Below are 144179 nucleotides of genomic sequence, written 5' to 3' on the forward strand. Positions count from 1 at the left end.
AGGGTATACTAGTTTCGTCGGAAACAGGCAAAAGGAAGCGTTTCCGACCCCATAAAGTATATAATTTCTTGATCAGGATCACTAGCCGAGCCCACCCTAACGCCCATAAACCGCCCACAAACTTCAAAAAATCGTAAATATGAACGTGGATATCTCGGAAACTATCAAAGATAGAGAATTGGGATTTCAGATTTAGACTCCGTAGCCTTATACGCAGCGCAAGTTTGTTACGCGAATATGCCACGCCCACTCTAACGCCCACAAACGGCGGATACCTGTGATGCCCACAATTTTTATGCTAGATAAGAAATTTTAACTGAAATGTATTGGTCTCGTCAATACCTATCGATTGGTCCACTTGCCACGCCCACTCTAACTCCCATAACGCTTAAATCTGTATACCGCCGGTAGGTGGTGCATTTTAATCTCGCTTTGCTACTTGCATATCTCTATTTAGCTGCGTAACGGGTATCTGATAGTCGAGGTACTCTACTATAGCGTTCTTCCTTGTTATTATACCCGTTACTCGTAGAGTAAAAGGGTATACTAGTTTCGTCGGAAACAGGCAAAAGGAAGCGTTTTTGCCACGCCCACTCTAACTCCCATAACGCTTAAATCTGTATACCGCCGGTAGGTGGTGCATTTTCATCTCGCTTTGCTACTTGCATATCTCTATTTAGCTGCGTAACGGGTACCTGATAGTCGAGGTACTCTACTATAGCGTTCTTCCTTGTTATTATACCCGTTACTCGTAGAGTAAACGGGTATACTAGATTCGTCGGAAAGTATGTAACAGGCAGAAGGAAGCGTTTCCGACCCCATAAAGTATATATATTCTTGATCAGGATCACTTCACTACCACCACAATTTTTATGCTAGATAAAAAATTTTAACTTAAATGTAATCTTCTTATCAATACCTATCGATTGACCCAAAAAAAATTTTGCCACGCCCACCCTAACGCCCATAAACCGCCCACAAACTTCAAAAAATCGTAAATTTGAACGTGGATATCTCGGAAACTTTCAAAGATAGAGAATTGGGATTTCAGATTTAGATTCCGTAGCCTTATACGCAGCGCAAGTTTGTTACGCGAATATGCCACGCCCACTCTAACACCCACAAACCGCGAAAATCTGTGACGCGCACAATTTTTATGCTAGATAAAAAATTTTAACTGAAATGTATTGGTCTCGTCATTACCTATCGATTGGTCCAAAAAAAAATTTGCCACGCCCACTCTAACGCCCATAACGCTCAAATCTGTATACCGCCGGTAGGTGGCGCATTTTAATCTCGCTTTGCTACTTGCATATCTCTATTTAGCGGAGTAACGGGTATCTGATAGTCGAGGTACTCGACTATAGCGTTCTTCCTTTGTTATTATACCCGTTACTCGTAGAGTAGAAGGGTATACTAGATTCGTCGGAAAGTATGTAACAGGCAAAATGAAGCGTTTCCGACCCCATAAAGTATATAATTTCTTGATCAGGATCACTAGCCGAGCCCACCCTAACGCCCATAAACCGCCCACAAACTTCAAAAAATCGTAAATATGAACGTGGATATCTCGGAAACTATCAAAGATAGAGACTTGGGATTTCAGATTTAGATTCCGTAGCCTTATACGCAGCGCAAGTTTGTTACGCGAATATGCCACGCCCACTCTAACGCCCACAAACCGCGGAAACCTGTGATGCCCACAATTTTTGTGCTAGATAAGAAATTTTAACTGAAATGTATTGGTCTCGTCAATACCTATCGATTGGTCCAAAAAAAAATTTGCCACGCCCACTCTAACTCCCATAACGCTTAAATCTGTATACCGCCGGTAGGTGGCGCATTTTAATCTCGCTTTGCTACTTGCATATCTCTATTTAGCTGCGTAACGGGTATCTGATAGTCGAGGTACTCGACTATAGCGTTCTTCCTTGTTATTATACCCGTTACTCGTAGAGTAAAAGAGTATACTAGATTCGTCGGAAAGTATGTAACAGGCAGAAGGAAGCGTTTCCGACCCCATAAAGTATATATATTCTTGATCAGGATCACTTCACTACTACCACAATTTTTATGCTAGATATAAAATTTTAACTTAAATGTAATCTTCTCATCAATACCTATCGATTGACCCAAAAAAAAGTTTGCCACGCCCACCCTAACGCCCATAAACCGCCCACAAACTTCAAAAAATCGTAAATATGAACGTGGATATCTCGGATATCTCTATCTCATAGATAGAGAATTGGGATTTCAGATTTATATTCCGTAGCCTTATACGCAGCGCAAGTTTGTTACGCGAATATGCCACGCCCACTCTAACGCCCATAACGCTTAAATCTGTATACCGCCGGTAGGTGGCGCATTTTAATCTCGCTTTGCTACTTGCATATCTCTGTTTAGCTGAGTAACGGGTATCTGATAGTCGAGGTACTCGACTACAGCGTTCTTCCTTGTTATTATACCCGTTACTCGTAGAGTAAAAGGGTATACTAGTTTCGTCGGAAACAGGCAAAAGGAAGCGTTTCCGACCCCATAAAGTATATAATTTCTTGATCAGGATCACTAGCCGAGCCCACCCTAACGCCCATAAACCGCCCACAAACTTCAAAAAATCGTAAATATGAACGTGGATATCTCGGAAACTATCAAAGATAGAGAATTGGGATTTCAGATTTAGACTCCGTAGCCTTATACGCAGCGCAAGTTTGTTACGCGAATATGCCACGCCCACTCTAACGCCCACAAACGGCGGAAACCTGTGATGCCCACAATTTTTATGCTAGATAAGAAATTTTAACTGAAATGTATTGGTCTCGTCAATACCTATCGATTGGTCCACTTGCCACGCCCACTCTAACTCCCATAACGCTTAAATCTGTATACCGCCGGTAGGTGGTGCATTTTAATCTCGCTTTGCTACTTGCATATCTCTATTTAGCTGCGTAACGGGTATCTGATAATCGAGGTACTCTACTATAGCGTTCTTCCTTGTTATTATACCCGTTACTCGTAGAGTAAAAGGGTATACTAGATTCGTCGGAAAGTATGTATGCGTTTCCGACCCCATAAAGTATATATATTCTTGATCAGGATCACTACACTACTACCACAATTTTTATGCTAGATAACAAATTTAAACTGAAATGTAATGTTCTCATCAATACCTATCGATTGACCCTAACGCCCATAAACCGCCCACAAACTTCAAAAAATCGTAAATATGAACGTGGATATCTCGGAAACTATCAAAGATAGAGAATTGGGATTTCAGATTTAGATTCCGTAGCCTTATACGCAGCGCAAGTTTGTTACGCGAATATGCCACGCCCACTCTGACGCCCACAAACCGCGAAAACCTGTGACGCGCACAATTTTTATGCTAGATAAAAAATTTTAACTGAAATGTATTGGTCTCGTCATTACCTATCGATTGGTCCAAAAAAAAATTTGCCACGCCCACTCTAACGCCCATAACGCTTAAATCTGTATACCGCCGGTAGGTGGCGCATTTTAATCTCGCTTTGCTACTTGCATATCTCTATTTAGCTGAGTAACGGGTATCTGATAGTCGAGGTACTCGACTACAGCGTTCTTCCTTGTTATTATACCCGTTACTCGTAGAGTAAAAGGGTATACTAGTTTCGTCGGAAACAGGCAAAAGGAAGCGTTTCCGACCCCATAAAGTATATAATTTCTTGATCAGGATCACTAGCCGAGCCCACCCTAACGCCCATAAACCGCCCACAAACTTCAAAAAATCGTAAATATGAACGTGGATATCTCGGAAACTATCAAAGATAGAGAATTGGGATTTCAGATTTAGACTCCGTAGCCTTATACGCAGCGCAAGTTTGTTACGCGAATATGCCACGCCCACTCTAACGCCCACAAACGGCGGAAACCTGTGATGCCCACAATTTTTATGCTAGATAAGAAATTTTAACTGAAATGTATTGGTCTCGTCAATACCTATCGATTGGTCCACTTGCCACGCCCACTCTAACTCCCATAACGCTTAAATCTGTATACCGCCGGTAGGTGGTGCATTTTAATCTCGCTTTGCTACTTGCATATCTCTATTTAGCTGCGTAACGGGTATCTGATAGTCGAGGTACTCTACTATAGCGTTCTTCCTTGTTATTATACCCGTTACTCGTAGAGTAAAAGGGTATACTAGATTCGTCGGAAAGTATGTATGCGTTTCCGACCCCATAAAGTATATATATTCTTGATCAGGATCACTACACTACTACCACAATTTTTATGCTAGATAAAAAATGTAAACTGAAATGTAATGTTCTCATCAATACCTATCGATTGACCCTAACGCCCATAAACCGCCCACAAACTTAAAAAAATCGTAAATATGAACGTGGATATCTCGGAAACTATCAAAGATAGAGAATTGGGATTTCAGATTTAGATTCCGTAGCCTTATACGCAGCGCAAGTTTGTTACGCGAATATGCCACGCCCACTCTGACGCCCACAAGCCGCGAAAACCTGTGACGCGCACAATTTTTATGCTAGATAAAAAATTTTAACTGAAATGTATTGGTCTCGTCATTACCTATCGATTGGTCCAAAAAAAAATTTGCCACGCCCACTCTAACGCCCATAACGCTTAAATCTGTATACCGCCGGTAGGTGGCGCATTTTAATCTCGCTTTGCTACTTGCATATCTCTATTTAGCTGCGTAACGGGTATCTGATAGTCGAGGTACTCGACTATAGCGTTCTTCCTTGTTATTATACCCGTTACTCGTAGAGTAAAAGGGTATACTAGATTCGTTGGAAAGTATGCATGCGTTTCCGACCCCATAAAGTATATATATTCTTGATCAGGATCACTACACTACTACCACAATTTTGATGCTAGATAAAAAATTTTAACTTAAATGTAATCTTCTCATCAATACCTATCGATTGACCCAAAAAAAAGTTGCCACGCCCACCCTAACGCCCATAAACCGCCCACAAACTTCAAAAAATCGTAAATATGAACGTGGATATCTCGGAATCTATCATAGATAGAGAATTGGGATTTCAGATTTAGATTCCGTAGCCTTATACGCAGCGCAAGTTTGTTACGCGAATATGCCACGCCCACTCTAACGCCCACAAACCGCGAAAACCTGTGACGCGCACAATTTTTATGCTAGATAAAAAATTTTAACTGAAATGTATTGGTCTCGTCATTACCTATCGATTGGTCCAAAAAAAAATTTGCCACGCCCACTCTAACGCCCATAACGCTTAAATCTGTATACCGCCGGTAGGTGGCGCATTTTAATCTCGCTTTGCTACTTGCATATCTCTATTTAGCTGAGTAACGGGTATCTGATAGTCGAGGTACTCGACTACAGCGTTCTTCTTTAACTGAAATGTATTGGTCTCGTCAATACCTATCGATTGGTCCAAAAAAAAATTTGCCACGCCCACTCTAACTCCCATAGCGCTTAAATCTGTATACCGCCGGTAGGTGGCGCATTTTAATCTCGCTTTGCTACTTGCATATCTCTATTTAGCTGCGTAACGGGTATCTGATAGTCGAGGTACTCGACTATAGCGTTCTTCCTTGTTATTATACCGGTTACTCGTAGAGTAAAAGGGTATACTAGATTCGTCGGAAAGTATGTAACAGGCAGAAGGAAGCGTTTCCGACCCCATAAAGTATATATATTCTTGATCAGGATCACTTCACTACTACCACAATTTTTATGCTAGATATAAAATTTTAACTTAAATGTAATCTTCTCATCAATACCTATCGATTGACCCAAAAAAAAGTTTGCCACGCCCACCCTAACGCCCATAAACCGCCCACAAACTTCAAAAAATCGTAAATATGAACGTGGATATCTCGGATATCTCTATCTCATAGATAGAGAATTGGGATTTCAGATTTATATTCCGTAGCCTTATACGCAGCGCAAGTTTGTTACGCGAGTATGCCACGCCCACTCTAACGCCCATAACGCTTAAATCTGTATACCGCCGGTAGGTGGCGCATTTTAATCTCGCTTTGCTACTTGCATATCTCTATTTAGCTGAGTAACGGGTATCTGATAGTCGAGGTACTCGACTACAGCGTTCTTCCTTGTTATTATACCCGTTACTCGTAGAGTAAAAGGGTATACTAGTTTCGTCAGAAACAGGCAAAAGGAAGCGTTTCCGACCCCATAAAGTATATAATTTCTTGATCAGGATCACTAGCCGAGCCCACCCTAACGCCCATAAACCGCCCACAAACTTCAAAAAATCGTAAATATGAACGTGGATATCTCGGAAACTATCAAAGATAGAGAATTGGGATTTCAGATTTAGACTCCGTAGCCTTATACGCAGCGCAAGTTTGTTACGCGAATATGCCACGCCCACTCTAACGCCCACAAACGGCGGAAACCTGTGATGCCCACAATTTTTATGCTAGATAAGAAATTTTAACTGAAATGTATTGGTCTCGTCAATACCTATCGATTGGTCCACTTGCCACGCCCACTCTAACTCCCATAACGCTTAAATCTGTATACCGCCGGTAGGTTGTGCATTTTAATCTCGCTTTGCTACTTGCATATCTCTATTTAGCTGCGTAACGGGTATCTGATAATCGAGGTACTCTACTATAGCGTTCTTCCTTGTTATTATACCCGTTACTCGTAGAGTAAAAGGGTATACTAGATTCGTCGGAAAGTATGTATGCGTTTCCGACCCCATAAAGTATATATATTCTTGATCAGGATCACTACACTACTACCACAATTTTTATGCTAGATAAAAAATTTAAACTGAAATGTAATGTTCTCATCAATACCTATCGATTGACCCTAACGCCCATAAACCGCCCACAAACTTCAAAAAATCGTAAATATGAACGTGGATATCTCGGAAACTATCAAAGATAGAGAATTGGGATTTCAGATTTAGATTCCGTAGCCTTATACGCAGCGCAAGTTTGTTACGCGAATATGCCACGGCCACTCTGACGCCCACAAACCGCGAAAACCTGTGACGCGCACAATTTTTATGCTAGATAAAAAATTTTAACTGAAATGTATTGGTCTCGTCATTACCTATCGATTGGTCCAAAAAAAAATTTGCCACGCCCACTCTAACGCCCATAACGCTTAAATCTGTATACCGCCGGTAGGTGGCGCATTTTAATCTCGCTTTGCTACTTGCATATCTCTATTTAGCTGAGTAACGGGTATCTGATAGTCGAGGTACTCGACTACAGCGTTCTTCCTTGTTATTATACCCGTTACTCGTAGAGTAAAAGGGTATACTAGTTTCGTCGGAAACAGGCAAAAGGAAGCGTTTCCGACCCCATAAAGTATATAATTTCTTGATCAGGATCACTAGCCGAGCCCACCCTAACGCCCATAAACCGCCCACAAACTTCAAAAAATCGTAAATATGAACGTGGATATCTCGGAAACTATCAAAGATAGAGAATTGGGATTTCAGATTTAGACTCCGTAGCCTTATACGCAGCGCAAGTTTGTTACGCGAATATGCCACGCCCACTCTAACGCCCACAAACGGCGGAAACCTGTGATGCCCACAATTTTTATGCTAGATAAGAAATTTTAACTGAAATGTATTGGTCTCGTCAATACCTATCGATTGGTCCACTTGCCACGCCCACTCTAACTCCCATAACGCTTAAATCTGTATACCGCCGGTAGGTGGTGCATTTTAATCTCGCTTTGCTACTTGCATATCTCTATTTAGCTGCGTAACGGGTATCTGATAGTCGAGGTACTCTACTATAGCGTTCTTCCTTGTTATTATACCCGTTACTCGTAGAGTAAAAGGGTATACTAGATTCGTCGGAAAGTATGTATGCGTTTCCGACCCCATAAAGTATATATATTCTTGATCAGGATCACTACACTACTACCACAATTTTTATGCTAGATAAAAAATGTAAACTATCGATTGACCCTAACGCCCATAAACCGCCCACAAACTTCAAAAAATCGTAAATATGAACGTGGATATCTCGGAAACTATCAAAGATAGAGAATTGGGATTTCAGATTTAGATTCCGTAGCCTTATACGCAGCGCAAGTTTGTTACGCGAATATGCCACGCCCACTCTGACGCCCACAAACCGCGAAAACCTGTGACGCGCACAATTTTTATGCTAGATAAAAAATTTTAACTGAAATGTATTGGTCTCGTCATTACCTATCGATTGGTCCAAAAAAAAATTTGCCACGCCCACTCTAACGCCCATAACGCTTAAATCTGTATACCGCCGGTAGGTGGCGCATTTTAATCTCGCTTTGCTACTTGCATATCTCTATTTAGCTGCGTAACGGGTATCTGATAGTCGAGGTACTCGACTATAGCGTTCTTCCTTGTTATTATACCCGTTACTCGTAGAGTAAAAGGGTATACTAGATTCGTTGGAAAGTATGTATGCGTTTCCGACCCCATAAAGTATATATATTCTTGATCAGGATCACTACACTACTACCACAATTTTGATGCTAGATAAAAAATTTTAACTTAAATGTAATCTTCTCATCAATACCTATCGATTGACCCAAAAAAAAGTTGCCACGCCCACCCTAACGCCCATAAACCGCCCACAAACTTCAAAAAATCGTAAATATGAACGTGGATATCTCGGAATCTATCATAGATAGAGAATTGGGATTTCAGATTTAGATTCCGTAGCCTTATACGCAGCGCAAGTTTGTTACGCGAATATGCCACGCCCACTCTAACGCCCACAAACCGCGAAAACCTGTGACGCGCACAATTTTTATGCTAGATAAAAATGTATTGGTCTCGTCATTACCTATCGATTGGTCCAAAAAAAAATTTGCCACGCCCACTCTAACGCCCATAACGCTTAAATCTGTATACCGCCGGTAGGTGGCGCATTTTAATCTCGCTTTGCTACTTGCATATCTCTATTTAGCTGAGTAACGGGTATCTGATAGTCGAGGTACTCGACTACAGCGTTCTTCCTTGTTATTATACCCGTTACTCGTAGAGTAAAAGGATATACTAGTTTCGTCGGAAACAGGCAAAAGGAAGCGTTTCCGACCCCATAAAGTATATAATTTCTTGATCAGGATCACTAGCCGAGCCCACCCTAACGCCCATAAACCGCCCACAAACTTCAAAAAATCGTAAATATGAACGTGGATATCTCGGAAACTATCAAAGATAGAGAATTGGGATTTTAGATTTAGACTCCGTAGCCTTATACGCAGCGCAAGTTTGTTACGCGAATATGCCACGCCCACTCTAACGCCCACAAACGGCGGAAACCTGTGATGCCCACAATTTTTATGCTAGATAAGAAATTTTAACTGAAATGTATTGGTCTCGTCAATACCTATCGATTGGTCCACTTGCCACGCCCACTCTAACTCCCATAACGCTTAAATCTGTACCGCCGGTAGGTGGTGCATTTTAATCTCGCTTTGCTACTTGCATATCTCTATTTAGCTGAGTAACGGGTATCTGATAGTCGAGGTACTCGACTATAGCGTTCTTCCTTGGTATTATACCCGTTACTCGTAGAGTAAAAGGGTATACTAGTTTCGTCGGAAACAGGCAAAAGGAAGCGTTTCCGACCCCATAAAGTATATAATTTCTTGATCAGGATCACTAGCCGAGCCCACCCTAACGCCCATAAACCGCCCACAAACTTCAAAAAATCGTAAATATGAACGTGGATATCTCGGAAACTATCAAAGATAGAGAATTGGGATTTCAGATTTAGATTCCGTAGCCTTATACGCAGCGCAAGTTTGTTACGCGAATATGCCACGCCCACTCTAACGCCCACAACGCTTAAATCTGTATACCGCCGATAGGTGGCGCATTTTAATCTCGCTTTGCTACTTGCATATCTCTATTTAGCTGCGTAACGGGTATCTGATAGTCGAGGTACTCGACTATAGCGTTCTTCCTTGTTATTATACCCGTTACTCGTAGAGTAAAAGGGTATACTAGATTCGTCGGAAAGTATGTAACAGGCAAAAGGAAGCGTTTCCGACCCCATAAAGTATATAATTTCTTGATCAGGATCACTAGCCGAGCCCACCCTAACGCCCATAAACCGCCCACAAACTTCAAAAAATCGTAAATATGAACGTGGATATCTCGGAAACTATCAAAGATAGAGAATTGGGATTTCAGATTTAGATTCCGTAGCCTTATACGCAGCGCAAGTTTGTTACGCGAATATGCCACGCCCACTCTGACGCCCACAAACCGCGAAAACCTGTGACGCGCACAATTTTTATGCTAGATAAAAAATTTTAACTGAAATGTATTGGTCTCGTCATTACCTATCGATTGGTCCAAAAAAAAATTTGCCACGCCCACTCTAACGCCCATAACGCTTAAATCTGTATACCGCCGGTAGGTGGCGCATTTTAATCTCGCTTTCCTACTTGCATATCTCTATTTAGCTGCGTAACGGGTATCTGATAGTCGAGGTACTCGACTATAGCGTTCTTCCTTGTTATTATACCCGTTACTCGTAGAGTAAAAGGGTATACTAGATTCGTCGGAAAGTATGTAACAGGCAAAAGGAAGCGTTTCCGACCCCATAAAGTATATAATTTCTTGATCAGGATCACTAGCCGAGCCCACCCTAACGCCCATAAACCGCCCACAAACTTCAAAAAATCGTAAATATGAACGTGGATATCTCGGAAACTATCAAAGATAGAGAATTGGGATTTCAGATTTAGATTCCGTATCCCTATACGCAGCGCAAGTTTGTTACGCGAATATGCCACGCCCACTCTAACGCCCACAAACGGCGGAAACCTGTGATGCCCACAATTTTTATGCTAGATAAGAAATTTTAACTGAAATGTATTGGTCTCGTCAATACCTATCGATTGGTCCACTTGCCACGCCCACTCTAACTCCCATAACGCTTAAATCTGTATACCGCCGGTAGGTGGTGCATTTTAATCTCGCTTTGCTACTTGCATATCTCTATTTAGCTGCGTAACGGGTATCTGATAGTCGAGGTACTCGACTATAGCGTTCTTCCTTGTAATTATACCCGTTACTCGTAGAGTAAAAGGGTATACTAGATTCGTCGGAAAGTATGTATGCGTTTCCGACCCCATCAAGTATATATATTCTTGATCAGGATCACTACACTACTTCCACAATTTTTATGCTAGATAAAAAATTTAAACTGAAATGTAATGTTCTAATCAATACCTATCGATTGACCAAAAAAAAAGTTTGCCACGCCAACCCTAACGCCCATAAACCGCCCACAAACTTCAAAAAATCGTAAATATGAACGGCGATATCTCGGAAACTATCAAAGATAGAGAATTGGGATTTCAGATTTAGATTCCGTATCCTTATACGCAGCGCAAGTTTGTTACGCGAATATGCCACGCCCACTCTAACGCCCACAAACGGCGGAAACCTGTGATGCCCACAATTTTTATGCTAGATAAGAAATTTTAACTGAAATGTATTGGTCTCGTCAATACCTATCGATTGGTCCACTTGCCACGCCCACTCTAACTCCCATAACGCTTAAATCTGTATACCGCCGGTAGGTGGTGCATTTTAATCTCGCTTTGCTACTTGCATATCTCTATTTAGCTGCGTAACGGGTATCTGATAGTCGAGGTACTCGACTATAGCGTTCTTCCTTGTAATTATACCCGTTACTCGTAGAGTAAAAGGGTATACTAGATTCGTCGGAAAGTATGTATGCGTTTCCGACCCCATCAAGTATATATATTCTTGATCAGGATCACTACACTACTACCACAATTTTTATGCTAGATAAAAAATTTAAACTGAAATGTAATGTTCTAATCAATACCTATCGATTGACCAAAAAAAAAGTTTGCCACGCCAACCCTAACGCCCATAAACCGCCCACAAACTTCAAAAAATCGTAAATATGAACGTGGATATCTCGGAAACTATCATAGATAGAGAATTGGGATTTCAGATTTAGATTCCGTAGCCTTATACGCAGCTCAAGTTTGTTACGCGAAAATGCCACGCCCACTCTAACGCCCACAAACCGCGAAAACCTGTGACGCGCACAATTTTTATGCTAGATAAAAAATTTTAACTGAAATGTAATGTTCTCATCAATACCTATCGATTGACCCAAAAAAAAGTTTTCCACGCCCACCCTAACGCCCATAACGCTTAAATCTGTATACCGCCGGTAGGTGGCGCATTTTAATCTCGCTTTGCTACTTGCATATCTCTATTTAGCTGAGTAACGGGTATCTGATAGTCGAGGTACTCGACTATAGCGTTCTTCCTTGGTATTATACCCGTTACTCGTAGAGTAAAAGGGTATACTAGTTTCGTCGGAAAGTATGTAACAGGCAAAAGGAAGCGTTTCCGACCCCATAAAGTATATAATTTCTTGATCAGGATCACTAGCCGAGCCCACCCTAACGCCCATAAACCGCCCACAAACTTCAAAAAATCGTAAATATGAACGTGGATATCTCGGAAACTATCAAAGATAGAGAATTGGGATTTCAGATTTAGATTCCGTAGCCTTATACGCAGCGCAAGTTTGTTACGCGAATATGCCACGCCCACTCTGACGCCCACAAACCGCGAAAACCTGTGACGCGCACAATTTTTATGCTAGATAAAAAATTTTAACTGAAATGTATTGGTCTCGTCATTACCTATCGATTGGTCCAAAAAAAAATTTGCCACGCCCACTCTAACGCCCATAACGCTTAAATCTGTATACCGCCGGTAGGTGGCGCATTTTAATCTCGCTTTCCTACTTGCATATCTCTATTTAGCTGAGTAACGGGTATCTGATAGTCGAGGTACTCGACTATAGCGTTCTTCCTTGGTATTATACCCGTTACTCGTAGAGTAAAAGGGTATACTAGTTTCGTCGGAAACAGGCAAAAGGAAGCGTTTCCGACCCCATAAAGTATATAATTTCTTGATCAGGATCACTAGCCGAGCCCACCCTAACGCCCATAAACCGCCCACAAACTTCAAAAAATCGTAAATATGAACGTGGATATCTCGGAAACTATCAAAGATAGAGAATTGGGATTTCAGATTTAGATTCCGTATCCTTATACGCAGCGCAAGTTTGTTACGCGAATATGCCACGCCCACTCTAACGCCCACAAACGGCGGAAACCTGTGATGCCCACAATTTTTATGCTAGATAAGAAATTTTAACTGAAATGTATTGGTCTCGTCAATACCTATCGATTGGTCCACTTGCCACGCCCACTCTAACTCCCATAACGCTTAAATCTGTATACCGCCGGTAGGTGGTGCATTTTAATCTCGCTTTGCTACTTGCATATCTCTATTTAGCTGCGTAACGGGTATCTGATAGTCGAGGTACTCGACTATAGCGTTCTTCCTTGTAATTATACCCGTTACTCGTAGAGTAAAAGGGTATACTAGATTCGTCGGAAAGTATGTATGCGTTTCCGACCCCATAAAGTGTATATATTCTTGATCAGGATCACTACACTACTACCACAATTTTTATGCTAGATAAAAAATTTAAACTGAAATGTAATGTTCTCATCAATACCTATCGATTGACCCAAAAATAACGCCCACAAACGGCGGAAACCTGTGATGCCCACAATTTTTATGCTAGATAAGAAATTTTAACTGAAATGTATTGGTCTCGTCAATACCTATCGATTGGTCCACTTGCCACGCCCACTCTAACTCCCATAACGCTTAAATCTGTATACCGCCGGTAGGTGGTGCATTTTAATCTCGCTTTGCTACTTGCATATCTCTATTTAGCTGCGTAACGGGTATCTGATAGTCGAGGTACTCGACTATAGCGTTCTTCCTTGTAATTATACCCGTTACTCGTAGAGTAAAAGGGTATACTAGATTCGTCGGAAAGTATGTATGCGTTTCCGACCCCATCAAGTATATATATTCTTGATCAGGATCACTACACTACTACCACAATTTTTATGGTAGATAAAAAATTTAAACTGAAATGTAATGTTCTCATCAATACCTATCGATTGACCCAAAAAAAAGTTTGCCACGCCAACCCTAACGCCCATAAACCGCCCACAAACTTCAAAAAATCGTAAATATGAACGTGGATATCTCGGAAACTATCATAGATAGAGAATTGGGATTTCAGATTTAGATTCCGTAGCCTTATACGCAGCTCAAGTTTGTTACGCGAATATGCCACGCCCACTCTAACGCCCACAAACCGCGAAAACCTGTGACGCGCACAATTTTTATGCTAGATAAAAAATTTTAACTGAAATGTATTGGTCTCGTCATTACCTATCGATTGGTCCAAAAAAAATTTGCCACGACCACTCTAACGCCCATAACGCTTAAATCTGTATACCGCCGGTAGGTGGCTCATTTTAATCTCGCTTTGCTACTTGCATATCTCTATTTAGCTGAGTAACGGGTATCTGACAGTCGAGGTACTCGACTATATCGTTCTTCCTTGTTATTATACCCGTTACTCGTAGAGTAAAAGGGTATACTAGATTCGTCGGAAAGTATGTAACAGGCAGAAGGAAGCGTTTCCGACCCCATAAAGTATATATATTCTTGATCAGGATCACTAGCCGAGCCCACCCTAACGCCCATAAACCGCCCACAAACTTCAAAAAATCGTAAATATGAACGTGGATATCTCGGAAACTATCAAAGATAGAGAATTGGGATTTCAGATTTAGATTCCGTAGCCTTATACGCAGCGTAAGTTTGTTACGCGAATATGCCACGCCCACTCTGACGCCCACAAACCGCGAAAACCTGTGACGCGCACAATTTTTATGCTAGATAAAAAATTTTAACTGAAATGTATTGGTCTCGTCATTACCTATCGATTGGTCCAAAAAAAAATTTGCCACGCCCACTCTAACGCCCATAACGCTTAAATCTGTATACCGCCGGTAGGTGGCGCATTTTAATCTCGCTTTCCTACTTGCATATCTCTATTTAGCTGAGTAACGGGTATCTGATAGTCGAGGTACTCGACTATAGCGTTCTTCCTTGGTATTATACCCGTTACTCGTAGAGTAAAAGGGTATACTAGTTTCGTCGGAAACAGGCAAAAGGAAGCGTTTCCGACCCCATAAAGTATATAATTTCTTGATCAGGATCACTAGCCGAGCCCACACTAACGCCCATAAACCGCCCACAAACTTCAAAAAATCGTAAATATGAACGTGGATATCTCGGAAACTATCAAAGATAGAGAATTGGGATTTCAGATTTAGATTCCGTATCCTTATACGCAGCGCAAGTTTGTTACGCGAATATGCCACGCCCACTCTAACGCCCACAAACGGCGGAAACCTGTGATGCCCACAATTTTTATGCTAGATAAGAAATTTTAACTGAAATGTATTGGTCTCGTCAATACCTATCGATTGGTCCACTTGCCACGCCCACTCTAACTCCCAGAACGCTTAAATCTGTATACCGCCGGTAGGTGGTGCATTTTAATCTCGCTTTGCTACTTGCATATCTCTATTTAGCTGCGTAACGGGTATCTGATAGTCGAGGTACTCGACTATAGCGTTCTTCCTTGTAATTATACCCGTTACTCGTAGAGTAAAAGGGTATACTAGATTCGTCGGAAAGTATGTATGCGTTTCCGACCCCATAAAGTGTATATATTCTTGATCAGGATCACTACACTACTATTACAATTTTTATGCTAGATAAAAAATTTAAACTGAAATGTAATGTTCTCATCAATACCTATCGATTGACCCAAAAAAAACGCCCACAAACGGCGGAAACCTGTGATGCCCACAATTTTTATGCTAGATAAGAAATTTTAACTGAAATGTATTGGTCTCGTCAATACCTATCGATTGGTCCACTTGCCACGCCCACTCTAACTCCCATAACGCTTAAATCTGTATACCGCCGGTAGGTGGTGCATTTTAATCTCGCTTTGCTACTTGCATATCTCTATTTAGCTGCGTAACGGGTATCTGATAGTCGAGGTACTCGACTATAGCGTTCTTCCTTGTAATTATACCCGTTACTCGTAGAGTAAAAGGGTATACTAGATTCGTCGGAAAGTATGTATGCGTTTCCGACCCCATCAAGTATATATATTCTTGATCAGGATCACTACACTACTACCACAATTTTTATGGTAGATAAAAAATTTAAACTGAAATGCAATGTTCTCATCAATACCTATCGATTGACCCAAAAAAAAGTTTGCCACGCCAACCCTAACGCCCATAAACCGCCCACAAACTTCAAAAAATCGTAAATATGAACGTGGATATCTCGGAAACTATCATAGATAGAGAATTGGGATTTCAGATTTAGATTCCGTAGCCTTATACGCAGCTCAAGTTTGTTACGCGAATATGCCACGCCCACTCTAACGCCCACAAACCGCGAAAACCTGTGACGCGCACAATTTTTATGCTAGATAAAAAATTTTAACTGAAATGTATTGGTCTCGTCATTACCTATCGATTGGTCCAAAAAAAATTTGCCACGACCACTCTAACGCCCATAACGCTTAAATCTGTATACCGCCGGTAGGTGGCTCATTTTAATCTCGCTTTGCTACTTGCATATCTCTATTTAGCTGAGTAACGGGTATCTGACAGTCGAGGTACTCGACTATAGCGTTCTTCCTTGTTATTATACCCGTTACTCGTAGAGTAAAAGGGTATACTAGATTCGTCGGAAAGTATGTAACAGGCAGAAGGAAGCGTTTCCGACCCCATAAAGTATATATTTTCTTGATCAGGATCACTAGCCGAGCCCACCCTAACGCCCATAAACCGCCCACAAACTTCAAAAAATCGTAGATATGAACGTGGATATCTCGGAAACTATCAAAGATAGAGAATTGGGATTTCAGATTTAGATTCCGTAGCCTTATACGCAGCGCAAGTTTGTTACGCGAATATGCCACGCCCACTCTGACGCCCACAAACCGCGAAAACCTGTGACGCGCACAATTTTTATGCTAGATAAAAAATTTTAACTGAAATGTAATGTTCTCATCAATACCTATTGATTGACCCAAAAAAAAGTTTGCCACGCCCACCCTAACGCCCATAAACCGCCCACAAACTTCAAAAAATCGTAAATATGAACGTGGATATCTCGGAAACTATCATAGATAAAGAATTGGGATTTCAGATTTGGATTCCGTAGCCTTATACGCAGCGCAAGTTTGTTACGCGAATATGCCACGCCCACTCTAACGCCCACAAACCGCGAAAACCTGTGACGCGCACAATTTTTATGCAGTTTAAATTTTTTATCTAGCATAAAAATTGTGGTAGTAGTGTAGTGATCCTGATCAAGAATATATATACTTTATGGGGTCGGAAACGCATACATACTTTCCGACGAATCTAGTATACCCTTTTCTTCTACGAGTAACGGGTATAATTACAAGGAAGAACGCTATAGTCGAGTACCTCGACTATCAGATACCCGTTACGCAGCTAAATAGAGATATGCAAGTAGCAAAGCGAGATTAAAATGCACCACCTACCGGCGGTATACAGATTTAAGCGTTATGGGAGTTAGAGTGGACCACTATTGGTCTCGTCATTACCTATCGATTGGTCCAAAAAAAAATTTGCCACGCCCACTCTAACGCCCATAAACCGCCCACAAACTTCAAAAAATCGTAAATATGAACGTGGATATCTCGGAAACTATCATAGATAAAGAATTGGGATTTCAGATTTGGATTCCGTAGCCTTATACGCAGCGCAAGTTTGTTACGCGAATATGCCACGCCCACTCTAACGCCCACAAACCGCGAAAACCTGTGACGCGCACAATTTTTATGCTAGATAAAAAATTTTAACTGAAATGTATTGGTCTCGTCATTACCTATCGATTGGTCCAAAAAAAAATTTGCCACGACCACTCTAACGCCCATAACGCTTAAATCTGTATACCGCCGGTAGGTGGCGCATTTTAATCTCGCTTTGCTACTTGCATATCTCTATTTAGCTGAGTAACGGTTATCTGATAGTCGAGGTACTCGACTATAGCGTTCTTCCTTGTTATTATACCCGTTACTCGTAGAGTAAAAGGGTATACTAGTTTCGTCGGAAACAGGCAAAAGGAAGCGTTTCCGACCCCATAAAGTATATAATTTCTTGATCAGGATCACTAGCCGAGCCCACACTAACGCCCATAAACCGCCCACAAACTTCAAAAAATCGTAAATATGAACGTGGATATCTCGGAAACTATCAAAGATAGAGAATTGGGATTTCAGATTTAGATTCCGTATCCTTATACGCAGCGCAAGTTTGTTACGCGAATATGCCACGCCCACTCTAACGTCCACAAACGGCGGAAACCTGTGATGCCCACAATTTTTATGCTAGATAAGAAATTTTAACTGAAATGTATTGGTCTCGTCAATACCTATCGATTGGTCCACTTGCCACGCCCACTCTAACTCCCAGAACGCTTAAATCTGTATACCGCCGGTAGGTGGTGCATTTTAATCTCGCTTTGCTACTTGCATATCTCTATTTAGCTGCGTAACGGGTATCTGATAGTCGAGGTACTCGACTATAGCGTTCTTCCTTGTAATTATACCCGTTACTCGTAGAGTAAAAGGGTATACTAGATTCGTCGGAAAGTATGTATGCGTTTCCGACCCCATAAAGTGTATATATTCTTGATCAGGATCACTACACTACTATTACAATTTTTATGCTAGATAAAAAATTTAAACTGAAATGTAATGTTCTCATCAATACCTATCGATTGACCCAAAAAAAACGCCCACAAACGGCGGAAACCTGTGATGCCCACAATTTTTATGCTAGATAAGAAATTTTAACTGAAATGTATTGGTCTCGTCAATACCTATCGATTGGTCCACTTGCCACGCCCACTCTAACTCCCATAACGCTTAAATCTGTATACCGCCGGTAGGTGGTGCATTTTAATCTCGCTTTGCTACTTGCATATCTCTATTTAGCTGCGTAACGGGTATCTGATAGTCGAGGTACTCGACTATAGCGTTCTTCCTTGTAATTATACCCGTTACTCGTAGAGTAAAAGGGTATACTAGATTCGTCGGAAAGTATGTATGCGTTTCCGACCCCATCAAGTATATATATTCTTGATCAGGATCACTACACTACTACCACAATTTTTATGGTAGATAAAAAATTTAAACTGAAATGCAATGTTCTCATCAAAACCTATCGATTGACCCAAAAAAAAGTTTGCCACGCCAACCCTAACGCCCATAAACCGCCCACAAACTTCAAAAAATCGTAAATATGAACGTGGATATCTCGGAAACTATCATAGATAGAGAATTGGGATTTCAGATTTAGATTCCGTAGCCTTATACGCAGCTCAAGTTTGTTACGCGAATATGCCACGCCCACTCTAACGCCCACAAACCGCGAAAACCTGTGACGCGCACAATTTTTATGCTAGATAAAAAATTTTAACTGAAATGTATTGGTCTCGTCATTACCTATCGATTGGTCCAAAAAAAATTTGCCACGACCACTCTAACGCCCATAACGCTTAAATCTGTATACCGCCGGTAGGTGGCTCATTTTAATCTCGCTTTGCTACTTGCATATCTCTATTTAGCTGAGTAACGGGTATCTGACAGTCGAGGTACTCGACTATAGCGTTCTTCCTTGTTATTATACCCGTTACTCGTAGAGTAAAAGGGTATACTAGATTCGTCGGAAAGTATGTAACAGGCAGAAGGAAGCGTTTCCGACCCCATAAAGTATATATATTCTTGATCAGGATCACTAGCCGAGCCCACCCTAACGCCCATAAACCGCCCACAAACTTCAAAAAATCGTAAATATGAACGTGGATATCTCGGAAACTATCAAAGATAGAGAATTGGGATTTCAGATTTAGATTCCGTAGCCTTATACGCAGCGCAAGTTTGCTACGCGAATATGCCACGCCCACTCTGACGCCCACAAACCGCGAAAACCTGTGACGCGCACAATTTTTATGCTAGATAAAAAATTTTAACTGAAATGTAATGTTCTCATCAATACCTATTGATTGACCCAAAAAAAAGTTTGCCACGCCCACCCTAACGCCCATAAACCGCCCACAAACTTCAAAAAATCGTAAATATGAACGTGGATATCTCGGAAACTATCATAGATAGAGAATTGGGATTTCAGATTTAGATTCCGTAGCCTTATACGCAGCGCAAGTTTGTTACGCGAATATGCCACGCCCACTCTAACGCCCACAAACGGCGGAAACCTGTGATGCCCACAATTTTTAGGCTAGATAAGAAATTTTAACTGAAATGTATTGGTCTCGTCAAGACCTATCGATTGGTCCACTTGCCACGCCCACTCTAACTCCCATAACGCTTAAATCTGTATACCGCCGGTAGGTGGTGCATTTTAATCTCGCTTTGCTACTTGCATATCTCTATTTAGCTGCGTAACGGGTATCTGATAGTCGAGGTACTCGACTATAGCGTTCTTCCTTGTAATTATACCCGTTACTCGTAGAGTAAAAGGGTATACTAGATTCGTCGGAAAGTATGTATGCGTTTTCGACCCCATAAAGTATATACATTCTTGATCAGGATCACTACACTACTACCACAATTTTTATGCTAGATAAAAAATTTAAACTGAAATGTAATGTTCTCATCAATACCTATCGATTGACCCAAAAAAAAGTTTGCCACGCCCACCCTAACGCCCATAACGCTTAAATCTGTATACCGCCGGTAGGTGGCGCATTTTAATCTCGCTTTGCTACTTGCATATCTCTATTTAGCTGAGTAACGGGTATCTGATAGTCGAGGTACTCGACTATAGCGTTCTTCCTTGGTATTATACCCGTTACTCGTAGAGTAAAAGGGTATACTAGTTTCGTCGGAAAGTATGTAACAGGCAAAAGGAAGCGTTTCCGACCCCATAAAGTATATAATTTCTTGATCAGGATCACTAGCCGAGCCCACCCTAACGCCCATAAACCGCCCCCAAACTTCAAAAAATCGTAAATATGAACGTGGATATCTCGGAAACTATCAAAGATAGATTTCAGATTTAGATTCCGTAGCCTTATACGCAGCGCAAGTTTGTTACGCGAATATGCCACGCCCACACTGACGCCCACAAACCGCGAAAACCTGTGACGCGCACAATTTTTATGCTAGATAAAAAATTTTAACTGAAATGTATTGGTCTCGTCATTACCTATCGATTGATCACTAGCCGAGCCCACCCTAACGCCCATAAACCGCCCACAAACTTCAAAAAATCGTAGATATGAACGTGGATATCTCGGAAACTATCAAAGATAGAGAATTGGGATTTCAGATTTAGATTCCGTAGCCTTATACGCAGCGCAAGTTTGTTACGCGAATATGCCACGCCCACTCTGACGCCAACAAACCGCGAAAACCTTTGACGCGCACAATTTGTATGCTAGATAAAAAATTTAAACTGAAATGTATTGGTCTCGTCATTACCTATCGATTGGTCCAAAAAAAAATTTGCCACGCCCACTCTAACGCCCATAACGCTTAAATCTGTATACCGCCGGTAGGTGGCGCATTTTAATCTCGCTTTGCTACTTGCATATCTCTATTTAGCTGAGTAACGGGTATCTGATAGTCGAGGTACTCGACTATAGCGTTCTTCCTTGTTATTATACCCGTTACTCGTAGAGTAAAAGGGTATACTAGTTTCGTCGGAAAGTATGTAACAGGCAAAAGGAAGCGTTTCCGACCCCATAAAGTATATAATTTCTTGATCAGAATCACTAGCCGAGCCCACCCTAACGCCCATAAACCGCCCACAAACTTCAAAAAATCGATTGACCCAAAAAAAAGTTTGCCACGCCCACCCTAACGCCCATAACGCTTAAATCTGTATACCGCCGGTAGGTGGCGCATTTTAATCTCGCTTTGCTACTTGCATATCTCTATTTAGCTGAGTAACGGGTATCTGATAGTCGAGGTACTCGACTATAGCGTTCTTCCTTGGTATTATACCCGTTACTCGTAGAGTAAAACGGTATACTAGTTTCGTCGGAAAGTATGTAACAGGCAAAAGGAAGCGTTTCCGACCCCATAAAGTATATAATTTCTTGATCAGGATCACTAGCCGAGCCCACCCTAACGCCCATAAACCGCCCACAAACTTCAAAAAATCGTAAATATGAACGTGGATATCTCGGAAACTATCAAAGATAGAGAATTGGGATTTCAGATTTAGATTCCGTAGCCTTATACGCAGCGCAAGTTTGTTACGCGAATATGCCACGCACACTCTGACGCCCACAAACCGCGAAAACCTGTGACGCGCACAATTTTTATGCTAGATAAAAAATTTTAACTGAAATGTATTGGTCTCATCATTACCTATCGATTGGTCCAAAAAAAATTTGCCACGCCCACTCTAACGCCCATAACGCTTAAATCTGTATACCGCCGGTAGGTGGCGCATTTTAATCTCGCTTTCCTACTTGCATATCTCTATTTAGCTGAGTAACGGGTATCTGATAGTCGAGGTACTCGACTATAGCGTTCTTCCTTGGTATTATACCCGTTACTCGTAGAGTAAAAGGGTATACTAGTTTCGTCGGAAACAGGCAAAAGGAAGCGTTTCCGACCCCATAAAGTATATAATTTCTTGATCAGGATCACTAGCCGAGCCCACCCTAACGCCCATAAACCGCCCACAAACTTCAAAAAATCGTAAATATGAACGTGGATATCTCGGAAACTATCAAAGATAGAGAATTGGGATTTCAGATTTAGATTCCGTATCCTTATACGCAGCGCAAGTTTGTTACGCGAATATGCCACGCCCACTCTAACGCCCACAAACGGCGGAAACCTGTGATGCCCACAATTTTTATGCTAGATAAGAAATTTTAACTGAAATGTATTGGTCTCGTCAATACCTATCGATTGGTCCACTTGCCACGCCCACTCTAACTCCCATAACGCTTAAATCTGTATACCGCCGGTAGGTGGTGCATTTTAATCTCGCTTTGCTACTTGCATATCTCTATTTAGCTGCGTAATGGGTATCTGATAGTCGAGGTACTCGACTATAGCGTTCTTCCTTGTAATTATACCCGTTACTCGTAGAGTAAAAGGGTATACTAGATTCGTCGGAAAGTATGTATGCGTTTCCGACCCCATAAAGTATATATATTCTTGATCAGGATCACTACACTACTACCACAATTTTTATGCTAGATAAAAAATTTAAACTGAAATGTAATGTTCTCATCAATACCTATCGATTGACCCAAAAAAACGCCCACAAACGGCGGAAACCTGTGATGCCCACAATTTTTATGCTAGATAAGAAATTTTAACTGAAATGTATTGGTCTCGTCAATACCTATCGATTGGTCCACTTGCCACGCCCACTCTAACTCCCATAACGCTTAAATCTGTATACCGCCGGTAGGTGGTGCATTTTAATCTCGCTTTGCTACTTGCATATCTCTATTTAGCTGCGTAACGGGTATCTGATAGTCGAGGTACTCGACTATAGCGTTCTTCCTTGTAATTATACCCGTTACTCGTAGAAGAAAAGGGTATACTAGATTCGTCGGAAAGTATGTATGCGTTTCCGACCCCATAATGTATATATATTCTTGATCAGGATCACTACACTACTACCACAATTTTTATGCTAGATAAAAAATTTAAACTGAAATGAAATGTTCTCATCAATACCTATCGATTGACCCAAAAAAAAGTTTGCCACGCCAACCCTAACGCCCATAAACCGCCCACAAACTTCAAAAAATCGTAAATATGAACGTGGATATCTCGGAAACTATCATAGATAGAGAATTTTGATTTCAGATTTAGATTCCGTAGCCTTATACGCAGCTCAAGTTTGTTACTCGAATATGCCACGCCCACTCTAACGCCCACAAACCGCGAAAACCTGTGACGCGCACAATTTTTATGCTAGATACAAAATTTTAACTGAAATGTATTGGTCTCGTCATTACCTATCGATTGGTCCAAAAAAAAATTTGCCACGACCACTCTAACGCCCATAACGCTTAAATCTGTATACCGCCGGTAGGTGGCGCATTTTAATCTCGCTTTGCTACTTGCATATCTCTATTTAGCTGAGTAACGGGTATCTGACAGTCGAGGTACTCGACTATAGCGTTCTTCCTTGTCTCGTAGAGTAAAAGGGTATACTAGATTCGTCGGAAAGTATGTAACAGGCAGAAGGAAGCGTTTCCGACCCCATAAAGTATATATATTCTTGATCAGGATCACTAGCCGAGCCCACCCTAACGCCCATAAACCGCCCACAAACTTCAAAAAATCGTAAATATGAACGTGGATATCTCGGAAACTATCAAAGATAGAGAATTGGGATTTCAGATTTAGATTCCGTAGCCTTATACGCAGCGCAAGTTTGTTACGCGAATATGCCACGCCCACTCTAACGCCCACAACGCTTAAATCTGTATACCGCCGGTAGGTGGCGCATTTTAATCTCGCTTTGCTACTTGCATATCTCTATTTAGCTGAGTAACGGGTATCTGATAGTCGAGGTACTCGACTATAGCGTTCTTCCTTGTTATTATACCCGTTACTCGTAGAGTAAAAGGGTATACAACATTCGTCGGAAAGTATGTAACAGGCAGAAGGAAGCGTTTCCGACCCCATAAAGTATATATATTCTTGATCAGGATCACTAGCCGAGCCCACCCTAACGCCCATAAACCGCCCACAAACTTCAAAAAATCGTAAATATGAACGTGGATATCTCGGAAACTATCAAAGATAGAGAATTGGGATTTCAGATTTAGATTCCGTAGCCTTATACGCAGCGCAAGTTTGTTACGCGAATATGCCACGCCCACTCTAACGCCCACAACGCTTCAATCTGTATACCGCCGATAGGTGGCGCATTTTAATCTCGCTTTGCTACTTGCATATCTCTATTTAGCTGCGTAACGGGTATCTGATAGTCGAGGTACTCGACTATAGCGTTCTTCCTTGTTATTATACCCGTTACTCGTAGAGTAAAAGGGTATACTAGATTCGTCGGAAGTCGAGGTACTCGACTATAGCGTTCTTCCTTGTTATTATACCCGTTACTCGTAGAGTAAAAGGGTATACTAGATTCGTCGGAAAGTATGTAACAGGCCGAAGGAAACGTTTCCGACCCCATAAAGTATATATATTCTTGATCAGGATCACTAGCCGAGCCCACCCTAACGCCCATAAACCGCCCACAAACTTCAAAAAATCGTAGATATGAACGTGGATATCTCGGAAACTATCAAAGATAGAGAATTGGGATTTCAGATTTAGATTCCGTAGCCTTATACGCAGCGCAAGTTTGTTACGCGAATATGCCACGCCCACTCTAACGCCCACAACGCTTAAATCTGTATACCGCCGATAGGTGGCGCATTTTAATCTCGCTTTGCTACTTGCATATCTCTATTTAGCTGCGTAACGGGTATCTGATAGTCGAGGTACTCGACTATAGCGTTCTTCCTTGTTATTATACCCGTTACTCGTAGAGTAAAAGGGTATACAACATTCGTCGGAAAGTATGTAACAGGCAGAAGGAAGCGTTTCCGACCCCATAAAGTATATATATTCTTGATCAGGATCACTACACTACTACCACAATTTTTATGCTAGATAAAAAATTTTAACTTAAATGTAATCTTCTCATCAATACCTATCGATTGACCCAAAAAAAAGTTTGCCACGCCCACCCTAACGCCCATAAACCGCCCACAAACTTCAAAAAATCGTAAATATGAACGTGGATATCTCGGAAACTATCATAGATAGAGAATTGGGATTTCAGATTTAGATTCCGTAGCCTTATACGCAGCTCAAGTTTGTTACGCGAATATGCCACGCCCACTCTAACGCCCACAAACCGCGAAAACCTGTGACGCGCACAATTTTTATGCTAGATAAAAAATTTTAACTGAAATGTATTGGTCTCGTCATTACCTATCGATTGGTCCAAAAAAAAATTTGCCACGAACACTCTAACGCCCATAACGCTTAAATCTGTATACCGCCGGTAGGTGGCGCATTTTAATCTCGCTTTGCTACTTGCATATCTCTATTTAGCTGAGTAACGGGTATCTGACAGTCGAATTACTCGACTATAGCGTTCTTACTTGTTATTATACCCGTTACTCGTAGAGTAAAAGGGTATACTAGATTCGTCATGTATGTAACAGGCAGAAGGAAGCGTTTCCGACCCCATAAAGTATATATATTCTTGATCAGGATCACTAGCCGAGCCCACCCTAACGCCCATAAACCGACCACAAACTTCAAAAAATCGTAAATATGAACGTGGATATCTCGGAAACTATCAAAGATAGAGAATTGGGATTTCAGATTTAGATTCCGTAGCCTTATACGCAGCGCAAGTTTGTTACGCGAATATGCCACGCCCACTCTAACGCCCACAACGCTTAAATCTGTATACCGCCGATAGGTGGCGCATTTTAATCTCGCTTTGCTACTTGCATATCTCTATTTAGCTGCGTAACGGGTATCTGATAGTCGAGGTACTCGACTATAGCGTTCTTCCTTGTTATTATACCCGCTACTCGTAGAGTAAAAGGGTATACTACATTCGTCGGAAAGTATGTAACAGGCAGAAGGAAGCGTTTCCGACCCCATAAAGTATATATATTCTTGATCAGGATCACTACACTACTACCACAATTTTTATGCTAGATAAAAAATTTTAACTTAAATGTAATCTTCTCATCAATACCTATCGATTGACCCAAAAAAAAGTTTGCCACGCCCACCCTAACGCCCATAAACCGCCCACAAACTTCAAAAAATCGTAAATATGAAAGTGGATATCTCGGAAACTATCATAGATAGAGAATTGGGATTTCAGATTTAGATTCCGTAGCCTTATACGCAGCTCAAGTTTGTTACGCGAATATGCCACGCCCACTTTAACGCCCACAAACCGAGAAAACCTGTGACGCGCACAATTTTTATGCTAGATAAAAAATTTTAACTGAAATGTATTGGTCTCGTCATTACCTATCGATTGGTCCAAAAAAAAATTTGCCACGAACACTCTAACGCCCATAACGCTTAAATCTGTATACCGCCGGTAGGTGGCGCATTTTAATCTCGCTTTGCTACTTGCATATCTCTATTTAGCTGAGTAACGGGTATCTGACAGTCGAGGGTCTCGACTATAGCGTTCTTCCTTGTTATTATACCCGTTACTCGTAGAGTAAAAGGGTATACTAGATTCGTCATGTATGTAACAGGCAGAAGGAAGCGTTTCCGACCCCATAAAGTATATATATTCTTGATCAGGATCACTAGCCGAGCCCACCCTAACGCCCATAAACCGACCACAAACTTCAAAAAATCGTAAATATGAACGTGGATATCTCGGAAACTATCAAAGATAGAGAATTGGGATTTCAGATTTAGATTCCGTAGCCTTATACGCAGCGCAAGTTTGTTACGCGAATATGCCACGCCCACTCTAACGCCCACAACGCTTAAATCTGTATACCGCCAATAGGTGGCGCATTTTAATCTCGCTTTGCTACTTGCATATCTCTATTTAGCTGCGTAACGGGTATCTGATAGTCGAGGTACTCGACTATAGCGTTCTTCCTTGTTATTATACCCGTTACTCGTAGAGAAAAAGGGTATACTACATTCGTCGGAAAGTATGTAACAGGCAGAAGGAAGCGTTTCCGACCCCATAAAGTATATATATTCTTGATCAGGATCACTACACTACTACCACAATTTTTATGCTAGATAAAAAATTTTAACTTAAATGTAATCTTCTCATCAATACCTATCGATTGACCCAAAAAAAAGTTTGCCACGCCCACCTTAACGCCCATAAACCGCCCACAAACTTCAAAAAATCGTAAATATGAACGTGGATATCTCGGAAACTATCAAAGATAGAGAATTGGGATTTCAGATTTAGATTCCGTAGCCTTATACGCAGCGCAAGTTTGTTACGCGAATATGCCACGCCCACTCTAACGCCCACAAACCGCGAAAACCTGTGACGCGCACAATTTTTATGCTAGATAAAAAATTTTAACTGAAATGTATTGGTCTCGTCATTACCTATCGATTGGTCCAAAAAAAAATTTGCCACGCCCACTCTAACGCCCATAACGCTTAAATCTGTATACCGCCGGTAGGTGGCGCATTTTAATCTCGCTTTGCTACTTGCATATCTCTATTTAGCTGAGTAACGGGTATCTGATAGTCGAGGTACTCGACTATAGCGTTCTTCCTTGTTATTATACCCGTTACTCGTAGAGTAAAAGGGTATACTAGATTCGTCGGAAAGTATGTAACAGGCAGAAGGAAGCGTTTCCGACCCCATAAAGTATATAATTTCTTGATCAGGATCACTAGCCGAGCCCACCCTAACGCCCAAAAACCGCCCACAAACTTCAAAAAATCGTAAATATGAACGTGGATATCTCGGAAACTATCATAGATAGAGAATTGGGATTTCAGATTTAGATTCCGTAGCCTTATACGCAGCTCAAGTTTGTTACGCAAATATGCCACGCCCACTCTAACGCCCACAAACCGCGAAAACCTGTGACGCGCACAATTTTTATGCTAGATAAAAAATTTTAACTGAAATGTATTGGTCTCGTCATTACCTATCGATTGGTCCAAACAAAAATTTGCCACGCCCACTCTAACGCCCATAACGCTTAAATCTGTATACCGCCGGTAGGTTGCGCATTTTAATCTCGCTTTGCTACTTGCATATCTCTATTTAGCTGAGTAACGGGTATCTGATAGTCGAGGTACTCGACTATAGCGTTCTTCCTTGTTATTATACCCGTTACTCGTAGAGTAAAAGGGTATACTAGATTCGTCGGAAAGTATGTAACAGGCAGAAGGAAGCGTTTCCGACCCCATAAAGTATATAATTTCTTGATCAGGATCACTAGCCGAGCCCACCCTAACGCCCAAAAACCGCCCACAAACTTCAAAAAATCGTAAATATGAACGTGGATATCTCGGAAACTATCAAAGATAGAGAATTGGGATTTCAGATTTAGATTCCGTAGCCTTATACGCAGCGCAAGTTTGTTACGCGAATATGCCACGCCCACTCTAACGCCCACAACGCTTAAATCTGTATACCGCTGGTAGGTGGCGCATTTTAATCTCGCTTTGCTACTTGCATATCTCTATTTAGCTGAGTAACGGGTATCTGATAGTCGAGGTACTCGACTATAGCGTTCTTCCTTGTTATTATACCCGTTACTCGTAGAGTAAAAGGGTATACTAGATTCGTCGGAAAGTATGTAACAGGCAGAAGGAAGCGTTTCCGACCCCATAAAGTATATAATTTCTTGATCAGGATCACTAGCCGAGCCCACCCTAACGCCCAAAAACCGCCCACAAACTTCAAAAAATCGTAAATATGAACGTGGATATCTCGGAAACTATCAAAGATAGAGAATTGGGATTTCAGATTTAGATTCCGTAGCCTTATACGCAGCGCAAGTTTGTTACGCGAATATGCCACGCCCACTCTAACGCCCACAACGCTTAAATCTGTATACCGCCGATAGGTGGCGCATTTTAATCTCGCTTTGCTACTTGCATATCTCTATTTAGCTGCGTAACGGGTATCTGATAGTCGAGGTACTCGACTATAGCGTTCTTCCTTGTTATTATACCCGTTACTCGTAGAGTAAAAGGGTATACTACATTCGTCGGAAAGTATGTAACAGGCAGAAGCAAGCTATCATAGATAGAGAATTGGGATTTCAGATTTAGATTCCGTAGCCTTATACGCAGCTCAAGTTTGTTACGCGAATATGCCACGCCCACTCTAACGCCCACAAACCGCGAAAACCTGTGACGCGCACAATTTTTATGCTAGATAAAAAATTTTAACTGAAATGTATTGGTCTCGTCATTACCTATCGATTGGTCCAAAAAAAAATTTGCCACGAACACTCTAACGCCCATAACGCTTAAATCTGTATACCGCCGGTAGGTGGCGCATTTTAATCTCGCTTTGCTACTTGCATATCTCTATTTAGCTGAGTAACGGGTATCTGACAGTCGAGGTACTCGACTATAGCGTTCTTCCTTGTTATTATACCCGTTACTCGTAGAGTAAAAGGGTATACTAGATTCGTCGGAAAGTATGTAACAGGCAGAAGGAAGCGTTTCCGACCCCATAAAGTATATATATTCTTGATCAGGATCACTAGCCGAGCCCACCCTAACGCCCATAAACCGCCCACAAACTTCAAAAAATCGTAAATATGAACGTGGATATCTCGGAAACTATCAAAGATAGAGAATTGGGATTTCAGATTTAGACTCCGTAGCCTTATACGCAGCGCAAGTTTGTTACGCGAATATGCCACGCCCACTCTAACGCCCACAAACCGCGAAAACCTGTGACGCGCACAATTTTTATGCTAGATAAAAAATTTTAACTGAAATGTATTGGTCTCGTCATTAACTATCGATTAGTCCAAAAAAAAATTTGCAACGCCCACTCTAACGCCCATAACGCTTAAATCTGTATACCGCCGGTAGGTGGCGCATTTTAATCTCGCTTTCCTACTTGCATATCTCTATTTAGCTGAGTAACGGGTATCTGACAGTCGAGGTACTCGACTATAGCGTTCTTCCTTGTTATTATACCCGTTACTCGTAGAGTAAAAGGGTATACTAGATTCGTCGGAAAGTATGTAACAGGCAGAAGGAAGCGTTTCCGACCCCATAAAGTATACATATTCTTGATCAGGATCACTAGCCGAGCCCACCCTAACGCCCATAAACCGCCCACAAACTTCAAAAAATCGTAGATATGAACGTGGATATCTCGGAAACTATCAAAGATAGAGAATTGGGATTTCAGATTTAGATTCCGTAGCCTTATACGCAGCGCAAGTTTGTTACGCGAATATGCCACGCCCACTCTAACGCCCACAACGCTTAAATCTGTATACCGCCGATAGGTGGCGCATTTTAATCTCGCTTTGCTACTTGCATATCTCTATTTAGCTGCGTAACGGGTATCTGATAGTCGAGGTACTCGACTATAGCGTTCTTCTTTGTTATTATACCCGTTACTCGTAGAGTAAAAGGGTATACTACATTCGTCGGAAAGTATGTAACAGGCAGAAGGAAGCGTTTCCGACCCCATAAAGTATATAATTTCTTGATCAGGATCACTAGCGGAGCCCACCCTAACGCCCAAAAACCGCCCACAAACTTCAAAAAATCGTAAATATGAACGTGAATATCTCGGAAACTATCAAAGATAGAGAATTGGGATTTCAGATTTAGATTCCGTAGCCTTATACGCAGCGCAAGTTTTTTACGCGAATATGCCACGCCCACTCTAACGCCCACAAACCGCGAAAACCTGTGACGCGCACAATTTTTATGCTAGATAAAAAATTTTAACTGAAATGTATTGGTCTCGTCATTACCTATCGATTGGTCCAAAAAAAAATTTGCCACGCCCACTCTAACGCCCATAACGCTTAAATCTGTATACCGCCGGTAGGTGGCGCATTTTAATCTCGCTTTGCTACTTGCATATCTCTATTTAGCTGAGTAACGGGTATCTGATAGTCGAGGTACTCGACTATAGCGTTCTTCCTTGTTATTATACCCGTTACTCGTAGAGTAAAAGGGTATACTAGATTCGTCGGAAAGTATGTAACAGGCAGAAGGAAGCGTTTCCGACCCCATAAAGTATATAAGTTCTTGATCAGGATCACTAGCCGAGTCCACCCTAACGCCCAAAAACCGCCCACAAACTTCAAAAAATCGTAAATATGAACGTGGATATCTCGGAAACTATCAAAGATAGAGAATTGGGATTTCAGATTTAGACTCCGTAGCCTTATACGCAGCGCAAGTTTGTTACGCGAATATGCCACGCCCACTCTAACGCCCACAAACCGCGAAAACCTGTGACGCGCACAATTTTTATGCTAGATAAAAAATTAACTGAAATGTATTGGTCTCGTCATTAACTATCGATTAGTCCAAAAAAAAATTTGCAACGCCCACTCTAACGCCCATAACGCTTAAATCTGTATCAAATCTGATTTGCTACTTGCATATCTCTATTTAGCTGCGTAACGGGTATCTGATAGTCGAGGTACTCGACTATAGCGTTCTTCCTTGTTATTATACCCGTTACTCGTAGAGTAAAAGGGTATACTACATTCGTCGGAAAGTATGTAACAGGCAGAAGGAAGCGTTTCCGACCCCATAAAGTATATATATTCTTGATCAGGATCACTACACTACCACCAGAATTTTTATGCTAGATAAAAAATGTTAACTGAAATGTAATGTTCTCATCAATACCTATCGATTGACCCAAAAAAAAGTTTGCCACGCCCACCCTAACGCCCATAAACCGCCCACAAACTTCAAAAAATCGTAGATATGAACGTGGATATCTCGGAAACTATCAAAGATAGATAATTGGGATTTCAGATTTAGATTCCGTAGCCTTATACGCAGCGCAATTTTGTTACGCGAATATGCCACTGCCACTCTAAAGCCCACAAACCGCGAAAACCTGTGACGCGCACAATTTTTATGCTAGATAAAAAATTTTAACTGAAATGTATTGGTCTCGTCATTACCTATCGATTGGTCCAAAAAAAAATTTGCCACGACCACTCTAACGCCCATAACGCTTAAATCTGTATACCGCCGGTAGGTGGCGCATTTTAATCTCGCTTTGCTACTTGCATATCTCTATTTAGCTGCGTAACGGGTATCTGATAGTCGAGGTACTCGACTTTAGCGTTCTTCCTTGTTATTATACCCGTTACTCGTAGAGTAAAAGGGTATACTAGATTCGTCAGAAAGTATGTAACAGGCAGAAGGAAGCGTTTCCGACCCCAAAAAGTATATAATTTCTTGATCAGGATCACTAGCCGAGCCCACCCTAACGCCCATAAACCGCCCACAAACTTCAAAAAATCGTAAGTATGAACGTGGATATCTCGGAAACTATCAAAGATAGAGAATTGGGATTTCAGATTTAGATTCCGTAGCCTTATACGCACCGCAAGCTTGTTACGCGAATATGCCACGCCCACTCTAACGCCCACAAACCGCGAGAACCTGTGAGGCGCACAATTTTTATGCTAGATAAAAAATTTTAACTGAAATGTATTGGTCTCGTCATTACCTATCGATTGGTCCAAAAAAAATTTGCCACGCCCACTCTAACGCCCATAACGCTTAAATCTGTATACCGCCGATAGGTGGCGCATTTTAATCTCGCTTTGCTACTTGCATATCTCTATTTAGCTGCGTAACCGGTATCTGATAGTCGAGGTACTCGACTATAGCGTTCTTTCTTGTTATTATACCCGTTACTCGTAGAGTAAAAGGGTATACTAGATTTGTCGGAGAGTATGTAACAGGCAGAAGGAAGCGTTTCCGACCCCATAAAGTATATATATTCTTGATCAGGATCACTACACTACTACCACAATTTTTATGCTAGATAAAAAATTTTAACTGAAATGTAATGTTCTCATCAATACCTATCGATTGACCTAAAAAAAGTTTGCCACGCCCACCCTAACGCCCATAAACCGCCCACAAACTTCAAAAAATCGTAAATATGAACGTGGATATCTCGGAAACTATCAAAGATATAGAATTGGGATTTCAGATTTAGATTCCGTAGCCTTATACGCAGCGCAAGTTTGTTACGCGAATATGCCACGCCCACTCTAACGCCCACAAACCGCGAAAACCTGTGACGCGCACAATTTTTATGCTAGATAAAAATTTTAACTGAAATGTATTGGTCTCGTCATTACCTATCGATTGGTCCAAAAAAAATTTGCCACGCCCACTCTAACGCCCATAACGCTTAAATCTGTATACCGCCGATAGGTGGCGCATTTTAATCTCGCTTTGCTACTTGCATATCTCTATTTAGCTGCGTAACCGGTATCTGATAGTCGAGGTACTCGACTATAGCGTTCTTCCTTGTTATTATACCCGTTACTCGTAGAGTAAAAGGGTATACTAGATTCGTCGGAAAGTATGTAACAGGCAGAAGGAAGCGTTTCCGACCCCATAAAGTATATATATTCTTGATCAGGATTACTACACTACTACCACAATTTTTATGCTAGATAAAAAATTTTAACTGAAATGTATTGGTCTCGTCATTACCTATCGATTGGTCCAAAAAAAATTTGCCACGCCCACTCTAACGCCCATAACGCTTAAATCTGTATACCGCCGATAGGTGGCGCATTTTAATCTCGCTTTGCTACTTGCATATCTCTATTTAGCTGCGTAACCGGTATCTGATAGTCGAGGTACTCGACTATAGCGTTCTTCCTTGTTATTATACCCGTTACTCGTAGAGTAAAAGGGTATACTAGATTTGTCGGAGAGTATGTAACAGGCAGAAGGAAGCGTTTCCGACCCCATAAAGTATATATATTCTTGATCAGGATCACTACACTACTACCACAATTTTTATGCTAGATAAAAAATTTTAACTGAAATGTAATGTTCTCATCAATACCTATCGATTGACCTAAAAAAAAGTTTGCCACGCCCACCCTAACGCCCATAAACCGCCCACAAACTTCAAAAAATCGTAAATATGAACGTGGATATCTCGGAAACTATCAAAGATAGAGAATTGGGATTTCAGATCTAGATTCCGTAGCCTTATACGCAGCGCAAGTTTGTTACGAGAATATGCCACGCCCACTCTAACGCCCACAAACCGCGAAAACCCGTGACGCGCACAATTTTTATGCTAGATAAAAAATTTTAACTGAAATGTATTGGTCTCGTCATTACCTATCGATTGGTACAAAAAAAATTTGCCACGCCCACTCTAACGCCCATAACGCTTAAATCTGTATACCGCCGATAGGTGGCGCACTTTAATCTCGCTTTGCTACTTGCATATCTCTATTTAGCTGCGTAACCGGTATCTGATAGTCGAGGTACTCGACTATAGCGTTCTTCCTTGTTATGATACCCGTTACTCGTAGAGTAAAAGGGTATACTAGATTCGTCGGAAAGTATGTAACAGGCAGAAGGAAGCGTTTCCGACCCCATAAAGTATATATATTCTTGATTAGGATCACTACACTACTACCACAATTTTTATGCTAGATAAAAAATTTTAACTGAAATGTAATGTTCTCATCAATACCTATCGATTGACCCAAAAAAAAGTTTGCCACGCCCACCCTAACGCCCATAAACCGCCCACAAACTTCAAAAAATCGTAAATATGAACGTGGATATCTCGGAAACTATCAAAGATAGAGAATTGGGATTTCAGATTTAGATTCCGTAGCCTTATACGCAGCGCAAGTTTGTTACGCGAATATGCCACGCCCCCTCTAACGCCCACAAACCGCGGAAACCTGTGATGCTCACAATTTTTATGCTAGATAAGAAATTTTAACTGAAATGTATTGGTCTCGTCAATACCTATCGATTGACCCAAAAAAAAGTTTGCCACGCCCACCCTAACGCCCATAAACCGCCCACAAACTTCAAAAAATCGTAAATATGAACGTGGATATCTCGGAAACTATCAAAGATAGAGAATTGGGATTTCAGATTTAGATTCCGTAGCCTTATACGCAGCGCAAGTTTGTTACGCGAATATGCCACGCCCCCTCTAACGCCCACAAACCGCGGAAACCTGTGATGCTCACAATTTTTATGCTAGATAAGAAATTTTAACTGAAATGTATTTTTCCCCGGCCACTCTAACTCCCATAACGCTTAAATCTGTATACCGCCGGTAGGTGGCGCATTTTCATCTCGCTTTGCTACTTGCATATCTCTATTTAGCTGCGTAACGGGTATCTGATAGTCGAGGTACTCGACTTTAGCGTTCTTCCTTGTTATTATACCCGTTACTCGTAGAGTAAAAGGGTATACTAGATTCGTCGGAAAGTATGTAACAGGCAGAAGGAAGCGTTTCCGACCCCAAAAAGTATATAATTTCTTGATCAGGATCACTAGCCGAGCCCACCCTAACGCCCATAAACCGCCCACAAACTTCAAAAAATCGTAAGTATGAACGTGGATATCTCGGAAACTATCAAAGATAGAGAATTGGGATTTCAGATTTAGATTCCGTAGCCTTATACGCACCGCAAGCTTGTTACGCGAATATGCCACGCCCACTCTAACGCCCACAAACCGCGAGAACCTGTGAGGCGCACAATTTTTATGCTAGATAAAAAATTTTAACTGAAATGTATTGGTCTCGTCATTACCTATCGATTGGTCCAAAAAAAATTTGCCACGCCCACTCTAACGCCCATAACGCTTAAATCTGTATACCGCCGATAGGTGGCGCATTTTAATCTCGCTTTGCTACTTGCATATCTCTATTTAGCTGCGTAACCGGTATCTGATAGTCGAGGTACTCGACTATAGCGTTCTTCCTTGTTATGATACCCGTTACTCGTACTAGATTCGTCGGAAAGTATGTAACACGCAGAAGGAAGCGTTTCCGACCCCATAAAGTATATATATTCTTGATCAGGATCACTACACTTCTACCACAATTTTTATGATAGATTAAAGATTTTAACTGAAATGTAATGTTTTCATCAATACCTATCGATTGACCCAAAAAAAAGTTTGCCACGCCCACCCTAACGCCCATAAACCGCCCACAAACTTCAAAAAATCGTAAATATGAACGTGGATATCTCGGAAACTATCAAAGATAGAGAATTGGGATTTCAGATTTAGATTCCTTAGCCTTATACGCAGCGCAAGTTTGTTACGCGAATATGCCACGCCCAATCTAACGCCCACAAACCGCGAAAACCTGTGAGGCACACAATTTTTATGCTAGATAAAAAATTTTAACTGAAATGTATTGGTCTCGTCATTACCTATCGATTGGTCCAAAAAAAATTTGCCACGCCCACTCTAACGCGCATAACGCTTAAATCTGTATACCGCCGATAGGTGGCGCATTTTAATCTCGCTTTGCTACTTGCATATCTCTATTTAGCTGCGTAACCGGTATCTGATAGTCGAGGTACTCGACTATAGCGTTCTTTCTTGTTATTATACCCGTTACTCGTAGAGTAAAAGGGTATACTAGATTTGTCGGAGAGTATGTAACAGGCAGAAGGAAGCGTTTCCGACCCCATAAACTATATATATTCTTGATCAGGATCACTACACTACTACCACAATTTTTATGCTAGATAAAAAATTTTAACTGAAATGTAATGTTCTCATCAATACCTATCGATTGACCTAAAAAAAGTTTGCCACGCCCACCCTAACGCCCATAAACCGCCCACAAACTTCAAAAAATCGTAAATATGAACGTGGATATCTCGGAAACTATCAAAGATATAGAATTGGGATTTCAGATTTAGATTCCGTAGCCTTATACGCAGCGCAAGTTTGTTACGCGAATATGCCACGCCCACTCTAACGCCCACAAACCGCGAAAACCTGTGACGCGCACAATTTTTATGCTAGATAAAAATTTTAACTGAAATGTATTGGTCTCGTCATTACCTATCGATCGGTCCAAAAAAAATTTGCCACGCCCACTCTAACGCCCATAACGCTTAAATCTGTATACCGCCGATAGGTGGCGCATTTTAATCTCGCTTTGCTACTTGCATATCTCTATTTAGCTGCGTAACCGGTATCTGATTGTCGAGGTACTCGACTATAGCGTTCTTCCTTGTTATTATACCCGTTACTCGTAGAGTAAAAGGGTATACTAGATTCGTCGGAAAGTATGTAACAGGCAGAAGGAAGCGTTTCCGACCCCATAAAGTATATATATTCTTGATCAGGATTACTACACTACTACCACAATTTTTATGCTAGATAAAAAATTTTAACTGAAATGTATTGGTCTCGTCATTACCTATCGATTGGTCCAAAAAAAATTTGCCACGCCCACTCTAACGCCCATAACGCTTAAATCTGTATACCGCCAATAGGTGGCGCATTTTAATCTCGCTTTGCTACTTGCATATCTCTATTTAGCTGCGTAACCGGTATCTGATAGTCGAGGTACTCGACTATAGCGTTCTTCCTTGTTATTATACCCGTTACTCGTAGAGTAAAAGGGTATACTAGATTTGTCGGAGAGTATGTAACAGGCAGAAGGAAGCGTTTCCAACCCCATAAAGTATATATATTCTTGATCAGGATCACTACACTACTACCACAATTTTTATGCTAGATAAAAAATTTTAACTGAAATGTAATGTTCTCATCAATACCTATCGATTGACCTAAAAAAAGTTTGCCACGCCCACCCTAACGCCCATAAACCGCCCACAAACTTCAAAAAATCGTAAATATGAACGTGGATATCTCGGAAACTATCAAAGATATAGAATTGGGATTTCAGATTTAGATTCCGTAGCCTTATACGCAGCGCAAGTTTGTTACGCGAATATGCCACGCCCACTCTAACGCCCACAAACCGCGAAAACCTGTGACGCGCACAATTTTTATGCTAGATAAAAATTTTAACTGAAATGTATTGGTCTCGTCATTACCTATCGATCGGTCCAAAAAAAATTTGCCACGCCCACTCTAACGCCCATAACGCTTAAATCTGTATACCGCCGATAGGTGGCGCATTTTAATCTCGCTTTGCTACTTGCATATCTCTATTTAGCTGCGTAACCGGTATCTGATTGTCGAGGTACTCGACTATAGCGTTCTTCCTTGTTATTATACCCGTTACTCGTAGAGTAAAAGGGTATACTAGATTCGTCGGAAAGTATGTAACAGGCAGAAGGAAGCGTTTCCGACCCCATAAAGTATATATATTCTTGATCAGGATTACTACACTACTACCACAATTTTTATGCTAGATAAAAAATTTTAACTGAAATGTATTGGTCTCGTCATTACCTATCGATTGGTCCAAAAAAAATTTGCCACGCCCACTCTAACGCCCATAACGCTTAAATCTGTATACCGCCGATAGGTGGCGCATTTTAATCTCGCTTTGCTACTTGCATATCTCTATTTAGCTGCGTAACCGGTATCTGATAGTCGAGGTACTCGACTATAGCGTTCTTCCTTGTTATTATACCCGTTACTCGTAGAGTAAAAGGGTATACTAGATTTGTCGGAGAGTATGTAACAGGCAGAAGGAAGCGTTTCCGACCCCATAAAGTATATATATTCTTGATCAGGATCACTACACTACTACCACAATTTTTATGCTAGATAAAAAATTTTAACTGAAATGTAATGTTCTCATCAATACCTATCGATTGACCTAAAAAAAAGTTTGCCACGCCCACCCTAACGCCCATAAACCGCCCACAAACTTCAAAAAATCGTAAATATGAACGTGGATATCTCGGAAACTATCAAAGATAGAGAATTGGGATTTCAGATCTAGATTCCGTAGCCTTATACGCAGCGCAAGTTTGTTACGAGAATATGCCACGCCCACTCTAACGCCCACAAACCGCGAAAACCCGTGACGCGCACAATTTTTATGCTAGATAAAAAATTTTAACTGAAATGTATTGGTCTCGTCATTACCTATCGATTGGTACAAAAAAAATTTGCCACGCCCACTCTAACGCCCATAACGCTTAAATCTGTATACCGCCAATAGGTGGCGCATTTTAATCTCGCTTTGCTACTTGCATATCTCTATTTAGCTGCGTAACCGGTATCTGATAGTCGAGGTACTCGACTATAGCGTTCTTCCTTGTTATTATACCCGTTACTCGTAGAGTAAAAGGGTATACTAGATTTGTCGGAGAGTATGTAACAGGCAGAAGGAAGCGTTTCCAACCCCATAAAGTATATATATTCTTGATCAGGATCACTACACTACTACCACAATTTTTATGCTAGATAAAAAATTTTAACTGAAATGTATTGGTCTCGTCATTACCTATCGATTGGTCCAAAAAAAATTTGCCACGCCCACTCTAACGCCCATAACGCTTAAATCTGTATACCGCCGATAGGTGGCGCATTTTAATCTCGCTTTGCTACTTGCATATCTCTATTTAGCTGCGTAACCGGTATCTGATAGTCGAGGTACTCGACTATAGCGTTCTTCCTTGTTATTATACCCGTTACTCGTAGAGTAAAAGGGTATACTAGATTTGTCGGAGAGTATGTAACAGGCAGAAGGAAGCGTTTCCGACCCCATAAAGTATATATATTCTTGATCAGGATCACTACACTACTACCACAATTTTTATGCTAGATAAAAAATTTTAACTGAAATGTAATGTTCTCATCAATACCTATCGATTGACCTAAAAAAAAGTTTGCCACGCCCACCCTAACGCCCATAAACCGCCCACAAACTTCAAAAAATCGTAAATATGAACGTGGATATCTCGGAAACTATCAAAGATAGAGAATTGGGATTTCAGATCTAGATTCCGTAGCCTTATACGCAGCGCAAGTTTGTTACGAGAATATGCCACGCCCACTCTAACGCCCACAAACCGCGAAAACCCGTGACGCGCACAATTTTTATGCTAGATAAAAAATTTTAACTGAAATGTATTGGTCTCGTCATTACCTATCGATTGGTACAAAAAAATTTGCCACGCCCACTCTAACGCCCATAACGCTTAAATCTGTATACCGCCAATAGGTGGCGCATTTTAATCTCGCTTTGCTACTTGCATATCTCTATTTAGCTGCGTAACCGGTATCTGATAGTCGAGGTACTCGACTATAGCGTTCTTCCTTGTTATTATACCCGTTACTCGTAGAGTAAAAGGGTATACTAGATTTGTCGGAGAGTATGTAACAGGCAGAAGGAAGCGTTTCCAACCCCATAAAGTATATATATTCTTGATCAGGATCACTACACTACTACCACAATTTTTATGCTAGATAAAAAATTTTAACTGAAATGTAATGTTCTCATCAATACCTATCGATTGACCTAAAAAAAGTTTGCCACGCCCACCCTAACGCCCATAAACCGCCCACAAACTTCAAAAAATCGTAGATATGAACGTGGATATCTCGGAAACTATCAAAGATATAGAATTGGGATTTCAGATTTAGATTCCGTAGCCTTATACGCAGCGCAAGTTTGTTACGCGAATATGCCACGCCCACTCTAACGCCCACAAACCGCGAAAACCTGTGACGCGCACAATTTGTATGCTAGATAAAAATTTTAACTGAAATGTATTGGTCTCGTCATTACCTATCGATCGGTCCAAAAAAAATTTGCCACGCCCACTCTAACGCCCATAACGCTTAAATCTGTATACCGCCGATAGGTGGCGCATTTTAATCTCGCTTTGCTACTTGCATATCTCTATTTAGCTGCGTAACCGGTATCTGATTGTCGAGGTACTCGACTATAGCGTTCTTCCTTGTTATTATACCCGTTACTCGTAGAGTAAAAGGGTATACTAGATTCGTCGGAAAGTATGTAACAGGCAGAAGGAAGCGTTTCCGACCCCATAAAGTATATATATTCTTGATCAGGATTACTACACTACTACCACAATTTTTATGCTAGATAAAAAATTTTAACTGAAATGTATTGGTCTCGTCATTACCTATCGATTGGTCCAAAAAAAATTTGCCACGCCCACTCTAACGCCCATAACGCTTAAATCTGTATACCGCCGATAGGTGGCGCATTTTAATCTCGCTTTGCTACTTGCATATCTCTATTTAGCTGCGTAACCGGTATCTGATAGTCGAGGTACTCGACTATAGCGTTCTTCCTTGTTATTATACCCGTTACTCGTAGAGTAAAAGGGTATACTAGATTTGTCGGAGAGTATGTAACAGGCAGAAGGAAGCGTTTCCAACCCCATAAAGTATATATATTCTTGATCAGGATCACTACACTACTACCACAATTTTTATGCTAGATAAAAAATTTTAACTGAAATGTAATGTTCTCATCAATACCTATCGATTGACCTAAAAAAAAGTTTGCCACGCCCACCCTAACGCCCATAAACCGCCCACAAACTTCAAAAAATCGTAAATATGAACGTGGATATCTCGGAAACTATCAAAGATAGAGAATTGGGATTTCATATCTAGATTCCGTAGCCTTATACGCAGCGCAAGTTTGTTACGCGAATATGCCACGCCCACTCTAACGCCCACAAACCGCGAAAACCCGTGACGCGCACAATTTTTATGCTAGATAAAAAATTTTAACTGAAATGTATTGGTCTCGTCATTACCTATCGATTGGTCCAAAAAAAATTTGCCACGCCCACTCTAACGCCCATAACGCTTAAATCTGTATACCGCCGATAGGTGGCGCACTTTAATCTCGCTTTGCTACTTGCATATCTCTATTTAGCTGCGTAACCGGTATCTGATAGTCGAGGTACTCGACTATAGCGTTCTTCCTTGTTATGATACCCGTTACTCGTAGAGTAAAAGGGTATACTAGATTCGTCGGAAAGTATGTAACAGGCAGAAGGAAGCGTTTCCGACCCCATAAAGTATATATATTCTTGATCAGGATCACTACACTACTACCACAATTTTTATGCTAGATAAAAAATTTTAACTGAAATGTAATGTTCTCATCAATACCTATCGATTGACCCAAAAAAAAGTTTGCCACGCCCACCCTAACGCCCATAAACCGCCCACAAACTTCAAAAAATCGTTAATATGAATGTGGATATCTCGGAAACTATCAAAGATAGAGAATTGGGATTTCAGATTTAGATTCCGTAGCCTTATACGCAGCGCAAGCTTGTTACGCGAATATGCCACGCCCCCTCTAACGCCCACAAACCGCGGAAACCTGTGATGCTCACAATTTTTATGCTAGATAAGAAATTTTAACTGAAATGTATTGGTCTCGTCAATACCTATCGATTGGCCAAAAAAAAAATTTTCCACGGCCACTCTAACTCCCATAACGCTTAAATCTGTATACCGCCGGTAGGTGGCGCATTTTCATCTCGCTTTGCTACTTGCATATCTCTATTTAGCTGCGTAACGGGTATCTGATAGTCGAGGTACTCGACTTTAGCGTTCTTCCTTGTTATTATACCCGTTACTCGTACAGTTAAAGGGTATACTAGATTCGTCGGAAAGTATGTAACAGGCAGAAGGAAGCGTTTCCGACCCCATAAAGTATATAATTTCTTGATCAGGATCCCTAGCCGAGCCCACCCTAACGCCCATAAACCGCCCACAAACTTCAAAAAATCGTAAATATGAACGTGGATATCTCGGAAACTATCAAAGATAGAGAATTGGGATTTCATATCTAGATTCCGTAGCCTTATACGCAGCGCAAGTTTGTTACGCGAATATGCCACGCCCACTCTAACGCCCACAAACCGCGAAAACCCGTGACGCGCACAATTTTTATGCTAGATAAAAAATTTTAACTGAAATGTATTGGTCTCGTCATTACCTATCGATTGGTCCAAAAAAAATTTGCCACGCCCACTCTAACGCCCATAACGCTTAAATCTGTATACCGCCGATAGGTGGCGCACTTTAATCTCGCTTTGCTACTTGCATATCTCTATTTAGCTGCGTAACCGGTATCTGATAGTCGAGGTACTCGACTATAGCGTTCTTCCTTGTTATGATACCCGTTACTCGTAGAGTAAAAGGGTATACTAGATTCGTCGGAAAGTATGTAACAGGCAGAAGGAAGCGTTTCCGACCCCATAAAGTATATATATTCTTGATCAGGATCACTACACTACTACCACAATTTTTATGCTAGATAAAAAATTTTAACTGAAATGTAATGTTCTCATCAATACCTATCGATTGACCCAAAAAAAAGTTTGCCACGCCCACCCTAACGCCCATAAACCGCCCACAAACTTCAAAAAATCGTTAATATGAATGTGGATATCTCGGAAACTATCAAAGATAGAGAATTGGGATTTCAGATTTAGATTCCGTAGCCTTATACGCAGCGCAAGCTTGTTACGCGAATATGCCACGCCCCCTCTAACGCCCACAAACCGCGGAAACCTGTGATGCTCACAATTTTTATGCTAGATAAGAAATTTTAACTGAAATGTATTGGTCTCGTCAATACCTATCGATTGGCCAAAAAAAAAATTTTCCACGGCCACTCTAACTCCCATAACGCTTAAATCTGTATACCGCCGGTAGGTGGCGCATTTTCATCTCGCTTTGCTACTTGCATATCTCTATTTAGCTGCGTAACGGGTATCTGATAGTCGAGGTACTCGACTTTAGCGTTCTTCCTTGTTATTATACCCGTTACTCGTACAGTTAAAGGGTATACTAGATTCGTCGGAAAGTATGTAACAGGCAGAAGGAAGCGTTTCCGACCCCATAAAGTATATAATTTCTTGATCAGGATCCCTAGCCGAGCCCACCCTAACGCCCATAAACCGCCCACAAACTTAAAAAAATCGTAAATATGAACGTGGATATCTCGGAAACTATCAAAGATAGAGAATTGGGATTTCAGATTTAGATTCCGTAGCCTTATACGCAGCGCAAGTTTGTTACGCGAATATGCCACGCCCACTCTAACGCCCACAAACCGCGAGAACCTGTGAGGCGCACAATTTTTATGCTAGATAAAAAATTTTAACTGAAATGTATTGGTCTCGTCATTACCTATCGATTGGTCCAAAAAAAATTTGCCACGCCCACTCTAACGCCCATAACGCTTAAATCTGTATACCGCCGATAGGTGGCGCATTTTAATCTCGCTTTGCTACTTGCATATCTCTATTTAGCTGAGTAACCGGTATCTGATAGTCGAGGTACTCGACTATAGCGTTCTTCCTTGTTATGATACCCGTTACTCGTAGAGTAAAAGGGTATACTAGATTCGTCGGAAAGTATGTAACAGGCAGAAGGAAGCGTTTCCGACCCCATAAAGTATATATATTCTTGATCAGGATGACTACACTTCTACCACAATTTGTATGATAGATAAAAAATTTTAACTGATATGTAATGTTTTCATCAATACCTATCGACTGACCCAAAAAAAAGTTTGCCACGCCCACCCTAACGCCCATAAACCGCCCACAAACTTCAAAAAATCGTAAATATGAACGTGGATATCTCGGAAACTATCAAAAGATAGAGAATTGGGATTTCAGATTTAGATTCCGTAGCCTTATACGCAGCGCAAGTTTGTTACGCGAATATGCCACGCCCCCTCTAACGCCCACAAACCGCGGAAACCTGTGATGCTCACAATTTTTATGCTAGATAAGAAATTTTAACTGAAATGATTGGTCTCGTCATTACCTATCGATTGGTCCAAAAAAAAATTTGCCACGACCACTCTAACGCCCATAACGCTTAAATCTGTATACCGCCGGTAGGTGGCGCATTTTAATCTCGCTTTGCTACTTGCATATCTCTATTTAGCTGCGTATCGGGTATCTGATAGTCGAGGTACTCGACTTTAGCGTTCTTCCTTGTTATTATACCCGTTACTCGTAGAGTAAAAGGGTATACTAGATTCGTCGGAAAGTATGTAACAGGCAGAAGGAAGCGTTTCCGACCCCATAAAGTATATAATTTCTTGATCAGGATCACTAGCCGAGCCCACCCTAACGCCCATAAACCGCCCACAAACTTCAAAAAATCGTAAGTATGAACGTGGATATCTCGGAAACTATCAAAGATAGAGAATTGGGATTTCAGATTTAGATTCCGTAGCCTTATACGCAGCGCAAGTTTGTTACGCGAATATGCCACGCCCCCTCTAACGCCCACAAACCGCGGAAACCTGTGATGCTCACAATTTTTATGCTAGATAAGAAATTTTAACTGAAATGATTGGTCTCGTCATTACCTATCGATTGGTCCAAAAAAAAATTTGCCACGACCACTCTAACGCCCATAACGCTTAAATCTGTATACCGCCGGTAGGTGGCGCATTTTAATCTCGCTTTGCTACTTGCATATCTCTATTTAGCTGCGTAACGGGTATCTGATAGTCGAGGTACTCGACTTTAGCGTTCTTCCTTGTTATTATACCCGTTACTCGTAGAGTAAAAGGGTATACTAGATTCGTCGGAAAGTATGTAACAGGCAGAAGGAAGCGTTTCCGACCCCATAAAGTATATAATTTCTTGATCAGGATCACTAGCCGAGCCCACCCTAACGCCCATAAACCGCCCACAAACTTCAAAAAATCGTAAGTATGAACGTGGATATCTCGGAAACTATCAAAGATAGAGAATTGGGATTTCAGATTTAGATTCCGTAGCCTTATACGCAGCGCAAGTTTGTTACGCGAATATGCCACGCCCTATCTAACGCCCACAAAACGCGGAAACCTGTGATGCCCACAATTTTTATGCTAGATAAGAAATTTTAACTGAAATGTATTGGTCTCGTCAATACCTATCGATTGGTCAAAAAAAAAATTTGCCACGCCCACTCCAACTCCCATAACGCTTAAATCTGTATACCGCCGGTAGGTGGCGCATTTTAATCTCGCTTTGCTACTTGCATATCTCTATTTAGCTGAGTAACGGGTATCTGGTAGTCGAGGTACTCGACTTTAGCGTTCTTCCTTGTTATTATACCCGTTACTCGTAGAGTAAAAGGGTATACTAGATTCGTCGGAAAGTATGTAACAGGCAGAAGGAAGCGTTTCCGATCCCATAAAGTATATATATTCTTGATCAGGATCACTAGCCGAGCCCACCCTAACGCCCATAAACCGACCACAAACTTCAAAAAATCGTAAATATGAACGTGGATATCTCGGAAACTATCAAAGATAGAGAATTGGGATTTCAGATTTAGATTCCGTAGCCTTATACGCAGCGCAAGTTTGTTACGCGAATATGCCACGCCCACTCTAACGCCCACAACGCTTAAATCTGTATACCGCCGATAGGTGGCGCATTTTAATCTCGCTTTGCTACTTGCATATCTCTATTAAGCTGCGTAACGGGTATCTGATAGTCGAGGTACTCGACTATAGCGTTCTTCCTTGTTATTATACCCGTTACTCGTAGAGTTAAAGGGTATACTAGATTCGTCGGAAAGTATGTAACAGGCAGAAGGAAGCGTTTCCGACCCCATAAAGTATATAATTTCTTGATCAGGATCACTAGCCGAGCCCACCCTAACGCCCATAAACCGCCCACAAACTTCAAAAAATCGTAAGTATGAACGTGGATATCTCGGAAACTATCAAAGATAGAGAATTGGGATTTCAGATTTAGATTCCGTAGCCTTATACGCAGCGCAAGTTTGTTACGCGAATATGCCACGCCCTATCTAACGCCCACATAACGCGGAAACCTGTAATGCCCACAATTTTTATGCTAGATAAGAAATTTTAACTGAAATGTATTGGTCTCGTCAATACCTATCGATTGGTCAAAAAAAAATTTGCCACGCCCACTCCAACTCCCATAACGCTTAAATCTGTATACCGCCGGTAGGTGGCGCATTTTAATCTCGCTTTGCTACTTGCATATCTCTATTTAGCTGAGTAACGGGTATCTGGTAGTCGAGGTACTCGACTTTAGCGTTCTTCCTTGTTATTATACCCGTTACTCGTAGAGTAAAAGGGTATACTAGATTCGTCGGAAAGTATGTAACAGGCAGAAGGAAGCGTTTTCGATCCCATAAAGTATATATATTCTTGATCAGGATCACTAGCCGAGCCCACCCTAACGCCCATAAACCGACCACAAACTTCAAAAAATCGTAAATATGAACGTGGATATCTCGGAAACTATCAAAGATAGAGAATTGGGATTTCAGATTTAGATTCCGTAGCCTTATACGCAGCGCAAGTTTGTTACGCGAATATGCCACGCCCACTCTAACGCCCACAACGCTTAAATCTGTATACCGCCGATAGGTGGCGCATTTTAATCTCGCTTTGCTACTTGCATATCTCTATTTAGCTGCGTAACGGGTATCTGATAGTCGAGGTACTCGACTATAGCGTTCTTCCTTGTTATTATACCCGTTACTCGTAGAGTAAAAGGGTATACAACATTCGTCGGAAAGTATGTAACAGGCAGAAGGAAGCGTTTCCGACCCCATAAAGTATATATATTCTTGATCAGGATCACTACACTACTACCACAATTTTTATGCTAGATAAAAAATTTTAACTTAAATGTAATCTTCTCATCAATACCTATCGATTGACCCAAAAAAAAGTTTGCCACGCCCACCCTAACGCCCATAAACCGCCCACAAACTTCAAAAAATCGTAAATATGAACGTGGATATCTCGGAAACTATCATAGATAGAGAATTGGGATTTCAGATTTAGATTCCGTAGCCTTATACGCAGCTCAAGTTTGTTACGCGAATATGCCACGCCCACTCTAACGCCCACAAACCGCGAAAACCTGTGACGCGCACAATTTTTATGCTAGATAAAAAATTTTAACTGAAATGTATTGGTCTCGTCATTACCTATCGATTGGTCAAAAAAAAAATTTGCCACGAACACTCTAACGCCCATAACGCTTAAATCTGTATACCGCCGGTAGGTGGCGCATTTTAATCTCGCTTTGCTACTTGCATAGCTCTATTTAGCTGAGTAACGGGTATCTGACAGTCGAGGTACTCGACTATAGCGTTCTTACTTGTTATTATACCCGTTACTCGTAGAGTAAAAGGGTATACTAGATTCGTCATGTATGTAACAGGCAGAAGGAAGCGTTTCCGACCCCATAAAGTATATATATTCTTGATCAGGATCACTAGCCGAGCCCACCCTAACGCCCATAAACCGACCACAAACTTCAAAAAATCGTAAATATGAACGTGGATATCTCGGAAACTATCAAAGATAGAGAATTGGGATTTCAGATTTAGATTCCGTAGCCTTATACGCAGCGCAAGTTTGTTACGCGAATATGCCACGCCCAATCTAACGCCCACAAACCGCGAAAACCTGTGAGGCACACAATTTTTATGCTAGATAAAAACAAACGCAAGTTTGTTACGCGAATATGCCACGCCCTATCTAACGCCCACAAAACGCGGAAACCTGTGATGCCCACAATTTTTATGCTAGATAAGAAATTTTAACTGAAATGTATTGGTCTCGTCAATACCTATCGATTGGTCAAAAAAAAAATTTGCCACGCCCACTCCAACTCCCATAACGCTTAAATCTGTATACCGCCGGTAGGTGGCGCATTTTAATCTCGCTTTGCTACTTGCATATCTCTATTTAGCTGAGTAACGGGTATCTGATAGTCGAGGTACTCGACTATAGCGTTCTTCCTTGTTATTATACCCGTTACTCGTACTAGATTCGTCGGAAAGTATGTAACACGCAGAAGGAAGCGTTTCCGACCCCATAAAGTATATATATTCTTGATCAGGATCACTACACTACTACCACAATTTTTATGCTAGATAAAAAATTTTAACTGAAATGTAATGTTCTCATCAATACCTATCGATTGACCTAAAAAAAAGTTTGCCACGCCCACCCTAACGCCCATAAACCGCCCACAAACTTCAAAAAATCGTAAATATGAACGTGGATATCTCGGAAACTATCAAAGATAGAGAATTGGGATTTCAGATCTAGATTCCGTAGCCTTATACGCAGCGCAAGTTTGTTACGCGAATATGCCACGCCCACTCTAACGCCCACAAACCGCGAAAACCCGTGACGCGCACAATTTTTATGCTAGATAAAAAATTTTAACTGAAATGTATTGGTCTCGTCATTACCTATCGATTGGTCCAAAAAAAATTTGGCACGCCCACTCTAACGCCCATAACGCATAAATCTGTATACCGCCGATAGGTGGCGCACTTTAATCTCGCTTTGCTACTTGCATATCTCTATTTAGCTGCGTAACCGGTATCTGATAGTCGAGGTACTCGACTATAGCGTTCTTTCTTGTTATGATACCCGTTACTCGTAGAGTAAAAGGGTATACTAGATTCGTCGGAAAGTATGTAACAGGCAGAAGGAAGCGTTTTCGACCCCATAAAGTATATATATTCTTGATCAGGATCACTACACTACTACCACAATTTTTATGCTAGATAAAAAATTTTAACTGAAATGTAATGTTCTCATCAATACCTATCGATTGACCCAAAAAAAAGTTTGCCACGCCCACCCTAACGCCCATAAACCGCCCACAAACTTCAAAAAATCGTAAATATGAACGTGGATATCTCGGAAACTATCAAAGATAGAGAATTGGGATTTCAGATTTAGATTCCGTAGCCTTATACGCAGCGCAAGTTTGTTACGCGAATATGCCACGCCCCCTCTAACGCCCACAAACCGCGGAAACCTGTGATGCTCACAATTTTTATGCTAGATAAGATATTTTAACTGAAATGTATTGGTCTCGTCAATACCTATCGATTGGCCAAAAAAAAAATTTTCCACGGCCACTCTAACTCCCATAACGCTTAAATCTGTATACCGCCGGTAGGTGGCGCATTTTCATCTCGCTTTGCTACTTGCATATCTCTATTTAGCTGCGTATCTGATAGTCGAGGTACTCGACTTTAGCGTTCTTCCTTGGTATTATACTCGTTACTCGTAGAGTAAAAGGGTATACTAGATTCTTCGGAAAGTATGTAACAGGCAGAAGGAAGCGTTTCCGACCCCAAAAAGTATATAATTTCTTGATCAGGATCACTAGCCGAGCCCACCCTAACGCCCATAAACCGCCCACAAACTTCAAAAAATCGTAAGTATGAACGTGGATATCTCGGAAACTATCAAAGATAGAGAATTGGGATTTCAGATTTAGATTCCGTAGCCTTATACGCAGCGCAAGTTTGTTACGCGAATATGCCACGCCCACTCTAACGCCCACAAACCGCGAGAACCTGTGAGGCGCACAATTTTTATGCTAGATAAAAAATTTTAACTGAAATGTATTGGTCTCGTCATTACCTATCGATTGGTCCAAAAAAAAATTTGCCACGCCCACTCTAACGCCCATAACGCTTAAATCTGTATACCGGCGATAGGTGGCGCATTTTAATCTCGCTTTGCTACTTGCATATCTCTATTTAGCTGCGTAACCGGTATCTGATAGTCGAGGTACTCGACTATAGCGTTCTTCCTTGTTATGATACCCGTTACTCGTAAAGTAAAAGGGTATACTAGATTCGTCGGAAAGTATGTAACAGGCAGAAGGAAGCGTTTCCGACCCCATAAAGTATATATATTCTTGATCAGGATGACTACACTTCTACCACAATTTGTATGATAGATAAAAAATTTTAACTGATATGTAATGTTTTCATCAATACCTATCGATTGACCCAAAAAAAAGTTTGCCACGCCCACCCTAACGCCCATAAACCGCCCACAAACTTCAAAAAATCGTAAATATGAACGTGGCTATCTCGGAAACTATCAAAGATAGAGAATTGGGATTTCAGATTTAGATTCCGTAGCCTTATACGCTCTAACGCCCACAAACCGCGAAAACCTGTGGTGCGCACAATTTTTATGCTAGATAAAAAATTTTAACTGAAATGTATTGGTATCGTCATTACCTATCGATCGGTCCAAAAAAAAATTTGCCACGCCCACTCTAACGCCCATAACGCTTAAATCTGTATACCGCCGGTAGGTGGCGCATTTTAATCTCGCTTTGCTACTTGCATATCTCTATTTAGCTGCGTAACCGGTATCTGATAGTCGAGGTACTCGACTATAGCGTTCTTTCTTGTTATGATACCCGTTACTCGTAGAGTAAAAGGGTATACTAGATTCGTCGGAAAGTATGTAACAGGCAGAAGGAAGCGTTTTCGACCCCATAAAGTATATATATTCTTGATCAGGATCACTACACTACTACCACAATTTTTATGCTAGATAAAAAATTTTAACTGAAATGTAATGTTCTCATCAATACCTATCGATTGACCCAAAAAAAAGTTTGCCACGCCCACCCTAACGCCCATAAACCGCCCACAAACTTCAAAAAATCGTAAATATGAACGTGGATATCTCGGAAACTATCAAAGATAGAGAATTGGGATTTCAGATTTAGATTCCGTAGCCTTATACGCAGCGCAAGTTTGTTACGCGAATATGCCACGCCCCCTCTAACGCCCACAAACCGCGGAAACCTGTGATGCTCACAATTTTTATGCTAGATAAGAAATTTTAACTGAAATGTATTGGTCTCGTCAATACCTATCGATTGGCCAAAAAAAAAATTTTCCACGGCCACTCTAACTCCCATAACGCTTAAATCTGTATACCGCCGGTAGGTGGCGCATTTTCATCTCGCTTTGCTACTTGCATATCTCTATTTAGCTGCGTATCTGATAGTCGAGGTACTCGACTTTAGCGTTCTTCCTTGGTATTATACCCGTTACTCGTAGAGTAAAAGGGTATACTAGATTCTTCGGAAAGTATGTAACAGGCAGAAGGAAGCGTTTCCGACCCCAAAAAGTATATAATTTCTTGATCAGGATCACTAGCCGAGCCCACCCTAACGCCCATAAACCGCCCACAAACTTCAAAAAATCGTAAGTATGAACGTGGATATCTCGGAAACTATCAAAGATAGAGAATTGGGATTTCAGATTTAGATTCCGTAGCCTTATACGCAGCGCAAGTTTGTTACGCGAATATGCCACGCCCACTCTAACGCCCACAAACCGCGAGAACCTGTGAGGCGCACAATTTTTATGCTAGATAAAAAATTTTAACTGAAATGTATTGGTCTCGTCATTACCTATCGATTGGTCCAAAAAAAAATTTGCCACGCCCACTCTAACGCCCATAACGCTTAAATCTGTATACCGCCGATAGGTGGCGCATTTTAATCTCGCTTTGCTACTTGCATATCTCTATTTAGCTGCGTAACCGGTATCTGATAGTCGAGGTACTCGACTATAGCGTTCTTCCTTGTTATGATACCCGTTACTCGTAAAGTAAAAGGGTATACTAGATTCGTCGGAAAGTATGTAACAGGCAGAAGGAAGCGTTTCCGACCCCATAAAGTATATATATTCTTGATCAGGATGACTACACTTCTACCACAATTTGTATGATAGATAAAAAATTTTAACTGATATGTAATGTTTTCATCAATACCTATCGATTGACCCAAAAAAAAGTTTGCCACGCCCACCCTAACGCCCATAAACCGCCCACAAACTTCAAAAAATCGTAAATATGAACGTGGCTATCTCGGAAACTATCAAAGATAGAGAATTGGGATTTCAGATTTAGATTCCGTAGCCTTATACGCTCTAACGCCCACAAACCGCGAAAACCTGTGGTGCGCACAATTTTTATGCTAGATAAAAAATTTTAACTGAAATGTATTGGTATCGTCATTACCTATCGATCGGTCCAAAAAAAAATTTGCCACGCCCACTCTAACGCCCATAACGCTTAAATCTGTATACCGCCGGTAGGTGGCGCATTTTAATCTCGCTTTGCTACTTGCATATCTCTATTTAGCTGAGTAACGGGTATCTGATAGTCGAGGTACTCGACTATAGCGCTCTTCCTTGGTATTATACCCGTTACTCGTAGAGTAAAGGGGTATACTAGTTTCGTCGGAAACAGGCAAAAGGAGGCGTTTCCGACCCCATAAAGTATATAATTTCTTGATCAGGATCACTAGCCGAGCCCACCCTAACGCCCATAAACCGCCCACAAACTTCAAAAAATCGTAAGTATGAACGTGGATATCTCGGAAACTATCAAAGATAGAGAATTGGGATTTCAGATTTAGATTCCGTAGCCTTATACGCAGCGCAAGTTTGTTACGCGAATATGCCACGCCCACTCTAACGCCCACAAACCGCGAGAACCTGTGAGGCGCACAATTTTTATGCTAGATAAAAAATTTTAACTGAAATGTATTGGTCTCGTCATTACCTATCGATTGGTCCAAAAAAAAATTTGCCACGCCCACTCTAACGCCCATAACGCTTAAATCTGTATACCGCCGATAGGTGGCGCATTTTAATCTCGCTTTGCTACTTGCATATCTCTATTTAGCTGCGTAACCGGTATCTGATAGTCGAGGTACTCGACTATAGCGTTCTTCCTTGTTATGATACCCGTTACTCGTAGAGTAAAAGGGTATACTAGATTCGTCGGAAAGTATGTAACAGGCAGAAGGAAGCGTTTCCGACCCCATAAAGTATATATATTCTTGATCAGGATGACTACACTTCTACCACAATTTGTATGATAGATAAAAAATTTTAACTGATATGTAATGTTTTCATCAATACCTATCGATTGACCCAAAAAAAAGTTTGCCACGCCCACCCTAACGCCCATAAACCGCCCACAAACTTCAAAAAATCGTAAATATGAACGTGGATATCTCGGAAACTATCAAAGATAGAGAATTGGGATTTCAGATTTAGATTCCGTAGCCTTATACGCAGCGCAAGTTTGTTACGCGAATATGCCACGCCCCCTCTAACGCCCACAAACCGCGGAAACCTGTGATGCTCACAATTTTTATGCTAGATAAGAAATTTTAACTGAAATGTATTGGTCTCGTCAATACCTATCGATTGGCCAAAAAAAAAATTTTCCACGGCCACTCTAACTCCCATAACGCTTAAATCTGTATACCGCCGGTAGGTGGCGCATTTTCATCTCGCTTTGCTACTTGCATATCTCTATTTAGCTGCGTATCTGATAGTCGAGGTACTCGACTTTAGCGTTCTTCCTTGGTATTATACCCGTTACTCGTAGAGTAAAAGGGTATACTAGATTCTTCGGAAAGTATGTAACAGGCAGAAGGAAGCGTTTCCGACCCCAAAAAGTATATAATTTCTTGATCAGGATCACTAGCCGAGCCCACCCTAACGCCCATAAACCGCCCACAAACTTCAAAAAATCGTAAGTATGAACGTGGATATCTCGGAAACTATCAAAGATAGAGAATTGGGATTTCAGATTTAGATTCCGTAGCCTTATACGCAGCGCAAGTTTGTTACGCGAATATGCCACGCCCACTCTAACGCCCACAAACCGCGAGAACCTGTGAGGCGCACAATTTTTATGCTAGATAAAAAATTTTAACTGAAATGTATTGGTCTCGTCATTACCTATCGATTGGTCCAAAAAAAAATTTGCCACGCCCACTCTAACGCCCATAACGCTTAAATCTGTATACCGCCGATAGGTGGCGCATTTTAATCTCGCTTTGCTACTTGCATATCTCTATTTAGCTGCGTAACCGGTATCTGATAGTCGAGGTACTCGACTATAGCGTTCTTCCTTGTTATGATACCCGTTACTCGTAAAGTAAAAGGGTATACTAGATTCGTCGGAAAGTATGTAACAGGCAGAAGGAAGCGTTTCCGACCCCATAAAGTATATATATTCTTGATCAGGATGACTACACTTCTACCACAATTTGTATGATAGATAAAAAATTTTAACTGATATGTAATGTTTTCATCAATACCTATCGATTGACCCAAAAAAAAGTTTGCCACGCCCACCCTAACGCCCATAAACCGCCCACAAACTTCAAAAAATCGTAAATATGAACGTGGCTATCTCGGAAACTATCAAAGATAGAGAATTGGGATTTCAGATTTAGATTCCGTAGCCTTATACGCTCTAACGCCCACAAACCGCGAAAACCTGTGGTGCGCACAATTTTTATGCTAGATAAAAAATTTTAACTGAAATGTATTGGTATCGTCATTACCTATCGATCGGTCCAAAAAAAAATTTGCCACGCCCACTCTAACGCCCATAACGCTTAAATCTGTATACCGCCGGTAGGTGGCGCATTTTAATCTCGCTTTGCTACTTGCATATCTCTATTTAGCTGAGTAACGGGTATCTGATAGTCGAGGTACTCGACTATAGCGCTCTTCCTTGGTATTATACCCGTTACTCGTAGAGTAAAGGGGTATACTAGTTTCGTCGGAAACAGGCAAAAGGAGGCGTTTCCGACCCCATAAAGTATATAATTTCTTGATCAGGATCACTAGCCGAGCCCACCCTAACACCCATAAACCGCCCACAAACTTCAAAAAATCGTAAGTATGAACGTGGATATCTCGGAAACTATCAAAGATAGAGAATTGGGATTTCAGATTTAGATTCCGTAGCCTTATACGCAGCGCAAGTTTGTTACGCGAATATGCCACGCCCACTCTAACGCCCACAAACCGCGAGAACCTGTGAGGCGCACAATTTTTATGCTAGATAAAAAATTTTAACTGAAATGTATTGGTCTCGTCATTACCTATCGATTGGTCCAAAAAAAAATTTGCCACGCCCACTCTAACGCCCATAACGCTTAAATCTGTATACCGCCGATAGGTGGCGCATTTTAATCTCGCTTTGCTACTTGCATATCTCTATTTAGCTGCGTAACCGGTATCTGATAGTCGAGGTACTCGACTATAGCGTTCTTCCTTGTTATGATACCCGTTACTCGTAGAGTAAAAGGGTATACTAGATTCGTCGGAAAGTATGTAACAGGCAGAAGGAAGCGTTTCCGACCCCATAAAGTATATATATTCTTGATCAGGATGACTACACTTCTACCACAATTTGTATGATAGATAAAAAATTTTAACTGATATGTAATGTTTTCATCAATACCTATCGATTGACCCAAAAAAAAGTTTGCCACGCCCACCCTAACGCCCATAAACCGCCCACAAACTTCAAAAAATCGTAAATATGAACGTGGATATCTCGGAAACTATCAAAGATAGAGAATTGGGATTTCAGATTTAGATTCCGTAGCCTTATACGCTCTAACGCCCACAAACCGCGAAAACCTGTGGTGCGCACAATTTTTATGCTAGATAAAAAATTTTAACTGAAATGTATTGGTATCGTCATTACCTATCGATCGGTCCAAAAAAAAATTTGCCACGCCCACTCTAACGCCCATAACGCTTAAATCTGTATACCGCCGGTAGGTGGCGCATTTTAATCTCGCTTTGCTACTTGCATATCTCTATTTAGCTGAGTAACGGGTATCTGATAGTCGAGGTACTCGACTATAGCGTTCTTCCTTGGTATTATACCCGTTACTCGTAGAGTAAAAGGGTATACTAGTTTCGTCGGAAACAGGCAAAAGGAGGCGTTTCCGACCCCATAAAGTATATAATTTCTTGATCAGGATCACTAGCCGAGCCCACCCTAACGCCCATAAACCGCCCACAAACTTCAAAAAATCGTAAGTATGAACGTGGATATCTCGGAAACTATCAAAGATAGAGAATTGGGATTTCAGATTTAGATTCCGTAGCCTTATACGCAGCGCAAGTTTGTTACGCGAATATGCCACGCCCACTCTAACGCCCACAAACCGCGAGAACCTGTGAGGCGCACAATTTTTATGCTAGATAAAAAATTTTAACTGAAATGTATTGGTCTCGTCATTACCTATCGATTGGTCCAAAAAAAAATTTTCCATGCCCACTCTAACGCCCATAACGCTTAAATCTGTATACCGCCGATAGGTGGCGCATTTTAATCTCGCTGTGCTACTTGCATATCTCTATTTAGCTGCGTAACCGGTATCTGATAGTCGAGGTACTCGACTATAGCGTTCTTCCTTGTTATGATACCCGTTACTCGTAGAGTAAAAGGGTATACTAGATTCGTCGGAAAGTATGTAACAGGCAGAAGGAAGGGTTTCCGACCCCATAAAGTATATATATTCTTGATCAGGATGACTACACTTCTACCACAATTTGTATGATAGATAAAAAATTTTAACTGATATGTAATGTTTTCATCAATACCTATCGATTGACCCAAAAAAAAGTTTGCCACGCCCACCCTAACGCCCATAAACCGCCCACAAACTTCAAAAAATCGTAAATATGAACGTGGATATCTCGGAAACTATCAAAGATAGAGAATTGGGATTTCAGATTTAGATTCCGTAGCCTTATACGCTCTAACGCCCACAAACCGCGAAAACCTGTGGTGCGCACAATTTTTATGCTAGATAAAAAATTTTAACTGAAATGTATTGGTATCGTCATTACCTATCGATCGGTCCAAAAAAAATTTGCCACGCCCACTCTAACGCCCATAACGCTTAAATCTGTATACCGCCGGTAGGTGGCGCATTTTAATCTCGCTTTGCTACTTGCATATCTCTATTTAGCTGAGTAACGGGTATCTGATAGTCGAGGTACTCGACTATAGCGTTCTTCCTTGGTATTATACCCGTTACTCGTTGAGTAAAAGGGTATACTAGTTTCGTCGGAAACAGGCAAATGGAGGCGTTTCCGACCCCATAAAGTATATAATTTCTTGATCAGGATCACTAGCCGAGCCCACCCTAACGCCCATAAACCGCCCACAAACTTCAAAAAATCGTAAATATGAACGTGGATATCTCGGAAACTATCAAAGATAGAGAATTGGGATTTCAGATTTAGATTCCGTAGCCTTATACGCAGCGCAAGTTTGTTACGCGAATATGCCACGCCCACTCTAAAGCCCACAAACCGCGAAAACCTGTGACGCGCACAATTTTTATGCTAGATAAAAAATTTCCACTGAAATGTATTGGTCTCGTCATTACCTATCGATTGGTCCAAAAAAAAATTTGCCACGCCCACTCTAACGCCCATAACGCTTAAATCTGTATACCGCCGATAGGTGGCGCATTTTAATCTCGCTTTGCTACTTGCATATCTCTATTTAGCTGCGTAACGGGTATCTGATAGTCGAGGTACTCGACTATAGCGTTCTTCCTTGTTATTATACCCGTTACTCGTAGATTAAAAGGGTATACTAGTTTCGTCGGAAACAGGCAAAAGGAAGCGTTTCCGACCCCATAAAGTATATAATTTCTTGATCAGGATCACTAGCCGAGCCCACCCTAACGCCCATAAACCGCCCACAAACTTCAAAAAATCGTAAATATGAACGTGGATATCTCGGAAACTATCAAAGATAGAGAATTGGGATTTCAGATTTAGATTCCGTAGCCTTATACGCAGCGCAAGTTTGTTACGCGAATATGCCACGCCCACTCTAAAGCCCACAAACCGCGAAAACCTGTGACGCGCACAATTTTTATGCTAGATAAAAAATTTCCACTGAAATGTATTGGTCTCGTCATTACCTATCGATTGGTCCAAAAAAAATTTGCCACGCCCACTCTAACGCCCATAACGCTTAAATCTGTATACCGCCGGTAGGTGGCGCATTTTAATCTCGCTTTGCTACTTGCATATCTCTATTTAGCTGAGTAACGGGTATCTGATAGTCGAGGTACTCGACTATAGCGTTCTTCCTTGGTATTATACCCGTTACTCGTTGAGTAAAAGGGTATACTAGTTTCGTCGGAAACAGGCAAATGGAGGCGTTTCCGACCCCATAAAGTATATAATTTCTTGATCAGGATCACTAGCCGAGCCCACCCTAACGCCCATAAACCGCCCACAAACTTCAAAAAATCGTAAATATGAACGTGGATATCTCGGAAACTATCAAAGATAGAGAATTGGGATTTCAGATTTAGATTCCGTAGCCTTATACGCAGCGCAAGTTTGTTACGCGAATATGCCACGCGCACTCTAAAGCCCACAAACCGCGAAAACCTGTGACGCGCACAATTTTTATGCTAGATAAAAAATTTCCACTGAAATGTATTGGTCTCGTCATTACCTATCGATTGGTCCAAAAAAAATTTGCCACGCCCACTCTAACGCCCATAACGCTTAAATCTGTATACCGCCGATAGGTGGCGCATTTTAATCTCGCTTTGCTACTTGCATATCTCTATTTAGCTGCGTAACGGGTATCTGATAGTCGAGGTACTCGACTATAGCGTTCTTCCTTGTTATTATACCCGTTACTCGTAGAGTAAAAGCGTATACTATTTTCGTCGGAAACAGGCAAAAGGAAGCGTTTCCGACCCCATAAAGTATATAATTTCTTGATCAGGATCACTAGCCGAGCCCACCCTAACGCCCATAAACCGCCCACAAACTTCAAAAAATCGTAAATATGAACGTGGATATCTCGGAAACTATCAAAGATAGAGAATTGGGATTTCAGATTTAGATTCCGTAGCCTTATACGCAGCGCAAGTTTGTCACGCGAATATGCCACGCCCACTCTAAAGCCCACAAACCGCGAAAACCTGTGACGCGCACAATTTTTATGCTAGATAAAAAATTTCCACTGAAATGTATTGGTCTCGTCATTACCTATCGATTGGTCCAAAAAAAATTTGCCACGCCCACTCTAACGCCCATAACGCTTAAATCTGTATACCGCCCATAGGTGGCGCATTTTAATCTCGCTTTGCTACTTGCATATCTCTATTTAGCTGCGTAACGGGTATCTGATAGTCGAGGTACTCGACTATAGCGTTCTTCCTTGGTATTATACCCGTTACTCGTAGAGTAAAAGGGTATACTAGTTTCGTCGGAAACAGGCAAAAGGAAGCGTTTCCGACCCCATAAAGTATATAATTTCTTGATCAGGATCACTAGCCGAGCCCACCCTATCGCCCATAAACCGCCCACAAACTTCAAAAAATCGTAAATATGAACGTGGATATTTCGGAAACTATCAAAGATAGAGAATTGGGATTTCAGATTTAGATTCCGTAGCCTTATATGCAGCGCAAGTTTGTTACGCGAATATGCCACGCCCACTTTAAAGCCCACAAACCGCGCAAACCTGTGACGCGCACAATTTTTATGCTAGATAAGAAATTTTAACTGAAATGTGTTGGTCTCGTCAATACCTACCGATTGGCCAAAAAAAAATTTGCCACGCCCACTCAAACTCCCATAACGCTTAAATCTGTATACCGCCGGTAGGTGGCGCATTTTCATCTCGCTTTGCTACTTGCATATCTCTATTTAGCTGCGTAACGGGTATCTGATAGTCGAGGTACTCGACTATAGCGTTCTTCCTTGTTATTATACCCGTTACTCGTAGGGTAAAAGGGTATACTAGATTCGTCGGAAAGTATGTATGCGTTTCCGACCCCATAAAGTATATATATTCTTGATCAGGATCACTACACTACTACCACAATTTGTATGCTAGATAAAAAATTTTAACTGAAATGTAATGTTCTCATCAATACCTATCGATTGACCCAAAAAAAAGTTTGCCACGCCCACCCTAACGCCCATAAACCGCCCACAAACTTCAAAAAATCGTAAATATGAACGTGGATATCTCGGAAACTATCAAAGATAGAGAATTGGGATTTCAGATTTAGATTCCGTAGCCTTATACGCAGCGCAAGTTTGTTACGCGCATACGCCACGCCCACTCTAACGCCCACAAACCGCGAAAACCTGTGGTGCGCACAATTTTTATGCTAGATAAAAAATTTTAACTAAAATGTGTTGGTCTCGTCAATACCTACCGATTGGCCAAAAAAAAATTTGCCACGCCCACTCAAACTCCCATAACGCTTAAATCTGTATACCGCCGGTAGGTGGCGCATTTTCATCTCGCTTTGCTACTTGCATATCTCTATTTAGCTGCGTAACGGGTATCTGATAGTCGAGGTACTCGACTATAGCGTTCTTCCTTGTTATTATACCCGTTACTCGTAGAGTAAAAGGGTATACTAGTTTCGTCGGAAACAGGCAAAAGGAAGCGTTTCCGACCCCATAAAGTATATAATTTCTTGATCAGGATCACTAGCCGAGCCCACCCTAACGCCCATAAACCGCCCACAAACTTCAAAAAATCGTAAATATGAACGTGGATATCTCGGAAACTATCAAAGATAGAGAATTGGGATTTCAGATTTAGATTCCGTAGCCTTATACGCAGCGCAAGTTTGTTACGCGAATATGCCACGCCCACTCTAATGCCCACAAACCGCGAAAACCTGTGACGCGCACAATTTTTATGCTAGATAAAAAATTTCCACTGAAATGTATTGGTCTCGTCATTACCTATCGATTGGTCCAAAAAAAATTTGCCACGCCCACTCTAACGCCCATAACGCTTAAATCTGTATACCGCCGGTAGGTGGCGCATTTTCATCTCGCTTTGCTACTTGCATATCTCTATTTAGCTGCGTAACGGGTATCTGATAGTCGAGGTACTCGACTATAGCGTTCTTCCTTGTTATTATACCCGTTACTCGTAGAGTAAAAGGGTATACTAGATTCGTCGGAAAGTATGTATGCGTTTCCGACCCCAAAAAGTATATATATTCTTGATCAGGATCACTACACTACCACAATTTTTATGCTAGATAAAAAATTTTAACTGAAATGTAATGTTCTCATCAATACCTATCGATTGACCCAAAAAAAAGTTTGCCACGCCCACCCTAACGCCCATAAACCGCCCACAAACTTCAAAAAATCGTAAATATGAACGTGGATATCTCGGAAACTATCAAAGATAGAGAATTGGGATTTCGGATTTAGATTCCGTAGCCTTATACGCAGCGCAAGTTTGTTACGCGCATACGCCACGCCCACTCTAACGCCCACAAACCGCGAAAACCTGTGGTGCGCACAATTTTTATGCTAGATAAAAAATTTTAACTGAAATGTATTGGTATCGTCATTACCTATCGATTGGTCCAAAAAAAACTTTGCCACGCCCACTCCAACTTCCATAACGCTTAAATCTGTATACCGCCGGTAGGTGGCGCATTTTAATCTCGCTTTGCTACTTGCATATCTCTATTTAGCTGCGTAACGGGTATCTGATAGTCGAGGTACTCGACTATAGCGTTCTTCCTTGGTATTATACCCGTTACTCGTAGAGTAAAAGGGTATACTAGTTTCGTCGGAAACAGGCAAAAGGAAGCGTTTCCGACCCCATAAAGTATATAATTTCTTGATCAGGATCACTAGCCGAGCCCACCCTATCGCCCATAAACCGCCCACAAACTTCAAAAAATCGTAAATATGAACGTGGATATTTCGGAAACTATCAAAGATAGAGAATTGGGATTTCAGATTTAGATTCCGTAGCCTTATACGCAGCGCAAGTTTGTTACGCGAATATGCCACGCCCACTTTAAAGCCCACAAACCGCGCAAACCTGTGACGCGCACAATTTTTATGCTAGATAAGAAATTTTAACTGAAATGTGTTGGTCTCGTCAATACCTACCGATTGGCCAAAAAAAAATTTGCCACGCCCACTCAAACTCCCATAACGCTTAAATCTGTATACCGCCGGTAGGTGGCGCATTTTCATCTCGCTTTGCTACTTGCATATCTCTATTTAGCTGCGTAACGGGTATCTGATAGTCGAGGTACTCGACTATAGCGTTCTTCCTTGTTATTATACCCGTTACTCGTAGAGTAAAAGGGTATACTAGATTCGTCGGAAAGTATGTATGCGTTTCCGACCCCATAAAGTATATATATTCTTTTTTTTATATTTATATTTAATTTTTATGCTAGATAAAAAATTTTAACTGAAATGTAATGTTCTCATCAATACCTATCGATTGACCCAAAAAAAAGTTTGCCACGCCCACCCTAACGCCCATAAACCGCCCACAAACTTCAAAAAATCGTAAATATGAACGTGGATATCTCGGAAACTATCAAAGATAGAGAATTGGGATTTCAGATTTAGATTCCGTAGCCTTATACGCAGCGCAAGTTTGTTACGCGCATACGCCACGCCCACTCTAACGCCCACAAACCGCGAAAACCTGTGGTGCGCACAATTTTTATGCTAGATAAAAAATTTTAACTAAAATGTGTTGGTCTCGTCAATACCTACCGATTGGCCAAAAAAAAATTTGCCACGCCCACTCAAACTCCCATAACGCTTAAATCTGTATACCGCCGGTAGGTGGCGCATTTTCATCTCGCTTTGCTACTTGCATATCTCTATTTAGCTGCGTAACGGGTATCTGATAGTCGAGGTACTCGACTATAGCGTTCTTCCTTGTTATTATACCCGTTACTCGTAGAGTAAAAGGGTATACTAGTTTCGTCGGAAACAGGCAAAAGGAAGCGTTTCCGACCCCATAAAGTATATAATTTCTTGATCAGGATCACTAGCCGAGCCCACCCTAACGCCCATAAACCGCCCACAAACTTCAAAAAATCGTAAATATGAACGTGGATATCTCGGAAACTATCAAAGATAGAGAATTGGGATTTCAGATTTAGATTCCGTAGCCTTATACGCAGCGCAAGTTTGTTACGCGAATATGCCACGCCCACTCTAATGCCCACAAACCGCGAAAACCTGTGACGCGCACAATTTTTATGCTAGATAAAAAATTTCCACTGAAATGTATTGGTCTCGTCATTACCTATCGATTGGTCCAAAAAAAATTTGCCACGCCCACTCTAACGCCCATAACGCTTAAATCTGTATACCGCCGGTAGGTGGCGCATTTTCATCTCGCTTTGCTACTTGCATATCTCTATTTAGCTGCGTAACGGGTATCTGATAGTCGAGGTACTCGACTATAGCGTTCTTCCTTGTTATTATACCCGTTACTCGTAGAGTAAAAGGGTATACTAGATTCGTCGGAAAGTATGTATGCGTTTCCGACCCCAAAAAGTATATATATTCTTGATCAGGATCACTACACTACCACAATTTTTATGCTAGATAAAAAATTTTAACTGAAATGTAATGTTCTCATCAATACCTATCGATTGACCCAAAAAAAAGTTTGCCACGCCCACCCTAACGCCCATAAACCGCCCACAAACTTCAAAAAATCGTAAATATGAACGTGGATATCTCGGAAACTATCAAAGATAGAGAATTGGGATTTCGGATTTAGATTCCGTAGCCTTATACGCAGCGCAAGTTTGTTACGCGCATACGCCACGCCCACTCTAACGCCCACAAACCGCGAAAACCTGTGGTGCGCACAATTTTTATGCTAGATAAAAAATTTTAACTGAAATGTATTGGTATCGTCATTACCTATCGATTGGTCCAAAAAAAACTTTGCCACGCCCACTCCAACTTCCATAACGCTTAAATCTGTATACCGCCGGTAGGTGGCGCATTTTAATCTCGCTTTGCTACTTGCATATCTCTATTTAGCTGCGTAACGGGTATCTGATAGTCGAGGTACTCGACTATAGCGTTCTTCCTTGGTATTATACCCGTTACTCGTAGAGTAAAAGGGTATACTAGTTTCGTCGGAAACAGGCAAAAGGAAGCGTTTCCGACCCCATAAAGTATATAATTTCTTGATCAGGATCACTAGCCGAGCCCACCCTATCGCCCATAAACCGCCCACAAACTTCAAAAAATCGTAAATATGAACGTGGATATTTCGGAAACTATCAAAGATAGAGAATTGGGATTTCAGATTTAGATTCCGTAGCCTTATACGCAGCGCAAGTTTGTTACGCGAATATGCCACGCCCACTTTAAAGCCCACAAACCGCGCGAACCTGTGACGCGCACAATTTTTATGCTAGATAAGAAATTTTAACTGAAATGTGTTGGTCTCGTCAATACCTACCGATTGGCCAAAAAAAAATTTGCCACGCCCACTCAAACTCCCATAACGCTTAAATCTGTATACCGCCGGTAGGTGGCGCATTTTCATCTCGCTTTGCTACTTGCATATCTCTATTTAGCTGCGTAACGGGTATCTGATAGTCGAGGTACTCGACTATAGCGTTCTTCCTTGTTATTATACCCGTTACTCGTAGAGTAAAAGGGTATACTAGATTCGTCGGAAAGTATGTATGCGTTTCCGACCCCATAAAGTATATATATTCTTTTTTTTATATTTATATTTAATTTTTATGCTAGATAAAAAATTTTAACTGAAATGTAATGTTCTCATCAATACCTATCGATTGACCCAAAAAAAAGTTTGCCACGCCCACCCTAACGCCCATAAACCGCCCACAAACTTCAAAAAATCGTAAATATGAACGTGGATATCTCGGAAACTATCAAAGATAGAGAATTAGGATTTCAGATTTAGATTCCGTAGCCTTATACGCAGCGCAAGTTTGTTACGCGCATACGCCACGCCCACTCTAACGCCCACAAACCGAGAAAACCTGTGGTGCGCACAATTTTTATGCTAGATAAAAAATTTTAACTGAAATGTATTGGTATCGTCATTACCTATCGATTGGTCCAAAAAAAACTATTCCACGCCCACTCTAACTCCCATAACGCTTAAATCTGTATACCGCCGGTAGGTGGCGCATTTTCATCTCGCTTTGCTACTTGCATATCTCTATTTAGCTGCGTAACGGGTATCTGATAGTCGAGGTACTCGACTATAGCGTTCTTCCTTGGTATTATACCCGTTACTCGTAGAGTAAAAGGGTATACTAGTTTCGTCGGAAACAGGCAAAAGGAAGCGTTTCCGACCCCATAAAGTATATAATTTCTTGATCAGGATCACTAGCCGAGCCCACCCTAACGCCCATAAACCGCCCACAAACTTCAAAAAATCGTAAATATGAACGTGGATATCTCGGAAACTATCAAAGATAGAGAATTGGGATTTCAGATTTAGATTCCGTAGCCATATACGCAGCGCAAGTTTGTTACGCGAATATGCCACGCCCACTCTAAAGCCCACAAACCGCGAAAACCTGTGACGCGCACAATTTTTATGCTAGATAAAAAATTTCCACTGAAATGTATTGGTCTCGTTATGTAAAAGTAGTAAAGTAAAAGGGTATACTAGATTCGTCGGAAAGTATGTAACAGGCAGAAGGAAGCGTTTCCGACCCCATAAAGTATATAATTTCTTGATCAGGATCACTAGCCGAGCCCACCCTATCGCCCATAAACCGCCCACAAACTTCAAAAAATCGTAGATATGAACGTGGATATCTCGGAAACTATCAAAGATAGAGAATTGGGATTTCAGATTTAGATTCCGTACCCTTATACGCAGCGCAAGTTTGTTACGCGAATATGCCACGCCCACTCTAACGCCCACAAACCGCGAAAACCTGTGACGCGCACAATTTTTATGCTAGATAAGAAATTTTAACTGAAATGTGTTGGTCTCGTCAATACCTACCGATTGGCCAAAAAAAAATTTGCCACGCCCACTCAAACTCCCATAACGCTTAAATCTGTATACCGCCGGTAGGTGGCGCATTTTCATCTCGCTTTGCTACTTGCATATCTCTATTTAGCTGCGTAACGGGTATCTGATAGTCGAGGTACTCGACTATAGCGTTCTTCCTTGTTATTATACCCGTTACTCGTAGAGTAAAAGGGTATACTAGATTCGTCGGAAAGTATGTATGCGTTTCCGACCCCATAAAGTATATATATTCTTGATCAGGATCACTACACTACTACCACAATTTTTATGCTAGATAAAAAATTTTAACTGAAATGTAATGTTCTCATCAATACCTATCGATTGACCCAAAAAAAAGTTTGCCACGCCCACCCTAACGCCCATAAACCGCCCACAAACTTCAAAAAATCGTAAATATGAACGTGGATATCTAGGAAACTATCAAAGATAGAGAATTGGGATTTCAGATTTAGATTCCGTAGCCTTATACGCAGCGCAAGTTTGTTACGCGCATACGCCACGCCCACTCTAACGCCCACAAACCGCGAAAACTTGTGGTGCGCACAATTTTTATGCTAGATAAAAAATTTTAACTGAAATGTATTGGTATCGTCATTACCTATCGATTGGTCCAAAAAAAACTTTGCCACGCCCACTCCAACTTCCATAACGCTTAAATCTGTATACCGCCGGTAGGTGGCGCATTTTAATCTCGCTTTGCTACTTGCATATCTCTATTTAGCTGAGTAACGGGTATCTGATAGTCGAGGTACTCGACTATAGCGTTCTTCCTTGGTATTATACCCGTTACTCGTAGAGTAAAAGGGTATACTAGTTTCGCCGGAAACAGGCAAAAGGAGGCGTTTCCAACCCCATAAAGTATATAATTTCTTGATCAGGATCACTAGCCGAGCCCACCCTAACGCCCATAAACCGCCCACAAACTTCAAAAAATCGTAAATATGAACGTGGATATCTCGGAAACTATCAAAGATAGAGAATTGGGATTTCAGATTTAGATTCCGTAGCCTTATACGCAGCGCAAGTTTGTTACGCGAATATGCCACGCCCACTCTAAAGCCCACAAACCGCGAAAACCTGTGACGCGCACAATTTTTATGCTAGATAAAAAATTTCCACTGAAATGTATTGGTCTCGTCATTACCTATCGATTGGTCCAAAAAAAATTTGCCACGCCCACTCTAACGCCCATAACGCTTAAATCTGTATACCGCCGATAGGTCGCGCATTTTAATCTCGCTTTGCTACTTGCATATCTCTTTTTAGCTGCGTAACGGGTATCTGATAGTCGAGGTACTCGACTATAGCGTTCTTCCTTGGTATTATACCCGTTACTCGTAGAGTAAAAGGGTATACTAGTTTCGTCGGAAACAGGCAAAAGGAAGCGTTTCCGACCCCATAAAGTATATAATTTCTTGATCAGGATCACTAGCCGAGCCCACCCTAACGCCCATAAACCGCCCACAAACTTCAAAAATTCGTAAATATGAACGTGGATATCTCGGAAACTATCAAAGATAGATAATTGGGATTTCAGATTTAGATTCCGTACCCTTATACGCAGCCCAAGTTTGTTACGCGAATATGCCACGCCCACTCTAACGCCCACAAACCGCGGAAACCTGTGATGCTCACAATTTTTATGCTAGATAAGAAATTTTTACTGAAATGTGTTGGTCTCGTCAATACCTATCGATTGGCCAAAAAAAAAATTTTCCACGCCCACTCTAACTCCCATAACGCTTAAATCTGTATACCGCCGGTAGGTGGCGCATTTTCATCTCGCTTTGCTACTTGCATATCTCTATTTAGCTGCGTAACGGGTATCTGATAGTCGAGGTACTCGACTATAGCGTTCTTCCTTGGTATTATACCCGTTACTCGTAGAGTAAAAGGGTATACTAGTTTCGTCGGAAACAGGCAAAAGGAAGCGTTTCCGACCCCATAAAGTATATAATTTCTTGATCAGGATCACTAGCCGAGCCCAACCTAACGCCCATAAACCGCCCACAAACTTCAAAAAATCAGCTAAATAAAATATGAACGTGGATATCTCGGAAACTATCAAAGATAGAGAATTGGGATTTCAGATTTAGATTCCGTAGCCTTATACGCAGCGCAAGTTTGTTACGCGAATATGCCACGCCCACTCTAAAGCCCACAAACCGCGAAAACCAGTGACGCGCACAATTTTTATGCTAGATAAAAAATTTCCACTGAAATGTATTGGTCTCGTCATTACCTATCGATTGGTCCAAAAAAAATTTGCCACGCCCACTCTAACGCTTAAATCTGTATACCGCCGATAGGTCGCGCATTTTCATCTCGCTTTGCTACTTGCATATCTCTATTTAGCTGCGTAACGGGTATCTGATAGTCGAGGTACTCGACTATAGCGTTCTTCCTTGGTATTATACCCTTTACTCGTAGAGTAAAAGGGTATACTAGTTTCGTCGGAAACAGGCAAAAGGAGGCGTTTCCAACCCCATAAAGTATATAATTTCTTGATCAGGATCACTAGCCGAGCCCACCCTAACGCCCATAAACCGCCCACAAACTTCAAAAAATCGTAAATATGAACGTGGATATCTCGGAAACTATCAAAGATAGAGAATTGGGATTTCAGATTTAGATTCCGTAGCCTTATACGCAGCGCAAGTTTGTTACGCGAATATGCCACGCCCACTCTAAAGCCCACAAACCGCGAAAACCTGTGGCGCGCACAATTTTTATGCTAGATAAAAAATTTCCACTGAAATGTATTGGTCTCGTCATTACCTATCGATTGGTCCAAAAAAAATTTGCCACGCCCACTCTAACGCCCATAACGCTTAAATCTGTATACCGCCGGTAGGTGGCGCATTTTCATCTCGCTTTGCTACTTGCATATCTCTATTTAGCTGCGTAACGGGTATCTGATAGTCGAGGTACTCGACTATAGCGTTCTTCCTTGGTATTATACCCGTTACTCGTAGAGTAAAAGGGTATACTAGTTTCGTCGGAAACAGGCAAAAGGAAGCGTTTCCGACCCCATAAAGTATATAATTTCTTGATCAGGATCACTAGCCGAGCCCACCCTAACGCCCATAAACCGCCCACAAACTTCAAAAAATCAGCTAAATAAAATATGAACGTGGATATCTCGGAAACTATCAAAGATAGAGAATTGGGATTTCAGATTTAGATTCCGTAGCCTTATACGCAGCGCAAGTTTGTTACGCGAATATGCCACGCCCACTCTAAAGCCCACAAACCGCGAAAACCTGTGATGCTCACAATTTTTATGCTAGATAAGAAATTTTTACTGAAATGTGTTGATCTCGTCAATACCTATCGATTGGCCAAAAAAAAAATTTTCCACGCCCACTCTAACTCCCATAACGCTTAAATCTGTATACCGCCGGTAGGTGGCGCATTTTCATCTCGCTTTGCTACTTGCATATCTCTATTTAGCTGCGTAACGGGTATCTGATAGTCGAGGTACTCGACTATAGCGTTCTTCCTTGTTATTATACCCGTTACTCGTAGAGTAAAAGGGTATACTAGATTCGTCGGAAAGTATGTAACAGGCAGAAGGAAGCGTTTCCGACCCCATAAAGTATATAATTTCTTGATCAGGATCACTAGCCGAGCCCACCCTAACGCCCATAAACCGCCCACAAACTTCAAAAAATCAGCTAAATAAAATATGAACGTGGATATCTCGGAAACTATCAAAGATAGAGAATTGGGATTTCAGATTTAGATTCCGTAGCCTTATACGCAGCGCAAGTTTGTTACGCGAATATGCCACGCCCACTCTAAAGCCCACAAACCGCGAAATCCAGTGACGCGCACAATTTTTATGCTAGATAAAAAATTTCCACTGAAATGTATTGGTCTCGTCATTACCTATCGATTGGTCCAAAAAAAATTTGCCACGCCCACTCTAACGCTTAAATCTGTATACCGCCGATAGGTCGCGCATTTTCATCTCGCTTTGCTACTTGCATATCTCTATTTAGCTGCGTAACGGGTATCTGATAGTCGAGGTACTCGACTATAGCGTTCTTCCTTGTTATTATACCCGTTACTCGTAGAGTAAAAGGGTATACTAGATTCGTCGGAAAGTATGTAACAGGCAGAAGGAAGCGTTTCCGACCCCATAAAGTATATAATTTCTTGATCAGGATCACTAGCCGAGCCCACCCTAACGCCCATAAACCGCCCACAAACTTCAAAAAATCGTAAATATGAACGTGGATATCTCGGAAACTATCAAAGATAGAGAATTGGGATTTCAGATTTAGATTCCGTAGCCTTATACGCAGCGCAAGTTAGTCACGCGAATACGCCACGCCCACTCTAACGCCCACAAACCGCGAAAACCTGTGACGCGCACAATATTTATGCTAGATACAAAATTTTAACTGAAATGCATTGGTCTCGTCATTACCTATCGATTGGTCCAACAAAAAGTTTGCCACGCCCACTCTAACGCCCATAACGCTTAAATCTGTATACCGCCGGTAGGTGTCGCATTTTAATCTCGCTTTGCTACTTGCATATCTCTATTTAGCTGCGTAACGGGTATCTGATAGTCGAGGTACTCGACTATAGCGTTCTTCCTTGGTATTATACCCGTTACTCGTAGAGTAAAAGGGTATACTAGTTTCGTCGGAAACAGGCAAAAGGAAGCGTTTCCGACCCCATAAAGTATATAATTTCTTGATCAGGATCACTAGCCGAGCCCACCCTAACGCCCATAAACCGCCCACAAACTTCAAAAATTCGTAAATATGAACGTGGATATCTCGGAAACTATCAAAGATAGAGAATTGGGATGTCAGATTTAGATTCCGTAGCCTTATACGCAGCGCAAGTTTGTTACGCGAATATGCCACGCCCACTCTAAAGCCCACAAACCGCGAAAACCTGTGACGCGCACAATTTTTATGCTAGATAAAAAATTTCCACTGAAATGTATTGGTCTCGTCATTACCTATCGATTGGTCCAAAAAAAATTTGCCACGCCCACTCTAACGCCCATAACGCTTAAATCTGTATACCGCCGATAGGTCGCGCATTTTAATCTCGCTTTGCTACTTGCATATCTCTATTTAGCTGCGTAACGGGTATCTGATAGTCGAGGTACTCGACTATAGCGTTCTTCCTTGGTATTATACCCGTTACTCGTAGAGTAAAAGGGTATACTAGTTTCGTCGGAAACAGGCAAAAGGAAGCGTTTCCGACTTCATAAAGTATATAATTTCTTGATCAGGATCACTAGCCGAGCCCACCCTAACGCCCATAAACCGCCCACAAACTTCAAAAATTCGTAAATATGAACGTGGATATCTCGGAAACTATCAAAGATAGAGAATTGGGATTTCAGATTTAGATTCCGTACCCTTATACGCAGCCCAACTTTGTTACGCGAATATGCCACGCCCACTCTAACGCCCACAAACCGCGAAAACCTGTGACGCGCACAATATTTATGCTAGATACAAAATTTTAACTGAAATGCATTGGTCTCGTCATTACCTATCGATTGGTCCAACAAAAAGTTTGCCACGCCCACTCTAACGCCCATAACGCTTAAATCTGTATACCGCCGGTAGGTGTCGCATTTTAATCTCGCTTTGCTACTTGCATATCTCTATTTAGCTGCGTAACGGGTATCTGATAGTCGAGGTACTCGACTATAGCGTTCTTCCTTGGTATTATACCCGTTACTCGTAGAGTAAAAGGGTATACTAGTTTCGTCGGAAACAGGCAAAAGGAAGCGTTTCCGACCCCATAAAGTATATAATTTCTTGATCAGGATCACTAGCCGAGCCCACCCTAACGCCCATAAACCGCCCACAAACTTCAAAAATTCGTAAATATGAACGTGGATATCTCGGAAACTATCAAAGATAGAGAATTGAGATGTCAGATTTAGATTCCGTAGCCTTATACGCAGCGCAAGTTTGTTACGCGAATATGCCACGCCCACTCTAAAGCCCACAAACCGCGAAAACCTGTGACGCGCACAATTTTTATGCTAGATAAAAAATTTCCACTGAAATGTATTGGTCTCGTCATTACCTATCGATTGGTCAAAAAAAAATTTGCCACGCCCACTCTAACGCCCATAACGCTTAAATCTGTATACCGCCGATAGGTCGCGCATTTTAATCTCGCTTTGCTACTTGCATATCTCTATTTAGCTGCGTAACGGGTATCTGATAGTCGAGGTACTCGACTATAGCGTTCTTCCTTGGTATTATACCCGTTACTCGTAGAGTAAAAGGGTATACTAGTTTCGTCGGAAACAGGCAAAAGGAAGCGTTTCCGACCCCATAAAGTATATAATTTCTTGATCAGGATCACTAGCCGAGCCCACCCTAACGCCCATAAACCGCCCACAAACTTCAAAAAATCGTAAATATGAACGTGGATATCTCGGAAACTATCAAAGATAGAGAATTGGGATTTCAGATTTAGATTCCGTACCCTTATACGCAGCCCAAGTTTGTTACGCGAATATGCCACGCCCACTCTAACGCCCACAAACCGCTGAAACCTGTGATGCTCACAATTTTTATGCTAGATAAGAAATTTTTACTGAAATGTGTTGGTCTCGTCAATACCTATCGATTGGCCAAAAAAAAAATTTTCCACGCCCACTCTAACTCCCATAACGCTTAAATCTGTATACCGCCGGTAGGTGGCGCATTTTCATCTCGCTTTGCTACTTGCATATCTCTATTTAGCTGCGTGACGGGTATCTGATAGTCGAGGTACTCGACTATAGCGTTCTTCTTTGGTATTATACCCGTTACTCGTAGAGTAAAAGGGTATACTAGTTTCGTCGGAAACAGGCAAAAGGAAGCGTTTCCGACCCCATAAAGTATATAATTTCTTGATCAGGATCACTAGCCGAGCCCACCCTAACGCCCATAAACCGCCCACAAACTTCAAAAAATCGTAAATATGAACGTGGATATCTCGGAAACTATCAAAGATAGAGAATTGGGATTTCAGATTTAGATTCCGTAGCCATATACGCAGCGCAAGTTTGTTACGCGAATATGCCACGCCCACTCTAAAGCCCACAAACCGCGAAAACCTGTGACGCGCACAATTTTTATGCTAGATAAAAAATTTCCACTAAAATGTATTGGTCTCGTCATTACCTATCGATTGGTCCAAAAAAAATTTGCCACGCCCACTCTAACGCCCATAACGCTTAAATCTGTATACCGCCGATAGGTGGCGCATTTTAATCTCGCTTTGTTACTTGCATATCTCTATTTAGCTGCGTAACGGGTATCTGATAGTCGAGGTACTCGACTATAGCGTTCTTCCTTGTTATTATACCCGTTACTCGTAGAGTAAAAGGGTATACTAGATTCGTCGGAAAGTATGTAACAGGCAGAAGGAAGCGTTTCCGACCCCATAAAGTATATAATTTCTTGATCAGGATCACTAGCCGAGCCCACCCTAACGCCCATAAACCGCCCACAAACTTCAAAAAATCGTAAATATGAACGTGGATATCTCGGAAACTATCAAAGATAGAGAATTGGGATTTCAGATTTAGATTCCGTAGCCTTATACGCAGCGCAAGTTAGTCACGCGAATACGCCACGCCCACTCTAACGCCCACAAACCGCGAAAACCTGTGACGCGCACAATTTTTATGCTAGATAAAAAATTTTAACTGAAATGCATTGGTATCGTCATTACCTATCGATTGGTCCAACAAAAAATTTGCCACGCCCACTCTAACGCCCATAACGCTTAAATCTGTATACCGCCGATAGGTCGCGCATTTTAATCTCGCTTTGCTACTTGCATATCTCTATTTAGCTGCGTAACGGGTATCTGATAGTCGAGGTACTCGACTATAGCGTTCTTCCTTGGTATTATACCCGTTACTCGTAGAGTAAAAGGGTATACTAGTTTCGTCGGAAACAGGCAAAAGGAAGCGTTTCCGACCCCATAAAGTATATAATTTCTTGATCAGGATCACTAGCCGAGCCCACCCTAACGCCCATAAACCGCCCACAAACTTCAAAAAATCGTAAATATGAACGTGGATATCTCGGAAACTATCAAAGATAGAGAATTGGGATTTCAGATTTAGATTCCGTAGCCTTATACGCAGCGCAAGTTTTTTACGCGAATATGCCACGCCCACTCTAACGCCCACAAACCGCGAAAACCTGTGACGCGCACAATTTTTATGCTAGATAAAAAATTTTAACTGAAATGTATTGGTCTCGACATTACCTATCGATTGGTCAAAAAAAAAATTTGCCACGCCCACTCTAACGCCCATAACGCTTAAATCTGTATACCGCCGATAGGTGGCGCATTTTAATCTCGCTTTGCTACTTGCATATCTCTATTTGGCTGCGTAACGGGTATCTGATAGTCGAGGTACTCGACTATAGCGTTCTTCCTTGTTATTATACCCGTCACTCGTAGAGTAAAAGGGTATACTAGATTCGTCGGAAAGTATGTATGCGTTTCCGACCCCATAAAGTATATATATTCTTGATCAGGATCACTACACTACTACCACAATTTTTATGCTAGATAAAAAATTTTAACTGAAATGTAATGTTCTCATCAATACCTATCGATTGACCCAAAAAAAAGTTTAACGCGCCCACCCTAACGCCCACAAACTTCAAAAATTCGTAAATATGAACGTGGATATCTCGGGATATTTAGATTCCATACCCTTATACGCAGCGCAAGTTTGTTACGCGAGTATGCCACGCCCACTCTAAAGCCCACAAACCGCGAAAACCTGTGACGCGCACAATTTTTATGCTAGATAAGAAATTTTAACTGAAATGTATTGGCCTCGTCAATACCTATCGATTGGTCCAAAAAAAAATTTGCCACGCCCACTCTAACTCCCATAACGCTTAAATCTGTATACCGCCGGTAGGTGGCGCATTTTCATCTCGCTTTGCTACTTGCATATCTCTATTTAGCTGCGTAACGGGTATCTGATAGTCGAGGTACTCGACTATAGCGTTCTTCCTTGTTATTATACCCGTTACTCGTAGAGTAAAAGGGTATACTAGATTCGTCGGAAAGTATGTAACAGGCAGAAGGAAGCGTTTCCGACCCCATAAAGTATATATATTCTTGATCAGGATCACTACACTACTACCACAATTTTTATGCTAGATAAAAAATTTTAACTGAAATGTAATGTTCTCATCAATACCTATCGACTGACCTAAAAAAAAGTTTGCCACGCCCACCCTAACGCCCATAAACCGCCCACAAACTTCAAAAAATCGTAGATCTGAACGTGGATATCTCGGAAACTATCAAAGATAGAGAATTGGGATTTCAGATTTAGATTCCGTAGCCTTATACGCAGCGCAAGTTTGTTACGCGAATATGCCACGCCCACTCTAACGCCCACAAACCGCGGAAACCTGTGATGCTCACAATTTGTATGCTAGATAAGAAATTTTAACTGAAATGTGTTGGTCTCGTCAATACCTATCGATTGGCCAAAAAAAAATGTTCCACGCCCACTCTAACTCCCATAACGCTTAAATCTGTATACCGCCGGTAGGTGGCGCATTTTCATCTCGCTTTGCTACTTGCATATCTCTATTTAGCTGCGTAACGGGTATCTGATAGTCGAGGTACTCGACTATAGCGTTCTTCCTTGTTATTATACCCGTTACTCGTAGAGTAAAAGGGTATACTAGATTCGTCGGAAACTATGTATGCGTTTCCGACCCCATAAGGTATATATATTCTTGATCAGGATTACTACACTACTACCACAATTTTTATGCTAGATAAAAAATTTTAACTGAAATGTAATGTTCTCATCAATACCTGTCGATTGACCCAAAAAAAAGTTTGCCGCGCCCACCCTAACGCCCACAAACTTCAAAAATTCGTAAATATGAACGTAGATATCTCGGGATATTTAGATTCCGTACCCTTATACGCAGCGCAAGTTTGTTACGCGCATATGCCACGCCCACTCTAAAGCCCACAAACCGCGAAAACCTGTGACGCGCAGAATTTTTATGCTAGATAAGAAATTTTAACTGAAATGTATTGGCCTCGTCAATACCTATCGATTGGTCCAAAAAAAAATTTGCCACGCCCAATCTAACTCCCATAACGCTTAAATCTGTATACCGCCGGTAGGTGGCGCATTTTCATCTCGCTTTGCTACTTGCATATCTCTATTTAGCTGCGTAACGGGTATCTGATAGTCGAGGTACTCGACTATAGCGTTCTTCCTTGTTATTATACCCGTTACTAGTAGAGTAAAAGGGTATACTAGATTCGTCGGAAAGTATGTAACAGGCAGAAGGAAGCGTTTCCGACCCCATAAAGTATATATATTCTTGATCAGGATCACTACACTACTACCACAATTTTTATGCTAGATAAAAAATTTTAACTGAAATGTAATGTTCTCATCAATACCTATCGATTGACCCAAAAAAAAGTTTGCCACGCCCACCCTAACGCCCATAAACCGCCCACAAACTTCAAAATATCGTAAATATGAACGTGGATATCTCGGAAACTATCAAAGATAGAGAATAGAAAAATTTGCCACGCCCAATCTAACTCCCATAACGCTTAAATCTGTATACCGCCGGTAGGTGGCGCATTTTCATCACGCTTTGCTACTTGCATATCTCTATTTAGCTGCGTAACGGGTATCTGATAGTCGAGGTACTCGACTATAGAGTTCTTCCTTGTTATTATACCCGTTACTCGTAGAGTAAAAGGGTATACTAGATTCGTCGGAAAGTATGTAACAGGCAAAAGGAAGCGCTTAAATCTGTATACCGCCGGTAGGTGGCGCATTTTAATCTCGCTTTGCTACTTGCATATCTCTATTTAGCTGAGTAACGGGTATCTCATAGTCGAGTTACTCGACTATAGCGTTCTTCCTTGTTATTATACCCGTTACTCGTAGAGTAAAAGGGTATACTAGTTTCGTCGGAAACAGGCAAAAGGAAGCGTTTCCGACCCCATAAAGTATATAATTTCTTGATCAGGATCACTAGCCGAGCCCACCCTTACGCCCATAAACCGCCCACAAACTTCAAAAAATCGTAAATATGAACGTGGATATCTCGGAAACTATCAAGGATAGAGAATTGGGACTTCAGATGTAGATTCCGTAGCCTTATACGCAGCGCAAGTTTGTTACGCGAATATGCGTAACGGGTATCTGATAGTCGAGGTACTCGACTATAGCGTTCTTCCTTGTTATTATACCCGTTACTCGTAGAGTAAAAGGGTATACTAGTTTCGTCGGAAACAGGCAAAAGGAAGCGTTTCCGACCCCATAAAGTATATAATTTCTTGATCAGGATCACTAGCCGAGCCCACCCTAACGGCCATAAACCGCCCACAAACTTCAAAAAATCGTAAATATGAACGTGGATATCTCGGAAACTATCAAAGATAGAGAATTGGGATTTCAGATTTAGATTCCGTAGCCTTATACGCAGCGCAAGTTTTTTACGCGAATATGCCACGCCCACTCTAACGCCCACAAACCGCGAAAACCTGTGACGCGCACAATTTTTATGCTAGATAAAAAATTTTAACTGAAATGTATTGGTCTCGACATTACCTATCGATTGGTCAAAAAAAAAATTTGCCACGCCCACTCTAACGCCCATAACGCTTAAATCTGTATACCGCCGATAGGTGGCGCATTTTAATCTCGCTTTGCTACTTGCATATCTCTATTTAGCTGCGTAACGGGTATCTGATAGTCGAGGTACTCGACTATAGCGTTCTTCCTTGTTATTATACCCGTCACTCGTAGAGTAAAAGGGTATACTAGATTCGTCGGAAAGTATGTATGCGTTTCCGACCCCATAAAGTATATATATTCTTGATCAGGATCACTACACTACTACCACAATTTTTATGCTAGATAAAAAATTTTAACTGAAATGTAATGTTCTCATCAATACCTATCGATTGACCCAAAAAAAAGTTTAACGCGCCCACCCTAACGCCCACAAACTTCAAAAATTCGTAAATATGAACGTGGATATCTCGGGATATTTAGATTCCATACCCTTATACGCAGCGCAAGTTTGTTACGCGAGTATGCCACGCCCACTCTAAAGCCCACAAACCGCGAAAACCTGTGACGCGCACAATTTTTATGCTAGATAAGAAATTTTAACTGAAATGTATTGGCCTCGTCAATACCTATCGATTGGTCCAAAAAAAAATTTGCCACGCCCACTCTAACTCCCATAACGCTTAAATCTGTATACCGCCGGTAGGTGGCGCATTTTCATCTCGCTTTGCTACTTGCATATCTCTATTTAGCTGCGTAACGGGTATCTGATAGTCGAGGTACTCGACTATAGCGTTCTTCCTTGTTATTATACCCGTTACTCGTAGAGTAAAAGGGTATACTAGATTCGTCGGAAAGTATGTAACAGGCAGAAGGAAGCGTTTCCGACCCCATAAAGTATATATATTCTTGATCAGGATCACTACACTACTACCACAATTTTTATGCTAGATAAAAAATTTTAACTGAAATGTAATGTTCTCATCAATACCTATCGACTGACCTAAAAAAAAGTTTGCCACGCCCACCCTAACGCCCATAAACCGCCCACAAACTTCAAAAAATCGTAGATCTGAACGTGGATATCTCGGAAACTATCAAAGATAGAGAATTGGGATTTCAGATTTAGATTCCGTAGCCTTATACGCAGCGCAAGTTTGTTACGCGAATATGCCACGCCCACTCTAACGCCCACAAACCGCGGAAACCTGTGATGCTCACAATTTGTATGCTAGATAAGAAATTTTAACTGAAATGTGTTGGTCTCGTCAATACCTATCGATTGGCCAAAAAAAAATGTTCCACGCCCACTCTAACTCCCATAACGCTTAAATCTGTATACCGCCGGTAGGTGGCGCATTTTCATCTCGCTTTGCTACTTGCATATCTCTATTTAGCTGCGTAACGGGTATCTGATAGTCGAGGTACTCGACTATAGCGTTCTTCCTTGTTATTATACCCGTTACTCGTAGAGTAAAAGGGTATACTAGATTCGTCGGAAACTATGTATGCGTTTCCGACCCCATAAGGTATATATATTCTTGATCAGGATTACTACACTACTACCACAATTTTTATGCTAGATAAAAAATTTTAACTGAAATGTAATGTTCTCATCAATACCTGTCGATTGACCCAAAAAAAAGTTTGCCGCGCCCACCCTAACGCCCACAAACTTCAAAAATTCGTAAATATGAACGTGGATATCTCGGGATATTTAGATTCCGTACCCTTATACGCAGCGCAAGTTTGTTACGCGCATATGCCACGCCCACTCTAAAGCCCACAAACCGCGAAAACCTGTGACGCGCAGAATTTTTATGCTAGATAAGAAATTTTAACTGAAATGTATTGGCCTCGTCAATACCTATCGATTGGTCCAAAAAAAAATTTGCCACGCCCAATCTAACTCCCATAACGCTTAAATCTGTATACCGCCGGTAGGTGGCGCATTTTCATCTCGCTTTGCTACTTGCATATCTCTATTTAGCTGCGTAACGGGTATCTGATAGTCGAGGTACTCGACTATAGCGTTCTTCCTTGTTATTATACCCGTTACTAGTAGAGTAAAAGGGTATACTAGATTCGTCGGAAAGTATGTAACAGGCAGAAGGAAGCGTTTCCGACCCCATAAAGTATATATATTCTTGATCAGGATCACTACACTACTACCACAATTTTTATGCTAGATAAAAAATTTTAACTGAAATGTAATGTTCTCATCAATACCTATCGATTGACCCAAAAAAAAGTTTGCCACGCCCACCCTAACGCCCATAAACCGCCCACAAACTTCAAAATATCGTAAATATGAACGTGGATATCTCGGAAACTATCAAAGATAGAGAATAGAAAAATTTGCCACGCCCAATCTAACTCCCATAACGCTTAAATCTGTATACCGCCGGTAGGTGGCGCATTTTCATCACGCTTTGCTACTTGCAATCTCTATTTAGCTGCGTAACGGGTATCTGATAGTCGAGGTACTCGACTATAGAGTTCTTCCTTGTTATTATACCCGTTACTCGTAGAGTAAAAGGGTATACTAGATTCGTCGGAAAGTATGTAACAGGCAAAAGGAAGCGCTTAAATCTGTATACCGCCGGTAGGTGGCGCATTTTAATCTCGCTTTGCTACTTGCATATCTCTATTTAGCTGAGTAACGGGTATCTCATAGTCGAGTTACTCGACTATAGCGTTCTTCCTTGTTATTATACCCGTTACTCGTAGAGTAAAAGGGTATACTAGTTTCGTCGGAAACAGGCAAAAGGAAGCGTTTCCGACCCCATAAAGTATATAATTTCTTGATCAGGATCACTAGCCGAGCCCACCCTTACGCCCATAAACCGCCCACAAACTTCAAAAAATCGTAAATATGAACGTGGATATCTCGGAAACTATCAAGGATAGAGAATTGGGATTTCAGATGTAGATTCCGTAGCCTTATACGCAGCGCAAGTTTGTTACGCGAATATGCGTAACGGGTATCTGATAGTCGAGGTACTCGACTATAGCGTTCTTCCTTGTTATTATACCCGTTACTCATAGAGTAAAAGGGTATACTAGATTCGTCGGAAAGTATGTAACAGGCAGAATGAAGCGTTTCCGACCCCATAAAGTATATATATTCTTGATCAGGATCACTAGCCGAAGCCTTATACGCAGCGCATGTTTGTTACGCGAATATGCCAGGCCCACTCTAACGCCCACAAACCGCGAAAACCTGTGACGACCACAATTTTTATGCTAGATAAAAAAAAATGTATTGGTCTCGTCAATACCACAAACTTCAAAAAATCGTAAGTATGAACGTGGATATCTCGGAAACTATCAAAGATAGAGAATTGGGATTTCAGATTTAGATTCCGTAGCCTTATACGCAGCGCAAGTTTGTTACTCGAATATGCCACGCCCACTCTAACGCCCACAAACCGGGAAAACCTGTGACGACCACAATTTTTATGCTAGATAAAAAATTTTAACTGAAATGTAATGTTCTCATCAATACCTATCGATTGACCCAAAAAAAATTTGCCACGCCCACCCTAACGCCCATAAACCGCCCACAAACTTCAAAAAATCGTAGATATGAACGTGGATATCTCGGAAACTATCAAAGATAGAGAGTAGAAAAATTTGCCACGCCCAATCTAACTCCCATAACGCTTAAATCTGTATACCGCCGGTAGGTGGCGCATTTTCATCTCGCTTTGCTACTTGCATATCTCTATTTAGCTGCGTAACGGGTATCTGATAGTCGAGGTACTCGACTATAGCGTTCTTCCTTGTTATTATACCCGTTACTAGTAGAGTAAAAGGGTATACTAGATTCGTCGGAAAGTATGTAACAGGCAGAAGGAAGCGTTTCCGACCCCATAAAGTATATATATTCTTGATCAGGATCACTACACTACTAACATAATTTTTATGCTAGATAAAAAATTTTAACTGAAATGTAATGTTCTCATCAATACCTATCGATTGACCCAAAAAAAAGTTTGCCAATACCACCCTAGCGCCCATAAACCGCCCACAAACTTCAAAAAATCGTAAATATGAACGTGGATATCTCGGAAACTATCAAAGATAGAGAATTGGGATTTCAGATTTAGATTCCGTAGCCTTATACGCAGCGCAAGTTTGTTACGCGAATATGCCACGCCCACTCTAACGCCCACAAACCGCGGAAACCTGTGATGCTCACAATTTTTATGCTAGATAAGAAATTTTAACTGAAATGTGTTGGTCTCGTCAATACCTATCGATTGACCAAAAAAAAAATTTTCCACGCCCACTCTAACTCCCATAACGCTTAAATCTGTATACCGCCGGTAGGTGGCGCATTTTCATCTCGCTTTGCTACTTGCATATCTCTATTTAGCTGCGTAACGGCTATCTGATAGTTGAGGTACTCGACTATAGCGTTCTTCCTTGTTATTATACCCGTTACTCGTAGAGTAAAAGGGTATACTAGATTCGTCGGAAAGTATGTATGCGTTTCCGACCCCATAAAGTATATATATTCTTGATCAGGATCACTACACTACTACCACAATTTTTATGCTAGATAAAAAATTTTAACTGAAATGTAATGTTCTCATCAATACCTATCGATGGACCCAAAAAAAAGTTTTCCACGCCCACCCTAACGCCCATAAACCGCCCACAAACTTCAAAAAATCGTAAATGAAATGTATTGGTCTCGTCATTACCTATCGATTGGTCCAAAAAAAAATTTGCCACGCCCACTCTAACGCCCATAACGCTTAAATCTGTATACCGCCGGTAGGTGGCGCACTTTAATCTCGCTTTGCTACTTGCATATCTCTATTTAGCTGAGTAACGGGTATCTGATAGTCGAGGTACTCGACTATAGCGTTCTTCCTTGGTATTATACCCGTTACTCGTAGAGTAAAAGGGTATACTAGATTCGTCGGAAAGTATGTAACAGGCAAAAGGAAGCGTTTCCGACCCCATAAAGTATATAATTTCTTCTATCTATTCTAACTATCAAAGATAGAGAATTGGGATTTCAGATTTAGATTCCGTAGCCTTATACGCAGCGCAAGTTTGTTACGCGAATATGCCACGCCCACTCTAACGCCCACAAACCGCGAAAACCTGTGACGCGCACAATTTTTATGCTAGATAAAAAATTTTAACTGAAAAATGTTGGTCTCGTCATTACCTATCGATTGGTCCAAAAAAAAATTTGCCACGCCCACTCTAACGCCCATAACGCTTAAATCTGTATACCGCCGGTAGGTGGCGCATTTTAATCTCGCTTCGCTACTTGCATATCTCTATTTAGCTGAGTAACGGGTATCTCATAGTCGAGGTACTCGACTATAGCGTTTTTCCTTGGTATTATACCCGTTACTCGTAGAGTAAAAGAGTATACTAGATTCGTCGAAAAGTATGTAACAGGCAGAAGGAAGCGTTTCCGACCCCATAAAGTATATATATTCTTGATCAGGATCACTACACTACTAACACAATTTTTATGCTAGATAAAAAATTTTAACTGAAATGTAATGTTCTCATCAATACCTATCGATTGACCCAAAAAAAATTTGCCACGCCCACCCTAACGCCCATAAACCGCCCACAAACTTCAAAAAATCGTAAATATGAACGTGGATATCTCGGAAACTATCAAAGATAGAGAATTGGGATTTCAGATTTAGATTCCGTAGCCTTATACGCAGCGCAAGTTTGTTACGCGAATATGCCACGCCCACTCTAACGCCCACAAACCGCGGAAACCTGTGATGCTCACAATTTTTATGCTAGATCAGAAATTTTAACTGAAATGTGTTGGTCTCGTCAATACCTATCGATTGACCAAAAAAAAAATTTTCCACGCCCACTCTAACTCCCATAACGCTTAAATCTGTATACCGCCGGTAGGTGGCGCATTTTCATCTCGCTTTGCTACTTGCATATCTCTATTTAGCTGCGTAACGGCTATCTGATAGTTGAGGTACTCGACTATAGCGTTCTTCCTTGTTATTATACCCGTTACTCGTAGAGTAAAAGGGTATACTAGATTCGTCGGAAAGTATGTATGCGTTTCCGACCCCATAAAGTATATATATTCTTGATCAGGATCACTACACTACTACCACAGTTTTTATGCTAGATAAAAAATTTTAACTGAAATGTAATGTTCTCATCAATACCTATCGATGGACCCAAAAAAAAGTTTTCCACGCCCACCCTAACGCCCATAAACCGCCCACAAACTTCAAAAAATCGTAAATGAAATGTATTGGTCTCGTCATTACCTATCGATTGGTCCAAAAAAAAATTTGCCACGCCCACTCTAACGCCCATAACGCTTAAATCTGTATACCGCCGGTAGGTGGCGCACTTTAATCTCGCTTTGCTACTTGCATATCTCTATTTAGCTGAGTAACGGGTATCTGATAGTCGAGGTACTCGACTATAGCGTTCTTCCTTGGTATTATACCCGTTACTCGTAGAGTAAAAGGGTATACTAGATTCGTCGGAAAGTATGTAACAGGCAGAAGGAAGCGTTTCCGACCCCATAAAGTATATATATTCTTGATCAGGATCACTACACTACTAACATAATTTTTATGCTAGATAAAAAATTTTAACTGAAATGTAATGTTCTCATCAATACCTATCGATTGACCCAAAAAAAAGTTTGCCAATACCACCCTAGCGCCCATAAACCGCCCACAAACTTCAAAAAATCGTAAATATGAACGTGGATATCTCGGAAACTATCAAAGATAGAGAATTGGGATTTCAGATTTAGATTCCGTAGCCTTATACGCAGCGCAAGTTTGTTACGCGAATATGCCACGCCCACTCTAACGCCCACAAACCGCGGAAACCTGTGATGCTCACAATTTTTATGCTAGATAAGAAATTTTAACTGAAATGTGTTGGTCTCGTCAATACCTATCGATTGACCAAAAAAAAAATTTTCCACGCCCACTCTAACTCCCATAACGCTTAAATCTGTATACCGCCGGTAGGTGGCGCATTTTCATCTCGCTTTGCTACTTGCATATCTCTATTTAGCTGCGTAACGGCTATCTGATAGTTGAGGTACTCGACTATAGCGTTCTTCCTTGTTATTATACCCGTTACTCGTAGAGTAAAAGGGTATACTAGATTCGTCGGAAAGTATGTATGCGTTTCCGACCCCATAAAGTATATATATTCTTGATCAGGATCACTACACTACTACCACAATTTTTATGCTAGATAAAAAATTTTAACTGAAATGTAATGTTCTCATCAATACCTATCGATGGACCCAAAAAAAAGTTTTCCACGCCCACCCTAACGCCCATAAACCGCCCACAAACTTCAAAAAATCGTAAATGAAATGTATTGGTCTCGTCATTACCTATCGATTGGTCCAAAAAAAAATTTGCCACGCCCACTCTAACGCCCATAACGCTTAAATCTGTATACCGCCGGTAGGTGGCGCACTTTAATCTCGCTTTGCTACTTGCATATCTCTATTTAGCTGAGTAACGGGTATCTGATAGTCGAGGTACTCGACTATAGCGTTCTTCCTTGGTATTATACCCGTTACTCGTAGAGTAAAAGGGTATACTAGATTCGTCGGAAAGTATGTAACAGGCAGAAGGAAGCGTTTCCGACCCCATAAAGTATATATATTCTTGATCAGGATCACTACACTACTAACATAATTTTTATGCTAGATAAAAAATTTTAACTGAAATGTAATGTTCTCATCAATACCTATCGATTGACCCAAAAAAAAGTTTGCCAATACCACCCTAGCGCCCATAAACCGCCCACAAACTTAAAAAAATCGTAAATATGAACGTGGATATCTCGGAAACTATCAAAGATAGAGAATTGGGATTTCAGATTTAGATTCCGTAGCCTTATACGCAGCGCAAGTTTGTTACGCGAATATGCCACGCCCACTCTAACGCCCACAAACCGCGGAAACCTGTGATGCCCACAATTTTTATGCTAGATAAGAAATTTTAACTGAAATGTATTGGTCTCGTCATTACCTATCGATTGGTCCAAAAAAAACTTTGCCACGCCCACTCCAACTTCCATAACGCTTAAATCTGTATACCGCCGGTAGGTGGCGCATTTTAATCTCGCTTTGCTACTTGCATATCTCTATTTAGCTGAGTAACGGGTATCTGATAGTCGAGGTACTCGACTATAGCGTTCTTCCTTGTTATTATACCCGTTACTCGTAGAGTAAAAGGGTATACTAGTTTCGTCGGAAACAGGCAAAAGGAAGCGTTTCCGACCCCATAAAGTATATAATTTCTTGATCAGGATCACTAGCCGAGCCCACCCTAACGCCCATAAACCTCCCACAAACTTCAAAAAATCGTAAATATGAACGTGGATATCTCGGAAACTATCAAGGATAGAGAATTTGGATTTCAGATTTAGATTCCGTAGCCTTATACGCAGCGCAAGTTTGTTACGCGAATATGCCACGCCCACTCTAACGCCCACAAACCGCGAAAACCTGTGACGCGCACAATTTTTATTCTAGATAAAAAATTTTAACTGAAATGTATTGGTCTCGACATTACCTATCGATTGGTCCAAAAAAAACTTTGCCACGCCCACTCTAACGCCCATAACGATTAAATCTGTATACCGCCGGTTGGTGGCGCATTTTAATCTCGCTTTGCTACTTGCATATCTCTATTTAGCTGAGTAACGGTTATCTGATAGTCGAGGTACTCGACTATAGCGTTCTTCCTTGTTATTATACCCGTTACTCGTACATTAAAAGGGTATACTAGATTCGTCAGAAAGTATGTAACAGGCAGAAGGAAGCGTTTCCGACCCCATAAAGTATATATATTCTTGATCAGGATCACTAGCCGAAGCCATATACGCAGCGCATGTTTGTTACGCGAATATGCCAGGCCCACTCTAACGCCCACAAACCGCGAAAACCTGTGACGACCACAATTTTTATGCTAGATAAAAAAAAATGTATTGGTCTCGTCAATACCACAAACTTCAAAAAATCGTAAGTATGAACGTGGATATCTCGGAAACTATCAAAGATAGAAAATTGGGATTTCAGATTTAGATTCCGTAGCCTTATACGCAGCGCAAGTTTGTTACTCGAATATGCCACGCCCACTCTAACGCCCACAAACCGGGAAAACCTGTGACGACCACAATTTTTATGCTAGATAAAAAATTTTAACTGAAATGTAATGTTCTCATCAATACCTATCGATTGACCCAAAAAAAAGTTTGCCACGCCCACCCTAACGCCCATAAACCGCCCACAAACTTTAAAAAATCGTAAGTATGAACGTGGATATCTCGGAAACTATCAAAGATAGAGAATTGGGATTTCAGATTTAGATTCCGTAGCCTTATACGCAGCGCAAGTTTGTTACTCGAATATGCCACGCCCACTCTAACGCCCACAAACCGGGAAAACCTGTGACTACCACAATTTTTATGCTAGATAAAAAATTTTAACTGAAATGTAATGTTCTCATCAATACCTATCGATTGACCCAAAAAAAAGTTTGCCACGCCCACCCTAACGCCCATAAACCGCCCACAAACTTCAAAAAATCGTACATATGAACGTGGATATCTCGGAAACTATCAAAGATAGAGAATTGGGATTTCAGATTTAGATTCCGTAGCCTTATACGCAGCGCAAGTTTGTTACGCGAATATGCCACGCCCACTCTAACGCCCACAAACCGCGAAAACCTGTGACGCGCACAATTTTTATTCTAGATAAAAAATTTTAACTTAAATGTGTTGGTCTCGTCAATACCTATCGATTGGCCAAAAAAAAATGTTCCACGCCCACTCTAACTCCCATAACGCTTAAATCTGTATACCGCCGGTAGGTGGCGCATTTTCATCTCGCTTTGCTACTTGCATATCTCTATTTAGCTGCGTAACGGGTATCTGATAGTCGAGGTACTCGACTATAGCGTTCTTCCTTGTTATTATACCCGTTACTCGTAGAGTAAAAGGGTATACTAGATTCGTCGAAAAGTATGTATGCGTTTCCGACCCCATAAAGTATATATATTCTTGATCAGGATCACTACACTACTACCACAATTTTTATGCTAGATAAAAAATTTTAACTGAAATGTAATGTTCTCATCAATACCTATCGATTGACCCAAAAAAAAGTTTGCCGCGCCCACCCTAACGCCCACAAACTTCAAAAATTCGTAAATATGAACGTGGATATCTCGGGATATTTAGATTCCGTACCCTTATACGCAGCGCAAGTTTGTTACGCGAATATGCCACGCCCACTCTAAAGCCCACAAACCGCGAAAACCTGTGACGCGCACAATTTTTATGCTAGATAAGAAATTTTAACTGAAATGTATTGGCCTCGTCAATACCTATCGATTGGTCCAAAAAAAAATTTGCCACGCCCAATCTAACTCCCATTACGCTTAAATCTGTATACCGCCGGTAGGTGGCGCATTTTCATCTCGCTTTGCTACTTGCATATCTCTATTTAGCTGCGTAACGGGTATCTGATAGTCGAGGTACTCGACTATAGCGTTCTTCCTTGTTATTATACCCGTTACTCGTAGAGTAAAAGGGTATACTAGATTCGTCGGAAAGTATGTAACAGGCAGAAGGAAGCGTTTCCGACCCCATAAAGTATATATATTCTTGATCAGGATCACTACACAACTACCACAATTTTTATGCTAGATAAAAAATTTTAACTGAAATGTAATGTTCTCATCAATACCTATCGATTGACCCACAAAAAGTTTGCCACGCCCACCCTAACGCCCATAAACCGCCCACAAACTTCAAAAAATCGTAGATATGAACGTGGATATCTCGGAAACTATCAAAGATAGAGAATAGAAAAATTTGCCACGCCCAATCTAACTCCCATAACGCTTAAATCTGTATACCGCCGGTAGGTGGCGCATTTTCATCTCGCTTTGCTACTTGCATATCTCTATTTAGCTGCGTAACGGGTATCTGATAGTCGAGGTACTCGACTATAGCGTTCTTCCTTGTTATTATACCCGTTACTCGTAGAGTAAAAGGGTATACTAGATTCGTCGGAAAGTATGTAACAGGCAGAAGGAAGCGTTTCCGACCCCATAAAGTATATATATTCTTGATCAGGATCACTACACTACTACCACAATTTTTATGCTAGATAAAAAATTTTAACTGAAATGTAATGTTCTCATCAATACCTATCGATTGACCCACAAAATGTTTGCCACGCCCACCCTAACGCCCATAAACCGCCCACAAACTTCAAAATATCGTAAATATGAACGTGGATATCTCGGAAACTATCAAAGATAGAGAATAGAAAAATTTGCCACGCCCAATCTAACTCCCATAACGCTTAAATCTGTATACCGCCGGTAGGTGGCGCATTTTCATCTCGCTTTGCTACTTGCATATCTCTATTTAGCTGCGTAACGGGTATCTGATAGTCGAGGTACTCGACTATAGCGTTCTTCCTTGTTATTATACCCGTTACTCGTAGAGTAAAAGGGTATACTAGATTCGTCGGAAAGTATGTAACAGGCAGAAGGAAGCGTTTCCGACCCCATAAAGTATATATATTCTTGATCAGGATCACTACACTACTACCACAATTTTTATGCTAGATAAAAAATTTTAACTGAAATGAAATGTTCTCATCAATACCTATCGATTGACCCAAAAAAAAGTTTGCCACGCCCACCCTAGCGCCCATAAACCGCCCACAAACTTAAAAAAATCGTAAATATGAACGTGGATATCTCGGAAACTATCAAAGATAGAGAATTGGGATTTCAGAATATGCCACGCCCACTCTAACGCCCACAAACCGCGGAAACCTGTGATGCCCACAATTTTTATGCTAGATAAGAAATTTTAACTGAAATGTATTGGTCTCGTCATTACCTATCGATTGGTCCAAAAAAAACTTTGCCACGCCCACTCCAACTTCCATAACGCTTAAATCTGTATACCGCCGGTAGGTGGCGCATTTTAATCTCGCTTTGCTACTTGCATATCTCTATTTAGCTGAGTAACGGGTATCTGATAGTCGAGGTACTCGACTATAGCGTTCTTCCTTGGTATTATACCCGTTACTCGTAGAGTAAAAGGGTATACTAGTTTCGTCGGAAACAGGCAAAAGGAAGCGTTTCCGACCCCATAAAGTATATATATTCTTGATCAGGATCACTAGCCGTAGCCTTACACGCAGCGCATGTTTGTTACGCGAATTTGCCAGGCCCACTCTAACGCCCACAAACCGCGAAAACCTGTGACGACCACAAACTTCAAAAAATCGTAAATATGAACGTGGATATCTCGGAAACTATCAAAGATAGAGAATTGGGATTTCAGATTTAGATTCCGTAGCCTTATACGCAGCGCAAGTTTGTTACTCGAATATGCCAGGCCCACTCTAACGCCCACAAACCGCGAAAACCAGTGACGACCACAATTTATATTCTAGATAAAAATTTTTAACTTAAATTTATTGGTCACGTCAATACCTATCGATTGGTCCAAAAAAAATTTGCAACGCCCACTCTAACGCCCATAACGATTAAATCTGTATACCGCCGGTAGGTGGCGCATTTTAATTTCGCTTTGCTACTTGCATATCTCTATTTAGCTGAGTAACGGGTACCTGATAGTCGAGATACTCGACTATAGCGTTCTTCCTTGTTATTATACCCGTTACTCGTAGAGTAAAAGGGTATACTAGATTCGTCGGAAAGTATGTAACAGGCAGAAGGAAGCGTTTCCGACCCCATAAAGTATATATATTCTTGATCAGGATCACTACACAACTACCACAATTTTTATGCTAGATAAAAAATTTTAACTGAAATGTAATGTTCTCATCAATACCTATCGATTGACCCACAAAAAGTTTGCCACGCCCACCCTAACGCCCATAAACCGCCCACAAACTTCAAAAAATCGTAGATATGAACGTGGATATCTCGGAAACTATCAAAGATAGAGAATAGAAAAATTTGCCACGCCCAATCTAACTCCCATAACGCTTAAATCTGTATACCGCCGGTAGGTGGCGCATTTTCATCTCGCTTTGCTACTTGCATATCTCTATTTAGCTGCGTAACGGGTATCTGATAGTCGAGGTACTCGACTATAGCGTTCTTCCTTGTTATTATACCCGTTACTCGTAGAGTAAAAGGGTATACTAGATTCGTCGGAAAGTATGTAACAGGCAGAAGGAAGCGTTTCCGACCCCATAAAGTATATATATTCTTGATCAGGATCACTACACTACTACCACAATTTTTATGCTAGATAAAAAATTTTAACTGAAATGTAATGTTCTCATCAATACCTATCGATTGACCCACAAAATGTTTGCCACGCCCACCCTAACGCCCATAAACCGCCCACAAACTTCAAAATATCGTAAATATGAACGTGGATATCTCGGAAACTATCAAAGATAGAGAATAGAAAAATTTGCCACGCCCAATCTAACTCCCATAACGCTTAAATCTGTATACCGCCGGTAGGTGGCGCATTTTCATCTCGCTTTGCTACTTGCATATCTCTATTTAGCTGCGTAACGGGTATCTGATAGTCGAGGTACTCGACTATAGCGTTCTTCCTTGTTATTATACCCGTTACTCGTAGAGTAAAAGGGTATACTAGATTCGTCGGAAAGTATGTAACAGGCAGAAGGAAGCGTTTCCGACCCCATAAAGTATATATATTCTTGATCAGGATCACTACACTACTACCACAATTTTTATGCTAGATAAAAAATTTTAACTGAAATGAAATGTTCTCATCAATACCTATCGATTGACCCAAAAAAAAGTTTGCCACGCCCACCCTAGCGCCCATAAACCGCCCACAAACTTAAAAAAATCGTAAATATGAACGTGGATATCTCGGAAACTATCAAAGATAGAGAATTGGGATTTCAGAATATGCCACGCCCACTCTAACGCCCACAAACCGCGGAAACCTGTGATGCCCACAATTTTTATGCTAGATAAGAAATTTTAACTGAAATGTATTGGTCTCGTCATTACCTATCGATTGGTCCAAAAAAAACTTTGCCACGCCCACTCCAACTTCCATAACGCTTAAATCTGTATACCGCCGGTAGGTGGCGCATTTTAATCTCGCTTTGCTACTTGCATATCTCTATTTAGCTGAGTAACGGGTATCTGATAGTCGAGGTACTCGACTATAGCGTTCTTCCTTGGTATTATACCCGTTACTCGTAGAGTAAAAGGGTATACTAGTTTCGTCGGAAACAGGCAAAAGGAAGCGTTTCCGACCCCATAAAGTATATATATTCTTGATCAGGATCACTAGCCGTAGCCTTACACGCAGCGCATGTTTGTTACGCGAATTTGCCAGGCCCACTCTAACGCCCACAAACCGCGAAAACCTGTGACGACCACAATTTTTATGCTAGATAAAAAACAAGGGAGAACGCTATAGTCGAGTACCTCGACTATCAGATACCCGTTACTCAGCTAAATGGAGATATGCAAGCAGCAAAGCGAGATTAAAATGCGCCACCTACCGGCGGTATACAGATTTAAGCGTTATGGGCGTTAGAGTGGGCGTGGCAAATTTTTTTTTGGATCAATCGATAGGTATTGACGAGACCAATACATTTCAGTTAAAATTTTTTATCTAGCATGAAAATTGTGGGCGTCACAGGGTTTTGCGGTTTGTGGGCGTTAAAGTGGGCGTGGCAAATTTTTTTTTGGATCAATCGATAGGTATTGACGAGACCAATACATTTCAGTTAAAATTTTTTATCTAGCATGAAAATTGTGGGCGTCACAGGGTTTTGCGGTTTGTGGGCGTTAAAGTGGGCGTGGCAAATTTTTTTTTGGGTCAATCGATAGGTATTGATGAGAACATTACATTTCAGTTAAAATTTTCTATCTAGCATCAAAACTGTAGGAGCCACAGTTTTGGGCGGTTTGTGGGCGTTAGAGTGGGCGTGGCACTCTACTGAAACAAACTTGCGCTGCGCAGGAATCTCAGGAATCTGCGTGCCTAATCCCAGTATTGTAACTCTCATAGTTTCCGAGATCTCAGCGTTCATACGGACAGACGGACAGACGGACAGACGGACAGACGGACAGACGGACAGACGGACAGACGGACAGACGGACAGACGGACAGACGGACATGGCTAGATCGACTCGGCTAGTGATCCTGATCAAGAATATATATACTTTATGGGGTCGGAAACGCTTCCTTCTGCCTGTTACATACTTTCCGACGAATCTAGTATACCCTTTTACTCTACGAGTAACGGGTATAAAAATGTATTGGTCTCGTCAATACCACAAACTTCAAAAAATCGTAAATATGAACGTGGATATCTCGGAAACTATCAAAGATAGAGAATTGGGATTTCAGATTTAGATTCCGTAGCCTTATACGCAGCGCAAGTTTGTTACTCGAATATGCCAGGCCCACTCTAACGCCCACAAACCGCGAAAACCAGTGACGACCACAATTTATATTCTAGATAAAAATTTTTAACTTAAATTTATTGGTCACGTCAATACCTATCGATTGGTCCAAAAAAAATTTGCAACGCCCACTCTAACGCCCATAACGATTAAATCTGTATACCGCCGGTAGGTGGCGCATTTTAATTTCGCTTTGCTACTTGCATATCTCTATTTAGCTGAGTAACGGGTACCTGATAGTCGAGATACTCGACTATAGCGTTCTTCCTTGTTATTATACCCGTTACTCGTAGAGTAAAAGGGTATACTAGATTCGTCAGAAAGTATGTAACAGGCAAAAGGAAGCGTTTCCGACCTTATAAAGTATATATATTCTTGATCAGGATCCCTAGCCGAGCCCACCCTAACGCCCATAAACCGCCCACAAACTTCAAAAACTCGTAAATATGAACGTGGATATCTCGGAAACTATCAAAGATAGAGAATTGGGATTTCAGATTTAGGTTCCGTAGCCTTATACGCAGCGCAAGTTTTTTACTCGAATATGCCACGCCCACAAACCGCGAAAACCTGTGACGACCACAATTTGTATGCTAGATAAAAATTTTTAACTGAAATGTATTGGTCACGTCAATACCTATCGATTGGTCCAAAAAAAATTTGCCACGCCCACTCTAACGCCCATAAACCGCCCACAAACTTCAAAAAATCATAAATATGAACGTTGATATCTCGGATACTATCAAAGATAGAAAATTGGAACTTCAGATTTAGATTCCGTAGCCTTATACGCAGCGCAAGTTTGTTACGCGAATATGCCACGCCCACTCTAACGCCCACAAACCGCGAAAACCTGCGACGACCACACTTTTTATGCTAGATAAAAATTTTTAACTGAAAAGTATTGGTCTCGTCAATACCTATCGATAACGATTAAATCTGTATACCGTCGGTAGGTGGCGCATTTTATTCTCGCTTTGCTACTTGCATATCTCTATTTAGCTGAGTAACGGGTATCTGATAGTCGAGGTACTCGACTATAGCGTTCTTCCTTGTTATTATACCCGTTACTCGTAGAGTAAAAGGGTATACTAGATTCGTCGGAAAGTATGTAGCAGGCAGAAGGAAGCGTTTCCGACCCCATAAAGTATATATATTCTTGATCAGGATCACTAGCCGAGCCCACCCTAACGCCCATAAACCGCCCACAAACTTCCAAATCTCGTAAATATGAATGTGGATATCTCGGAAACTATCAAAGGTAGAGAATTGGGATTTCACATTTAGATTCCGTAGCCTTATACGCAGCGCAAGTTTGTTACTCGAATATGCCACGCCCACTCTAACGCCCACAAACCGCGAAAACCTGTGACGACCACAATTTTTATGCTAGATAAAAATTTTTAACTGAAATGTATTGGTCTCGTCAATACCTATCGATTGGTCAAAAAAAAAATTTGCCACGCCCACTCTAACGCCCATAACGCTTAAATCTGTATACCGCCGGTAGGTGGCGCATTTTAATTTCGCTTTGCTACTTGCATATCTCTATTAAGCTGAGTAACGGGTATCTGATAGTCGAGGTACTCGACTATAGCGTTCTTCCTTGTTATTATACCCGTTACTCGTAGAGTAAAAGGGTATACTAGATTCGTCGGAAAGTATGTATGCGTTTCCGACCCCATAAAGTATATATATTCTTGATCAGGATCACTACACTACTACCACAATTTTTAAGCTAGATAAAAAATTTTAACTGAAATGTAATGTTCTCATCAATACCTATCGATTGGTCAAAAAAAAAAATTTTCCACGCCCACTCTAACGCCCATAACGATTAAATCTGTATACCGCCGGTAGGTGGCGCATTTTAATTTCGCTTTGCTACTTGCATATCTCTATTTAGCTGAGTAACGGGTATCTGATAGTCGAGGTACTCGACTATAGCGTTCTTCCTTGTTATTATACCCGTTACTCGTAGAGTAAAAGGGTATACTAGATTCGTCGGAAAGTATGTAGCAGGCAGAAGGAAGCGTTTCCGACCCCATAAAGTATATATATTCTTGATCAGGATCACTAGCCGAGCCCACCCTAACGCACATAAACCGCCCACAAACTTCCAAATCTCGTAAATATGAATGTGGATATCTCGGAAAATATGAAAGGTAGAGAATTGGGATTTCACATTTAGATTCCGTAGCCTTATACGCAGCGCAAGTTTGTTACTCGAATATGCCACGCCCACTCTAACGCCCACAAACCGCGAAAACCTGTGACGACCACAATTTATATTCTAGATAAAAATTTTTAACTGAAATGTATTGGTCACGTCAATACCTATCGATTGGTCCAAAAAAAATTTGCCACGCCCACTCTAACGCCCATAACGATTAAATCTGTATACCGCCGGTAGGTGGCGCATTTTAATTTCGCTTTGCTACTTGCATATCTCTCTTTAGCTGAGTAACGGGTACCTGATAGTCGAGATACTCGACTATAGCGTTCTTCCTTGTTATTATACCCGTTACTCGTAGAGTAAAAGGGTATTCTAGATTCGTCAGAAAGTATGTAACAGGCAAAAGGAAGCGTTTCCGACCTTATAAAGTATATATATTCTTGATCAGGATCCCTACCGAGCCCACCCTAACGCCCATAAACCGCCCACAAACTTCAAAAACTCGAAAATATGAACGTGGATATCTCGGAAACTATCAAAGATAGAGAATTGGGATTTCAGATTTAGATTCCGTAGCCTTATACGCAGCGCAAGTTTGTTACTCGAATATGCCACGCCCACTCTAACGCCCACAAACCGCGAAAACCTGTGACGACCACAATTTATATTCTAGATAAAAATTTTTAACTGAAATGTATTGGTCACGTCAATACCTATCGATTGGTCCAAAAAAAATTTGCCACGCCCACTCTAACGCCCATAACGCTTAAATCTGTATACCGCCGGTAGGTGGCGCATTTTAATTTCGCTTTGCTACTTGCATATCTCTATTAAGCTGAGTAACGGGTATCTGATAGTCGAGGTACTCGACTATAGCGTTCTTCCTTGTTATTATACCCGTTACTCGTAGAGTAAAAGGGTATACTAGATTCGTCGGAAAGTATGTATGCGTTTCCGACCCCATAAAGTATATATATTCTTGATCAGGATCACTACACTACTACCACAATTTTTAAGCTAGATAAAAAATTTTAACTGAAATGTAATGTTCTCATCAATACCTATCGATTGGTCAAAAAAAAAAATTTGCCACGCCCACTCTAACGCCCATAACGATTAAATCTGTATACCGCCGGTAGGTGGCGCATTTTAATTTCGCTTTGCTACTTGCATATCTCTATTTAGCTGAGTAACGGGTATCTGATAGTCGAGGTACTCGACTATAGTGTTCTTCCTTGTTATTATACCCGTTACTCGTAGAGTAAAAGGGTATACTAGATTCGTGAGAAAGTATTTAACAGGCAGAAGGAAGCGTTTCCGACCCCATAAAGTATATATATTCTTGATCAGGATCACTAGCCGAGTCGATCTAGCCATGTTCGTCTGTCCGTCTGTCTGTCTGTCCGGATGAACGCTGAGATCTCGGAAACTATGGGAGCTAGGCTATTGAGATTTGGCGTGCAGATTCCTGAGCTTCTTACGCAGCGCAAGTTTGTTTCAGTAGAGTGCCACGCCCACTCTAACGCCCACAAACCGCCCAAAACTGTGGCTCCTACAGTTTTGATGTTAGAATACAAATTTTAACTGAAATGTAATGTTCTTATCAATACCTATCGATTGACCCAAAAAAAAGTTTGCCACGCTCACCCTAACGCCCATAAACCGCCCACAAACTTCAAAAAATCATAAATATGACCGTTGATATCTCGGATACTATCAAAGATAGAAAATTGGAACTTCAGATTTAGATTCCGTAGCCTTATACGCAGCGCAAGTTTGTTACGCGAATATGCCACGCCCACTCTAACGCCCACAAACCGCGAAAACCTGTGACGACCACACTTTTTATGCTAGATAAAAATTTTTAACTGAAAAGTATTGGTCTCGTCAATACCTATCGATAACGATTAAATCTGTATACCGTCGGTAGGTGGCGCATTTTATTCTCGCTTTGCTACTTGCATATCTCTATTTAGCTGAGTAACGGGTATCTGATAGTCGAGGTACTCGACTATAGCGTTCTTCCTTGTTATTATACCCGTTACTCGTAGAGTAAAAGGGTATACTAGATTCGTGAGAATGTATTTAACAGGCAAAAGGAAGCGTTTCCTACCTTATAAAGTATATATATTCTTGATCAGGATCCCTAGCCGAGCCCACCCTAACGCCCATAAACCGCCCACAAACTTCAAAAACACGTAAATATGAACGTAGATATCTCGGAAACTATCAAAGATAGAGAAGTGGGATTTCACATTTAGATTCCGTAGCCTTATACGCAGCGCAAGTTTTTTACTCGAATATGCCACGCCCACTCTAACGCCCACAAACCGCGAAAACCTGTGACGACCACAATTTTTATGCTAGATAAAAATTTTTAACTGAAATGTATTGGTCTCGTCAATACCTATCGATTGTTCAAAAAAAAAATTTGCCACGCCCACTCTAACGCCCATAACGCTTAAATCTGTATACCGCCGGTAGGTGGCGCATTTTAATTTCGCTTTGCTACTTGCATATCTCTATTTAGCTGAGTAACGGGTATCTTATAGTCGAGGTACTCGACTATAGCGTTCTTCCTTGTTATTATACCCGTTACTCGTAGAGTAAAAGGGTATACTAGATTCGTCGGAAAGTATGTAGCAGGCAGAAGGAAGCGTTTCCGACCCCATAAAGTATATATATTCTTGATCAGGATCACTAGCCGAGCCCACCCTAACGCCCATAAACCGCCCACAAACTTCAAAAACTCGTAAATATGAACGTGGATATCTCGGAAACTATCAAAGATAGAGAATTGGGATTTCAGATTTAGATTCCGTAGCCTTATACGCAGCGCAAGTTTGTTACTCGAATATGCCACGCCCACTCTAACGCCCACAAACCGCGAAAACCTGTGACGACCACAATTTATATTCTAGATAAAAATTTTTAACTGAAATGTATTGGTCACGTCAATACCTATCGATTGGTCCAAAAAAAATTTGCCACGCCCACTCTAACGCCCATAACGATTAAATCTGTATACCGCCGGTAGGTGGCGCATTTTAATTTCGCTTTGCTACTTGCATATCTCTCTTTAGCTGAGTAACGGGTACCTGATAGTCGAGATACTCGACTATAGCGTTCTTCCTTGTTATTATACCCGTTACTCGTAGAGTAAAAGGGTATTCTAGATTCGTCAGAAAGTATGTAACAGGCAAAAGGAAGCGTTTCCGACCTTATAAAGTATATATATTCTTGATCAGGATCCCTACCGAGCCCACCCTAACGCCCATAAACCGCCCACAAACTTCAAAAACTCGAAAATATGAACGTGGATATCTCGGAAACTATCAAAGATAGAGAATTGGGATTTCAGATTTAGATTCCGTAGCCTTATACGCAGCGCAAGTTTGTTACTCGAATATGCCACGCCCACTCTAACGCCCACAAACCGCGAAAACCTGTGACGACCACAATTTATATTCTAGATAAAAATTTTTAACTGAAATGTATTGGTCACGTCAATACCTATCGATTGGTCCAAAAAAAATTTGCCACGCCCACTCTAACGCCCATAACGCTTAAATCTGTATACCGCCGGTAGGTGGCGCATTTTAATTTCGCTTTGCTACTTGCATATCTCTATTAAGCTGAGTAACGGGTATCTGATAGTCGAGGTACTCGACTATAGCGTTCTTCCTTGTTATTATACCCGTTACTCGTAGAGTAAAAGGGTATACTAGATTCGTCGGAAAGTATGTATGCGTTTCCGACCCCATAAAGTATATATATTCTTGATCAGGATCACTACACTACTACCACAATTTTTAAGCTAGATAAAAAATTTTAACTGAAATGTAATGTTCTCATCAATACCTATCGATTGGTCAAAAAAAAAAATTTGCCACGCCCACTCTAACGCCCATAACGATTAAATCTGTATACCGCCGGTAGGTGGCGCATTTTAATTTCGCTTTGCTACTTGCATATCTCTATTTAGCTGAGTAACGGGTATCTGATAGTCGAGGTACTCGACTATAGTGTTCTTCCTTGTTATTATACCCGTTACTCGTAGAGTAAAAGGGTATACTAGATTCGTGAGAAAGTATTTAACAGGCAGAAGGAAGCGTTTCCGACCCCATAAAGTATATATATTCTTGATCAGGATCACTAGCCGAGTCGATCTAGCCATGTTCGTCTGTCCGTCTGTCTGTCTGTCCGGATGAACGCTGAGATCTCGGAAACTATGGGAGCTAGGCTATTGAGATTTGGCGTGCAGATTCCTGAGCTTCTTACGCAGCGCAAGTTTGTTTCAGTAGAGTGCCACGCCCACTCTAACGCCCACAAACCGCCCAAAACTGTGGCTCCTACAGTTTTGATGTTAGAATACAAATTTTAACTGAAATGTAATGTTCTTATCAATACCTATCGATTGACCCAAAAAAAAGTTTGCCACGCTCACCCTAACGCCCATAAACCGCCCACAAACTTCAAAAAATCATAAATATGAACGTTGATATCTCGGATACTATCAAAGATAGAAAATTGGAACTTCAGATTTAGATTCCGTAGCCTTATACGCAGCGCAAGTTTGTTACGCGAATATGCCACGCCCACTCTAACGCCCACAAACCGCGAAAACCTGTGACGACCACACTTTTTATGCTAGATAAAAATTTTTAACTGAAAAGTATTGGTCTCGTCAATACCTATCGATAACGATTAAATCTGTATACCGTCGGTAGGTGGCGCATTTTATTCTCGCTTTGCTACTTGCATATCTCTATTTAGCTGAGTAACGGGTATCTGATAGTCGAGGTACTCGACTATAGCGTTCTTCCTTGTTATTATACCCGTTACTCGTAGAGTAAAAGGGTATACTAGATTCGTGAGAATGTATTTAACAGGCAAAAGGAAGCGTTTCCTACCTTATAAAGTATATATATTCTTGATCAGGATCCCTAGCCGAGCCCACCCTAACGCCCATAAACCGCCCACAAACTTCAAAAACACGTAAATATGAACGTAGATATCTCGGAAACTATCAAAGATAGAGAAGTGGGATTTCACATTTAGATTCCGTAGCCTTATACGCAGCGCAAGTTTTTTACTCGAATATGCCACGCCCACTCTAACGCCCACAAACCGCGAAAACCTGTGACGACCACAATTTTTATGCTAGATAAAAATTTTTAACTGAAATGTATTGGTCTCGTCAATACCTATCGATTGTTCAAAAAAAAAATTTGCCACGCCCACTCTAACGCCCATAACGCTTAAATCTGTATACCGCCGGTAGGTGGCGCATTTTAATTTCGCTTTGCTACTTGCATATCTCTATTTAGCTGAGTAACGGGTATCTTATAGTCGAGGTACTCGACTATAGCGTTCTTCCTTGTTATTATACCCGTTACTCGTAGAGTAAAAGGGTATACTAGATTCGTCGGAAAGTATGTAGCAGGCAGAAGGAAGCGTTTCCGACCCCATAAAGTATATATATTCTTGATCAGGATCACTAGCCGAGCCCACCCTAACGCCCATAAACCGCCCACAAACTTCAAAAACTCGTAAATATGAACGTGGATATCTCGGAAACTATCAAAGATAGAGAATTGGGATTTCAGATTTAGATTCCGTAGCCTTATACGCAGCGCAAGTTTGTTACTCGAATATGCCACGCCCACTCTAACGCCCACAAACCGCGAAAACCTGTGACGACCACAATTTATATTCTAGATAAAAATTTTTAACTGAAATGTATTGGTCACGTCAATACCTATCGATTGGTCCAAAAAAAATTTGCCACGCCCACTCTAACGCCCATAACGATTAAATCTGTATACCGCCGGTAGGTGGCGCATTTTAATTTCGCTTTGCTACTTGCATATCTCTCTTTAGCTGAGTAACGGGTACCTGATAGTCGAGAAACTCGACTACAGCGTTCTTCCTTGTTATTATACCCGTTACTCGTAGAGTAAAAGGGTATACTAGATTCGTCGGAAAGTATGTATGCGTTTCCGACCCCATAAAGTATATATATTCTTGATCAGGATCACTACACTACTACCACAATTTTTAAGCTAGATAAAAAATTTTAACTGAAATGTAATGTTCTCATCAATACCTATCGATTGGTCAAAAAAAAAATTTGCCACGCCCACTCTAACGCCCATAACGATTAAATCTGTATACCGCCGGTAGGTGGCGCATTTTAATTTCGCTTTGCTACTTGCATATCTCTATTTAGCTGAGTAACGGGTATCTGATAGTCGAGGTACTCGACTATAGCGTTCTTCCTTGTTATTATACCCGTTACTCGTAGAGTAAAAGGGTATACTAGATTCGTCGGAAAGTATGTAGCAGGCAGAAGGAAGCGTTTCCGACCCCATAAAGTATATATATTCTTGATCAGGATCACTAGCCGAGCCCACCCTAACGCCCATAAACCGCCCACAAACTTCCAAATCTCGTAAATATGAATGTGGATATCTCGGAAACTATCAAAGGTAGAGAATTGGGATTTCACATTTAGATTCCGTAGCCTTATACGCAGCGCAAGTTTGTTACTCGAATATGCCACGCCCACTCTAACGCCCACAAACCGCGAAAACCTTTGACGACCACAATTTATATTCTAGATAAAAATTTTTAACTGAAATGAATTGGTCACGTCAATACCTATCGATTGGTCCAAAAAAAATTTGCCACGCCCACTCTAACGCCCATAACGATTAAATCTGTATACCGCCGGTAGGTGGCGCATTTTAATTTCGCTTTGCTACTTGCATATCTCTCTTTAGCTGAGTAACGGGTACCTGATAGTCGAGATACTCGACTATAGCGTTCTTCCTTGTTATTATACCCGTTACTCGTAGAGTAAAAGGGTATACTAGATTCGTCAGAAAGTATGTAACAGGCAAAAGGAAGCGTTTCCGGCCTTATAAAGTATATATATTCTTGATCAGGATCCCTACCGAGCCCACCCTAACGCCCATAAACCGCCCACAAACTTCAAAAACTCGAAAATATGAACGTGGATATCTCGGAAACTATCAAAGATAGAGAATTGGGATTTCAGATTTAGATTCCGTAGCCTTATACGCAGCGCAAGTTTGTTACTCGAATATGCCACGCCCACTCTAACGCCCACAAACCGCGAAAACCTGTGACGACCACAATTTATATTCTAGATAAAAATTTTTAACTGAAATGTATTGGTCACGTCAATACCTATCGATTGGTCCAAAAAAAATTTGCCACGCCCACTCTAACGCCCATAACGCTTAAATCTGTATACCGCCGGTAGGTGGCGCATTTTAATTTCGCTTTGCTACTTGCATATCTCTATTAAGCTGAGTAACGGGTATCTGATAGTCGAGGTACTCGACTATAGCGTTCTTCCTTGTTATTATACCCGTTACTCGTAGAGTAAAAGGGTATACTAGATTCGTCGGAAAGTATGTATGCGTTTCCGACCCCATAAAGTATATATATTCTTGATCAGGATCACTACACTACTACCACAATTTTTAAGCTAGATAAAAAATTTTAACTGAAATGTAATGTTCTCATCAATACCTATCGATTGGTCAAAAAAAAAAATTTGCCACGCCCACTCTAACGCCCATAACGATTAAATCTGTATACCGCCGGTAGGTGGCGCATTTTAATTTCGCTTTGCTACTTGCATATCTCTATTTAGCTGAGTAACGGGTATCTGATAGTCGAGGTACTCGACTATAGTGTTCTTCCTTGTTATTATACCCGTTACTCGTAGAGTAAAAGGGTATACTAGATTCGTGAGAAAGTATTTAACAGGCAGAAGGAAGCGTTTCCGACCCCATAAAGTATATATATTCTTGATCAGGATCACTAGCCGAGTCGATCTAGCCATGTTCGTCTGTCCGTCTGTCTGTCTGTCCGGATGAACGCTGAGATCTCGGAAACTATGGGAGCTAGGCTATTGAGATTTGGCGTGCAGATTCCTGAGCTTCTTACGCAGCGCAAGTTTGTTTCAGTAGAGTGCCACGCCCACTCTAACGCCCACAAACCGCCCAAAACTGTGGCTCCTACAGTTTTGATGTTAGAATACAAATTTTAACTGAAATGTAATGTTCTTATCAATACCTATCGATTGACCCAAAAAAAAGTTTGCCACGCTCACCCTAACGCCCATAAACCGCCCACAAACTTCAAAAAATCATAAATATGAACGATGATATCTCGGATACTATCAAAGATAGAAAATTGGAACTTCAGATTTAGATTCCGTAGCCTTATACGCAGCGCAAGTTTGTTACGCGAATATGCCACGCCCACTCTAACGCCCACAAACCGCGAAAACCTGTGACGACCACACTTTTTATGCTAGATAAAAATTTTTAACTGAAAAGTATTGGTCTCGTCAATACCTATCGATAACGATTAAATCTGTATACCGTCGGTAGGTGGCGCATTTTATTCTCGCTTTGCTACTTGCATATCTCTATTTAGCTGAGTAACGGGTATCTGATAGTCGAGGTACTCGACTATAGCGTTCTTCCTTGTTATTATACCCGTTACTCGTAGAGTAAAAGGGTATACTAGATTCGTGAGAATGTATTTAACAGGCAAAAGGAAGCGTTTCCTACCTTATAAAGTATATATATTCTTGATCAGGATCCCTAGCCGAGCCCACCCTAACGCCCATAAACCGCCCACAAACTTCAAAAACACGTAAATATGAACGTAGATATCTCGGAAACTATCAAAGATAGAGAAGTGGGATTTCACATTTAGATTCCGTAGCCTTATACGCAGCGCAAGTTTTTTACTCGAATATGCCACGCCCACTCTAACGCCCACAAACCGCGAAAACCTGTGACGACCACAATTTTTATGCTAGATAAAAATTTTTAACTGAAATGTATTGGTCTCGTCAATACCTATCGATTGTTCAAAAAAAAAATTTGCCACGCCCACTCTAACGCCCATAACGCTTAAATCTGTATACCGCCGGTAGGTGGCGCATTTTAATTTCGCTTTGCTACTTGCATATCTCTATTTAGCTGAGTAACGGGTATCTTATAGTCGAGGTACTCGACTATAGCGTTCTTCCTTGTTATTATACCCGTTACTCGTAGAGTAAAAGGGTATACTAGATTCGTCGGAAAGTATGTAGCAGGCAGAAGGAAGCGTTTCCGACCCCATAAAGTATATATATTCTTGATCAGGATCACTAGCCGAGCCCACCCTAACGCCCATAAACCGCCCACAAACTTCAAAAACTCGTAAATATGAACGTGGATATCTCGGAAACTATCAAAGATAGAGAATTGGGATTTCAGATTTAGATTCCGTAGCCTTATACGCAGCGCAAGTTTGTTACTCGAATATGCCACGCCCACTCTAACGCCCACAAACCGCGAAAACCTGTGACGACCACAATTTATATTCTAGATAAAAATTTTTAACTGAAATGTATTGGTCACGTCAATACCTATCGATTGGTCCAAAAAAAATTTGCCACGCCCACTCTAACGCCCATAACGATTAAATCTGTATACCGCCGGTAGGTGGCGCATTTTAATTTCGCTTTGCTACTTGCATATCTCTCTTTAGCTGAGTAACGGGTACCTGATAGTCGAGAAACTCGACTACAGCGTTCTTCCTTGTTATTATACCCGTTACTCGTAGAGTAAAAGGGTATACTAGATTCGTCAGAAAGTATGTAACAGGCAAAAGGAAGCGTTTCCGACCTTATAAAGTATATATATTCTTGATCAGGATCCCTAGCCGAGCCCACCCTAACGCCCATAAACCGCCCACAAACTTCAAAAACTCGTAAATATAATTAAATCTGTATACCGCCGGTAGGTGGCGCATTTTAATCTCGCTTTGCTACTTGCATATCTCTATTTAGCTGAGTAACGGGTATCTGATAGTCGAGGTACTCGACTATAGTGTTCTTCCTTGTTATTATACCCGTTACTCGTAGAGTAAAAGGGTATACTAGATTCGTGAGAAAGTATTTAACAGGCAGAAGGAAGCGTTTCCGACCCCATAAAGTATATATATTCTTGATCAGGATCACTAGCCGAGTCGATCTAGCCATGTTCGTCTGTCCGTCTGTCTGTCTGTCCGGATGAACGCTGAGATCTCGGAAACTATGGGAGCTAGGCTATTGAGATTTGGCGTGCAGATTCCTGAGCTTCTTACGCAGCGCAAGTTTGTTTCAGTAGAGTGCCACGCCCACTCTAACGCCCACAAACCGCCCAAAACTGTGGCTCCTACAGTTTTGATGTTAGAATACAAATTTCAACTGAAATGTAATGTTCTCATCAATACCTATCGATTGACCCAAAAAAAAAGTTTGCCACGCTCACCCTAACGCTCATAAACCGCCCACAAACTTCAAAAAATCATAAATATGAACGTGGATATCTCGGATACTATCAAAGATAGAAAATTGGAATTTCAGATTTAGATTCCGTAGCCTTATACGCAGCGCAAGTTTGTTACGCGAATTTGCCACGCCCACTCTAACGCCCATAACGATTAAATCTGTATACCGCCGGTAGGTGGCGTATTTTAATTTCGCTTTGCTACTTGCATATCTCTATTTAGCTGAGTAACGGGTACCTGATAGTCGAGATACTCGACTATAGCGTTCTTCCTTGTTATTATACCCGTTACTCGTAGAGTAAAAGGGTATACTAGGTTCGTCAGAAAGTATTTAACAGGCAGAAGGAAGCGTTTCCGACCCCATAAAGTATATATATTCTTGGTCAGGATCACTAGCCGAGCCCATCCTAACGCCCATAAAACGCCCACAAACTTCAAACAATCGTAAATATGAACGTGGATATCTCGGAAACTATCAAAGATAGAGAATTGGGATTTCAGATTTAGATTCCGTAGCCTTATACGCAGCGAAAGTTTGTTACTCGAATATGCCACGCCCACTCTAACGCCCACAAACCGCGAAAACCTGTGACGCGCACAATTTTTATACTAGATGAAAAATTTTAACTGAAATGTATTGGTCTCGTCAATACCTATCGATTGGTCCAAAAAAAAATTTGCCACGCCCACTCTAACGCCCATAACGCTTAAATCTGTACACCGCCGGTAGGTGGCGCATTTTAATCTCGCTTTGCCACTTGCATATCTCTATTTAGCTGAGTAACGGGTATCTGATAGTCGAGGTACTCGACTATAGCGTTCTTCCTTGTTATTATACCCGTTACTCGTAGAGTAAAAGGGTATACTAGATTCGTCAGAAAGTATGTAACGCAGAAGAAAGCGTTTCCGACCCCATAAAGTATATATATTCTTGATCAGGATCACTAGCCGAGCCCACCCCAACGCCCATAAACCGCCCACAAACTTCAAAAAATCGTAAATATGAACGTGGATATCTCGGAAACTATCAAAGATAGAGAATTGGGATTTCAGATTTAGATTCCGTAGCCTTATACGCAGCGCAAGTTTGTTACTCGAATATGCCACGCCCACTCTAACGCCCACAAACCGCGAAAACCTGTGACGACCACAATTTATATTCTAGATAAAAATTTTTAACTGAAATGTATTGGTCACGTCAATACCTATCGATTGGTCCAAAAAAAATTTGCCACGCCCACTCTAACGCCCATAACGATTAAATCTGTATACCGCCGGTAGGTGGCGCATTTTAATTTCGCTTTGCTACTTGCATATCTCTCTTTAGCTGAGTAACGGGTACCTGATAGTCGAGAAACTCGACTACAGCGTTCTTCCTTGTTATTATACCCGTTACTCGTAGAGTAAAAGGGTATACTAGATTCGTCGGAAAGTATGTATGCGTTTCCGACCCCATAAAGTATATATATTCTTGATCAGGATCACTACACTACTACCACAATTTTTAAGCTAGATAAAAAATTTTAACTGAAATGTAATGTTCTCATCAATACCTATCGATTGGTCAAAAAAAAAAATTTGCCACGCCCACTCTAACGCCCATAACGATTAAATCTGTATACCGCCGGTAGGTGGCGCATTTTAATTTCGCTTTGCTACTTGCATATCTCTATTTAGCTGAGTAACGGGTATCTGATAGTCGAGGTACTCGACTATAGCGTTCTTCCTTGTTATTATACCCGTTACTCGTAGAGTAAAAGGGTATACTAGATTCGTCGGAAAGTATGTAGCAGGCAGAAGGAAGCGTTTCCGACCCCATAAAGTATATATATTCTTGATCAGGATCACTAGCCGAGCCCACCCTAACGCCCATAAACCGCCCACAAACTTCCAAATCTCGTAAATATGAATGTGGATATCTCGGAAACTATCAAAGGTAGAGAATTGGGATTTCACATTTAGATTCCGTAGCCTTATACGCAGCGCAAGTTTGTTACTCGAATATGCCACGCCCACTCTAACGCCCACAAACCGCGAAAACCTGTGACGACCACAATTTATATTCTAGATAAAAATTTTTAACTGAAATGTATTGGTCACGTCAATACCTATCGATTGGTCCAAAAAAAATTTGCCACGCCCACTCTAACGCCCATAACGATTAAATCTGTATACCGCCGGTAGGTGGCGCATTTTAATTTCGCTTTGCTACTTGCATATCTCTCTTTAGCTGAGTAACGGGTACCTGATAGTCGAGATACTCGACTATAGCGTTCTTCCTTGTTATTATACCCGTTACTCGTAGAGTAAAAGGGTATACTAGATTCGTCAGAAAGTATGTAACAGGCAAAAGGAAGCGTTTCCGGCCTTATAAAGTATATATATTCTTGATCAGGATCCCTACCGAGCCCACCCTAACGCCCATAAACCGCCCACAAACTTCAAAAACTCGAAAATATGAACGTGGATATCTCGGAAACTATCAAAGATAGAGAATTGGGATTTCAGATTTAGATTCCGTAGCCTTATACGCAGCGCAAGTTTGTTACTCGAATATGCCACGCCCACTCTAACGCCCACAAACCGCGAAAACCTGTGACGACCACAATTTATATTCTAGATAAAAATTTTTAACTGAAATGTATTGGTCACGTCAATACCTATCGATTGGTCCAAAAAAAATTTGCCACGCCCACTCTAACGCCCATAACGCTTAAATCTGTATACCGCCGGTAGGTGGCGCATTTTAATTTCGCTTTGCTACTTGCATATCTCTATTAAGCTGAGTAACGGGTATCTGATAGTCGAGGTACTCGACTATAGCGTTCTTCCTTGTTATTATACCCGTTACTCGTAGAGTAAAAGGGTATACTAGATTCGTCGGAAAGTATGTATGCGTTTCCGACCCCATAAAGTATATATATTCTTGATCAGGATCACTACACTACTACCACAATTTTTAAGCTAGATAAAAAATTAACTGAAATGTAATGTTCTCATCAATACCTATCGATTGGTCAAAAAAAAAAATTTGCCACGCCCACTCTAACGCCCATAACGATTAAATCTGTATACCGCCGGTAGGTGGCGCATTTTAATTTCGCTTTGCTACTTGCATATCTCTATTTAGCTGAGTAACGGGTATCTGATAGTCGAGGTACTCGACTATAGTGTTCTTCCTTGTTATTATACCCGTTACTCGTAGAGTAAAAGGGTATACTAGATTCGTGAGAAAGTATTTAACAGGCAGAAGGAAGCGTTTCCGACCCCATAAAGTATATATATTCTTGATCAGGATCACTAGCCGAGTCGATCTAGCCATGTTCGTCTGTCCGTCTGTCTGTCTGTCCGGATGAACGCTGAGATCTCGGAAACTATGGGAGCTAGGCTATTGAGATTTGGCGTGCAGATTCCTGAGCTTCTTACGCAGCGCAAGTTTGTTTCAGTAGAGTGCCACGCCCACTCTAACGCCCACAAACCGCCCAAAACTGTGGCTCCTACAGTTTTGATGTTAGAATACAAATTTTAACTGAAATGTAATGTTCTTATCAATACCTATCGATTGACCCAAAAAAAAGTTTGCCACGCTCACCCTAACGCCCATAAACCGCCCACAAACTTCAAAAAATCATAAATATGAACGATGATATCTCGGATACTATCAAAGATAGAAAATTGGAACTTCAGATTTAGATTCCGTAGCCTTATACGCAGCGCAAGTTTGTTACGCGAATATGCCACGCCCACTCTAACGCCCACAAACCGCGAAAACCTGTGACGACCACACTTTTTATGCTAGATAAAAATTTTTAACTGAAAAGTATTGGTCTCGTCAATACCTATCGATAACGATTAAATCTGTATACCGTCGGTAGGTGGCGCATTTTATTCTCGCTTTGCTACTTGCATATCTCTATTTAGCTGATGTATCTGATAGTCGAGGCACTCGACTATAGCGTTCTTCCTTGCCTTAATCTCGCTTTGCTCTTTGCATATCTCTATTTAGCTGAGTAACGGGTATATGATAGTCGAGGTACTCGACTATAGCGTTCTTCCTTGTTATTATACCCGTTACTCGTAGAGTAAAAGGGTATACTAGATTCGTCAGAAAGTATGTAACAGGCAGAAGGAAGCGTTTCCGACCCCACAAAGTATATATATTCTTGATCAGGATCACTAGCCGAGCCCACCCTAACGCCCATAAACCGCCCACAAACTTCAAAAAATCGTAAATATGAACGTGGATATCTCGGAAACTATCAAAGATAGAGAATTGGGATTTCAGATTTAGATTCCGCAGCCTTATACGCAGCGCAAGTTTGTTACGCGAATATGCCACGCCCACTCTAACGCCCACAAACCGCGAAAACCTGTGACGACCACAATTTTTATGCTAGATACAAATTTTTAACTGAAATGTATTGGTCTCTTCAATACCTATCGATTGGTCCAAAAAAAAATTTGCCACGCCCACTCTAACGCCCATAACGGTTAAATCTGTATACCGGCGGTAGGTGGCGCTATTTAATCTCGCTTTGCTACTTGCATATCTCTATTTAGCTGAGTAAGGGGTATCTGATAGTCGAGGTACTCGACTATAGCATTCTTCCTTGTTATTATACCCGTTACTCGTAGAGTAAAAGGGTATACTAGATTCGTCAGAAAGTATGTAACAGGCAGAAGGAAGCGTTTCCGACCCCATAAAGTATATATATTCTTGATCAGGATCACTAGCCGAGCCCACCCTAACGCCCATAACCCGCCCACAAATTTCAAAAAATCGTAAATATGAACGTGGATATCTCGGAAACTATCAAAGATAGAGAATTTGGATTTCAGATTTAGATTCCGTAGCCTTATACGCAGCGCAAGTTTGTTACGCGAATATGCCACGCCCACTCTAACGCCCACAAACCGCGAAAACCTGTGACGCGCACAATTTTTATGATAGATAAAAATTTTAAACTGAAATGTATTGTTCTCGTCAATACCTATCGATTGGTCCAAAAAAAAAATTTGCCACGCCCACTCTAACGCCCATAACGATTAAATCTGTGTACCGCCGGTAGGTGGCGCATTTTAATCTCGCTTTGCTACTTGCATATCTCTATTTAGCTGAGTAACGGGTATCTGATAGTCGAGGAACTCGACTATAGCGTTCTTCCTTGTTATTATACCCGTTACTCGTAGAGTAAAAGGGTATACTAGATTCGTCAGAAAGTATGTAACAGGCAGAAGGAAGCGTTTCCGACCCTATAGAGTATATATATTCTTGATCAGGATCACTAGCCGAGCCCACCCTAACGCCCATAAGCCGCCCACAATCTTCAAAAAATCGTAAATATGAACGTGGATATCTCGGAAACTATCAAAGATAGAGAATTGGGATTTCAGATTATATTCCGTAGCCTTATACGCAGCACAAGTTTGTTACGCGAATATGCCACGCCCACTCTATCGCCCACAAACCGCGAAAACCTGTGACGCGCACAATTTTTATGCTAGATAAAAATTTTAAACTGAAATGTATTGGTCTCGTCAATACCTATCGATTGGTCCAAAAAAAAAATTTGCCACGCCCACTCTAACGCCCATAACGATTAAATCTGTGTACCGCCGGTAGGTGGCGCATTTTAATCTCGCTTTGCTACTTGCATATCTCTATTTAGCTGAGTAACGGGTATCTGATAGTCGAGGAACTCGACTATAGCGTTCTTCCTTGTTATTATACCCGTTACTCGTAGAGTAAAAGGGTATACTAGATTCGTCAGAAAGTATGTAACAGGCAGAAGGAAGCGTTTCCGACCCCATAAAGTATATATATTCTTGATCAGGATCACTAGCCGAGCCCACCCTAACGCCCATAAGCCGCCCACAATCTTCAAAAAATCGTAAATGTGAACGTGGATATCTCGGAAACTATCAAAGATAGAGAATTTGGATTTCAGATTTAGATTCCGTAGCCTTATACGCAGCGCAAGTTTGTTACGCGAATATGCCACGCCCACTCTAACGCCCACAAACCGCGAAAACCTGTGACGCGCACAATTTTTATGATAGATAAAAATTTTAAACTGAAATGTATTGGTCTCGTCAATACCTATCGATTGGTCCAAAAAAAATTTGCCACGCCCACTCTAACGCCCATAACGATTAAATCTGTATACCGCCGGTAGGTGGCGCATTTTAATCTCGCTTTGCTACTTGCATATCTCTATTTAGTTGAATAACGGGTATCTGATAGTCGAGGTACTCGACTATAGCGTTCTTCCTTGTTATTATACCCGTTACTCGTAGAGTAAAAGGGTATACTAGATTCGTCAGAAAGTATGTAACAGGCAGAAGGAAGCGTTTCCGACCCTATAGAGTATATATATTCTTGATCAGGATCACTAGCCGAGCCCACCCTAACGCCCATAAGCCGCCCACAATCTTCAAAAAATCGTAAATGTGAACGTGGATATCTCGGAAACTATCAAAGATAGAGAATTTGGATTTCAGATTTAGATTCCGTAGCCTTATACGCAGCGCAAGTTTGTTACGCGAATATGCCACGCCCACTCTAACGCCCACAAACCGCGAAAACCTGTGACGCGCACAATTTTTATGATAGATAAAAATTTTAAACTGAAATGTATTGGTCTCGTCAATACCTATCGATTGGTCCAAAAAAAAATTTGCCACGCCCACTCTAACGCCCATAACGATTAAATCTGTATAACGCAGGTAGGTGGCGCTATTTAATCTCGCTTTGCTACTTGCATATCTCTATTTAGCTGAGTAACGGGTATCTGATAGTCGAGGTACTCGACTATGGCGTTCTTCCTTGTTATTATACCCGTTACTCGTAGAGTAAAAGGGTATACTAGATTCGTCAGAAAGTATGTAACAGGCAGAAGGAAGCGTTTCCGACCCCATAAAGTATATATATTCTTGATCAGGATCACTAGCCGAGCCCACCCTAACGCCCATAACCCGCCCACAAATTTCAAAAAATCGTAAATATGAACGTGGATATCTCGGAAACTATCAAAGATAGAGAATTTGGATTTCAGATTTAGATTCCGTAGCCTTATACGCAGCGCAAGTTTGTTACGCGAATATGCCACGCCCACTCTAACGCCCACAAACCGCGAAAACCTGTGACGCGCACAATTTTTATGATAGATAAAAATTTTAAACTGAAATGTATTGGTCTCGTCAATACCTATCGATTGGTCCAAAAAAAAATTTGCCACGCCCACTCTAACGCCCATAACGATTAAATCTGTATACCGCCGGTAGGTGGCGCTATTTAATCTCGCTTTGCTACTTGCATATCTCTATTTAGCTGAGTAACGGGTATCTGATAGTCGAGGTACTCGACTATGGCGTTCTTCCTTGTTATTATACCCGTTACTCGTAGAGTAAAAGGGTATACTAGATTCGTCAGAAAGTATGTAACAGGCAGAAGGAAGCGTTTCCGACCCCATTAACTATATATATTCTTGATCAGGATCACTAGCCGAGCCCACCCTAACGCCCATAAACCGCCCACAAACTTCAAAAAATCGTAAATATGAACGTGGATATCTCGGAAACTATCAAAGATAGAGAATTGGGATTTCAGATTATATTCCGTAGCCTTATACGCAGCACAAGTTTGTTACGCGAATATGCCACGCCCACTCTATCGCCCACAAACCGCGAAAACCTGTGACGCGCACAATTTTTATGCTAGATAAAAATTTTAAACTGAAATGTATTGGTCTCGTCAATACCTATCGATTGGTCCAAAAAAAAAATTTGTCACGCCCACTCTAACGCCCATAACGATTAAATCTGTGTACCGCCGGTAGGTGGCGCATTTTAATCTCGCTTTGCTACTTGCATATCTCTATTTAGCTGAGTAACGGGTATCTGATAGTCGAGGAACTCGACTATAGCGTTCTTCCTTGTTATTATACCCGTTACTCGTAGAGTAAAAGGGTATACTAGATTCGTCAGAAAGTATGTAACAGGCAGAAGGAAGCGTTTCCGACCCCATAAAGTATATATATTCTTGATCAGGATCACTAGCCGAGCCCACCCTAACGCTGATAACTTAAAAAAATCGTAAGTATGAACGTGGATATCTCGGAAACTATCAAAGATAGAGAATTGAGATTTCAGATTTAGATTCCGTAGCCTTATACGCAGCGCAAGTTTGTTACGCGAATATGCCACGCCCACTCTAACGCCCACAAACCGCGAAAACCTGTGACGCGCACAATTTTTATGATAGATAAAAATTTTAAACTGAAATGTATTGGTCTCGTCAATACCTATCGATTGGTCCAAAAAAAATTTGCCACGCCCACTCTTACGCCCATAACGATTAAATCTGTATACCGCCGGTAGGTGGCGCATTTTAATCTCGCTTTGCTACTTGCATATCTCTATTTAGTTGAATAACGGGTATCTGATAGTCGAGGTACTCGACTATAGCGTTCTTCCTTGTTATTATACCCGTTACTCGTAGAGTAAAAGGGTATACTAGATTCGTCAGAAAGTATGTAACAGGCAGAAGGAAGCGTTTCCGACCCTATAGAGTATATATATTCTTGATCAGGATCACTAGCCGAGCCCACCCTAACGCCCATAAGCCGCCCACAATCTTCAAAAAATCGTAAATATGAACGTGGATATCTCGGAAACTATCAAAGATAGAGAATTGGGATTTCAGATTATATTCCGTAGCCTTATACGCAGCACAAGTTTGTTACGCGAATATGCCACGCCCACTCTATCGCCCACAAACCGCGAAAACCTGTGACGCGCACAATTTTTATGCTAGATAAAAATTTTAAACTGAAATGTATTGGTCTCGTCAATACCTATCGATTGGTCCAAAAAAAATTTGCCACGCCCACTCTAACGCCCATAACGATTAAATCTGTATACCGCCGGTAGGTGGCGCATTTTAATCTCGCTTTGCTACTTGCATATCTCTATTTAGTTGAATAACGGGTATCTGATAGTCGAGGTACTCGACTATAGCGTTCTTCCTTGTTATTATACCCGTTACTCGTAGAGTAAAAGGGTATACTAGATTCGTCAGAAAGTATGTAACAGGCAGAAGGAAGCGTTTCCGACCCTATAGAGTATATATATTCTTGATCAGGATCACTAGCCGAGCCCACCCTAACGCCCATAAGCCGCCCACAATCTTCAAAAAATCGTAAATATGAACGTGGATATCTCGGAAACTATCAAAGATAGAGAATTGGGATTTCAGATTATATTCCGTAGCCTTATACGCAGCACAAGTTTGTTACGCGAATATGCCACGCCCACTCTATCGCCCACAAACCGCGAAAACCTGTGACGCGCACAATTTTTATGCTAGATAAAAATTTTAAACTGAAATGTATTGGTCTCGTCAATACCTATCGATTGGTCCAAAAAAAAAATTTGCCACGCCCACTCTAACGCCCATAACGATTAAATCTGTGTACCGCCGGTAGGTGGCGCATTTTAATCTCGCTTTGCTACTTGCATATCTCTATTTAGCTGAGTAACGGGTATCTGATAGTCGAGGAACTCGACTATAGCGTTCTTCCTTGTTATTATACCCGTTACTCGTAGAGTAAAAGGGTATACTAGATTCGTCAGAAAGTATGTAACAGGCAGAAGGAAGCGTTTCCGACCCCATAAAGTATATATATTCTTGATCAGGATCACTAGCCGAGCCCACCCTAACGCTGATAACTTAAAAAAATCGTAAGTATGAACGTGGATATCTCGGAAACTATCAAAGATAGAGAATTGAGATTTCAGATTTGGATTCCGTAGCCTTATACGCAGCGCAAGTTTGTTACGCGAATATGCCACGCCCACTCTAACGCCCACAAACCGCGAAAACCTGTGACGCGCACAATTTTTATGATAGATAAAAATTTTAAACTGAAATGTATTGGTCTCGTCAATACCTATCGATTGGTCCAAAAAAAATTTGCCACGCCCACTCTAACGCCCATAACGATTAAATCTGTATACCGCCGGTAGGTGGCGCATTTTAATCTCGCTTTGCTACTTGCATATCTCTATTTAGTTGAATAACGGGTATCTGATAGTCGAGGTACTCGACTATAGCGTTCTTCCTTGTTATTATACCCGTTACTCGTAGAGTAAAAGGGTATACTAGATTCGTCAGAAAGTATGTAACAGGCAGAAGGAAGCGTTTCCGACCCTATAGAGTATATATATTCTTGATCAGGATCACTAGCCGAGCCCACCCTAACGCCCATAAGCCGCCCACAATCTTCAAAAAATCGTAAATGTGAACGTGGGTATCTCGGAAACTATCAAAGATAGAGAATTGGGATTTCAGATTTAGATTCCGTAGCCTTATACGCAGCGCAAGTTTGTTTCGCGAATATGCCTCGCCCACTCTAACGCCCACAAACCGCGAAAACCTGTGACGACCACAATTTTTATGCTAGATACAAATTTTTAACTGAAATGTATTGGTCTCTTCAATACCTATCGATTGGTCCAAAAAAAAAATTTGCCACGCCCACTCTAACGCCCATAACGGTTAAATCTGTATACCGGCGGTAGGTGGCGCTATTTAATCTCGCTTTGCTACTTGCATATCTCTATTTAGCTGAGTAAGGGGTATCTGATAGTCGAGGTACTCGACTATAGCATTCTTCCTTGTTATTATACCCGTTACTCGTAGAGTAAAAGGGTATACTAGATTCGTCAGAAAGTATGTAACAGGCAGAAGGAAGCGTTTCCGACCCCATAAAGTATATATATTCTTGATCAGGATCACTAGCCGAGCCCACCCTAACGCCCATAACCCGCCCACAAACTTCAAAAAATCGTAAATATGAACGTGGATATCTCGGAAACTATCAAAGATAGAGAATTGGGATTTCAGATTTAGATTCCGTAGCCTTATACGCAGCGCAAGTTTGTTACGCGAATATGCCATGCCCACTCTAACGCCCACAAACCGAGAAAACCTGTGACAATTTTTATGCTAGATAAAAATTTTAAACTGAAATGTATTGGTCTTGTCAATACCTATCGATTGGTCCAAAAAAAAATTTGCCACGCCCACTCTAATGCCCATAACGATTAAATCTGTGTACCGCCGGTAGGTGGCGCATTTTAATCTCGCTTTGCTACTTGCATATCTCTATTTAGCTGAGTAACGGGTATCTGATAGTCGAGGTACTCGACTATAGCGTTCTTCCTTGTTATTATACCCGTTACTCGTAGAGTAAAAGGGTATACTAGATTCGTCAGAAAGTATGTAACAGGCAGAAGGAAGCGTTTCCGACCCCATAAAGTATATATATTCTTGATCAGGATCACTAGCCGAGCCCACCCTAACGCCCATAAACCGCCCACAAACTTCAAAAAATCGTAAATATGAACGTGGATATCTCGGAAACTATCAAAGATAGAGAATTGGGATTTCAAATTTAGATTCCGTAGCCTTATACGCAGCGCAAGTTTGTTACGCGAATATGCCACGCCCACTCTAATGCCCACAAACCACGAAAACCTGTGACGCGCACAATTTTTATGCTAGATACAAATTTTAAACTGAAATGTATTGGTCTCGTCAATACCTATCGATTGGTCAAAAAAAAAATTTGCCACGCCAACTCTAACGCCTATAACGATTAAATCTGTATACCGCCGGTAGGTGGCGCATTTTAATCTAGCTTTGCTACTTGCATATCTCTATTTAGCTGAGTAACGGGTATCTAATAGTCGAGGCACTCGACTATAGCGTTCTTCCTTGTTATTATACCCGTTACTCGTAGAGTAAAAGGGTATACTAGATTCGTCAGAAAGTATGTAACAGGCAGAAGGAAGCGTTTCCGACCCCATAAAGTATATATATTCTTGATCAGGATCAATAGCCGAGCCCACCCTAACGCCCATAACCCGCCCACAAACTTCAAAAAATCGTAAGTATGAACGTGGATATCTCGGAAACTATCAAAGATAGAGAATTGAGATTTCAGATTTAGATTCCGTAGCCTTATACGCAGCGCAAGTTGGTTACGCTAATATGCCACGCCCACTCTATCGCCCACAAACCGCGAAAACTTGTGACGCGTACAATTTTTATGCTAGCTGAAAAATTTTAACTGTAATGTATTGGTCTCGTCAATACCTATCGATTGGTCCAAAAAAAAATTTGCCACGCACACTCTAACGCCCATAACGCTTAAATCTGTATACCGCCGGTAGGTGGCGCTATTTAATCTCGCTTTGCTACTTGCATATCTCTATTTAGCTGAGTAAAGGGTATCTGATAGTCGAGGTACTCGACTATAGCGTTCTTCCTTGTTATTATACCCGTTACTCGTAGAGTAAAAGGGTATACTAGATTCGTCAGAAAGTATGTAACAGGCAGAAGGAAGCGTTTCCGACCCCATAAAGTATATACATTCTTGATCAGGATCACTAGCCGAACCCACCCTAACGCCCATAACCCGCCCACAAACTTCAAAAAATCGTAAATATGAACGTGGATATCTCGGAAACTATCAAAGATAGAGAATTGGGATTTCAGATTTAGATTCCGTAGACTTATACGCAGCGCAAGTTTGTTACGCGAATATGCCACGCCCACTCTAACGCCCACAAACCGCGAAAGCCTGTGACGCTCACAGTTTTTATGCTAGATAAAAATTTTAAACTGAAATGTATTGGTCTTGTCAATACCTATCGATTGGTCCAAAAAAAAATTTGCCACGCCCACTCTAATGCCCATAACGATTAAATCTGTATACCGCCGGTAGTAGAGTAAAAGGGTATACTAGATTCGTCAGAAAGTATGTAACAGGCAGAAGGAAGCGTTTCCGACCCCATAAAGTATATATATTCTTGATCAGGATCACTAGCCGAGCCCACCCTAACGCCCATAAACCGCCCACAAACTTCAAAAAATCGTAAATATGAACGTGGATATCTCGGAAACTATCAAAGATAGAGAATTGGGATTTCAAATTTAGATTCCGTAGCCTTATACGCAGCGCAAGTTTGTTACGCGAATATGCCACGCCCACTCTAATGCCCACAAACCACGAAAACCTGTGACGCGCACAATTTTTATGCTAGATAAAAATTTTAAACTGAAATGTATTGGTCTCGTCAATACCTATCGATTGGTCAAAAAAAAATTTGCCACGCCAACTCTAACGCCTATAACGATTAAATCTGTATACCGCCGGTAGGTGGCGCATTTTAATCTAGCTTTGCTACTTGCATATCTCTATTTAGCTGAGTAACGGGTATCTGATAGTCGAGGCACTCGACTATAGCGTTCTTCCTTGTTATTATACCCGTTACTCGTAGAGTAAAAGGGTATACTAGATTCGTCAGAAAGTATGTAACAGGCAGAAGGAAGCGTTTCCGACCCCATAAAGTATATATATTCTTGATCAGGATCACTAGCCGAGCCCACCCTAACGCCCATAAACCGCCCACAAACTTAAAAAAATCGTAAGTATGAACGTGGATATCTCGGAAACTATCAAAGATAGAGAATTGAGATTTCAGATTTAGATTCCGTAGCCTTATACGCAGCGCAAGTTGGTTACGCTAATATGCCACGCCCACTCTATCGCCCACAAACCGCGAAAACTTGTGACGCGCACAATTTTTATGCTAGCTGAAAAATTTTAACTGAAATGTATTGGTCTCGTCAATACCTATCGATTGGTCCAAAAAAAAATTTGCCACGCCCACTCTAACGCCCATAACGCTTAAATCTGTATACCGCCGGTAGGTGGCGCTATTTAATCTCGCTTTGCTACTTGCATATCTCTATTTAGCTGAGTAAAGGGTATCTGATAGTCGAGGTACTCGACTATAGCGTTCTTCCTTGTTATTATACCCGTTACTCGTAGAGTAAAAGGGTATACTAGATTCGTCAGAAAGTATGTAACAGGCAGAAGGAAGCGTTTCCGACCCCATAAAGTATATACATTCTTGATCAGGATCACTAGCCGAACCCACCCTAACGCCCATAACCCGCCCACAAACTTCAAAAAATCGTAAATATGAACGTGGATATCTCGGAAACTATCAAAGATAGAGAATTGGGATTTCAGATTTAGATTCCGTAGCCTTATACGCAGCGCAAGTTTGTTACGCGAATATGCCACGCCCACTCTAACGCCCACAAACCGCGAAAGCCTGTGACGCGCACAATTTTTATGCTAGATAAAAATTTTAAACTGAAATGTATTGGTCTTGTCAATACCTATCGATTGGTCCAAAAAAAAATTTGCCACGCCCACTCTAATGCCCATAACGATTAAATCTGTATACCGCCGGTAGTAGAGTAAAAGGGTATACTAGATTCGTCAGAAAGTATGTAACAGGCAGAAGGAAGCGTTTCCGACCCCATAAAGTATATACATTCTTGATCAGGATCACTAGCCGAACCCACCCTAACGCCCATAACCCGCCCACAAACTTCAAAAAATCGTAAATATGAACGTGGATATCTCGGAAACTATCAAAGATAGAGAATTGGGATTTCAGATTTAGATTCCGTAGCCTTATACGCAGCGCAAGTTTGTTACGCGAATATGCCACGCCCACTCTAACGCCCACAAACCGCGAAAGCCTGTGACGCTCACAATTTTTATGCTAGATAAAAATTTTAAACTGAAATGTATTGGTCTTGTCAATACCTATCGATTGGTCCAAAAAAAAATTTGTCACGCCCACTCTAATGCCCATAACGATTAAATCTGTATACCGCCGGTAGTAGAGTAAAAGGGTATACTAGATTCGTCAGAAAGTATGTAACAGGCAGAAGGAAGCGTTTCCGACCCCATAAAGTATATATATTCTTGATCAGGATCACTAGCCGAGCCCACCCTAACGCCCATAAACCGCCCACAAACTTCAAAAAATCGTAAATATGAACGTGGATATCTCGGAAACTATCAAAGATAGAGAATTGGGATTTCAAATTTAGATTCCGTAGCCTTATACGCAGCGCAAGTTTGTTACGCGAATATGCCACGCCCACTCTAATGCCCACAAACCACGAAAACCTGTGACGCGCACAATTTTTATGCTAGATAAAAATTTTAAACTGAAATGTATTGGTCTCGTCAATACCTATCGATTGGTCAAAAAAAATTTGCCACTCCAACTCTAACGCCTATAACGATTAAATCTGTATACCGCCGGTAGGTGGCGCATTTTAATTTCGCTTTGCTACTTGCATATCTCTATTTAGCTGAGTAACGGGTATCTGATAGTCGAGGCACTCGACTATAGCGTTCTTCCTTGTTATTATACCCGTTACTCGTAGAGTAAAAGGGTATACTAGATTCGTCAGAAAGTATGTAACAGGCAGAAGGAAGCGTTTCCGACCCCATAAAGTATATATATTCTTGATCAGGATCACTAGCCGAGCCCACCCTAACGCCCATAAACCGCCCACAAACTTAAAAAAATCGTAAGTATGAACGTGGATATCTCGGAAACTATCAAAGATAGAGAATTGAGATTTCAGATTTAGATTCCGTAGCCTTATACGCAGCGCAAGTTGGTTACGCTAATATGCCACGCCCACTCTATCGCCCACAAACCGCGAAAACTTGTGACGCGCACAATTTTTATGCTAGCTGAAAAATTTTAACTGAAATGTATTGGTCTCGTCAATACCTATCGATTGGTCCAAAAAAAAATTTGCCACGCCCACTCTAACGCCCATAACGCTTAAATCTGTATACCGCCGGTAGGTGGCGCTATTTAATCTCGCTTTGCTACTTGCATATCTCTATTTAGCTGAGTAAAGGGTATCTGATAGTCGAGGTACTCGACTATAGCGTTCTTCCTTGTTATTATACCCGTTACTCGTAGAGTAAAAGGGTATACTAGATTCGTCAGAAAGTATGTAACAGGCAGAAGGAAGCGTTTCCGACCCCATAAAGTATATACATTCTTGATCAGGATCACTAGCCGAACCCACCCTAACGCCCATAACCCGCCCACAAACTTCAAAAAATCGTAAATATGAACGTGGATATCTCGGAAACTATCAAAGATAGAGAATTGGGATTTCAGATTTAGATTCCGTAGCCTTATACGCAGCGCAAGTTTGTTACGCGAATATGCCACGCCCACTCTAACGCCCACAAACCGCGAAAGCCTGTGACGCGCACAATTTTTATGCTAGATAAAAATTTTAAACTGAAATGTATTGGTCTTGTCAATACCTATCGATTGGTCCAAAAAAAAATTTGCCACGCCCACTCTAATGCCCATAACGATTAAATCTGTATACCGCCGGTAGTAGAGTAAAAGGGTATACTAGATTCGTCAGAAAGTATGTAACAGGCAGAAGGAAGCGTTTCCGACCCCATAAAGTATATACATTCTTGATCAGGATCACTAGCCGAACCCACCCTAACGCCCATAACCCGCCCACAAACTTCAAAAAATCGTAAATATGAACGTGGATATCTCGGAAACTATCAAAGATAGAGAATTGGGATTTCAGATTTAGATTCCGTAGCCTTATACGCAGCGCAAGTTTGTTACGCGAATATGCCACGCCCACTCTAACGCCCACAAACCGCGAAAGCCTGTGACGCTCACAATTTTTATGCTAGATAAAAATTTTAAACTGAAATGTATTGGTCTTGTCAATACCTATCGATTGGTCCAAAAAAAAATTTGACACGCCCACTCTAATGCCCATAACGATTAAATCTGTATACCGCCGGTAGTAAAGTAAAAGGGTATACTAGATTCGTCAGAAAGTATGTAACAGGCAGAAGAAGAAGAAACTGAAATGTATTGGTCTCGTCAATACCTATCGATTGGTCCAAAAAAAAATTTGCCACGCCCACTCTAATGCCCATAACGATTAAATCTGTATACCGCCGGTAGTAGAGTAAAAGGGTATACTAGATTCGTCAGAAAGTATGTAACAGGCAGAAGGAAGCGTTTCCGACCCCATAAAGTATATACATTCTTGATCAGGATCACTAGCCGAACCCACCCTAACGCCCATAACCCGCCCACAAACTTCAAAAAATCGTAAATATGAACGTGGATATCTCGGAAACTATCAAAGATAGAGAATTGAGATTTCAGATTTAGATTCCGTAGCCTTATACGCAGCGCAAGTTTGTTACGCGAATATGCCACGCCCACTCTAACGCCCACAAACCGCGAAAGCCTGTGACGCTCACAATTTTTATGCTAGATAAAAATTTTAAACTGAAATGTATTGGTCTTGTCAATACCTATCGATTGGTCCAAAAAAAAATTTGTCACGCCCACTCTAATGCCCATAACGATTAAATCTGTATACCGCCGGTAGTAGAGTAAAAGGGTATACTAGATTCGTCAGAAAGTATGTAACAGGCAGAAGGAAGCGTTTCCGACCCCATAAAGTATATATATTCTTGATCAGGATCACTAGCCGAGCCCACCCTAACGCCCATAAACCGCCCACAAACTTCAAAAAATCGTAAATATGAACGTGGATATCTCGGAAACTATCAAAGATAGAGAATTGGGATTTCAAATTTAGATTCCGTAGCCTTATACGCAGCGCAAGTTTGTTACGCGAATATGCCACGCCCACTCTAATGCCCACAAACCACGAAAACCTGTGACGCGCACAATTTTTATGCTAGATAAAAATTTTAAACTGAAATGTATTGGTCTCGTCAATACCTATCGATTGGTCAAAAAAAATTTGCCACTCCAACTCTAACGCCTATAACGATTAAATCTGTATACCGCCGGTAGGTGGCGCATTTTAATCTAGCTTTGCTACTTGCATATCTCTATTTAGCTGAGTAACGGGTATCTGATAGTCGAGGCACTCGACTATAGCGTTCTTCCTTGTTATTATACCCGTTACTCGTAGAGTAAAAGGGTATACTAGATTCGTCAGAAAGTATGTAACAGGCAGAAGGAAGCGTTTCCGACCCCATAAAGTATATATATTCTTGATCAGGATCACTAGCCGAGCCCACCCTAACGCCCATAAACCGCCCACAAACTTAAAAAAATCGTAAGTATGAACGTGGATATCTCGGAAACTATCAAAGATAGAGAATTGAGATTTCAGATTTAGATTCCGTAGCCTTATACGCAGCGCAAGTTGGTTACGCTAATATGCCACGCCCACTCTATCGCCCACAAACCGCGAAAACTTGTGACGCGCACAATTTTTATGCTAGCTGAAAAATTTTAACTGAAATGTATTGGTCTCGTCAATACCTATCGATTGGTCCAAAAAAAAAATTTGCCACGCCCACTCTAACGCCCATAACGCTTAAATCTGTATACCGCCGGTAGGTGGCGCTATTTAATCTCGCTTTGCTACTTGCATATCTCTATTTAGCTGAGTAAAGGGTATCTGATAGTCGAGGTACTCGACTATAGCGTTCTTCCTTGTTATTATACCCGTTACTCGTAGAGTAAAAGGGTATACTAGATTCGTCAGAAAGTATGTAACAGGCAGAAGGAAGCGTTTCCGACCCCATAAAGTATATACATTCTTGATCAGGATCACTAGCCGAACCCACCCTAACGCCCATAACCCGCCCACAAACTTCAAAAAATCGTAAATATGAACGTGGATATCTCGGAAACTATCAAAGATAGAGAATTGGGATTTCAGATTTAGATTCCGTAGCCTTATACGCAGCGCAAGTTTGTTACGCGAATATGCCACGCCCACTCTAACGCCCACAAACCGCGAAAGCCTGTGACGCTCACAATTTTTATGCTAGATAAAAATTTTAAACTGAAATGTATTGGTCTTGTCAATACCTATCGATTGGTCCAAAAAAAAATTTGACACGCCCACTCTAATGCCCATAACGATTAAATCTGTATACCGCCGGTAGTAAAGTAAAAGGGTATACTAGATTCGTCAGAAAGTATGTAACAGGCAGAAGAAGAAGAAACTGAAATGTATTGGTCTCGTCAATACCTATCGATTGGTCCAAAAAAAAATTTGCCACGCCCACTCTAATGCCCATAACGATTAAATCTGTATACCGCCGGTAGTAGAGTAAAAGGGTATACTAGATTCGTCAGAAAGTATGTAACAGGCAGAAGGAAGCGTTTCCGATCCCATAAAGTATATACATTCTTGATCAGGATCACTAGCCGAACCCACCCTAACGCCCATAACCCGCCCACAAACTTCAAAAAATCGTAAGTATGAACGTGGATATCTCGGAAACTATCAAAGATAGAGAATTGAGATTTCAGATTTAGATTCCGTAGCCTTATACGCAGCGCAAGTTGGTTACGCTAATATGCCACGCCCACTCTATCGCCCACAAACCGCGAAAACTTGTGACGCGCACAATTTTTATGCTAGCTGAAAAATTTTAACTGAAATGTATTGGTCTCGTCAATACCTATCGATTGGTCCAAAAAAAAATTTGCCACGCCCACTCTAACGCCCATAACGCTTAAATCTGTATACCGCCGGTAGGTGGCGCATTTTAATCTCGCTTTGCTACTTGCATATCTCTATTTAGCTGAGTAACGGGTATCTGATAGTCGAGGCACTCGACTATAGCGTTCTTCCTTGTTATACCCGTTACTCGTAGAGTAAAAGGGTATACTAGATTCGTCGGAAAGTATGTAACAGGCAGAAGGAAGCGTTTCCGACCCCATAAAGTATATATATTCTTGATCAGGATCACTAGCCGACTCGATCTAGCCATGTCCGTCTGTCCGTCTGTCCGTCTGTCTGTCCGGATGAACGCTGAGATCTCGGAAACTATGAGAGCTAGGCTATTGAGATTTGACGTACAGATTCCTGAGCTTCTTACGCAGCGCAAGTTTGTTTCAGTAGACTGCCACGCCCACTCTAACGCCCACAAACCGCCCAAAACTGTAACTCCTACAGTTTTGATGCTAGATAGAAAATTTTAACTGAAATGTATTGTTCTTATCAATACCTATCGATTGACCCAAAAAAGTTTGCCACGCCCACTTAAACGCCCACAAACCGCGAAAACCTGTGACGCCCACAATTTGCATGCTAGATAAAAAATTTTAACTGAAATGTATTCGTGTCGTCAATACCTATCGATTGATCCAAAAATAAATTTGCCACGCCCACTCTAACGCCCATAACGCTTAAATCTGTATACCGCCGGTAGGTGGCGCTATTTAATCTCGCTTTGCTACTTACATATCTCTATTTAGCTGAGTAAAGGGTATCTGATAGTCGAGGTACTCGACTATAGCGTTCTTCCTTGTTATTATACCCGTTACTCGTAGAGTAAAAGGGTATACTAGATTCGTCAGAAAGTATGTAACAGGCAGAAGGAAGCGTTTCCGACCCCATAAAGTATATACATTCTTGATCAGGATCACTAGCCGAACCCACCCTAACGCCCATAACCCGCCCACAAACTTCAAAAAATCGTAAATATGAACGTGGATATCTCGGAAACTATCAAAGATAGAGAATTGGGATTTCAAATTTAGATTCCGTAGCCTTATACGCAGCGCAAGTTTGTTACGCGAATATGCCACGTTCACTCTAACGCCCACAAACCGCGAAAGCCTGTGACGCGCACAATTTTTATGCTAGATAAAAATTTTAAACTGAAATGTATTGGTCTTGTCAATACCTATCGATTGGTCCAAAAAAATATTTGCCACGCCCACTCTAATGCCCATAACGATTAAATCTGTATACCGCCGGTAGTAGAGTAAAAGGGTATACTAGATTCGTCAGAAAGTATGTAACAGGCAGAAGGAAGCGTTTCCGACCCCATAAAGTATATACATTCTTGATCAGGATCACTAGCCGAACCCACCCTAACGCCCATAACCCGCCCACAAACTTCAAAAAATCGTAAATATGAACGTGGATATCTCGGAAACTATCAAAGATAGAGAATTGGGATTTCAGATTTAGATTCCGTAGCCTTATACGCAGCGCAAGTTTGTTACGCGAATATGCCACGCCCACTCTAACGCCCACAAACCGCGAAAGCCTGTGACGCTCACAATTTTTATGCTAGATAAAAATTTTAAACTGAAATGTATTGGTCTTGTCAATACCTATCGATTGGTCCAAAAAAAAATTTGCCACGCCCACTCTAATGCCCATAACGATTAAATCTGTATACCGCCGGTAGTAGAGTAAAAGGGTATACTAGATTCGTCAGAAAGTATGTAACAGGCAGAAGGAAGCGTTTCCGACCCCATAAAGTATATATATTCTTGATCAGGATCACTAGCCGAGCCCACCCTAACGCCCATAAACCACCCACAAACTTCAAAAAATCGTAAATATGAACGTGGATATCTCGGAAACTATCAAAGATAGAGAATTGGGATTTCAAATTTAGATTCCGTAGCTTTATACGCAGCGCAAGTTTGTTACGCGAATATGCCACGCCCACTCTATCGCCCACAAACCGCGAAAACCTGTGACGCGCACAATTTTTATGCTAGATAAAAATTTTAAACTGAAATGTATTGGTCTCGTCAATACCTATCGATTGGTCCAAAAAAAATTTGCCACGCCCACTCTAACGCCCATAACGATTAAATCTGTATACCGCCGGTAGGTGGCGCATTTTAATCTCGTTTTGTACTTGCATATCTCTATTTAGCTGAGTAACGGGTATCTGATAGTCGAGGTACTCGACTATAGCGTTCTTCCTTGTTATTATACCCGTTACTCGTAGAGTAAAAGGGTATACTAGATTCGTCAGAAAGTATGTAACAGGCAGAAGGAAGCGTTTCCGACCCCATAAAGTATATATATTCTTGATCAGGATCACTAGCCGAACCCACCCTAACGCCCATAACCCGCCCACAAACTTCAAAAAATCGTATATATGAACGTGGATATCTCGCAAACTATCAAAGATAGAGAATTGGGATTTCAGATTTAGATTCCGTAGCCTTATACGCAGCGCAAGTTTGTTACGCGAATATGCCACGCCCACTCTAACGCCCACAAACCGCGAAAACCTGTGACGCGCACAGTTTTTATGCTAGATAAAAATTGATCCATTATTGGTCTCGTCAATACCTATCGATTGGTCCAAAAAAAAAATTTGCCACGCCCACTCTAACGCCCATAACGATTAAATCTGTATACCGCCGGTAGGTGGCGCATTTTAATCTCGCTTTGCTACTTGCATATCTCTATTTAGCTGAGTAACGGGTATCTGATAGTCGAGGCACTCGACTATAGCGTTCTTCCTTGTTTTAATCTCGCTTTGCTACCTGCATATCTCTATTTAGCTGAGTAACGGGTATATGATAGTCGAGGTACTCGACTATAGCGTTCTTCCTTGTTATTTTACCCGTTGCTCGTAGAGTAAAAGGGTATACTAGATTCGTCAGAAAGTATGTAGCAGGCAGAAGGAAGCGTTTCCGAAATTATGTAACAGGCAGAAGGAAGCGTTTCCGACCCCATAAAGTATATATATTCTTGATCAGGATCACTACACTACTACCACAATTCTTATGCTAGATAAGAAATTTTAACTGAAATGTAATGTTCTCATCAATACCTATAGATTGACCCACAAACTTCAAAAAATCGTAAATATGAACGTGGATATCTCGAAAACTATCAAAGATAGAGAATTGGGATTTCAGATTTAGATTCCGTAGCCTTATACGCAGCGCAAGTTTGTTACGCGAATATGCCACGCCCACTCTAACGCCCACAAACCGCGAAAACCTGTGACGCGCACAGTTTTTATGCTAGATAAAAATTGATCCATTATTGGTCTCGTCAATACCTATCGATTGGTCCAAAAAAAAATATGCCACGCTTCCTCTAACGCCCATAACTATTAAATTTGTATACCGCCGGTAGGTGGCGCATTTTAATCTCGCTTTGCTACTTGCATATCTCTATTTAGCTGAGTAACGGGTATCTGATAGTCGAGGTACTCGACTATAGCGTTCTTCCTTGTTATTATACCCGTTACTCGTAGAGTAAAAGGGTATACTAGATTCGTCAGAAAGTATGTAACAGGCAGAAGGAAGCGTTTCCGACCCCATAAAGTATATATATTCTTGATCAGGATCACTAGCCGAGCCCACCCTAACGCCTATAAACCGCCCACAAACTTCAAAAAATCGTAAATATGAACGTGGATATCTCGGAAACTATCAAAGATAGAGAATTGGGATTTTAAATTTAGATTCCGTAGCCTTATACGCAGCGCAAGTTTGTTACGCGAATATGCCACGCCCACTCTAACGCCCACAAACCGCGAAAACCTGTGACGCGCACAGTTTTTATGCTAGATAAAAATTGATCCATTATTGGTCTCGTCAATACCTATCGATTGGTCCAAAAAAAAATATGCCACGCCCCCTCTAACGCCCATAACTATTAAATCTGTATACCGCCGGTAGGTGGCGCATTTTAATCTCGCTTTGCTACTTGCATATCTCTATTTAGCTGAGTAACGGGTATCTGATAGTCGAGGTACTCGACTATAGCGTTCTTCCTTGTTATTATACCCGTTACACGTAGAGTAAAAGGGTATACTAGATTCGTCAGAAAGTATGTAACAGGCAGAAGGAAGCGCTTCCGACCCCATAAAGTATATATATTCTTGATCAGGATCACTAGCCGAGCCCACCCTAACGCCTATAAACCGCCCACAAACTTCAAAAAATCGTAAATATGAACGTGGATATCTCGGAAACTATCAAAGATAGAGAATTGGGATTTTAAATTTAGATTCCGTAGCCTTATACGCAGCGCAAGTTTGTTACGCGAATATGCCACGCCTACTATAACGCCCACAAACCGCGAAAACCTGTGACGCGCACAATTTTTATGCTAGATAAAAATTTTAAACTAAAAAGTATTGGTCTCGTCAATACCTATCGATTGGTCCAAAAAAAATTTGCCACGCCCACTCTAACGCCCATAACGATTAAATCTGTATACCGCCGGTAGGTGGCGCATTTTAATCTCGCTTTGCTACTTGCATATCTCTATTTAGCTGAGTAACGGGTATCTGATAGTCGAGGCACTCGACTATAGCGTTCTTCCTTGTTTTAATCTCGCTTTGCTACCTGCATATCTCTATTTAGCTGAGTAACGGGTATATGATAGTCGAGGTACTCGACTATAGCGTTCTTCCTTGTTTTTATACCCGTTACTCGTAGAGTAAAAGGGTATACTAGATTCGTCGGAAAGTATGTAACAGGCAGAAGGAAGCGTTTCCGCACCCATAAAGTATATATATTCTTGATCAGGATCACTACACTACTACCACAATTTTTATGCTAGATCAAAAATTTTAACTGAAATGTAATGTTCTTATCAATACCTATCGATTGACCCACAAAAAAATCTTACAAAATCTTAAATATGAACGTGGATATCTCGGAAACTATCAAAGATAGAGAATTCGGATTTCAGATTTAGATTCCGTAGCCTTATACGCAGCGCAAGTTTGTTACGCGAATATGCCACGCCCACTCTAACGCCCACAAACCGCGAAAACCTGTGACGCGCACAATTTTTATGCTATATAAAAAATTATAACTGAAATGTATTGGTCTCGTCATTACCTATCGATAGGTCCAAAAAAAATTTGCCACGCCCACTCTAACGCCCATAACGATTAAATCTGTATACCGCCGGTAGGTGGCGCATTTTAATCTCGTTTTGTACTTGCATATCTCTATTTAGCTGAGTAACGGGTATCTGATAGTCGAGGTACTCGACTATAGCGTTCTTCCTTGTTATTATACCCGTTACTCGTAGAGTAAAAGGGTATACTAGATTCGTCAGAAAGTATGTAACAGGCAGAAGGAAGCGTTTCCGACCCCATAAAGTATATATATTCTTGATCAGGATCACTAGCCGAACCCACCCTAACGCCCATAACCCGCCCACAAACTTCAAAAAATCGTATATATGAACGTGGATATCTCGCAAACTATCAAAGATAGAGAATTGGGATTTCAGATTTAGATTCCGTAGCCTTATACGCAGCGCAAGTTTGTTACGCGAATATGCCACGCCCACTCTAACGCCCACAAACCGCGAAAACCTGTGACGCGCACAGTTTTTATGCTAGATAAAAATTGATCCATTATTGGTCTCGTCAATACCTATCGATTGGTCAAAAAAAAAAATTTGCCACGCCCACTCTAACGCCCATAACGATTAAATCTGTATACCGCCGGTAGGTGGCGCATTTTAATCTCGCTTTGCTACTTGCATATCTCTATTTAGCTGAGTAACGGGTATCTGATAGTCGAGGCACTCGACTATAGCGTTCTTCCTTGTTTTAATCTCGCTTTGCTACCTGCATATCTCTATTTAGCTGAGTAACGGGTATATGATAGTCGAGGTACTCGACTATAGCGTTCTTCCTTGTTATTATACCCGTTACTCGTAGAGTAAAAGGGTATACTAGATTCGTCAGAAAGTATGTAACAGGCAGAAGGAAGCGTTTCCGACCCCATAAAGTATATATATTCTTGATCAGGATCACTAGCCGAGCCCACCCTAACGCCTATAAACCGCCCACAAACTTCAAAAAATCGTAAATATGAACGTGGATATCTCGGAAACTATCAAAGATAGAGAATTGGGATTTCAAATTTAGATTCCGTAGCCTTATACGCAGCGCAAGTTTGTTACGCGAATATGCCACGCCTACTATAACGCCCACAAACCGCGAAAACCTGTGACGCGCACAATTTTTATGCTAGATAAAAATTTTAAACTGAAATGTATTGGTCTCGTCAATACCTATCGATTGGTCCAAAAAAAATTTGCCACGCCCACTCTAACGCCCATAACGATTAAATCTGTATACCGCCGGTAGGTGGCGCATTTTAATCTCGCTTTGCTACTTGCATATCTCTATTTAGCTGAGTAACGGGTATATGATAGTCGAGGTACTCGACTATAGCGTTCTTCCTTGTTATTATACCCGTTACTCGTAGAGTAAAAGGGTATACTAGATTCGTCGGAAAGTATGTAACAGGCAGAAGGAAGCGTTTCCGAACCCATAAAGTATATATATTCTTGATCAGGATCACTACACTACTACCACAATTTTTATGCTAGATCAAAAATTTTAACTGAAATGTAATGTTCTCATCAATACCTATCGATTGACCCACAAAAAAATCTTACAAAATCGTAAATATGAACGTGGATATCTCGGAAACTATCAAGGATAGAGAATTCGGATTTCAGATTTAGATTCCGTAGCCTTATACGCAGCGCAAGTTTGTTACGCGAATATGCCACGCCCACTCTAACGCCCACAAACCGCGAAAACCTGTGACGCGCACAATTTTTATGCTATATAAAAAATTATAACTGAAATGTATTGGTCTCGTCATTACCTATCGATAGGTCCAAAAAAAATTTGCCACGCCCACTCTAACGCCCATAACGATTAAATCTGTATACCGCCGGTAGGTGGCGCATTTTAATCTCGTTTTGTACTTGCATATCTCTATTTAGCTGAGTAACGGGTATCTGATAGTCGAGGTACTCGACTATAGCGTTCTTCCTTGTTATTATACCCGTTACTCGTAGAGTAAAAGGGTATACTAGATTCGTCAGAAAGTATGTAACAGGCAGAAGGAAGCGTTTCCGACCCCATAAAGTATATATATTCTTGATCAGGATCACTAGCCGAACCCACCCTAACGCCCATAACCCGCCCACAAACTTCAAAAAATCGTAAATATGAACGTGGATATCTCGGAAACTATCAAAGATAGAGAATTGGGATTTCAGATTTAGATTCCGTAGCCTTATACGCAGCGCAAGTTTGTTACGCGAATATGCCACGCCCACTCTAACGCCCACAAACCGCGAAAACCTGTGACGCGCACAGTTTTTATGCTAGATAAAAATTGATCCATTATTGGTCTCGTCAATACCTATCGATTGGTCCAAAAAAAAATATGCCACGCCCCCTCTAACGCCCATAACTATTAAATCTGTATACCGCCGGTAGGTGGCGCATTTTAATCTCGCTTTGCTACTTGCATATCTCTATTTAGCTGAGTAACGGGTATCTGATAGTCGAGGTACTAGACTATAGCGTTCTTCCTTGTTATTATACCCGTTACTCGTAGAGTAAAAGGGTATACTAGATTCGTCAGAAAGTATGTAACAGGAAGAAGGAAGCGTTTCCGACCCCATAAAGTATATATATTCTTGATCAGGATCACTAGCCGAGCCCACCCTAACGCCTATAAACCGCCCACAAACTTCAAAAAATTGTAAATATGAACGTGGATATCTCGGAAACTATCAAAGATAGAAAATTGGGATTTCAAATTTAGATTCCGTAGCCTTATACGCAGCGCAAGTTTGTTACGCGAATATGCCACGCCCACTATAACGCCCACAAACCGCGAAAACCTGTGACGCGCACAATTTTTATGCTAGATAAAAATTTTAAACTGAAATGTATTGGTCTCGTCAATACCTATCGATTGGTCCAAAAAAAAATTTTCCACGCCCACTCTAACGCCCATAACGATTAAATCTGTATACCGCCGGTAGGTGGCGCATTTTAATCTCGCTTTGCTACTTGCATATCTCTATTTAGCTGAGTAACGGGTATCTGATAGTCGAGGCACTCGACTATAGCGTTCTTCCTTGTTTTAATCTCGCTTTGCTACCTGCATATCTCTATTTAGCTGAGTAACGGGTATATGATAGTCGAGGTACTCGACTATAGCGTTCTTCCTTGTTATTATACCCGTTACTCGTAGAGTAAAAGGGTATACTAGATTCGTCGGAAAGTATGTAACAGGCAGAAGGAAGCGTTTCCGAACCCATAAAGTATATATATTCTTGATCAGGATCACTAGCCGAGCCCACCCTAACGCCCATAAACCGCCCACAAACTTCAAAAAATCGTAAATATGAACGTGGATATCTCGGAAACTATCAAAGATAGAGAATTGGGATTTCAAATTTAGATTCCGTAGCCTTATACGCAGCGCAAGTTTTTTACTCGAATATGCCACGCCCACCTTAACGCCCACAAACCGCGAAAACCTGTGACGACCACAATTTTTATGCTAGATAAAAATTTTAAACTGAAATGTATTGATCTCGTCAATACCTATCGATTGGTCCAAAAAAAATTTTGCCACGCCCACTCTAACGCCCATAACGATTAAATCTGTATACCGCCGGTAGGTGGCGCATTTTAATCTCGCTTTGCTACTTGCATATCTCTATTTAGCTGAGTAACGGGTATCTGATAGTCGAGGCACTCGACTATAGCGTTCTTCCTTGTTTTAATCTCGCTTTGCTACCTGCATATCTCTATTTAGCTGAGTAACGGGTATATGATAGTCGAGGTACTCGACTATAGCGTTCTTCCTTGTTATTATACCCGTTACTCGTAGAGTAAAAGGGTATACTAGATTCGTCGGAAAGTATGTAACAGGCAGAAGGAAGCGTTTCCGAACCCATAAAGTATATATATTCTTGATCAGGATCACTACACTACTACCACAATTTTTATGCTAGATACAAAATTTTAACTGAAATGTAATGTTCTCATCAATACCTATCGATTGACCCACAAAAAAATCTTAAAAAATCGTAAATATGAACGAGGATATCTCGAGGCACTCGACTATAGCGTTCTTCCTTGTTTTAATCTCGCTTTGCTACCTGCATATCTCTATTTAGCTGAGTAACGGGTATATGATAGTCGAGGTACTCGACTATAGCGTTCTTCCTTGTTATTATACCCGTTACTCGTAGAGTAAAAGGGTATACTAGATTCGTCGGAAAGTATGTAACAGGCAGAAGGAAGCGTTTCCGAACCCATAAAGTATATATATTCTTGATCAGGATCACTACACTACTACCACAATTTTTATGCTAGATCAAAAATTTTAACTGAAATGTAATGTTCTCATCAATACCTATCGATTGACCCACAAAAAAATCTTACAAAATCGTAAATATGAACGTGGATATCTCGGAAACTATCAAAGATAGAGAATTCGGATTTCAGATTTAGATTTCGTAGCCTTATACGCAGCGCAAGTTTGTTACGCGAATATGCCACGCCCACTCTAACGCCCACAAACCGCGAAAACCTGTGACGCGCACAATTTTTATGCTATATAAAAAATTATAACTGAAATGTATTGGTCTCGTCATTACCTATCGATAGGTCCAAAAAAAATTTGCCACGCCCACTCTAACGCCCATAACGATTAAATCTGTATACCGCCGGTAGGTGGCGCATTTTAATCTCGTTTTGTACTTGCATATCTCTATTTAGCTGAGTAACGGGTATCTGATAGTCGAGGTACTCGACTATAGCGTTCTTCCTTGTTATTATACCCGTTACTCGTAGAGTAAAAGGGTATACTAGATTCGTCAGAAAGTATGTAACAGGCAGAAGGAAGCGTTTCCGACCCCATAAAGTATATATATTCTTGATCAGGATCACTAGCCGAACCCACCCTAACGCCCATAACCCGCCCACAAACTTCAAAAAATCGTAAATATGAACGTGGATATCTCGGAAACTATCAAAGATAGAGAATTGGGATTTCAGATTTAGATTCCGTAGCCTTATACGCAGCGCAAGTTTGTTACGCGAATATGCCACGCCCACTCTAACGCCCACAAACCGCGAAAACCTGTGACGCGCACAGTTTTTATGCTAGATAAAAATTGATCCATTATTGGTCTCGTCAATACCTATCGATTGGTCCAAAAAAAAATATGCCACGCCCCCTCTAACGCCCATAACTATTAAATCTGTATACCGCCGGTAGGTGGCGCATTTTAATCTCGCTTTGCTACTTGCATATCTCTATTTAGCTGAGTAACGGGTATCTGATAGTCGAGGTACTAGACTATAGCGTTCTTCCTTGTTATTATACCCGTTACTCGTAGAGTAAAAGGGTATACTAGATTCGTCAGAAAGTATGTAACAGGAAGAAGGAAGCGTTTCCGACCCCATAAAGTATATATATTCTTGATCAGGATCACTAGCCGAGCCCACCCTAACCCCTATAAACCGCCCACAAACTTCAAAAAATTGTAAATATGAACGTGGATATCTCGGAAACTATCAAAGATAGAAAATTGGGATTTCAAATTTAGATTCCGTAGCCTTATACGCAGCGCAAGTTTGTTACGCGTATATGCCACGCCCACTATAACGCCCACAAACCGCGAAAACCTGTGACGCGCACAATTTTTATGCTAGATAAAAATTTTAAACTGAAATGTATTGGTCTCGTCAATACCTATCGATTGGTCCAAAAAAAAATTTGCCACGCCCACTCTAACGCCCATAACGATTAAATCTGTATACCGCCGGTAGGTGGCGCATTTTAATCTCGCTTTGCTACTTGCATATCTCTATTTAGCTGAGTAACGGGTATCTGATAGTCGAGGCACTCGACTATAGCGTTCTTCCTTGTTTTAATCTCGCTTTGCTACCTGCATATCTCTATTTAGCTGAGTAACGGGTATATGATAGTCGAGGTACTCGACTATAGCGTTCTTCCTTGTTATTATACCCGTTACTCGTAGAGTAAAAGGGTATACTAGATTCGTCGGAAAGTATGTAACAGGCAGAAGGAAGCGTTTCCGAACCCATAAAGTATATATATTCTTGATCAGGATCACTAGCCGAGCCCACCCTAACGCCCATAAACCGCCCACAAACTTCAAAAAATCGTAAATATGAACGTGGATATCTCGGAAACTATCAAAGATAGAGAATTGGGATTTCAAATTTAGATTCCGTAGCCTTATACGCAGCGCAAGTTTTTTACTCGAATATGCCACGCCCACCTTAACGCCCACAAACCGCGAAAACCTGTGACGACCACAATTTTTATGCTAGATAAAAATTTTAAACTGAAATGTATTGGTCTCGTCAATACCTATCGATTGGTCCAAAAAAAATTTTGCCACGCCCACTCTAACGCCCATAACGATTAAATCTGTATACCGCCGGTAGGTGGCGCATTTTAATCTCGCTTTGCTACTTGCATATCTCTATTTAGCTGAGTAACGGGTATCTGATAGTCGAGGCACTCGACTATAGCGTTCTTCCTTGTTTTAATCTCGCTTTGCTACCTGCATATCTCTATTTAGCTGAGTAACGGGTATATGATAGTCGAGGTACTCGACTATAGCGTTCTTCCTTGTTATTATACCCGTTACTCGTAGAGTAAAAGGGTATACTAGATTCGTCGGAAAGTATGTAACAGGCAGAAGGAAGCGTTTCCGAACCCATAAAGTATATATATTCTTGATCAGGATCACTAGCCGAGCCCACCCTAACGCCCATAAACCGCCCACAAACTTCAAAAAATCGTAAATATGAACGTGGATATCTCGGAAACTATCAAAGATAGAGAATTGGGATTTCAAATTTAGATTCCGTAGCCTTATACGCAGCGCAAGTTTGTTACGCGAATATGCCACGCCCACTCTAACGCCCACAAACCGCGAAAACCTGTGACGCGCACAATTTTTATGCTATATAAAAAATTATAACTGAAATGTATTGGTCTCGTCATTACCTATCGATAGGTCCAAAAAAAATTTGCCACGCCCACTCTAACGCCCATAACGATTAAATCTGTATACCGCCGGTAGGTGGCGCATTTTAATCTCGTTTTGTACTTGCATATCTCTATTTAGTTGAGTAACGGGTATCTAATAGTCGAGGTACTCGACTATAGCGTTCTTTTTTTTGTTATTATACCCGTTACTCGTAGAGTAAAAGGGTATACTAGATTCGTCAGAAAGTATGTAACAGGCAGAAGGAAGCGTTTCCGACCCCATAAAGTATTATATTCTTGATCAGGATCACTAGCCGAACCCACCCTAACGCCCATAACCCGCCCACAAACTTCAAAAAATCGTAAATATGAACGTGGATATCTCGGAAACTATCAAAAATAGAGAATTGGGATTTCAGATTTAGATTCCGTAGCCTTATACGCAGCGCAAGTTTGTTACGCGAATATGCCACGCCCACTCTAACGCCCACAATCCGCGAAAACCTGTGACGCGCACAGTTTTTATGCTAGATAAAAATTGATCCATTATTGGTCTCGTCAATACCTATCGATTGGTCCAAAAAAAAATATGCCACGCCCCCTCTAACGCCCATAACTATTAAATCTGTATACCGCCGGTAGGTGGCGCATTTTAATCTCGCTTTGCTACTTTCATATCTCTATTTAGCTGAGTAACGGGTATCTGATAGTCGAGGTACTCGACTATAGCGTTCTTCCTTGTTATTATACCCGTTACTCGTAGAGTAAAAGGGTATACTAGATTCGTCGGAAAGTATGTAACAGGCAGAAGGAAGCGTTTCCGAACCCATAAAGTATATATATTCTTGATCAGGATCACTAGCCGAGCCCACCCTAACGCCCATAAACCGCCCACAAACTTCAAAAAATCGTAAATATGAACGTGGATATCTCGGAAACTATCAAAGATAGAGAATTGGGATTTCAAATTTAGATTCCGTAGCCTTATACGCAGCGCAAGTTTTTTACTCGAATATGCCACGCCCACCTTAACGCCCACAAACCGCAAAAACCTGTGACGACCACAATTTTTATGCTAGATAAAAATTTTAAACTGAAATGTATTGGTCTCGTCAATACCTATCGATTGGTCCAAAAAAAATTTTGCCACGCCCACTCTAACACCCATAACGATTAAATCTGTATACCGCCGGTAGGTGGCGCATTTTAATCTCGCTTTGCTACTTGCATATCTCTATTTAGCTGAGTAACGGGTATCTGATAGTCGAGGCACTCGACTATAGCGTTCTTCCTTGTTTTAATCTCGCTTTGCTACCTGCATATCTCTATTTAGCTGAGTAACGGGTATATGATAGTCGAGGTACTCGACTATAGCGTTCTTCCTTGTTATTATACCCGTTACTCGTAGAGTAAAAGGGTATACTAGATTCGTCGGAAAGTATGTAACAGGCAGAAGGAAGCGTTTCCGAAATTATGTAACAGGCAGAAGGAAGCCTTTCCGACCCCATAAAGTATATATATTCTTCACTACACTACACTACACTATATTCACTACACTACTACCACAATTCTTATGCTAGATAAAAATTTTTAACTGAAATGTAATGTTCTCATCAATACCTATCGATTGACCCACAAACTTCAAAAAATCGTAAATATGAACGTGGATATCTCGGAAACTATCAAAGATAGAGAATCGGGATTTTAGATTTAGATTCCGTAGCCTTATACGCAGCGCAAGTTTGTTACGCGAATATGCCACGCCCACTCTAACGCCCACAAACCGCGAAAACCTGTGACGACCACAATTTTTATGCTAGATAAAAATTTTTAACTGAAATGTATTGGTCTCGTCAATACCTATCGATTGGTCTAAAAAAAATTTGCCACGCCCATAACGATTAAATCTGTATACCGCCGGTAGGTGGCGCATTTTAATCTCGCTTTGCTACTTGCATATTAAAGATAGAGAATTGGGATTTTAGATTTAGATTCCGTAGCCTTATACGCAGCGCAAGTTTGTTACGCGAATATGCCACGCCCACTCTAACGCCCACAAACCGCGAAAACCTGTGACGACCACAATTTTTATGCTAGATAAAAATTTTAAACTGAAATGTATTGGTCTCGTCGATACCTATCATTTCGTCCAAAAAAAATTTGACACGCCCACTCTAACGCCCATAACGATTAAATCTGTATACCGCCGGTAGGTGGCGCATTTTAATCTCGCTTTGCTACTTGCATATCTCTATTTAGCTGAGTAACGGGTATCTGATAGTCGAGGCACTCGACTATAGCGTTCTTCCTTGTTTTAATCTCGCTTTGCTACCTGCATATCTCTATTTAGCTGAGTAACGGGTATATGATAGTCGAGGTACTCGACTATAGCGTTCTTCCTTGTTATTATACCCGTTACTCGTAGAGTAAAAGGGTATCGCATATCTCTATTTAGCTGAGTAACGGGTATCTGATAGTCGAGGTACTCGTTCTTCCTTGTTATTATACCCGTTACTCGTAGAGTAAAAGGGTATACTAGATTCGTCAGAAAGTATGTAGCAGGCAGAAGGAAGCGTTTCCGAAATTATGTAACAGGCAGAAGGAAGCGTTTCCGACCCCATAAAGTATATATATTCTTGATCAGGATCACTACACTACTACCACAATTCTTATGCTAGATAAAAAATTTTAACTGAAATGTAATGTTCTCATCAATACCTATCGATTGACCCACAAACTTCAAAAAATCGTAAATATGAACGTGGATATCTCGGAAACTATCAAAGATAGAGAATTGGGATTTCAAATTTAGATTCCGTAGCCTTATACGCAGCGCAAGTTTGTTACGCGAATATGCCACGCCCACTCTAACGCCCACAAACCGCGAAAACCTGTGACGACCACAATTTTAATGCTAGATAAAAATTTTTAACTGAAATGTATTGGTCTCGTCAATACCTATCGATTGGTCTAAAAAAAAATTTGCCACGCCCATAACGATTAAATCTGTATACCGCCGGTAGGTGGCGCATTTTAATCTCGCTTTGCTACTTGCATATTAAAGATAGAGAATTGGGATTTTAGATTTAGATTCCGTAGCCTTATACGCAGCGCAAGTTTGTTACGCGAATATGCCACGCCCACTCTAACGCCCACAAACCGCGAAAACCTGTGACGACCACAATTTTTATGCTAGATAAAAATTTTAAACTGAAATGTATTGGTCTCGTCAATACCTATCGATTGGTCCAAAAAAAATTTGCCACGCCCACTCTAACGCCCATAACGATTAAATCTGTATACAGCTGGTAGGTGGCGCATTTTAATCTCGCTTAGCTACTTGCATATCTCTATTTAGCTGAGTAACGGGTATCTGATAGTCGAGGTACTCGACTATAGCGTTCTTCCTTGTTATTAAACCCGTTACTCGTAGAGTAAATGGGTATACTAGATTCGTCAGAAAGTATGTAACAGGCAGAAGGAAGCTTTTCCGACCCCATAAAGTATATATATTCTTGATCAGGATCACTAGCCGAGCCCACCCTAACGCCCATAAACCGCCCACAAACTTCAAAAAATCGTAAATATGAACGTGGATATCTCGGAAACTATCAAAGATAGAGAATTGGGATTTCAAATTTAGATTCCGTAGCCTTATACGCAGCGCAAGTTTGTTACGCGAATATGCCACGCCCATTCTAACGCCCACAAACCGCGAAAACCTGTGACGCGCACAATTTTTATGCTAGATAAAAATTTTTAACTGAAATGTATTGGTCTCGTCAATACCTATCGATTGGTCTAAAAAAAATTTGCCACGCCCATAACGATTAAATCTGTATACCGCCGGTAGGTGGCGCATTTTAATCTCGCTTTGCTACTTGCATATTAAAGATAGAGAATTGGGATTTTAGATTTAGATTCCGTAGCCTTATACGCAGCGCAAGTTTGTTACGCGAATATGCCACGCCCACTCTAACGCCCACAAACCGCGAAAACCTGTGACGACCACAATTTTTATGCTAGATAAAAATTTTAAACTGAAATGTATTGGTCTCGTCAATACCTATCATTTCGTCCAAAAAAAATTTGACACGCCCACTCTAACGCCCATAACGATTAAATCTGTATACCGCCGGTAGGTGGCGCATTTTAATCTCGCTTTGCTACTTGCATATCTCTATTTAGCTGAGTAACGGGTATCTGATAGTCGAGGCACTCGACTATAGCGTTCTTCCTTGTTTTAATCTCGCTTTGCTACCTGCATATCTCTATTTAGCTGAGTAACGGGTATATGATAGTCGAGGTACTCGACTATAGCGTTCTTCCTTGTTATTATACCCGTTACTCGTAGAGTAAAAGGGTATTGCATATCTCTATTTAGCTGAGTAACGGGTATCTGATAGTCGAGGTACTCGTTCTTCCTTGTTATTATACCCGTTACTCGTAGAGTAAAAGGGTATACTAGATTCGTCAGAAAGTATGTAGCAGGCAGAAGGAAGCGTTTCCGAAATTATGTAACAGGCAGAAGGAAGCGTTTCCGACCCCATAAAGTATATATATTCTTGATCAGGATCACTACACTACTACCACAATTCTTATGCTAGATAAAAAATTTTAACTGAAATGTAATGTTCTCATCAATACCTATCGATTGACCCACAAACTTCAAAAAATCGTAAATATGAACGTGGATATCTCGGAAACTATCAAAGATAGAGAATTGGGATTTCAAATTTAGATTCCGTAGCCTTATACGCAGCGCAAGTTTTTTACGCGAATATGCCACGCCCACTCTAACGCCCACAAACCGCGAAAACCTGTGACGACCACAATTTTTATGCTAGATAAAAATTTTTAACTGAAATGTATTGGTCTCGTCAATACCTATCGATTGGTCTAAAAAAAAATTTGCCACGCCCATAACGATTAAATCTGTATACCGCCGGTAGGTGGCGCATTTTAATCTCGCTTTGCTACTTGCATATTAAAGATAGAGAATTGGGATTTTAGATTTAGATTCCGTAGCCTTATACGCAGCGCAAGTTTGTTACGCGAATATGCCACGCCCACTCTAACGCCCACAAACCGCGAAAACCTGTGACGACCACAATTTTTATGCTAGATAAAAATTTTAAACTGAAATGTATTGGTCTCGTCAATACCTATCGATTGGTCCAAAAAAAATTTGCCACGCCCACTCTAACGCCCATAACGATTAAATCTGTATACAGCTGGTAGGTGGCGCATTTTAATCTCGCTTTGCTACTTGCATATCTCTATTTAGCTGAGTAACGGGTATCTGATAGTCGAGGTACTCGACTATAGCGTTCTTCCTTGTTATTAAACCCGTTACTCGTAGAGTAAATGGGTATACTAGATTCGTCAGAAAGTATGTAACAGGCAGAAGGAAGCTTTTCCGACCCCATAAAGTATATATATTCTTGATCAGGATCACTAGCCGAGCCCACCCTAACGCCCATAAACCGCCCACAAACTTCAAAAAATCGTAAATATGAACGTGGATATCTCGGAAACTATCAAAGATAGAGAATTGGGATTTCAAATTTAGATTCCGTAGCCTTATACGCAGCGCAAGTTTGTTACGCGAATATGCCACGCCCACTCTAACGCCCACAAACCGCGAAAACCTGTGACGACCACAATTTTTATGCTAGATAAAAATTTTAAACTGAAATGTATTGGTCTCGTCAATACCTATCGATTGGTCCAAAAAAAATTTGCCACGCCCACTCTAACGCCCATAACGATTAAATCTGTATACAGCTGGTAGGTGGCGCATTTTAATCTCGCTTTGCTACTTGCATATCTCTATTTAGCTGAGTAACGGGTATATGATAGTCGAGGTACTCGACTATAGCGTTCTTCCTTGTTATTATACCCGTTACTCGTAGAGTAAAAGGGTATACTAGATTCGTCGAAAAGTATTTAACAGGCAGAAGGAAGCGTTTCCGACCCCATAAAGTATATATATTCTTGATCAGGATCACTAGCCGAGCC

The sequence above is a fragment of the Drosophila suzukii genome, chromosome Y (genome assembly GCF_043229965.1).
Source record: "Drosophila suzukii chromosome Y, CBGP_Dsuzu_IsoJpt1.0, whole genome shotgun sequence".
Taxonomy (NCBI): Eukaryota; Metazoa; Arthropoda; class Insecta; order Diptera; family Drosophilidae; genus Drosophila; species Drosophila suzukii.